At 40.8% G+C, this 141,017-nt stretch overlaps 4 protein-coding genes across 5 annotated transcripts; 3 read left to right on the top strand and 1 right to left on the bottom strand.

The window, feature by feature from the left end:
• Nucleotides 1-566: 566 nt before the first annotated feature.
• Nucleotides 567-20,937, top strand: LOC131448747 (arf-GAP with dual PH domain-containing protein 1-like). Its single transcript, XM_058621477.1, has 11 exons — nucleotides 567-830; nucleotides 9,987-10,114; nucleotides 11,638-11,729; nucleotides 13,441-13,523; nucleotides 16,717-16,829; nucleotides 16,918-17,064; nucleotides 17,364-17,447; nucleotides 18,228-18,290; nucleotides 18,455-18,526; nucleotides 18,600-18,828; nucleotides 19,929-20,937. The coding sequence occupies exons 1-11, from the start codon at nucleotides 740-742 to the stop codon at nucleotides 19,955-19,957; spliced, it is 1,131 nt and encodes a 376-aa protein (XP_058477460.1). The 5' UTR covers nucleotides 567-739; the 3' UTR covers nucleotides 19,958-20,937.
• A 967-nt stretch (nucleotides 20,938-21,904) lies between these two features.
• On the bottom strand, nucleotides 21,905-27,170 carry LOC131448746 (transcription factor Sox-8-like). 2 transcript variants are annotated; one of them, XM_058621476.1, is made up of 4 exons: nucleotides 26,779-27,170; nucleotides 26,273-26,691; nucleotides 24,816-25,060; nucleotides 21,905-24,741 (listed from the first exon to the last, which is right to left on the bottom strand). In XM_058621476.1, exons 2-4 carry the CDS (start codon nucleotides 26,668-26,670, stop codon nucleotides 23,927-23,929), a joined length of 1,458 nt encoding a protein of 485 aa, XP_058477459.1. In that variant the 5' UTR covers nucleotides 26,671-26,691; nucleotides 26,779-27,170; the 3' UTR covers nucleotides 21,905-23,926. The 2 variants fall into 2 exon arrangements, with proteins under 2 accessions (XP_058477459.1, XP_058477458.1); XM_058621475.1 differs by having other exon boundaries at nucleotides 26,273-27,170.
• A 599-nt stretch (nucleotides 27,171-27,769) lies between these two features.
• On the top strand, nucleotides 27,770-43,668 carry lmf1 (lipase maturation factor 1). Its single transcript, XM_058621823.1, has 11 exons — nucleotides 27,770-27,974; nucleotides 28,625-28,934; nucleotides 29,556-29,566; nucleotides 30,338-30,486; nucleotides 35,380-35,445; nucleotides 36,832-36,999; nucleotides 38,291-38,471; nucleotides 40,745-40,898; nucleotides 40,989-41,172; nucleotides 41,782-41,894; nucleotides 42,514-43,668. Exons 1-11 carry the CDS (start codon nucleotides 27,770-27,772, stop codon nucleotides 42,698-42,700), a joined length of 1,728 nt encoding a protein of 575 aa, XP_058477806.1. The 3' UTR covers nucleotides 42,701-43,668.
• A 3,994-nt stretch (nucleotides 43,669-47,662) lies between these two features.
• On the top strand, nucleotides 47,663-116,168 carry LOC131448683 (ras-related protein Rab-26). The gene is made up of 9 exons (XM_058621340.1): nucleotides 47,663-48,138; nucleotides 49,689-49,799; nucleotides 78,670-78,711; nucleotides 83,482-83,548; nucleotides 91,852-91,904; nucleotides 110,153-110,218; nucleotides 111,491-111,547; nucleotides 111,964-112,040; nucleotides 113,510-116,168. The coding sequence occupies exons 1-9, from the start codon at nucleotides 47,938-47,940 to the stop codon at nucleotides 113,610-113,612; spliced, it is 777 nt and encodes a 258-aa protein (XP_058477323.1). The 5' UTR covers nucleotides 47,663-47,937; the 3' UTR covers nucleotides 113,613-116,168.
• Nucleotides 116,169-141,017: the final 24,849 nt, after the last annotated feature.

Raw genomic sequence — 141,017 nt, forward strand, 5'->3', positions numbered from 1 at the left:
CCATGTCATGTGACCCACTGAGTTACTTTATTTGGACTCTTTTAATGAGACAAAATCATATCAGATACTATTGGTCATTTTGTTTTCTTTTTTGTAGGGGGGCGTGAAAGATGAAGATGAAGATACAGATGAAGGTTGAGTACATTAGAACAATATAAACAAGGAGAATTTAGATGGATTCATGTAAGGTAAATAAATAATAATAATTAATTATACATAAAAACAACAACAACTGTAAATTAGGCATTTTATAAATGAGCATACCGGAGCATATATGAGAGAGAGAAAAGGAATTATATAACTTAAAATAACAAATAAACAAACATTAACAAGGCTTATTTTCCCTTGCAGTTCTGGGCGTGGAGGTGTTGTTTAGTGAATCCACCACTAGATGTCACACTTTCTTTTAAAAAAATAGTAGAGAGAGAAAGAGTAAGAGAGATAGGGAGGAGAGGTGGAAACATCTTGATTATTATGCAGTCAGTGTAAAAGTGCTCTCTCTCTCTCTCCCTCTCTCTCTCTCTCTCTCTCCCTCTCTCTCTCTCTCTCTCTCTCTCACACACACTCACACACACACACACACACAGCCTCAGTTCAGTGTGGAAGAGGCAGGTAGTCTCTCCTCCTCTGTGTCTGGTCTGGTCTGGTCTTGTGGATGTTCAGCGGATGTTCCTGCACAGTCTTCTTCTTCTTCTTCTCCTTGTTCACACCGCGGTGAGGCTGGACGGATAAACCCACCATGGCGCAGGAACCGGAGGGAGACAACCGGCTCCTGCAGGACGTGCTGGTGAGACCCGGGAACGAGTCGTGCGCTGACTGCGGCAATCCAGGTAAGCAGCGGGATGTTCCAGCTCTCAGCTCTGGTGGTTCTGGTGGTGGACACAGTGCACGTTTCCTGCTGCTGCTGCTGCTGCTGTTACTGTAGTATTATTCATGCATTCTCATGGGCACAAGGTGGGAATTCGAGTCTGCCAAACCCCAACAGGTCTGAGGTGAATCTGGTCCAGATGTGATGACACGACACCCACCTGGAAACAGGCTGTCCCTGTAGGTGAACTGAGGCCTAATGGAAACAGACTGGACTCTGGACTGGAGTCTGAGCCATAAACACATAAAACAATGTCTGTGTGAGGAGGAAACACAAAGACATCCACAGTGACTGTCTGTCTGTGATATGTGGTTTTTCCATGGCCGATGCAGATTTCATAGAAATTCGGGTCAGCCAGTCGATGCTGATTTTTATATCGGCTGATTATAACAGTTAAATATAAAATGGTACACAAAGTAGATAGATAGATCAATAAAACATTTAACAACATCTATAAACACCAGACATTTGCATATTTGCTTAACTTTAACATACAGTTGTTGAAGGATTCAGTCTGTCTCTGTAATCTGCATTTTCTGTCTTCACTGCACTTCTATAATTTAAATAAATGTGTAAATTAAGAGCACATTAGTGCTAGTACCTGTTACCTGGTGCTTTTTTTAGTACCTGCTCTGGCAAGGTTCCAAGCGAGCTGAGCCGATACTAAAATGTGACGTCGACAGGCTGCCGGTGACTGATTGGTCAGAGTCGTCACTGGAAGAGTCTTGTGACGTCCGACACAAGAATTAAACAATGCCGAATTGTAGATCAGTTATAAAGACTTAAAAAAACCTGGAAACATGTGTAGAAAAATGTATAAAATCTCAATATTTAACAGAGAAGTCTGGCGTATTTAGCGACAGCACTGCCGATAACCGGCGATCGTGAGCTGAATCACAACCCGTTCAGCCGTATTTCAGTTCAGTGACTGTCATGATGACTCCGGTCGTGCAGGAAGTACTGAACTCATCTCTTTTAATAGGCTGATTCTAATGATTCAGTTACTCTGAAAACAACTGCTTTGCTCGTCACTAGTTTGTGGTCGCGTATAAAACGGCGTCACAGCAGTTTTATGCAGCCGTGTTATGACGACCCCGTCCAAGCTGAGGAGGTTCTACAGTCTACAGGAAAATGACGTGCCCGATACCAAACTGTGTGGAGTCGAGCCGAGCCGAGTCATGCTAAATATTGAAGTTCTGGTGCAGAATCTCTATTCTCTCCAAGAACTTCCCACAACACTGAGGTCGTTGATTTGACCTCGTTAAATCAGTGTTACGTTGTGTTTTGATTAAGGTCGTTTTCTCACCTGTAGTAATAGTAGTAGTAGTCCGCTAGACTCGGTACGATTGGGGTTGCGACAGTCAGCTGGTCTGTTTGCTTTCACACTACACTTTAGTGAAACAGACCGACGCGTTGTAGTCCGCCTCCTGCATTTGGTTCGATGTTTTTATCCCTTGTATTCCTTCTTTCTCTCTTTCGCTACCCTTTCTCCCCCTCACTGAAAGAGCAGTAAACCAGTGAGTGGCCATGCAGGCTCCAGTACAGGCTGCTCGCCCAGTGCTTGGACCTGAGCCTGGCCAGGAGGCCTGTTCCTTGGCCCTGGTTACTGCTCCTCTGAGGACTGGCTGTGGAGGAGCAGTGTTTGGAGCCAGCAGAGTGTTTCGTGAAAACAGATAGCTTTGTCTGAGATGTGAACACTTTACAGAGGTTGTGTTATCTTGTTGAGAAGTGTCTCCCTTTAGTGTTTCAGCTTCACCACAGACTCACATTCTGTCCACATTCCCTTAAATAACGCCTTACCATCGACTACATTTACATGACATGAGGAAAAACTTGTGTTCTTGTGTTGGTCTGACTTAAAATTGGACTTTTAATTATATATAAGCATGTTAGCCTGACTGAAAAGGGACTAGGAAAATTGGACACTCTAAATTGAGCTTTTGTGAGTGTGAGAGTGGATGGTTGTTTGTCTCTATGTGGCCCTGTGATGGACTGGTGACCTGTCCAGGGTGTACCCTGCCTTTCACCCTCAGGTAGAGGATAAAGCGGTAGACGATGGATGGAGGGATTGATGAATCCCTCCAAGTCGGACTAACATACCCAAATACAGCTTGGAGTCCAATTACTACTGCATGCATACATTCAGTCCAAGGTGCGCTTTTTATGTTACCGAGGTCCGGACCCCCAGGCTTTGACCAGCAAATAACAGAAGAAGCCGGTACACGGAAGAAGGAGAAGACTGCAGAGAAAGCCATTGCAAAGTCCAGGCTGGTACACGATTGCCGCGTTTCCATCAAGGTTTGATTCAGTACAGTGCATTTCCATCAGAAGTCGTACCAACATTACCAGCTCGTGCCATTCCATTTTTTGGCACTCTTCCCTAGGGAGTAAAATGTATGGTAAGGCCAACGTGGAGCTAGATTGGCTTCTACCACGACAGTCAGCTGATTGGGCGATCTGGATGTCCTCCATTGTTGTTTGTTGTGTCGTGGTCAATGTCGTCATACGTTGTCTCGCTGACACAGCCATGTGGCACAGCCCACAGACACACTGTTCTCAGAGCTTAACCATACCAAAACGAACCATACCATGATGGAAACTCAGCATTTATTTGGACTGCTGAGGAGACTCCGTTTATGATTATTTTAAAGTACATGGATGATCGGAAGACATGGAATGGAACTCATGCCAGCGAAAGTTGTCTTAGATTGTGAAGACATACTGCAGGTCAACCAGAGAAGTCCAAATACTAATAAGCCCAAAGTGAGTGTATTGCCCCCAAGTGTAGCAGAGGCAGACAACAACAGTCGCCCAGTTAAAGAGCTACAATTGTATCTTGACTTATCTGTAAGTGGAAATGGACTGTGGGCGGAAAGGTCAGTTTTGTCGGTTGGTACCAAAATGAAACTTCTCAACATTTATTGGAACTGTTGGGATGGATTGGCGTGAAAATTGGTAAAGCTTCTGACAGACAACCAGAGAGCCCATGACTTTAGTTTTAAAATACAAGCATCTGAATGTATCCTCATCCATCTCAGCTGTTCATTTAGAGCAAATTAGCAAATAGATTGTTAACATGCCAATCCATGCAAATGCCATTGCTGTGCTATCTTTAGCATTAGCTACTTTATAAACTAAGGCAATATGGTCAGACTGGAGGCAAATCAGATTTTTTTTCCGGCAGGCAGACTGTCTGCAGTGTTGTGTAGGATTTGTGTGAGACATAACGACTGTTATGACTCACAAGACCATTTGAAATCCAATTTGTGCAGCCGCGACATTCAGACTGAGACGCAGCTATAGAAATCTGATTTGAGATTTTTGGAAAAATATCTAATTTCAAGTTTATTTTTTATCATCCAGACTTTGAAAACTAATCTGGATAAACCTGGACAACCCCATATTTGTATTATGTCTCTAAACTGATCTACATCGATCCACTGTGCTTCAAGAAAACAATGCCTCAGAAAATGACCGTGCCCACATTGCTCATCTCTCCAGCCAGGTCAATCGGTGTTGGCGTTGTAAATGGTGCAGAAAGTACACCGGCATCAATTTGTCCTATTTAATTTGGCCACATGTCTCACAGGCTGTTCTTCTCCTCCTCCTCCTCCTCCTCCTCCTCCTTTTGCTTTCTGCATTTTAAAAACAGGAAGCATTTGATTGCTGTCCACGGTGGTGGATCAGTGCTCACACAGTCGACGTTTCACATTGTGTTTGTGGCGTTTTATTTACAGGGAATTAACCATTATAATTACAAAGCTCCACCACTGTTGTGGAAGTGTTCCATCCCAACACGTTCCCCATTTAAACTATTTAAACTGTGTGCTGGGCTGAATGCCACCCGGGATGATAATGATTGAGTTAAAGACATAGAAACAAGCCGGAGTGGGGTTATTTCTTTCCCTATGTGACGGTACACTGAGCCCTCACAGATCTGTGCCCAGTGTGCTGCAAATAAGCACCAGATTTGTCATCATCATTAGCCCGCGTGTACGGATCGTCTCAGGAACCCTGCTGCTTTGTTTGGAGCACAGACTGTATTTAAAGATGGAGGACGTCTCCACTTCCTGCTGTACAACAGTGAAGCCCGCTGCCATCTTGCACTTAATTGACATAATTTGGACCCAGTGTCTGCACAGTAGTATTTGTAACTTGATCTTTCTGATTTTCTTGATCTGCAAACTGGATAGGGTACGACTGACATAAAGTTTCAGAAGTGAGTTCTCCTGCTCGAAAGACTTTGACCTTCAGCAGTTTGACCCGGATAAATGTTTCTGGCCCCGCCTGTGCCTGTGCTGCTGCTGTAAACACACAAACGCTCCCTCAGTCGGGGCTGATAGTATTGGTTGTTGAAGAAGGATGCAGCATATAATTAATGTCACATCGTTTCTGTACCCAGAGACAAACATCGGCAGAAGTTACACACTGCAGCTTTATTGTTATACCGTGGTATCAATGTTAGCTCTGTTGTTTACACATGTGCAGTGATTGGATGGACAGATGTTCAGGGTTATGCAGCTGTGAAAAGCACATCTGGGATATCATGTGATACTCCTGCCTGCAGGGTGTCAAGAGGCAGGTTTTTGCCCGGTGACTGATTCAGATCCCAAATGCTTCACTGTCTCCTGTTTTTTTTTTATTACTCAACAAGTGGCTTCCCCCTTGAGCAAGGCACTACAAACAGCATGGTGGCAGCTGTACCATTGTAACTCCATTTGGATTCCATGTTTGTTTTCACGCTCATTTCACGCTCACCATCTCCCTACCCACCTGCTCCCGAATCAGGAATTCCCAGACTCATAATTCATATCTCATAATGGTCGTGGTATGAATTATGGATGCTGGCACGGCGGCTCCAGCCGAGACACGGCAGGCTCTTATCTCACTGGCTTTTTTCTTCCCGGGAAAAGGAATAGGTTTCATTACCGCACAAAGTAGCCACAAATCACCTCAACGCAGCAAAAGAAAACAAACAACATGACTGATTGTGAGACAAGGTTACTCAGGAGGATGAGAGAAGAAGACTGAGTAGACTGATGAGGGATATTTGTCTTTCGCTTCACATCAAGAAGGTTCCTGTTTCAGCTCCAGGCCCTCTCTTTGCAGGGTTTTCTTCAGGTGCTCTACCATTGATGTCAGACTGAAATTATTGTTAATTATTGTTTTCTTAATGTCATGTAAACACATTATTCCGACTAACATTAGTCGGACTGACCTACCTGGATAATAAAATTCATAGTGCGATTACTCCTTCATGTATACGCATAGTTGGACTGGAGTTGGATTGAAATTGGACTGGAGTCAGACTTGCTGCTCTGTAAATGCACCAACATTTCCTTGTACAGTGACCTTGGGTTTCGTTAAAGGCATTTTAGAAATCAAAGTTATGATTATTATCATGATTAAAATGTCTTGATATAGCTTCAGTTATAATCATCGCCTTTCTCAGTTTAAAATATTACCATTAGCATTCTGTTAAAAGTGTAAAAGTGTATCTAAACACGTTGTACTACTTTTCACATGCACAGAAATTCTACAGTAGCCTTAATTTTTGGATTTTGCGTTGTGTTTAATGACCCTTTAGAGACTGCAGGTGAACAGGGACTGGCTTTCAACACAGAGCAAGAGCTGGGGATTTTATGCCACAAACATCACTTTGTTTTTTACATTTTTACCCCTGAAAATTGGACACACTGGACGCACGTATACTCAGACTCCTCCTGGTACATTACATCATGTGAAACCCTTTCTCTGTCCATGAACCTGTCGGTAACCACAGTTTATCACATCATCAGCGGTGACCTGGTCGTCCTCCCTCACCCTGTTTATCTTCCCATCACAGATACCACATCCATTAACTGGACAGAAACCCTCGCGAGCACACAGAGTGACTTCACAGCGTGTGCACTCTTTTCCTGCTTCATCATTCTTACTCTGGCCTTCTATACCTTTGCTCTTTTCTCACTCTATCTCCTCTCTGCTGGTGCACTCAGATGAGACCACAGAGCTTATATAGTGGGGTTTCTCTGTAGCTCAGCAGCGTTGTGGCTCTGCCCTTCGCTGAGGACACACCAACGAGTAATTCCCTCCAGAGCGAAGCCTCAGCACTCTGAAGGTGTTTGTCAAACAGCAGAAGACAGCTGGAACTCTGATGAGACACAAGGTTTTTGGAGCTCACTCGTGGCTTTCATGACTATTTTTTAATGAATGCGTTTCCTGCTGCAACTGCAGTTGTTTCCTTTCACTCTGGCTGTTTTCGCACCTGATAGTCCGCTAGACTCAAGGTTCAATGGGGGGTTAATGACCATAATTAACAAAATGGACTGCTGTACATGCTGGATTGAAGAAGACCTGAAACTGGTGATAAGGACTGTAAACTCTGCAGGAAATTGTGTACTAACGTTATACAGTAACAAACGAGGCTAATTTTCTTATAGTTTTACATAAAGATCATTGTAGTCGCCCCCTGATGGCCATTCAGTAGAATACAGGTTTTGCAGATCAGGAGACAAAGACTTTTTATGTCCAGTCTATGGAAAATATTGTAAAAGCTGGATCATGTGACCACACCACTACAGACAAGTGGATGGGACAGAAGTAACAAAAATGTGTGAGCTTCGCATCAACTGAAATGATGCTTTAGTCAAAAATCCATATGAAAAGCAGCTTTTCTTGTATAAATGAAGAAAAACTTGATAGTTTTCTTCACAATATTTTAGAGAAATGGGGCCAAGCTTTCGAGACAAGTGTGACTGCTGCTCTAGAAATAAAACTGTGCTGCTCCCTGACGGCTTTGCCTGAGACATGAGAGCGTCCACAACCTCACTGTTTAGTCATTACCCTCCACCGTGACACGGCCACTGACAGATTGATGCTGATGTGTGTCTATGTCCAGACATACAAATGAACTCTGCAGGCAGGCATAGGGGCTGCTTTTGTACGAAAGCCCCCCTGTCCCTCATTTGTCCTGCATCTGGCTCGCAGCAGAGCCACAGGCAGTGCTTTCTTCGACCATGTGTGTTTGAATCAACAGCGCTGTTGTTGTGTCGTCGCCCAACAACAAGCCCCATAACCGCACTTTTCCCCTAAACAATTCCCCGGAGACGAACAAACAGCAGTCACAGCACGTTGGGAGTTTTCCATCTCCTGTTCTCCATGACTGTGCAACTGTTATTCACCGTAAATTCCGTCTATGAACATCGTCAGTGTGCAGTGCATTTTGAAGTGGGGTGGGTCCAAATATCGATGTGGTGATGTATCGTCGTCCTTCCTCATGCAATACAATAATCCTTACACTATCGATATTTTAGACAATGAATTAAAGTAAACAGTCCCTGCCAGTTTTTCTCCAAGGCGCTGCTACTTCAGGTCTCCTGACGGTGGCGCTGCTCAAACGAATAAGGGAAACTTGGGCGGAGTTACCTGGCCGAAGAAGAGGGGGTTCACAGCGGGTGGAGAAAGCTACGTTAAGAGATGCTCCATCCATGTTCAACACTTAGATTTTATGCACTTTGCTCTCTATGTTGTGAATAAATCCTGCATGTTTCACGTTAACGTTTCGCTTTCTTCAGTAAGACTGATATCGCGATGTATCGCTATATGATTGTCTTATGACAAATGAATTGTTGTATCGGGATATTATTGGTATTGTGGACCATGTATCGCGTATCGTAAAATACCGTGAGGTACTCTTTAGGACTTTTTCTGGCATAAACACTGAACGAGTAGTTCAATTAGGACCAAAACCTGGTTATGGCTATGATTTAGGTGAGAGATAACGTTTTGTTGAGGCTGTCCAAATGAATGGAAGCCAATGGCGCGTGTCCTCAGAAGAATAGCTGTGCAAACCTGTGTGTGTGTGTGTGTGTGGCTAGTCAGTCATGAGACCACTGTAATCTCCAGTACCGTCTCTCAGTAAGGCCTGACTCATACAGCGATGACCTCACCGCTAAGTGGCTGGTTGTAGGTTTTGGTGTCACAATGGTCGTTTGTATGTGAGAAAGAAAAAAAAAAAAGAGAGAATCCGTTTGATCTGTTCGTGATAAAGTGCCATATCCAGGAGGGCTTAACAATTAATTGTCTCACTCCGTTCCATTTGTCACACAAGCGGCAGACCCACAGGGAGCTGCAGTACAGCCATGAGTGTGTGGAAGACCCGAGAGACTCATATAAGGGCTGCAGTGGAGAGAAGAGGGCAAAAAACATACTATTCTTATGTGTCTTTGTTCTCTTGAGGTTGGAGAAAGAATAGATGGAGGTGCCACAGAGCCTGACATACTGTAGGATCAGTAGGGGGTAGAAGCGTGAGGAGGTGGTGGAGGTTGAGTAGAGGTAGGACAGATGGATGTCCCTGAAAACTAAAAAAAATGTTGATTTTTTTTTCCCTGTGGTTTTGTGGACCAGTGAAAAAGCACACAGTTCCTAGTAAAGTCACCAGTCCATGATATAGTTCCAGAGGTAGAAAGGTGCCTTTGATCGTTTCTCTGAGAACAGTTTCACATTTGGCACAAATGTCCACTTAACAGAGCACCTGCTTAGATTTGGGTGGCCAGTGGTCAAAGATAAACGTGGCTTGTCCTCTTTAACATTTCTTCTGAGTCAACATGAGTCTGGGAAAGACTGTTGGTCAGCAGAGGCATGAAACCGCCGCATTAGTCATTCTAACTTCCGTTCAAAGCATAAATTAATACATTTGCATACAAACGTGAGGGATCATGCAGTTTGTGTGCTTGTGTGATGATGTTATCACAGTGCACTTAGGAGTCTGGTGATAGAACTAGCCTAATAACTATCTAATGTTTCCTGTCACTAAGCTGAACGGGACTTCCTTAAAATGTTATTTAGCTGCTCTGCTCTCCGTCTTCATCAGTGTGGACACACTCAAACAGAAACCCTTGTAATATTTGCCTGATTTACTTGGCCCTTATTACCCTGTGGCAGCAGCGGCATCAGCACTTTCAGAATTTATAGCCTGAACCTGGAGCTGCTCTTCTGTCTTTTATGTCAACACCTTTCTCTCTTCCCATCTTTTAACTCTCCTCCGTCTCTTTACTGCTTTGCCCACTTTTATGTCCTCTCATCTTCTGTCCTCCCCCCGCTTCTCTTCCTCCTGCAGAGCCAGACTGGGCATCGCTGACTTTGGGCGTGTTTGTTTGCCAGGCCTGCTCGCTCCTTCACCGGAGCATCCCCCACATCACCCGAGTAAAGTCTGTCCAGGACACGTGGGATGCTGGCGAGGTGGAGGTAAGGCAGTAATGGCAAACATACAGCATTATTGCAGACACCCAAGTGAATATGAATATGTGTACGCCATATTTAGAATATGTTAGCCACTTTATCTCCCCAGTTAGACACCGTTTGACTGGAAATTAGAAGGTTTTGTTGCTCTACTAAAATCAGTGATTTTAAAATGTGTTATTAAGTGATTCTGGTGTTTGACATCCTTCTTCCAGGTTGACCTAAGTAGCACAAACTAACCGTGTGCCTGCAAACTAAAAATGCTGTTTGTCAGGTGGCTTAAATCTGATGTTTCTGCAGTCCATAAAAATGCCCTCACTCACTAAAAGCTATCTTTCTGGAAGAGGAAGTAACAACTGTGGCCCTGTCAAGAAGATAAACTAGGAGACGAAACAATTTAGAAAGCCGTACTTTGACAAAGGGACAAAAGGATATGACTTTTAGAGATGAACGAGGTGAAGTTACACGGGGCAATCAGGGCATTGGAGGAAGTTCACTTCAGCAGAATAAAGGAAGCTGTTCTACAGTTATTGTTTACAGAAACTGATATAAATCAGTTATTGTGAACAATAGATGATCAATATTTCAACCTCAAACTGGTTGAAAAACTCAGGAGCACTGACCTTCACCTGACCCTGACCTCCAACCTCCCTTTGGAAGGAGAGCATTTCCTCCCTAGAAATCAATAACGTATAATTCCATTAGCAAGACTGTTTTTACTTTTCTCTTGGGTGTAAAAACATAAGAACCCGAGCCGTAGCAACTTTCAGAAATATGTCAGCAGGAAAATCTGTAAAACACAGAAGTGCATATTTTTTCATTAGGTAGAGTTGGTTAAAGTCTATGAGGTGTGAAGTTGTCCTTTGAAAAGTATCATGTCAGCCCCTGAAACACCACCTCTGGAGGACAAAGAGGACTTTGCGGCAGGAGGTGCCGATGTAAATCATGAGGAAATCGGAATCCCCAATTTTTATTTAGCCATTTTCTAGGTCACTCTCCACGGCTCAGAAACAGTCCCCGGTCTTTTGCTGTGATGATAATGATATAATGTTCACGTCCGAGGTGTCGGGTGCATCGTACTGTATTTTGGTGACAGAGGTGTCACATTTTCAGTTTTTGTGTTTTGGTTTGCTGCAATTTGACCTTCACAGCGTAAAACCCCACAAAGCAGCATATCCATTCCAGGGACTGAGAACTGAGCAGTTCAACCTGCTCAGTTGGGCATCAGATGAAACACAGTGTTATTCCCTAAGTAAATATATCATTCATCAGTTTATAACTTTGGATTTTTCCTTGAAATGTCATTGCTGTGATTATTTTGACTGTTTTAATTTAATGTGTATATATTTTAACTATATTTCTTTAGTAAAAATACTGCAACTGTATTATTATTTTTTGTAAAAAGTTATCTGGCTTCCCATTCACTGCTGAGCATCTGGATTTCAGCAAGAAAGAGACAACGACAGATTGTACATTTGAGAATGAACAGTGTATAGATTACCACGTTGTTGTCTTGTCTCCTCTTTCAGTTAATGGCTGCTATGGGAAACAATGCAGCCAAGGCCAAATATGAGCAGAAGGTTCCTGCTTTCTACTACAGACCAACACACAGTGATTGCAAGTAAGTACAACCCTGCGTTCTTCAACAACACAATCCTTACATGGCTTTATGAAGCAGAAAATCCTTACTTAGTAGTAGTCACTTGTATTGTGATACCAGCATGACTGAAATGTCACGGTGTGTGTCATTGTGTACTATAACCTTTAATTAACAAAATACCAAACGTGTTTTTCTACGTTCACTTTATATTTTGACTTTTGTTCTGTAAATAACAAGGACAAGGAGTGGTTTGTTCTGTGTGTGTCCCAGTTGGTTGCTATTTTGCTAACGAGCGCTAGCTAGCTAGCTAACTGGCTGCTTACACATTTGTACATTATGTGGAAGTGTGTCTGTGTATAAGTATAATTTAGCAAAATGTCAAGCATGTTTTATGGATTTACTTTTTTCTTTTAAAAAAACAACAACACTTTTTCTGTTTCTAAAAAGCAGGACTGGTTATGGATGTATCTTTTCTGGTTGCTACATTGCTAACAGGAGCTAGCTGACTAAGCAGTTTTAACATTTAACTGGTAGACAGGATATTCACTACCTATATCTGCAAAGTCATTATAGATATGTCTAATTCTTGTTGTAGATATCTACAGCATCGTTATGACTAGTCACAATTAAATTACCCTCACTTTATATTGTGCTTTTTAAGAAAATTTGAATGGAGTTTCAGAAAGCTGTTGTTTGACGTTGTAGATATCTCGACGTTGAATTGTGACGAGTCATAACGGAATTACACATATCTGAAACTGTCGTTTTGACTAGTAAGAATGGATATCTGTAATGGTAATTCCAGATAGTCCGCTGTCAGCAGTGAAATAACAATCAATCAATTATTAATCGACTACAAAATGAGTTAGTGATTAATTTAGTAGTCGGTTAATAATTGATTAATTGTTGTTTTACTGCTGAATTTGTTTTTTGTTTTGGAATTGGAATATTTTCAAATTTCTTTGCAGAAAGAAGAAACCATTTAGACTGACGGACAAAACAAGACATTTGAAAACATCACCATTTTCTGATATTTTAAGGACCAAACGACAATTAATCGAGTAATATTAAGTAACATTAATTGATTATGAAAAGAACAGTTGCAGACCTAATAAACAGTTACGTTAAAACTCCCTGTGTCTGTGGCTACGCCATGATGCCAGAATGTTGTCCCCCTCTCTCCGTCCCCCGAGACCCAGAGCTCAGTGTTTAAGATCCAGAGTTCCTCAAAAGTGTCTTTGGAAAGAACTGATCTGCTCAAATTTAAACATTTTGCTGTCTTTTTATGTGGAAAGAACATCTGAAGCCAATAAACGAGAAGAGTAGTGAGCGAAAAGGATGAAAGAGGTGTGGAGCCTGCGGGGAGAATGGAAAGGTTGGAAGGGATCGAGGAGGAAACAGTGAGACAGGCTGTTGGCATGGTGATGTGCTGAGTGTGGCCATTTGTTTCCTCACACTGAGATTTGTGTTTATATGCAGAAAAGTGCGTGGAGCGAAGGCAGAGATCTGCAAGTGCTGTTTCATTGTGTTTAAGGTTGGGTCACAATCATCAGCGTGGACGTGCTATATCTGCTTTATGACCTGTTATTTACATTTTATTGCTTTTCTGTGTCATAAAAAGAGTGTTTTATTAAACTTACCGAGGTTTGTGTGCATGCGTGTGGACAGGTGCAGTTGTCTGGTGTGTATCTGACATGTAAGTTTGTGTGTGTGTTTTCCATCTTGTCTCCAGGCTGTTGAGAGAGCAGTGGATCAGAGCCAAGTATGAAAGGAACGAGTTTGAGTTCATCGAGAAACAGGAGCCTTATTCTGCAGGTTTGTGCAAACTTGTTTTATTCTACTTGTGAGGACAGTTGTATTCCATCCCCACAGGTGACTCCAGCCCTGAACACGCTGATATTATATTACTGTCATTCAGAACGGGTATGCTTTTATCTATATTTGTTTCCTTGTTCCTTGAGTCAGTCTCAAAAAGTTGGACTTTTTTTTACCCCGTCACTGGCCCCTTGTGACCAGACAAGACACTGAGTGGCCCCCAGGTCATTTGAGTTTGAGACCCCTGCATTCGATAGATGAAAAGACAGCATCCATATTTATTCATCTAAAACACAAAAATCAAAACACTTTGTGCCTTGTCTCGTTTTATCACTAAAAACTAAAGCATTTAAACTAAAACCATCGTGAAAGCACTGTTCTGTTTTCATTTCAGTCTGTTCATTCATTCATATTCATGTTGTGAATATTGTGATGGTGTTACCTTGTCGTGACCCCGGTGTCCTCTTACCGAAAAAAGTAACTTCCTCGTCCTGCACACGTTTTTGTTTATAGCACGTATGATGGACGGCCTGTTAGCAGTTTACAGATGGACCACAGATGTGCGTGGATTCATGGCCCACTGGAGTTTTTCTGTCCAGCGTAGAGCAAAAAGTGTTTTATTGTCGCGGCAGACATGTGCGGTTTCCACCCTTCCATTAGTGGAACCTTGAAAACTCATTGCACCAGCCAGCGTGTCACTGGCTGATGCCAGTAACAGGAATTCAATTACCCTGAAACATTAATTTTCATCTGTCATCTCATAAGTGGTTATGCATTTGCATTTAAGGGCATAAAAGCAGGTTTTAAGCCTCGACACTGACAGAAAGTGCCATTTAAGTGTGTGTGTGTGTGTGTGTGTGTGTGTGTGTGTGTCTTCAGTATACATTTCACATCTTGTTGAAGATGAGGATATTCTGACTGGATCACAGTGACCTCACCCGTTTATTGTTACAGTGGACACACACACACACAAACTTGTTTTTAGATATTAGTGAGGACACATGATTGACATAATGCATTCTCTAGCCCCCTTTCCCTTACCTTAACTATCACAAATAACCTTAACCTAATTCTAACCCTGAAAAATCCCCACCAAGATAGGCTTTTACATGTTTTAGACCTCACAAAGATGCAGTATAAATGAAGTACACACACACACACACACACATGTGTGTGTATGTACAGTAACCTCAAAAAGCAGCCAGTGTCGACATTGATCACTTGTGCAAACGATAAAGCGGAAAGAGGAAGGAAAAAGAGATCGAGGGGAAGGAGGCGAGGTTGGGGGAAACAATCGATGGATGAGGTAATGCTAGTGTAGGTAAATGTTTCACGTCAGAATGTCACAGCCACAGCATTTGTAGTGAGGACTCTAAGACATAACGCATTTTCCTGCATAGCCCCTTATCCTAAACTTCACCAACACCCAAATCCAACCCTAAAACCAAGCCTTAACCCTTAAAAAAGGCCCCTTTCAGAACGGACAGAACGTGAGGACCTAGTCAAAATGTCCTCACTCTGCCAAAACTGTCCTCACTCCCTACAGTTTTTTTGGTCCTCACAAAAGATCCCCATACAAGAAACTCACTCAAGAGACTCTTGAGTGTTTCAGCATGTGTAGAATGACTCATTGTTTTGTTGTCACTGTTGCATCAACCTGGAAATGCAGGTGAAGGGACAGTGAACGTGTCATGATGACCGTGCACATTTCAAATGAATCTTGGCGCGTCTCTCACGTCCACACAGATGGCTAATCTCTGCTGGACGTGAGGGCCGATGTGATATTTTGGAAAGTTACAGAAATGTTTGGGCCGAGAGTGTAAATCCACCCTGAAATCACCCATTGGTTTGTGAACTCCTGTTTTTAAGCTCGGTGTGTCGTGTTGTTGTTGTTTTTTAAACCCGAACCAGCTGTCTCACTGTGTTCTCACTCAAACACATGCTGTATTTGACTCTAAATGGAGCCATTATTTACTAAATGGACACCGTGTTGTATTGATGAAGACAGTATGGATGAAATTAGGTCATTCAGAACTCCCAACAACAACAGACGAACAAAATCCAAAATTTAACTTATATGGGTATTTATTTTAAATCAAAAAATGTCATAACTAGGGTTGCAAAATTATATAAATAGTATATTGTAGCATAATCTTGGCTAAAACATTCAGATTTGATGAAAATAGAGTTGAATATCATCGCTATTCCTACATCACATGCACAGATCATTTATATATATTATATTTTGATCTGTCTAATTATCTGTGTATTGCATTGCATATTCCAAAGAATTCCAGTTAATTCTCATAAATTCCCTTGGAAAGTTTCCAATTTGGAATATTTCCAAAATTCCTGAAATAAAGTTCCCATGGAAAGTTTCTGGAAATGTGCCGTCTCTCGCATAATCGATTATCAAAATAGTTGACGATTAATTTAGTGATCGATTAATAATCGAATCATCAAGAAAAACATGGATTAATATTGTTGTTTTTTTTCTTAAGCGTTTTATTCAACATTTTCTGTCAATTCTCATAGATTCCCGTGGAAATTTCGGAATATTTAAATGTATTTTTCCACCCCTTTGCAACCCAAGCCACACCTTGTAAACCTCAAGGTTTCGGAAACTTTCCACTTAAAATATTGTGAATACAGAATAAACTTCCTCTTCTACATAAACTATATAAACATCCTCACATTATCTCTTATTACACCCACCTTCGTTCATTTTCATTTCAGGGATTGTAGTTAATTTGACCGTTACCAATCATGACATAACACTCAGCAGAATGTTAAATAGCTAGAATGTAAAATAATCACTTTTCGAAGTGTCAGTTGATTTCCAAAGAGCATCAGGTCCAGATTTGAGAGGAAAACATGCATTAGTGCCACTCTAAATGGAGCAGCATATCATTAAGAGGGGGGGAAAGGATGTTCATTGGTACAGAGACAGCAGAATCTCTCTCTTTGTGCTGTCTCATGCTGCGTTCTCTGCCTCACCCCCTCTTGTCCTCCCTTGTGCTGTGTTTTCTCACTCACACACTGTTCTCCATTTTCTTCTCCCTTCTTCTATGTGAGATTTCAAAAAATGATCAGTGAACCAGCTCAGGGACAACGCCTCGTCATTCCTGTGTTTGCGATTCGATCTTCTCATCCATCCATGCACATTTTTCTCCCCCCTTGTCTCTCTACCCAGGGTACCGAGAGGGGTTTCTATGGAAACGAGGGCGAGACAACGGTCAGTTCCTCAGCCGAAAGTTCATCCTGTCGGAAAGGGAGGGAGCGCTGAAGTACTTCAACAAGCAGGACGTAAGCAACGAGCTGCTGTTAACACAACACTGTGTTTACTGTGGCGCGATATTAACGTCCATTAATGTCCACGTCTGCCTCCATCAAGGCCAGAGATCCCAAGGCGCTGATGAAAATCGAGACCCTGAATGCAACCTTCCAGCCGGCCAAGATCGGAAACCCGTGCGGCCTGCAGATCACCTACCTGAAAGACAACAGCACAAGGAACATCTTCGTCTACCACAGTGACGCTAAGGTGCACTCATCGACCTATCTTATAAGACTCTGGACATGTTTCCTGCTTTATTAAACACACACACACACAAAAAAATTTCTCCTTTGAGACTTAAAGAGCTGCGCCCTCTGCTGGCTGAGCTGCGTCACTGTCGTGAGTTCACTGGGTTCGCTGTCACTCTCTTGTCTGTGCTGGAGTTTATCGACAGGGGCTGCAGCACAGAGGCTCCTCGCGACACCTTCACTGGATGATTCACCTGGACTGACACCGTGGTTGGTCGATGATTGATTGATTTTTTCACTTGTTCATTTACTTTACAGGAGATGGTCGACTGGTTCAACGCGATCAGAGCAGCCAGGTTCCACTACCTGCAGGTGGCTTTTCCGGGAGCAAGTGACGAGGAGGTGAGTCACAGAATACACACACACACACACACACACACTGACACTGATCCTACTCTATAGTTAGAGCTGCAACTAACGATTACTTTCATAGTTGATTTGTTTGTTCGTGTGTCGTCCATAAAATGTCAGAAAATGTTGAACAACTTTTTTTTTGTATTTTTAGTGACTTCCTTATCTGATGCTTTTAAGTCAGTGACTTAGACTTTTATGGTTTTATTGCTATATACTTTTATGGTTTGATGTATTTATATGTTGTTAATCCAGTGTGAGTTATGGAATATTTGAATTTCCCCCTGATGGATGAATAAAAATGAAAGGAAGGACGAGGATTGGTGTTTCCAAAAACCTGGAAATGATGAAGTTTTGTTTTGCCCACAAACCAAAAGTCTTCAGTTTTAATGATTTCTTTGTCAAATGGAGCAATAAAACCGGAAAATATTCACATTTAAGAAGCTGGGAAATCAGAAATCTGGTTTTATAAATTAAATTAAATTAAATTAAATTAAATTAAATTAAATTAAATTAAATTAAATTAAATTAAATTAAATTAAAAAGCTGCATGATCGATAGTATTTTATTTCATTATTGCTTAATAATTGAATAATCGTTGCAGCCCTGCATGGATGACATACAGAAGTATAACAACAAGTAGTATTATTGCATTTAAAAGCATAAAAGCACATTTAAGCCTCGACACTGATAGAAAGTGCCATTTAAGTGTACAGTATTATTTGATACTTCATGTGTATTCTTATTCATTGGGATTTTCTTGTGTCTCAGCTGGTGCCCAAACTGACCAGAAACTTTATGAAGGAAGGATTTATGGAGAAAACAGGCCCCAAGGTTTGTGCTGTGGATTGAAGTCACTGGATCTGTTGCTTTACACTGACATCACCTCAGTTAATAAAACCCCGCGGATCGAAATGACAAAACTCTATCTTATATCACAATGAAGTGGAAAAGAAACACTTAAATTGTAATTGACTGTTTTCTCCACTCTGCCACAGCACACAGAAGGTTTTAAAAAGAGGTGGTTCACCATGGACGACAGGAGACTCATGTATTTTAAAGACCCACTGGTAAGAGGAAGCTGCTTTTGCACATCTTAAGTGTCCGCAGGTCCGTCCTCTCATCCCTGTGTCCCTCGTCCAGGACGCTTACGCCCGCGGTGAGGTCTTCATCGGCAGTAAGGAGAACAGCTACACCGTCCTGTCCGGCTTGCCCCCGTCCACCCAGGGCTACCACTGGAACCACGGCATCACCATCGTCACACCGGACAGGAAGTTTCTGTTCGCCTGCGAGACGGAGGCCGAGCAACGGGAATGGATATCGGCTTTTCAGCGCGTCATCAATCGACCAATGAGACCACAGGAATATGCTGGTACGAGAAAATGTGTTTTCCTTATAAAAGATATTATATATTATATATTATTATATTGATGTTTGCTGCTTTACTTTACCCTAAGACGAGCCTTTTCCAACAGGAAACTTTAAGTTTGTGTTAAAACGCTCACTCGCTGCATCAAAGTCAAAAGTTGTCCATTTTGCATCACAGCACACAGGAAGTTATTGATGATCAGGTTCATTGCCAGGTGAAGTTTACACAACACTAGGTCAGTGGTGCACATAAAGTTCAATTTAATTGTCTTTTATTATTAGATTTTATTCTATTTTTAGGTTTGCATTTGTATGTAAGGTGACCTTGAGTGGCAGAAAGGCACCGACAAATAAAATATAAGGAGAATACAATGGGAAAGAGTTAGAGAAGAGTGATTTATGACAGAGTGGATCAAGAGAATGTTATTTAACCCTTATGTGTCTTCCTATATTAATTTTATATCGCATATATTTCACGAAATAGACTGTTTTTATATTATTTTTGTTCATAAAACGAGCCAAGCGCAATTCACAAATTCAATCAAATTTTTTTTTTAAATGCAGTACTTTTTACTCAGGTGTGATTAAAAAAAATCTAATAATTTTAATCAGATTGCCAACAGGTTGTGCTGAAAAAATCGATATAATAAGATAATAAGACATGTAGTGTAAAAAAAAGTGTCCTAAATGCTCAGTTTTCTAAGGTTTAAAACAGATGTCAGTTCAACATGGGACCTGGTGCAAGTAGTGTAATATAAAAAGTACAATCTGTCACACAGAGAGTAACAGATGTAACAGATTAAGAAGGCATAATCTGCAGTTTATGGGGTCAGTGGTGACAGAGGAGAGTTCTCTCAGACTGTGCTGTTTGAAATCCTCTTGTTTCGATTTTCCCTAGTCAACAGAAAATAATCAAACGAGGCAGCAGTAGACGAACAGCTCCCAAAAACACAGATATTTCTCTTTGGAGTTTGGTGCGGGAGAGTGACGGGGTTTACAAAACTTCCCTTTCTTGCCAGAAAAGGCTGTCGAACGATGAGATAAAGTGGCAAACGTTGTTGCCTCCGTTATCCTCGTGTCCTCATTGACCTCCTCTCTTCGCAGTGGAGGCTCATTTCAAACACAAGCCCTGAACGCCCGCAGGAACTCGCAGGGAAATCCCACACAGTCCAGTCTCCAGTCCGATCAGAGCCGCAGACCACGGCGGGACGAGGTGGGGGTGGGGGGGGGGGGTCGATGGACGCATGGACACTTTGAGAAGATGAGGACAAACAAGAAGACGAGACAGAGAGACTCCAGTCGTATCTATATGCTGGAAACACTGAAGGGACTCTGTGACTGAAACACGCGTGTTCTGAGGCTAAAGAATAGGTGATGTCATCCCTATTGCACCTACCGGCCTTGTGCTATACATTATCTCGCCGACCCCCCCCCCCCCTCTCTCCTGGCCCCTGTGTGGCCCCTCCCCCCCTCCCTGGATTCCCGTTTTGTGAATGGTGCATTCTCCCTGTAATCTAATGTAATTATGTAATCTAGAGTCATTTCACTGGTTGTTCCACAGAGACGACGCATTGTTAATTTATTGAATGTACAGTTTTGATGACAGTGGCTTTTCATGTGGGATTGTGAACTGTGTGTGTGTGTGTGTGTGTGTGTCCTGAGGACGCTGTGAGGTCGCTGACGCCCTGTTCAAAACCTGAATCTACAAAGTGCAGTTAACAACAAATATGCATAAAAAAAAACAAACAACACACACACCACGCAAACTCTCAGTGATCGCCGTCGCTGTGCTGTCCATGTAGCCAGACGACAGGGTTCCTTTGACAAAACCTCGGCGTGATAGCTCTCCTCTCTTTTATTTATTGGTACTGTTGAAACATGCCGAGTCACGTGGACGTCGTCGCCACCGCTGCTTTAAAGGATTGTAACGTGAGTTAGGATTGTGTTATTTATATACGACACGTGTCGACCGACCTGTTGGGTGATTTGATTTTCTTTTTTTTGCATCTTGTTTTGAGGACACGTCGTTGTCGTGTCGATCCAGTGAGTCACAGTGATAGTTGGATTCATTTAAAAAAAAAAAAAAAATCAATACAGACGAGTCTGAAATCGAGCACCAGTGTCTTGAGTCGTGTAACGTTTCATTAGTGTCGTGTTCTGTGTCTTCAGCAATCAATATTGGTCACTGAGACCACCATGTCAAACTGGTTATAAGATGACTTAATGGATGTGTTTAAAGCTTTTCTTTATAGGGACAACATGAACGCCGTGGAGCGCAGACACCCTACGCCTCACTTCCTGACCATGGATTTGTACAAATGCACACAAACAACAAACAATAGAACGTACAAAACTAGTACATGTCTGAGTTTAATGTCAGCCTTGTGTGTTTTTGGCTAAGATTAAGGGAATTGGGTAACCGTACGGTTGCTGGTTCAAATCCCTGTAAGGGTCAAGGGCTGGGTTGCCCATGAGCAAGGCACCTGATCCCTGTTGCTACCCATTGCTATTCACTACTGGTGTGGGTTAAATGCAGAGGTTGAATTCACTGTCACTAATTTTGGTGTGTGTAAAAATGACTCACTCTAATTTTCAGCACCAGCGCCGGCTGTAGAAGATGAATGGATGGACTTTGATGAGCAACGTTACCAAAAAATAAATAAAAAAAAACAAACCTGAATCTTGCTCTAACACACACTAAATATTACTGTAAACGCAGCAATTTAATATTAGAAATTTTCTTTTCAGAGAGTCCACAATACAGGCAGCTCTAGGTTAAAAGTGCAGCTATGTCCTTTTCCCCCCAACAGATGGCGCTCGTCTCTTACTTACAAGTCGGACCACATCGACCCTGGGAATCCTTGTAAAGAGAAAGGAGACATGAAAATCACTTTAAACCACAGTTTTTAGATTTTTATGCACTATAGATATAAATTGAAGAGATTTGGACAGAATCTAATATAATCTATTCTTCCTCCACCTTGTGAAGACCAGCTGCCTACATTACCCACAATGCAAGTCGACCACCAACAGTTTGGCTTTTTTCACTGAATCCCTTTGTAAGACATCGTTTAACTCAAGTAACATTCACTTCTTTGAGTTTCCCCTCTAGAGACAAATGTTTTTTTAATGCATGTTTCCAGATAAACAAACTATAATTATGTTTGTGAACTACAACTTGAATATGCTCTATATACAATTGCATGGTTTTAAATGGTGTATGAAAAACAAGATCTTTGAGAAGCTGATCTGGAGGAGGAGGAAGAAGAGTTGAAACATTTTCACTTTGGATGAACACTTTTTATAAATGAATATGTGAAGGAAGTCCGTCTCATTGCCGAGGAGACACCTCTCCAGTATGTTCCATAAGGGCCCAGGACGTTCATTTATTCCATGCTACAGATGGTGGTGCTCATCAGTCATGGTGCACGGAGACCAAACCACTGCAGAGAGCCACGCAGTCACACTGAGTGTTGACTGAAGGTCTGTCACCTGATGATCTCGCCACTCTTACACAAACTTCCACGCATGGCTCCAGGGTTCTTATTTTTATGTGTCGATCAATGTTCCCTCTGTCTGGATGTTGTGTTGACGTTGGTGACCGGGTTGCCACGGTAAACTTGCGAGACAGTGAAGCCACTGAGCTGCAGCAGCCAGGCCCCGAACCTGCACAGGAAGTCTTTAAAAGTGGCTGGAACTCCATCTCAGCCACCACCATGTTTGTCCTAAAGATAATATTGCCAGTGAAATTCTGGCACAATCATTACGGAGTAAAAAAAAACAACCTGCTGCTTCAGCACAGAATTTTTACCAGTGTAACTATTTGTCGAGAATATTAGTTTAGTCGAACAAACTTAAACACCTCGTCCAGCTGTCCCGTCCATCAGGCCTTGGACGGCAACAATCCACACAGAGTTGGGACTGTGAAATTATCTTATGTACTCCCAGGAAACGCAGCAGGAGCAGCTGTTGGACTGGACGCAAAACAAACTGGGAATGAGGCAGCACTTAGGAGCAGGTCGGCAGTAAAATCAGACACGAAGTCCAGCCAGGGGAGAATATGCCTCAGAGATATTGGATTTGATTTATTGTGTCTGCCTGTTGCTGTGACTGTGTCCCTGTAACACTCATATCGCACATAGTGTCACCTCGAGGAAAACTAAAGAAAACATGTATAATGAAATCAGCAGGATAATCACACAGCAAATATTATTACGTTAAATAATTTTTTTTTAAATTTATTTCTCCCTGGACACACATAAATCACTTAAATGGGAAACAAGTGCTTAATTAAGGGTTGTGGTTCATTTTCATTTTACACTCACAAAATAGGCCAAATTCATAGTTTGCTGCTATAAAATTTGAATATTATGGGAGGATAACCTGCCAAGAACTACATTAATATAACACACTGATGTTCATCAACTACCATAAAGCATAGAACCTGCTTTTCTGGTCTAGAAAGTAAGCATTGTACCACCTTGCACTGCCAATGCTGTCTCTCATTAGTTTACAAAAGCATAAAAAAAGCAATAGGTTGTGGCTTTTAAAAGGGGTTATCGTAACACTCAAAAATTAGCACTCTTTATGCTAAGCTAGGCTAACTAACTATGCTATATTTAGCCCACAAGTATAGGGACTGTGGTATCAAACTTCTCATATAACTCTCAGCAAGAACGCTACGTACTTTGTTTTCAAAAAAATAATAACTATTGCTTAAATAAACTTTAAAAAAACCATTTCTAATCAGGCTGATTATTTGTACATATTTGTAAAAAATTTATTATTATGTTGGTAATTCTACTAATATGAGTGTGTGGAAAAACCTGCTATTAAATCTCCAACAGCCTGCCTAGTTAAGACAATTTCATTAGTGTGCAGTTTTTAATGGAACATTTGAGTGTATCATAAGGCTTTAATCAGCCTTTCACTGACTGTTTCCCTCAGTAAAGAGTCAAAACAACACCTCTTTGTCAGCTAACAAATTTGATCCATTCAGCTAACAGTTGTAAGTGCCGTCCTACGAAATCCGGACCCTTCAAAACCTCCGGAAATACTTCAAGTGAATCTGTTTTTTTATGACAGTTTTTGTATCCTTTCATTCAAGGCCTGGAGAGCGTTGTGTAGATCGGTTGCTCCCAGCCAGAGGGAGGACTGCGCGGAGACGGTGCCAAGGCCAAACTGTTGATAAGCTGCGTGGCGTATGGACTCCTGGAGGAGTGGAAGTAGGGGTATTGATACAGACCGGCGGGGTAGCCGGAGAAGGCGCTGTAGAAACTGGGGCACTGAAGGTCATTGTACTGGCTGGCGGAAGATGTAGCGGTAGAGGAGGAGGGAGGGCAGGTTCCTGAGCTGAGGGAGGTGTACTCTGGAGGAGGTGGTGGAGTAGAAGAGGACGAGCTGTTGTAGTGACCTGGGCTCATCTGCTCCATTTTAATCTGAGGTTTGTGGCCACTGTCCTCACTGGTGTCACTACTAGAAGATGTTGGTGGCATTCCAGGCGATGGACCACTAGAAGATTTGGGAGTCCAGATTGGACTGCTGTGGGAGTGAGAGTAGACGTTCGGTAGGACGAATGATCCTGTGGTGGTGGTGGTGGTGGTGTTGTGTCCATGGCTGGAGTCTGGCGGAGTTAGAACAGCGGAGCTGTGGCTGTTTGGAGGCAGATACTGGTCAAACTCGTGCACATCGAATCCATCGATGGTGCTTATGACATCAGTGCTGAGCTCTGAGATGTCCACTTTGCTGAAGTCGATGTTCTGGCGGCCAGGAGGTGGAGCAGAGCTGCCACTGCCACTGTTGTTGATGGTGGCGCCGCTGCCACCACCATCCACAACCTGGTGGCCATCATGTTTGCCGCCCGAGTGGAGGTCAGTTTTCGGAGTGGTGGGAGGTGTTGGAGGTCCATGAGACTGGCCTGAAAACCAAAACCAAAACATTATATCCTGAAAGAAAAGTTTATCAAATACATCTATAGTCTCACAGTCTTACCTGTCCTGTCTGGATAGTAATGATGATGCGTGTCCCCCGTACCAGCCACCCTGGTTGTCCCTGGTTCTGTCTTAAACAAATCCTGCTGTTGCTGGACCAGTCCAGCCTTACAATCCCCTAAACCCGGTTTTGAGCTCTTCCGTCTTCGAGGCTGGTACTTGTAGTCGGGGTAGTCTTTCTTGTGCTGCAGCCTCAGCCTCTCGGCCTCCTCGACAAAGGGACGCTTCTCTGTTTCAGAGAGAATTCTGGACACAAGAGAAGTGGATTACATGCATTCTTCTAGATGCTAGGACCTTGGATCACATTATTTCGAAAAGCCACCATGTCAGGAAAGTACAAATCATTTTAAATGAGATTATACTGCATATTATGGCGGAATGTCACTCACAAGTTAAATATTAGGATTTTCCATTAACAATGTGATACACCATTTAACCATATATGAAATAATTCATATTAGATCATCTGCCACTACAGTAAATTCAATAGCTTGATAATAATACTTCAGTATTACAATTTCTAACAGTATTATTATTGTTTTTTTCCAAGTATCTTAGATACTTTCGCGGTATGTGATACATATTTTACCTACATTTACATATTTTACTTAAGTTACATAATATTTTTTAAACGTGTGCTTGTTATTTTTTACAGTGCAGTGGTAGTACTATTATTAGTTATGTGGTGAGAAATCACCACATAAATAAGCCTACTTACTCCATCACTGACTATCTTAAACGGAAACAGCTATTCCTGTCCCAATTGGTTCATGCTCTTTGATTGATGAATGCCTTATTTTTCTATATATTGAATTTAATATATTATATATATATATATGTAAAACATCAATGTTAGTCAATGTCTTTTATGCTTAGTTTTGAAATAGGATTCTCATTCTGGGATTGGATTCATTTAAAATGTTTGATCTTTGGCCTGGTAAACATACAAGAATTGACATCAATAACCATAGCATGACTTGAACATGGCATCACAAGAAAACAAAACATCAACATCAAAACATCGTAAACAGGTCATAAACAAGTAAATGACAGCTTGTAGTGCATAATTCACATTCAGGTCAGAATGTGCCACAGTTTTACAGCAGGGATGGGCAACACTGAAGCAAGCAAAGGGCCACAACTAAAAAAATTTAAAGAAATAATAATCAGTAAATCCATATTTATATGCAATATGTGTAACATTTACATTTTAAAATTAAAATATACTTGTGTGTTAAAAGTTAAATGCTATTAATATGAAGGAGCAAAACTGATGTTTGGTCTGTATTTGCAGTAACTTTGTATTGCATTGTCTCTTCATATGTCTAACCATATCAGATCTATAGGTAACCTGTGAGGACGCTGTGGGCCGGATGAAACTGGTTTGCGGGCCACATGTGGCCCCAGGACCTTATGTTGCCCATGTGTGGTTTACAGTCGAACCTCTGCAATACTCACCGCCACAGTTTCCCCAGCGTCTTGCTGAGCTCGGCGTTGTGCAGGTGAGGATACTGATCCGCCAGCTTCCTGCGCGCCGCCTGTGCCCAAACCATGAACGCGTTCATCGGCCGCTTCACGTGAGGTTTACTCTTCAGTCCTCGCTCACCGTGACTGGGCATCGGCAGCAGCGACCAGTCGTAGCCCTTCAACACCTGCGACACCGCGTCGCGGATGCAGGTGGGGAAGCGCTCGGTCTCCGCGCCACGCTGCGGCGTGTTTCCGGACGCAGTGTCCCGTGCGTCAGACTCCGCTGCAGAAGCTGGAGACTCTGAGTCCGAACCATGCGGGGTCATGGAGCGGTCGCTGCCCGCTGGACTGCACGGATGCTCCGTTAACGGTTTGGTCTCCTCTGTCATATTTTTGCCCCCGGTAGAAATCTGTAAACACTTTTTGTTTTTTTACTGTGGTCCAGTTCCCAAAGACGTCACCGTGCGTAAAAGCGCACAGAAGGAGAAATGTCTTACCCTATAGTCAGGTTAAATCTCACGTTTCTCTTCTTGAAATTCCCATTTGTGCAGCAAGAGCTGAATTTAACCATGCAGGAGTCACTGTTTTACTTGACTTAACTTAGTCTGTGAGTCTCCTTAATACTCGTGTCTCTCCTCCCCTTCACTCCGATTGGCTTTTTAACACTTTTTTACAGCGGTTCCTCCCAGTTTGGCAAGAAGAAGCAAGAGGAGGCATCAACAGTAGCATTAGAGAAAACACATTATAAATGTAAAGTTCCTTACTAACTCCAATAAAAGTCTTATTCTTACAAGTGTTTTTGTTCTTATTGTTGGCTCATACTTCATTTCTTTCACATTTTTGAGGCCCTAAACAGTGAAAATGAAAGTAAGTGGTGAAAATGTTTTTGAAAACATGGGGAATGAGTAAAAGTGGTGCAAAATGGCTCAGTCGCATCATACATACATTTATATTATTAACTAATTATCTGTCCATATCAAAATGAACATTTTATTTTGAAATTCTGTGAAACATTTTCGTATTTTGATGTCTTATTTCCTCAAAAAGTCACTTGACCGGCCCTCTGCTGACCAAACTAGCCCCCCCCCCTCCGCAATACATTGGGCCCCTTCAAATGGTAGAAAACGGCCCTGATAATATTATAAGAAATACATATATAATTCAAAAAGAAACTTGATGTAAAATAATGAAGCGATAAAGTTCCATGTTATATTTAAAAATAACAGAAGAAAAGCAAATAAGCAAGAAATAATAATGTGTAAAGAATATCAAATATTTGTATTTATTTTTTTATTGATTCTATAATGTAACTAATGTAATGTAATTAATTTTGCGTATTTATTTGTATAGTATTTTTAATATTTATTTTTATATATTTATATATACTTTATATAATAATTATTAATTAACAAATAAGTTTGTTTTGAAATAAAAAAAAGAATCACTTCCGCGTTTGTTTGGTCACGTGACTGAGCTCCGTGAATGAACATGGCGGACTCCAGTGAGGGAGCAGGCAGCTCTGTGAGGAGAAGACGCGTGGACAATAAGAGACAGACAGAGACAGAGACAGTGGACAGCAGCAGTGGAAAACATGGAGGAGGCGCGGACACTGAGCAGAGGCTGGAGTCGCTGCACACCGGAAGTTACTGGCTCACCCGCATCGTGCTGCTGCGCTCCGTCGCCTTTATTTACTGTGAGTTTGTTGAACTTTAGTGACACGTGAAACACAAAGCTGTGGTGTTATTGTCTTTATGACGACATTAATGATCAGTGATGATGATCCTGAGAAGTATCGATTAGTGTGTGTGATCCTAATCTCAGTCTCAAGCATCAACTGTGTCAACATAAGCTTGTTTTTATAATAACATTGTGAATAACAGATATAATGTGTCTATTTTAAGAGCTGCAACTAATGATTATTTTTTTTTATACTTGTTTGGTCCATAAAATGCCAGTAAATGTTGAAAAATGTTGACAGGATGATGTTCTCAAATTCTCAGAAACTAAATGATGATTTCTTTGTCATATGGAGCAAAGAAACCAGAAAATATTCACATTTAAGAAGCTGAAAAAACAAAAAACTTGTTTTAATTATTCCACTCAAACCGATTATAATCGATTATCAAAATAGTTGTTGCAGCCCTAAAACCATAATCCATAAAAAACTTATTTTGCTCTTTATTGTACCTCATGTTTGTCCCTGTCAGGCTCCCGTATGATAATGATTTCGACCAGTATCATACCGATACTGACCGATACCGGTTCTCATCCCCTAATGCACAGCACTTTGGTCAACTCTGTTTTTAAATGTGCTTTAGTAACAAATGTTGGATTGGATTTCAGTGGTGGCGTTCACCGTCGCTTACAACCAGAACAAGCAGCTGATCGGTGAAAACGGTCTGATGCCCTGCAAGAGCTACCTGAACAGCGTGAAGCGCTACGTGGGCGGGAAGATAGGCGTGGCCGCTCTGGCGTACACGCCCTCTGTCCTCTGGTTCCTGTCCTGGGACGACATGGACGGCAACCTGGACGGCATCGCCCTGGTGGGAATGGCTCTGTCCGGGTTGGTGCTGGTGACGGGGATGGCCAACATGGTTGTCATGGCGACACTGTGGGTGCTTTACCGCTCGCTGGTCAGCGTGGGGCAGCTGTGGTGAGTCGCACACGGCAAACACGCCCACAAGTTACATACTTGGGCTGTATGTAACTCAAACTTTAGGTTTTAGACGTTTGAAGATAACCTTTAATTGATTACTTTGATTCTACTCTACTATGTTTGATATCGATATTAATGATAATGATAATGATACTACTAATAATATAATAATACTAATAATACTTTTGTTAAGCTTTCTAACTCTTACTTCATGATATTTATGGTTTCTAGATCATCTCAGACACAGAACAATTTTTGCTGCTTCCCAATCAAATGCAGAAGAAAACACCGTTAACCACTTTTGGTGTATTTTAGCCACTTTTTTGAGGGCGGCAACTAATGATTATATTCATAATCGATTCATCTAGTAATCGTTTTTGTGTAGAAAATATCAGAAAATGTGCAGAAAATGTTGATCGGTGTTTACCAAACCTGGAAACGATTCCGTTTTAATGATTTCTTTTGCCAAATGGAGCAACATTCACATTAAAGAAGCACACTTATTAAACTAGTTGACGATTCATCCAGTAAAAGTTTTAGCCCCACCGTCTTTATAATAAAAGCTACAGAATATGTCTTCATTTAATTTTAATAATGCTATTGTCCCTTTTTTCCCAGGTACTCCTTTGGTAAGTGAACTCATCGTGAAACAGAAGAAGTGGAATCTTTTGTGGTAAAATCACTCAAACTGCAGTTTGTATTTACACTAAACTCCACAAATGAACTCCTGTATGTCAGAGCGATCGGATTACATGAATAAATATTGGTAATTAATGACCTTGAAATGTCTCCGTCTTACCACCGGCTTTCTCATGTGTGTTGTTTAACGCCAGTTATTGGATAAAAACCCCACTGTCACCGGCTGAATTGAGGGTTATTGATACACAATATGTTGCCTCTTAGAAATAAGAGGCGGTTAGGGCTCTGGCTCAGATAAGTGGCGAGGTCTCTGATTGCTTAATGAGACTTTCTATCCAGAGATGCCAGGACGATGTCTGTGGTTTGCTGCCGTGGCTCCAATTTCAGCATTGTTCTTCTCGCTTAATCCCACTTTACATTTGGACAAATTATTCTCATTTTATGGCTGACGGTGCAGATGTAAAGTCTGCAAACTAAGCTCCTGCAATCCAGATTCAGACGCAAGTACAGGAGTGTTTGTGCTGAGGACACTGTTCACTTACTCGAGTTCTAATAAACCAAACGTGTTCATGAGGTCATATAAGGATGAGAGAGGAGGACGATCAGCGTCCGCAGCTTTAACTGCTGCTTTAACAGTGTCTGTCTGCTTTGGCTGTGCAAACACACACAGCAGTGAGTCCAGGTTCCTGCAGGCTTTCATCACCGCTTGTTCTTTCAGTAGCAGAAGCACGTAACGGTGGACCTCCTGATGATGTGTGCAGGTTGGGAGACTCAGCTGCTGGAGACGGGCTTCCTGGCCATTTTCTTGTGTCCGCTTTGGACTCTGTCCCAGGTCCCGCGCCGCTGTCCCCCGTCCCTCGTCTGCATCTGGACATTCCGGTGGCTCATTGTCCGCATCATGTTAGGAGCTGTGAGTACAACGTGACAATATTGGCCATATTTTTCTTTATGTTTTTGCAAAAAAAAAAAATCTCTGCTTCACTTGTATTTAACTTGTCAAACAGAATTAAAATGAATAAAATGGGAGTACACTCAGGGGCTCCAGCACTCTCTAAACCCCTGCCCTGTCAGCAGCACCTTGACTAACAGATTCCCTGTGGGGAGAGACCAGAGAGACATGGATATTTCTGTCCGGGAGGAAACAGATACTATAAATTCATGCAGACAGACGAGTTCAGCTCCACACACACACACACACACACACAGGCCTGAGTACTTTATCCAGGACGGGGATGTAAAAAAAGTTCCCAAAGATATTCCAGTGTTTGTCCTCCTGATTTTAGACCGTTACTCTTGGAGCTGCAGCTCCGCTATAAAACGCCGCCAGTGTTTGGAAAATCCGACCCGAAATATACGGCTGGCGAAACAACATGTCTGCTTGTTTGACAGTTTCCATGGCGAGTGTCAGACCACCGAGCGGGTTTTATCTGCCAATCAGTGCGGCCGCCGCAAACCCAGCGGGGGTTTTATGTTCTATGGAGACCGCGAGGGAAGCTGCAGCACAGCTTTATTCTCTTACACTGTTTAAAAAAAAAAAAATGCTAATATTTTACAGAATTATTAGCTGCACAGTCTCTGAATGCAGTGAATGTGTAAATCTGGTTTTGATTGATTTTGGCTCAGCACTTCATCATTTACAACTGGAAATATTGGTGGAGCCACGCGGTGGATGTATGGGTTAGCACCTGGGTTCGTGACCCGGTCAGAACAAGGGCCTTTCTGCATGACGGTTTCATGTTCCTCATATGTGCCCGTGGGTTTTCTCCCGGTTCTCCGGTTTTACAATTTGGGGATTAGGCAAATTAGCCATTCTAAATTGACCGTAGGTGTGAGAGTGGACGGTTGTTCCTCATGTGGAGGATAAAGTGGCGGAAGAAGTGGAAATTGAACCTATGATAGAACATGGTAGAGTAGTGCCTCACAGCTGAAAGGTCGGGGTTCACAACCTTGGTCCAACCAACAGGCTTGTGTGCACATGGGTTTCCTTCCACGATCCACTGGTGACCTGTCCATGGTGTGACCCCACCTTTCGCCCTATGTCAGCTGGGATTGGCTCCAGCTCTCCGCGGCCCTCATGTGGAGGATAAAGCGGTAGAAGATGGATGGTTGGATGGACATACATCCATTTTAGTTGTAAGTTCCTTGAATGTTTGTGTTGGTTCTTCTCCACAGACCTTAGTAGAAGATGTTGTTGTTGTTATTAAAAACTCTTCTGACTAGAACCTGGTGGACGGATCCCTCTCAGTCCGACAGGATCAGCTGATCACGATCACAATGAGGTTGTCATTTTTATGGTCATTTTATCACAACGCTGCATTCAGGTGCTGGAAGGAATGTCCGACATGCAGGGTTTTTTAAATTTCCAAATAACATTCACATGGCGTTAAAGTTGATAAGGCGAGGACAGAAAATGTCACGTCTAATTTGGGTGGAGATGACATGGTAATGATGGCAGGCTCTCGTTATGTTAAATCAGCAGTTCTGGACCAAGTGGAAACACTCTGCTGTCGTTGCCGTTGTGGACATGAAGCACAGTTTAAAGTGCACACTCTGTGTTCGATCAGTTCTGGTCATGAGCGGTTGTCAGTCTGAGGGTCTGTGGTTCACCGCGGCTCTGTGGCTCTGCTGCAGAGTTCCTGCATGTGGAGGCGACGCGGCGGCTCAACGGTTGCCTCACAGGAAATGTTGGGAAGAAGAAGAAGAAGAAGAAGAAGAAGAAGTTGTCGCACAAATTACTCTTGTTATTGTTTTAATCCCTGACGTAAAGCGATGCCTCTTAGCTTAAAATTACAAGTAAAGATATTCGTGGTGATATTTCACAGAGTTTCAAAGTAAAAGTGCTCGTTTTGATACGGAATGGTGTATACTGGTTTTATACTGGTGTTTAAAAACATACATTTATGATGGAAAATAAATCAATTAATATCAAAAGCAGAGAAATAAATCTAAAATTTTGTAAATAATAATGTGGACAACTGTGTCCAGTTTGACGTCAGTTTGACACCAGTTTTGACACCAGTTTGACGCCAGTTTTGACACCAGTTTGACGCCAGTTTTGACACCAGTTTGACACCAGTTTGACGCCAGTTTAGATGCCTGTTTGAGGCCAATTTGAGACCAGTTTGACGCCAGTTTGACACCAGTTTTGACACCAGTTTGACGCCAATTATGACGCCAGTTTGACACCAGTTTGACGCCAGTTTAGATGCCTGTTTGAGGCCAATTTGAGACCAGTTTTGACACCAGTTTGACGCCAATTATGACGCCAATTATGACGCCAGTTTGACACCAGTTTTGACACCAGTTTGACGCCAATTATGACGCCAATTATGACGCCAGTTTGACACCAGGCATCATAACCTAACCACAGTTTAAATGTTAGCCCTAAATTTGACCAGTTCCTCAGAAATGAGGTTCATCCTCAGGTTTTGATCTTCTTGAGGACTACTGGTCCTGACAAGGTCAGTATTTATGTTAGAAAGGGTCCTAATGAGGTAACAAATACAAGTAGACACACACACACACACATACAGTCCCGACATATCATCACATGACTCGCATACAGTATGCTCTGCTAATCAGGAGTGTCACCTTATAAATGTCTGATAAATTATTCACTAATTAGTGTTACCGTGGCACCATTAGCAGAGCGGGTTCTATTAAATCACACTTGCACACTGTGGTGGGACGTGAAGCTGCTCAAATGTCTTTTTTAATTTGTGCTGCAGCTGCTTGTGAGGGTAATCGGGCGACGCTCGACAAACAGCGCGGCTAATTTAATCTCAGTGCTTCATGAACGCTGTGGAATACAATTAGCAGTGTTCACATAAAGGCTCGGCAGAAAAGCAAAACCATAATAAGCAATACTTTTATCGTATTAAATAGAATTTTTAATAGATAAATGGTGTCAAGGTTGGTGTCGACTAATTTAAGTCACATCACTGTGAGCAGTGAGGACATATGGTCTGGTGTCCCTGTTTGATGACTTTGTTAGAGCGGTTTCAGATTATTACTTCACATTTATCGCAGTCTTTCACCATCTGTCCACGTCACCCTGGTTCTTCATCATGTTTAAGGCTCTTGGCTTTGCTCCAAGCTCGCATCGGCCCTGTTGTCCTCAGACTGTTGTCCTCAGACTGTTGTCTTCAGACCGTTGTCTTCACACTGTTGTCTTCAGACTGTTGTCCTCAGACTGTTGTCTTCAGACCGTTGTCTTCACACTGTTGTCTTCAGACTGTTGTCCTCAGACTGTTGTCTTTAGATTGTTGTCCTCAGACTGTTGTCCTCAGACTGTTGTCTTTAGATTGTTGTCCTCAGACTGTTGTCTTCAGACTGTTGTCCTCAGACTGTTGTCTTCAGACTGTTGTCTTCAGACTGTTGTCCTCAGACTGTTGTCCTCAGACCGTTGTTGTCCTCAGACTGTTGTCTTCAGACCGTTGTCCTCAGACTGTTGTCCTCAATCAGGACAAACTCAGCTCTTTTTTCAGTGAGGATAGAAATCGATACAGGGAAATATCGTAATATTTTGCTCAGCGATATTATATCGCCAAGTAACGATAGAATATCATTTTTTAACTGATGTTACAATTAAACATTAAAGTGTTTGTGGATTAGCATAAAAAAAAATTGTCGTTTCAGTCCACTAGATGGCTGCAAGTGCTCACTCTCACGAGAGCTGCTGTGTGAGAATATCACAACATCGTGATAATATCATATTGTTACTTAAATATAGTGATAATATCATATAATTACTTAAATACTGTGATGATATCGTATCATTACTTAGATATCATGATAATATGGTGACTTAAATATTGTGATAATATGTTACTTAAATATCGTGATAATATCGTGATAATATTGTATCGTTACTTAAATATCGTGATAATATCGTTACTTAAATATCGTGATAATATCGTGACTTAAATATTGTGATCATTTTCGTATCTGGCGATTCCATCCCTAATAACTTACAACAATGTGGCCTTGTGATTTCCGCAGCTCTCTCTCTCTCTGTTGAAATTTATCGAATTCACAGACGTCACCTGCAGACACCAGCTGTCAATCACACTGTATGTGCTGTGATTTATCATCTGTTTTAGTCTAAATGAGAACATCATTTTCAAAGTCTGACATCGTATGCGAATGAAGAAGAGCTGAAACAAATTATCTCTTTTTTACTAAAGTCAGAAGTAGGCTCATTGTCGCCCCCTGCTGGCTGTGTCAAATATTCCTCGTTTAATGATGAAATTGATGGAGAAACCACCAGTTTCTTAAATGTGTCCATACGTTTACGACTATAGGCTCATGATTGTGTAGAAGCTTGTTCAGTTTTAGGGTTTACTCGGTTTAACTCGGCTGCCCTGGGCTTTGCGTCGCTATCGTGTTTGTGTCTGAATTCGCCACATTTCAGGATCTTGTGATTGAATTGAATTATCAGCTGCATTTTTAACTACAGCGTCTCAACAGCCGGCAGCAGCTGAGCGTCCTGGTTTGTTTTTTTCTTCTAAATCTGATTTGAGGTGTTAGCGGTGGATTTGTTCCACATTCCATGCCAATCACATGACGAGCCGAAGTGTCGGCGTTGACAGTCTCTCGTCCTGGATGTTTGGTGGTGGACGTGCTGTGAGAATTATTCCGTTTCTCTTCTCATGCATCGACAGCAGCCACTTGTATCACAAGCTTACAGCTCTGTGCTGGATGATGAGCGCTCCTGTTCACATATAACATTTCATTTGCAGTAAAGATTGAGGCGTTTAAAAGCATTAAAATGACATGTTTGTCTTCTGTTTTTTTTCCACAGGGTCTTATTAAAATCCGAGGGGACAAATGCTGGAGGGACCTGACCTGCATGGACTATCACTATGAGGTGTGCCTGTGTTTCTCTCCAATGCCGTCCTCTTTAGTCATCCTGTTACACAAAGTGACAGATGTTCTGTGCTTTAATGAAATAGAGCTTCACCTGACAAACCGTACGCAGTCCAAAGGCCTAAAGTGGGGCTATTCAATTACAAACTCAGCTGGGCCACATTTTCAAACCGAATTTAAAATTAAAGACCATGACGATCTGAGGGAACGTCAGTAATTCTTTCCTTTGTACACCTCAAAGAGCCTTAAAAACAAAAACTGTGCAATGTAGTAGCTGTCATTGCTGTTTCTCTTTGACATTTAAAATAAATAAGTTGGTCATATTTTTAGTGTATAAAATCAAAAAGGTGCACAGTATTGGCAACATTTCTCTGAATTAACGATAGATTATTTGTCACATGTGACCCACGCGGGGTCAGTGCGACTGTAGGAAAGTGTTTGTCTGGTGGGACCACTGGCCGGGCCACTAAGTGGTTGCTTTTGGGCCACATGTGGCCCACGGGCCACCATTTGAAATTTGATTATGCGGGGCCTAAAGGATGACGTTGATAGCTGAATCCCTAATCCCTCAATCTTAGCCCTAAAGTATGGGTCTGCCTCATTAAGACCAGGTTTTGGTTTCCATGAGGACTACTGGTCCTGACAAGGTCAACGTTTATACCAGAAACACACACACACACACATGTAAAGCCACTGGCGCCAGGTGAAGCCTTATTAACCCACTCTGACACACTGCTGCCTTTCAGACGTGCGGAGAGAGACCGAGAGAGACGGAATCTCTCCGTCTCTCTGCGTGCTGTGTGTGTGTGTGTGTGTGTGTGAGTGTTTCAGGCACTTTCAGTTGTGTTTGCTTTTTGTTTGTTTGTTTGCTGTAACGCAGCTAATTGCCCCGGGGGCCGGGCGGGGGTTGTTTGGTCGTCTGAGGTCTCGGGCTCGCTGCCCGCTGGATTTCCACGTGTGTTTTTGGTTCACTACAGGTTAAACAACCCGACCCCACCCCCTCTTTTTTCCCCCCACTTCACAAAAACAGTGAGCGTACAGAGCGACCTGCCAACGATCTCCACCTATTTCTGCGCCGTGTTTATTTTTCAGCCCCCTCTCCTGACGCCGCTCTGCATGTTCTGCCGCGACGCACACGCGCGTAATCATCCGCACACAGTGGTGTTTTCATTTTGCGCACATGTGTAGGTGGAGGCGCTTCATTTAAATAAAGCTCCGTCTTTATTTAGAACCTGGGAGGTGCAGCGTCGGGGGAATTAAGAGACGAGTGCCAAAACGAGACAGAGAAAGAGTTATGTTTGGAAATGCTGACACTGGATACAATCGCAACGTCTTGATTATCTGCACAAACAACAAATCTCCTCTTCGTCCTCGTTCTTGTTTCCAGACTCAGCCAGTTCCCAACCCCATGTCCTACTACATGCACCGCTCGCCGCGGTGGTTCCACGTCTTCGAGACGTCGTCCAACCACTTCATCGAGCTCGTCGTCCCGTTCTTCACCTTCCTCGGCAGACGGATGTGCGTCATCAGCGGAGCCATCCAGATCCTGTTCCAGGTGATGATGAAAACATCCATATTTAGTTCTAAAATAAGTCCTTTTCAGGTTTTTAAACCTATTTTTTTTGACATTTTCTAGCGGGGACAGAGTTCAAGTTCAACCACGGGTCTGTATATTTAATATGTTTATTTAACTTTTATAGTAAATTTGAAATAACATGATTTATGAGGCGCGTTGGCTCGCGTACACGCTGATAAATAGTTTCCACTGGAGACACAGCAGCTGTACTGTATGTTAATCCCGATTTGGCGCCGGGGTGGACACTTGAATGCGTGATGTATGTTCCACGTCGCGGTGCGAGGGATGTAATCGATTAGACGTGAACGAATGGTCAATTTATGACTGAAGCAAATGCATATAAACAAATGTGTTCTGCAGAAAAAGGGGGGGGACACGTCTATGTGACTCATCTGTTATTAGAGGTCATTGCAGTAATATGTTTTTCTGTATTTACTAATTATAATAATCATCGTGTAAAAGCTATTTTTTGTTCCTTTATCGCTGCCAACAGTTTTTATTACTTTTTATTATTAGAAAATTAGAGTAAAACCAAAAGGTTTTTGGTTCTGGTTCTAAAATGGACGGATCTAAAAACAGTACAGTGTTGGATTTTAGTCCATTTAAAAAATGATGTACCTCACATTTACCTGCACAGGAATGTATCACAGGGCTATGACAGGTTTTCATCATCATTTTGCTCCAAGAAATCATTCAAACTGAGTCATTTTGGTTTGTGGACATCATCGATCAACATTTCCTTATAATTTATGGACCAAACAAATAGTTAATTGAGAAAATTACACAAATATGAATCAGTTGCAGCCTAATGCACAATAGTTCAGGTGTCATTGTGTTGTGCTTGTAGAAAAATGATTTTTTAAAACAAGTCTTCTTTTTAATCTTTGACAAGATGTGGATAAAACAACAACGTGTGGAGCCTCCAAACAAATAATATCATGAAAATGAGTTAAAATATAACATGAAAGCCTAAAAATATAAGAACAGAGAAGGTCACAAGGTCACCAACAGAAATGGAGATGCAACCCTGTTGTAGTGAGGAGCACACACAAATATCTTAAATCAAAGCTCCTCGTACTTACTACTTATTACAAAAAACACTGAAACTTGGTGCTTTTATCTCTGTCTCTGCTTTTAAAAGCCGTCTAAAGACTTCATTTTCATGTGTGTTACTGTTTTAATGTGTTATTCCCTTAATCTTCCCTTAATCCTACAAGTGTTTTTCATTGTAAATAATAACGTGTTCTTAATGTTTTCCTTTCCGCTGCAGGTCGTTCTCATCGTGAGCGGGAACCTCAGTTTCCTCAACTGGCTCACCATCGTTCCCAGTCTGGCGTGTTTTGACGACGCGTCGCTCGGCTTCTTGTTCCGCGCCGGCGGTGGAGCCAAGAAGGCGGTGCTTGACATCCAGAACGAGGACGCTGCCGGACGGACCCCGAAACCCAGCAAAGGTTTTCAGATTCACAACAACATGCATAACTTTTTTACTCGTTAAAATACTTTGAAATTAGTCATTTTAACCCCTACAGTGTTATTGGAGGATACAATTTTGTTACATTTTCCAAAAAAGGTTTTTTTAATATAGAAAATCAAGACGGTTCCTTGTCTTATATAAGAAAATATATTTATATTTTGTATTCTGGATCTGCACTGAAGCTTCGAGCGTCATAGACCACTTTCTGTGACGCACGGTAACGCACGGTAACTCGGTTTTGGATGTCTGCGGAAGTCACCAAATACAGTCTGTTGCCCAGTAAAGGGATAAACTCGAATTAAATATGTATCTCTTGGAGATTCCTGGTTTACCTATTACACAAATGGCCATAAAAATACTACTACTACTACTAAAAAATCTTATTATATCATAAATATCAAAAATGTACTGTTGTGAGACACTGGTGTATAATATAGGTTTCACTTACAGTTGAAGGTAATGGTCTAAGTAGGTGGAAGAAGTTGAAGAGGGGAATCATGGGTAAAAAAAAAAGGGATAGTTGAGGAGCTGGGAAAAGTATGACATACACAGTTCTTTATTGGAATTTAATGCGATGCCGCTTTTATTTTTTAACAGAACAGGCTCGTAAAAGAGCGAGAGCGGCCTCACCGTAATTGGTCTCGCTGGACCCGTAATGGCCTCTTTAATTTATTAGAGGATGCGAGAGTACAAAATATGCTTTTACCCAAAGTGTGAGCGTGTTTAAATCATTTCAACAGACCCGGCAAGTCTGTAACGGTGTAGAAAAGTGTTATTTTCCTTTTTTTTTTTTTTTTTTCTTGTGGATTACGTTGATGTCTTTACCAGAGAGGGACAAGCAGGCAGCGTCAGGTAGGAAGCAGAGTCCGCCAGCATTTGTCAATACCAGCAAGTCAAACCATGATCTAACAGGCCAAACCTTTTTTCCACTGTTAAAGTGGTCGCACACGTATAAACACACACATGCCAGGCTCTATTTTAACAATCTAAGTGCAGCACACGGTGAGTCCAAGACCTGTCGTCAAAACAAAAAACGGTGTCTAATCCAAAAAGGTTTATAATTACTCTCTTAAATAACATGGGTGTAACAAGCAACAGACCAATTAGATTCCCTTTATTTTTACTAAGTTGTAGCATTTATTAACTATTAACTGACTCAAGTCCCGTCAACGCCCACAAGTCACTTCAAAGCCAGACGGTAACAAACAATTTCTTCTGGATTTGGACTCTCGTCAACTCTGCGCCGCTCAGACTTTTATTTTGAAGATGAACAATGATGTGCCTCCAAATCAAATCAATTTGATTTTCATTGCTCATATTCACAAATCACAGTTTGGCTCAATGCGCTTCGCAATCTGAAAATGTCCCAATATCTGTCCTTTGGAAAAAAAAGGAAAATAAACCTCAGGACGAGCCACAGAGGAGGGAATCAGACACAGTCCCTGCAATTATATACATTTTTGCTCAGATTGTTGTAGATAGGGTGTGACATCTGTGCTGAAAATACTGAAAACACCGACCTACCTATTCACCATCCTATCTACCTACCTACCTACCTACCTACCTACCTACCTACTAACTTACCTATCTACCTACCTATTCACCATCCTACCTACCTACCTACCTACTAACTTACCTATCTACCTACATATTCACCTTCCTACCTACCTACCTACCTACCCACCTACTAACTTACCTACCTACCTACCTACTAACATTTCTACCTACCCACCTACTAACTTACCTATCTATCTATCTATCTATCTATCTATCTATCTATCTATCTATCTATCTATCTATCTATCTATCTATCTATCTATCTATCTACCTACCTACCTACCTACCTACCTACTAACTTACCTATCTACCTACCTACCTATTCACCTACCTACCTACTAACTTACCTATCTATCTACCTACCTACCTACCTACCTACCTACCTACCTACCTACTAACGTTTCTACCTACCCACCTACTAACTTACTTATCTACCTACTAACTTACCTACCTACCGACCTACCTACCTACCAACTTACCTACCTACCTACCTACCTACTAACTTACCTATCTACCTACCTATTCACCATCCTACCTACCTACCTTCCTTCCTTCATGGAAACCAAACTGAGGCGGAATAATCAACAGCAAACATTGCCTGAAGTTACAGACTGCAGCTTTAAACTGTATCACGTTTAAAGCTTTCTTCTCTTTCTTCTGTTTCTTCTGTTTCTTCTGTTTTTGTATGTTCAGGTATGCTGATTCGTCGGGTGGTGAACGTCTCTCTGGGCGTTGCGATCGGCTTCCTGAGCGTTCCAGTGGTGATGAACCTGTTGAGCTCCAAGCAGGTGATGAACACCTCCTTCGACCCCCTGGGCATCGTCAACACCTACGGGGCCTTTGGCAGGTACAGTACAGTCAGCCATCGCCGGAGGTCAAAGGGTCATGCAACCTCTGTACCCACTGCTCTTTAACTACTCACCCATCTCTCCCACAGCATCACCAAGGAGCGCACCGAGGTGATCTTCCAGGGAACTTTGAGTCCAGATCCAAAGGATCCTGATGCGGTTTGGGAGGAATACCAGTTCCTGTGTAAGCCGGGAGATGTTTACCGAAGACCGTGCCTCATATCGCCGTATCATTACCGGCTGGACTGGCTCATGTGGTTCGCTGCCTTTCAGGTATGAAACTCATCATTGACCACTTTATCCTCCACATGAGGGTCGCTGGTGCCAATCCCAGCTGACATGGGGCGAAAGGCGGAGTCACACCCTGGACAGGTCGCCAGTCCATCACAGGGACACAGAGACAAACCACTCACTCTCACACTCACACCTAAGGTCAATTTATAGTGTCCAAATCTGCGTGTTTTTGGACTGTGGGAGGAAACCTGGGTCTTTTCTTATCTATATGCATTATAGTATTATAGTTTTACTTCTCATTCACATCAGACGATATTTGTGTCATATCTCATGTGATTATACTAATAATTATTTTTTGAATCTGTAAAACAGTGACAATTGATCTCAAGTTTGATCAAACATAATATTATTGCAAATTCTAATTGCAATATTTGGCTGAAAAATCTCAAATTCATTAATGTCTTCAAATCTGTCACTTACCTTATGAACACTAGGGGGCAGAAGTTCTGCGCTTACACCAACGTGTCTTCGCTTTTCTTGTTCCTTGTGCCTCGTTCTTCTTCATCTCTCTTTCCAAACCTCTCTCCCTCTTTCTGTTTTTTTTGTAAACGAAATATTGATAAATATTTTTTTTTCGTATTCTAAAAGACCTATGAGCAGAGTGAGTGGGTGATACACATCGCAGGACGCCTGCTCTCCAACGACAGCAACGTCCTCTCCCTGCTCGACCACAACCCCTTCCAGGGCAGAGACCCACCGAGGTAACACACACACATACGCACACACACAATCTGTTTGAATAAGTTCCATGTTTTTTCAGAATAAAAGCCGTTTTTTTTTTTTTTTTGAAGATAATCAAATAATTTAAGACCAGATTTGTTAAATCATCTGCCGGTCCATGATACTGATGCTGGCTGGCCAATTTTGGCCCACGGGCCACCAATTTCACCAACAGAAACATTTGTTTATATGCATTTTTTTTTTTTTACATTTCATAAAATTTTTCATAAAAGTTTTTGTCCCGATGCGTCAAAAAAAGTGAGTGAATGAATTTCAATGAGGACATTTTGTGCGTAGGGGTGTTAGTGTGAGTATTTTAGTTAACGTTGTTTACAATAGAAAAAATATGCATGAAAAAAAGATAAAATGTTCTAGAAAATTAAAAGTCACAAACACAAAAGTGTGTCTTAGTGTGTTTAAGGGTTAACAAACCAACATTTTCACCATTTTGGCTCCAGATGAATCGTCTAAATTTAGTTTCCAAGGACTTCTAATATGTTTTTTCATGCTGTTACATTAAAAATGACATGAATACAAAGAGGATTATGGAAGATTTCTGTTTAAATCAGTGTCACTCTCCTGTGTGCTTGTTCCTGTCAGGTGGGTACGAGGAGAACATTTCAGATACAAGTTCAGCGTGCCGGGCAGCGCCAGCGCAGTGCAGGGGAAGTGGTGGCTGAGGAAACGCATCGGACCTTACTTCCCCGCAGTCGACCTGGAAGCACTGAGAGGATACTTCCAGTCCAGGAACTGGCCCCACCCACATTTACCACGGAACAGGATGTAAAGACAAAACAAATGATGTGGACAACGGCACCCGGAGAGAATCGCCTCAGGGAGGTCAGTTTCAGAGAGAGGAGGATTCATGTTACAACGAAGATGACGTCAGGTTTTTCTGTTGTCGTGAAGAATCTTCAGTTGTCAAAAACAAGGTCTCTTAACTGTGATTAAATCGTTTCTTTTGTTTTTTTTCAGCCTGTAAAAGTGTAAACATGTTATTGACACATGTTGTTCTGGATAAAATGTGGACTTTTTTTGGAAGTTTGACTCTCGTACATATCAGAACGACCTCAGGCTGTGAAGTGATTCACATAAAAAGGGGGAAAATAAACTTAACTTAGGACTAATTAACTGTCCAATGTGGACACTTTGTCTGATTTACTAAAGGAACAATTAGAGAAAAGGTGAAACCACTGAAGATTGATCCTGTTTTAAAGGTGCAGAATGTAGAAGAGAGGGTTAAGGGTTTAGATTACACTGTTTTTAATCCTTAAATTGAAGCTAACACACGGCACACATCATCGAAACAATAACCTTCAACAAAAATACAATATACACCTGAAAAACAACACAAAAACAGACAAACGGGCTCAACCACGCTTCATTTATTTAAAGTTACAGCTAAAAAAAACAAGCAAATGAACTTGATACCAGATTTAAAAGTCTGTTTTATGTCGTCAAATCTATTTAATTTGTTCTTCTCAGTTGCTGCTGTTCTTCTTATCTCTAATTAATAATGGATTTATTTTTCCCCCAGTGTGACAGTGTTGGTATATGCACAGATTTCTAGTTTTTTAAATATTAAATTATTGAGTACAAGTGATGGAGAAAGAAAAGATTCTACAGCTCCTTGGATATTTCAATGTGCCCTATAAAATATCTTGAAAAGCCTGAAGCGTTGAAGCGTTTCCTGGTTTCCATATTATTTACTTTGATTTCATAGCTTATATTTTCATTAATTTCCCCTGAAAATGGCTTCAAAAAGGGATTTTTTTCCAGTTAAAAGTAAAAGAAATTGACCCGAACGCATCAGTGTTGATTATATTTAAATAAACTAGAGGTATTTATTGCTAAAACATTCATAATGAATACTAATAAATTCCCAATTATTTTATGAAACTGCACATCACAGTAGTTTCAGAGTGACACAAAGATGCCACTAGATGGAGCTGTTCTCCATGTATTTAAAGGCTTTTTACTTCTCTACTGAACCTTGAAACTCATCCATTATGTCTTTATTTTTCTTGTCAACTTGGAATTTATCACAACTTGTCAACAAAGTGTTTTTTTGTTGCACAGAATGAAAATGAATTTTCACATTTTTGACGAGTCATGAATCAAAACCTTCTCTGGCTTCTAATCGTCTTTGTGAGTTTTGAGTGATTGACTTTGTGTCGGTTCAACCATGTGCCGCCGAGACAGTGACAGACACTAATTAACCGCTTCCCTGTGAGGGAGTGTGATGTAGCGATGCAGAGATTCAGGTCCAGCTCTGCGAGTGTGCGACACGGCGAACCATCTGTTTCCACTGATAAGAACCAAACAGCCGGGGACTTGTGAGCGTTTCTGTCGCTCGGTGGATCCTTGTTTTTCAAGAAAGAGCAGTCGCAGGCACAGAGTCGGAGGAGCTGGTTTCCAACACGTTTCATTATCAGATAAATACTCTTAACTGACCAAGTTTGAAACTTGTGTGACGGCACATCATCCATCCTGCGTCCTACATCAACAACGTCCATTAAATCAAATAAAACGAAATACAATGAGAGAATAGAGTGCTGCTCTGGTCTGTGCCTTTTATAAATATGCTTAAAAATACAAAAAAACAAACAAAATACAACATGAGTAATGAATAAAAAGCATCTTCCAGGTCAAATACAGGTTCAAAATGATAACTCTAGGCTGTTAATTGTTTGCTCCTGGCAAAGATACTTTTATCTAAAATGCTGTTACGTATTCAAACTATTGTTTAATCTGGTAACAGTCAGAATATTATACAACACAGAGAAGCAACAGGAGCCATCTGTGTGTTCACATTCAGCCAAAACGCTTCAGACGGAACACGATGAGACACATTTTCAAACTCAACTTTCTTTTCCTGTGCTTTTTTTTTTATTTTTTGCCAAAAGAGAGATTAGAGTGTCCAGTTAATCTAATCTGCATGTTTTGAACCAGAGAGAAGCGACGTGTACACGGGGAGAACATGCAGGAAAGGCCCTTGGTCGCACATGGGATTTGGACTGGTGTTCTTCTTGCTGTGAGGCAACAATGCTCACCACTGCGCCTCTGTGTTGCCATTCTAATTATCTAATTTCTTTGCATGGTTTAAATCATGCAGGTTCAGAGAAGTCTGCATGCCAAATTAGTAACAGAAGGGTTAAGTACATTAAATGTCATATACTTTAAGACTTTCTGATTTTTCCTCCATTAGAGGAAGCTCGTGAACAGTACCACAGTTTGAGAACCATGGCTCTAGTTCTTACAGTGTATCGAAGCAGCCAAAGATCTTCTCTGGAAGACACAGTTTGGACGGTGTAAATAGTTGCGTTACAGGATGAAGGAGAGCGAGCAGTGTCCGTGCGAGGACGTGTTGTTTCCCCCTGTTGTTGGCAGCTCGTTGCTTTTTGTTTGACAGTGTCACACTTTCACAGCAGGGCTGTTTTTAATCGTCTCCCCATCAAACTGTAACTGCATCTGCGTCCTGTTTGCTGTGTTTTGATGCCACTGGACTCTTTCTCTTTGTTTAGCAGTTTTTATGGGACTTTGTTCTGGGATCGCATAATAACAGGCAGCAGATCGACAGGGGTGTGGGTTGTTGGTACAATTCCATGCTGACAATGTCTGAACAAGGCAAAAAAAAAAAAAAGATCTCAGAGATGCATCACTGAAAAGGATGAGCGTGAATTGAGATGTGGGTGTCAAGGTTAGGACAGAAAAAGACGGACGTCCGGACAAAAGGACAACTCATGCTGTGTTCATGGTTACGTCAAAGAGTGTGTGTGTCATCGCCGTGTACTGTTGAATGTAAGGAGTGAGTCATGCAGTGAGTTCAGGGACCGGTTTCTGCAGCTGATGAACACTCACTGGTCATTTTATTAGGCACACGGTGAAGCTTTTACATGTTAAGTGGGATTGTTGTGCGTTCGAAAGTCTTCTGCAATCCTTGGTTGCACCGAGTGTTATTAGAGTTACTGTGGGACTTTATATCACGACCGTGAATTCCCCAAATATAAACTTGTGCTTTATTTGACTTGAAATGGGACCAACATGAAGAAGACCTGAAACCTGTGATTGAGATATAAATATAAATCAAGTTAGCAGTAGACTTATCTTCTCCAAATTAGTGGAGGCGCCCCCTGATGGCCATTTTAGAGAATACTGGTTGCAGACACATCGACATTTAATTTGGGCTTTTATTTTGACGGGCAGTGTGATCAAGAATGAAGTGTTTCCATCCTTTTCTCTGCTACAGTGCACTCAGTGTCCGTCTGTCGCCGGTGAGATTATTTCTGCTTCCGAGCTGCTGTGCATAATAAAAAAGAAGAAGAAGAGGAATAAAGCTTTATGTAAATCTCATGCCTGCAGGTGACACTCGGGGAACAATAAGTCCATGATGCCTCAAGTCCCACATTTTAACAGCAGGTCTGCTGCACTCGTGTCCCACAGGCGACCAGAGGGAGGAGTGTGATGGTGGTGTTCACAATTTGGCATCGTGAAGCGTCCTTAAATGTGAAAGAGTCTGTGGAGGAAAATGTTAAAATATGTGCACGAGCTGCACCTTTAATAGAAAAATACAGGTGAATTTCTACCAAAGGAGACATTTATTATTTAACGACACTCATGGTCTGTTTCTCCATGTGAGATTATTTCTGCATTTTGTGTCCAGTTACATATTTAAAAAATTAAAAATATATATATAAATACATGAAAAAATTGTGACTTGTGTCTCGTAGCAGCTGTCCGATGATCAAAAACACATTTAAACTGTAAAATCAGTAAAAAACAGTATCTTCTTTGGGGGAAGTGACCCGTTAAAGCTCCAGTATGTAACTTCTGTAAACACTGCTAGTTTCACTGATATCAGACTTTATTTTCTTAAAAAGAACGACCCTACGTCCATATTCCAACCATATTCTCTTTCAACACAGACACGAAAACCAAGTAATTATATTGAGGAACAGAGGGGGAGAGGCTTTGAATTGAATTTTTAAAAAAGTTACATACTACAGCTTTAAGTAATTCTTCCTAAAAGATTGTATTTTGAGGAACTCAACATTTGAGAAAATGGACAGAAATTGGTACGTAAATCAGTACTGGTAAGAGTTTTTATAAAATAAGTGTATGTGTAAAGATGGTGCAAAATGGCTCAGTAGCGCCCCCAAAAGGTGAAACCTGGTAGGACAAAGCCGAAACTAAGTTGCACCAAATTTCATGAAACTTGGTGGGAACGTGTCACAGCCCAAGACAAACAAGAAAGTCTATTGAGACCATGGCCTCAACTCAACAGGAAGTCAACCATTTTCAATCTGATGGCGTCCATCTTGGTGATTTGCAGGTTCTCGTCTGAGCACGTTAATCTTAAATTTATTTTGAGATAAAGATGATAATTTCAATTGTAGGTTAATTGAAAACATTGAAAATTTGTAACAAGCAGGATGTTTTTGTTTCATAAGAGCGACTAAACTCGCTGTTTTCCTGAGATGAATATTTGAAAATATGAGATTTGTACCATTTTAATGATCAGAGATGTTTCACATAAACGTGTCAGTGCCACATGAGTTGATTTACTTCGAAGCATAATTCAGTCTCAGCTTTTGCCGACGCTGACAAGAATATTGCTCATATATTTCTGGTTTATAGTTCATTTTTCCCCTCACACGCGCACCTTCACGAGCGTGCCACCCGTGCGCTCCCAACACCACAACACCGGAGGGGGAGGGGGAGAGAGGGAGAGAAAGAGAGAGAGGTGTTTACATTGTGAACCAGACCTCATATTTCTCCAGCTGCACCACCGGGACAACAGCTGCTCCGCTTCTTTGTCACTTTGAATCCGCGAAACCGTGAAACCGCACGCTTTTACGCACAGTCATGGTTTTTACGCACAGGTGAACTTATCTTCTCTCGTCGCTGCTCCAACTCATCAAGTAAAGTAAGAAGGAATCACACCTCGGTCCCTATCTCCTCCTCCTCCTCCTCCTCCTTCATCCTCTTTCCTGGTTGCTCGGAGGTGAACAGGTTATCGGAGCCATGTCCAGGAAGAAGGCAGTCAAAGCCAAAGGAAGCTCCAAGAGCCCCAAGGCGTCGCCGAGCAGCAGCGCTGGCAGCGGCAGGGACAGCGGGAGGACGGGGAAGGGTCTGTCCGCCGCTGCCGCTCCGTCCTCCGGACTGGTTTATCCCAGCAGACCGTCCATCAGCAACAGCGGAGAGTTTTACGACATCGCCTTCAAGGTGAGCTCAGTCTGTGTGTGAGTCTGTTTCCAATGAAGCAATCAGTCAATTACCTCGAGTGAAAACATTGAAACACACAAGAAACATTTTATCCGATGTGTTTTGGATTAATATCGAGATTATTCTCGTTTTTTAGTGCTTTAAAGATTGATATTTGTGTGGTTAGAGACTCAAGCATGATGGATTTTGGAATCATGACCACAGTCCTCCACTCTTTATGAAGTTCAGTTTTATTTTATAGCTGATTACTCTTGCACACACACACACACAGGTTTGTTTAACCATAACCAGTTAATGCCTTAAACCTTAACTCTGACCACAATTTAAATCAACTCTAAACTTCACCAGCTCCTCAGGCATGAGGGACTGTCTCATTACTGGTCCTGACAGGGTCAGTGTTGAGGCCAGAAAATGTCCTAAAGACCTAACAAATACACACAAACACAAACAAACAGTGTATGGAAAAATGCATGAATTAAGTGTGACGTGCTGCTGTAGTGCGTCTTCTTCTAGGTCTTCTATGTGCTGTGTATGTGCAGAGATGATCTTCTACACTTTGTCATTTCAAACCATCCTCTGACTCGGGGGGGGGGGGAACTGCTGCTCTCTGGATATTTGTTCTTTTTCTTGGCAGTGTCTTCACTTGTAAACCCCAAGAAATGGCTGTGGTTTAAAAAAACACACGCACACACACACCACGTTTAAAGTCCCTCCCTTGACATTTTTGGACTAACAAGCAGTGGAAGATGTGATGTGTACTCAATAATGTGGCGGGTAAACATCCACCCGTAAATGTGAGTCTGTGAATTTCCCGACTGTAAAAACCCTTGGCAGGTGACTTGCTAAGAGCACCGGTGTTTTTGCGGTGTTGACTTTGGTGGTGTTTGGATAAGAGATGCGACAGGTGTGTGCCGTCGTCAGCACGCCCCACACACACACACACACACATGCACTAAAAACACAACAAAACAGGCACATGTTGACCTGATACTGCACGAGCAGAGTTGTTTGTGTCTGTGTTGTTACTGAGAAGAAGCTCATTTCAACACTCTCTCATTATACTGTATGTGGATAGAACGCAGCAATCGGCTGTTTCTGCGTACTGCACCTTTAATTTGAAGAAATACGTTGCCTTTTGCATTAATGTTGAAATGTCAGAAAGTTAAAATTTGACTTGGCGTCTCACTCACAGTGAGGGTGTCATGTGACGTTCATGTTTCCATAACTGAGCGTGAGCAGCAGCTGTAAAGTGTCATATATATAATATCGACCATGTGATATAATGTGATTTACAGTAAGTGTCGGACACGCCGCTCTTCAGGGAAGAGTTTTAATTCCACTTTTATTTCCCCTTTAATGCGGCACAGTCCATACATTCAATCAGGATATTGTTTGGAATTTCATTATGTTGGATTCTCCTCTTGGGTTTTTAAAAATGTTGTGTCTTCACTCGAGCACAGGACTGAGGGAAATGTAGAGTGATGTGTGTACGCCACGTTTCTTCACACTCATTCTGTGTGTGTGTGTGTGTGTGTGTGTGTGTGTGGCAGGTGATGCTGGTGGGGGATTCAGGTGTGGGGAAAACCTGTCTGCTGGTTCGCTTCAAAGACGGAGCCTTTCTCGCCGGGAGCTTCATCTCAACTGTGGGCATCGACTTCAGGGTGAGTGCACACTCACTCACAGGCTCACGGGAGCTGCTGGATTATGGAGAGAGATAATAATCATTTAATGAGTTATTTAGGTCAAAATTGAAATCACGGTTATTTCAAACATTTACTGATTGACATAAATGGTATTTATTGCACATAAAGTGGCTTTGGATATATGGAATTACAGTATATATCCAATATATGGAAAATATGCAATTTTGAATGAACCTTTTGAATTTTCCTTCAATTATCAGTAATTATCAATTGTTTTGTTTCGATTATTTAGTTTTTGTAGTTTTTTTGGGGCCATAATCGTAATTTAAGTTTCGATTAAATGCACAGCTCTCGTAGACACACACACACACACACACACACACACACACACACACACACACACACACACACACACACACACACACACCAGGCCTTAACCCTGGACAAAATGTCTCTTCAAAGATAGGTTTGTGTATTTCTGGACCTCGCAAAGATATAAATATGTTCATACACACACACACAAACAAACCTGTTTTTATATCTTAATGAGGACACATCACAGACATAATGCACTGCTTAGTGCCTTCACCTCACCTTAACCATCACAACTAAGTGCCTAACCCTAACCCTAAAACCAGGTCTTAACACTGAAAAAGCCCTCTAAATGTCCCCACAAGGTCACAATATCCTCACAAAATAGGTTTTTGGACCTCACAAAGAAGTTTTAAGTTTATACACACACACACAGCACCAGCTATTCATCAAAAGTCATCACAAAATGACTTTAAAAAAACCTAATTTCCAGTGCTACCATCTGGCTGATTGGCTCATATTTCTTTGGCATGTATCACACAACATTAAAAGAGTCTTTGGGCAAAGTTTAGGGACTCTAGCTCACTCTCGCTTTCTGCAATTTAAAAAGACAAAAACTCATCTCTAACTACTTGCTGTTCTTGTACGTGATTCGTCACCAGCATTGTCGCCAAGCGGGAGCTGGTTCTGAACTTCCTTTTGAGATTTGATCATCAGCACCTGCAACCAGGAGTTCACGAATGACATTATGAGCTCTGAAATCCACTCATGATTTAAAATCAATATCATGTGCTATGGATGAAGACGTGAAACTAGTGATTTAGACCATTAAGTGTTTACTGAAGTTATAAATCAAGTGGAAAAAAAGATACGTTTTCCCATAGACTTCCATTCAAACAGACAGCAGAGTTGCCCCCTAGTGGCCATTCAACATATTTCTGCTTCCTATTTGGCTTCAGGAGGAACCTGGAGACCTACAGTACATCCACAAGGACAAGGTCACCAGGAGAAGTTAAAGTACAGTAGCTGTGAAAACAACTGTTCTGTGGCATAACGACCAAATGACGGACAAATGACCGTCAAATACAGGAATACAACAAGGACAAAACAAACAAAACAGAGCAGTATTTCATGCCACGGAGGTGAAACAGACGACAGTCTTTTATCAGTGTCTCTGCTGCTGCAGGAATGGCTGGTTATCACAGAGAATAGGAATAATGTCAACGTCCCCAAAACTTGGAGCAGCCACTGGATCAAAAGAAACTTAACCAAACCCCTGAGTGACATTTAAATATTGCCTCATTAAACTTACTGCACTCGGCAGTTTTTTTGTTTGCGCCCTCATTAACGCGTCTGTTCTGTGGAAATGACAGAGTGAGCAGATAATCACCACAAGATGATTTATTACTCATTTCAAAACTGCTATTTGTCAGCCTTTTTTTTGTCCTTTTCTGTGATTATTACCACTCACATTAGTAACACAAACACATTTGTATGTCTTTACTTGTGAGAACTTGATGACTGTCTGTCCTGAACTCGGTGACCCAAGCTCCGCCCATATAGACACTTATTGTCCACATCTCTCCTTAGCCCCTTTTTCCACTACAGGAACTCGGGAATCTCATTTACCCGGGATTTCGAGAAACCTCGGCATGTTTCCACCCAAATGAATAACTTTTGCTTGACCCCCAAACTTTCACTCCACTGCTAAAGGCTTGTGAAGATATATTTTTCAGCCTCCTACTTTAGATAAAGGCACCAGGTTGTGTTCAAATGTCAGGGCTGTTATCTACAAGGACACATGACATAAACTGGGTTCTCTTAAAAAATCATGGCTTTATGACCAGGAGGCAACATTGGCCTGGAGCTTAGTGACTGTTTTAAATTTCTTCGACACTGTTCATGCATATTTGAGTGGAAGCCATTAATAATCGACATGGTGCTGCAAAAAAGTCCCATCATTGCTTTTGTTGTCTGCTTAATTTTCACGGTGGGAAAAGGTTGGTAGGAAAATAGGTAGGTAGATGAAATAAATCAGTAGATGCATAAATTGGTAGGTAGGTAGGTAGGTAGGCAGGTAGGTAGGTAGGTCAAAAAAACGGTAGGTAGGTCAATAAATCGGGAGTTAGGTAAGCAGGTTGGTAGGTCAATAAATTGGTAGGTAGGTAAGCAGGTAGGTAGGTCAAAAAATTGGTAGGTAGGTAGGTAGGTAGGTAGGTCAATAAATCGGTAGGTAGGAAAGCACGTAGGTAGGTCAATACGTAGGTAGGTCAATAAGTAGGTAGGTTGGTAGGTAGGTAAGCAGGCAAGTAGGTCAATTAGTAGGTAGGTAAGCAGGTAGGTAAATCAATATGTAGGTAGGTAGATGGGTAAGTAGGTAGTGGGATAGGTAGGTAGGTGGGTTAGTAAGTTGGTAGGTGGGTAGGTAAATCGGTGGGTAGGTCTGTAGATAGGTAAGACGGTGGACTGGTAGGAAGATAGGTAGGTTGGTGGGTAGGTAGAGGTGCTGTTTGTATTAGAAGCTAAATCACATCATTATGAAAAAAAAACATTGAATCTGTTCCCACATTAGACAAACTATCAGCCATACATCTCTGAAAATCTCATCTCTGTGCTGGATCTGATGTTTGTCAGACTGTGGAAAAAAAACACTTGGATGTGCTGCAGCTCTGAGAGTCTAAAAAAGTTAAAATGTGGTGTTTTTCAATGCATTTCTTTTAGAACAGACAGCGCCGTTTTCAGCCCTGTCACAAACGCTAAGCAGAGTGACCTTCTCCGTGTGAGATAAGGACAAATATTGGAGAGTCAGTGCCCACAGAAAAAAAAAGGATGCAACCTTCATTACTTCTGTGTTTTTTTTTCTTTCTGCTGTTTTATATTTTTCTTGACACGAAGGAACAGTGAGTCAAATCAAACTTCAAACGCTGCTCTTGTCTCTTTTCAACTCAGTCTTTTCCCTGAAACAAAATAGTGAGATTTGTAGATGAGAACTGTCTGTTTCTGCAGTGGAGGCTTGGCAGAATGTGTTTACTGTCAGTGAGGTGTGTGTGTTTCTGCACGCCAGATTATGTGTGTAATCTATCATATCCACAGTCTCACAGTGGATATGATCACCGTCCCTTTCACCATCTCCTCACTCAGTTTAAAGTGATGCAGCACACAGCGCTGTAGCCGTTAATCATTGAACTAGCAGCTGCATGCGCTAACACAGGTGTGTGTGTGTGTGTGTCTGTGTGTGTATTGTGAAAGTGGCAACAGCCTGCCAGAGCATGACAGAGTCACACTGACCACACTCATGCCCTTTACAGCTAATTGCCATGTGACGGTGGTTTGCAGTCGACCACCAGCAACTAACTCTGAGGGGGAACATCTGTAGGAAACAGCTGGTTAGAGACACATATCTATAATTACTTTAGCTTCATGTTATTCTTTCACTTAACATTCAGTTCCATGTATTTGATACAATTGTTATTCATTTTATTAAACATATCTCTTAGAAATGTCTGGTTTTTTTTTTTACAATTTTCTGATATTGTGTTCAAATGAAAAACAACGAGCATTTCCCCTTTCGTTCAGTTTTTATTTTTCCATCTAACGCAAGTTCCGTGACCCGAAAGTTGCGAAATAAGTAAAGTTAAGTAAAGATATTCACAGATTTGAAGTTCCGCGATCAATAACATTTAAATGAAACGTTGTTGCGAGACATATTTTGAATCATAGAAACATGGACAACAGGCTATAACATCACATGCTGGAGAAACTACGTTGAGACCGGAGCGCAGGGACCGTCTACAAAGTGCAACACCTGAAAAGAAAAAAGATGTTTAAAAAACATTCAATAACGTCACCATTATACAGTGTTTCTGTAAACTTTACTGCTAATTTTCACAAAAAAATCAAAAAAAAAACGTAAAAATGTAAATTTTTGTTAATTTGCAGACCATTTTAACATTGTCCCATGTGAAGCTCCTCCCCTGTCACAGGTCACTTTTGGGTTACACGATCGTCGGGTCCCGGAACTTGAGTTAGATGAAAAAAATCAAAACTGGACGAAACGCTTCTTTTTCATTTGACCATAATATTGGAAATTGGAAGAAAACAAGTCATTATCTGTTTTTTAATTTTTAATTTTATTTTGAAAAACAAATGAACGAACGATACACAGGTTCATTTCAACAGTTTATCGTGGACACTGGAACAGGATGGATAACGGAAAAAGATTTTTCCTACACATATAAATGGATATTGTGAATCTGTACTTGACTAATTAAACAACATCGTAATATTAAGTCAAAGGGTTTCGACTTACGTCAGTAATGCATACACAATCTACTGTATATGGCATAAGTCAGGCATTAAACACAGGAATCTCAGCGTTTTAGAGACACTTTAAAACGCTTTTCTAACATCTCAGCTGGATTATTGTAATTCTCTGTCTGGAAATGCTCAGTAAAAATGCCCCTCTCCTGCAAACGCAGTGCTCAATTTAACATCTCGTATTATTTCAGTGTATTAGTTTATCGAGTGATTAATAAGGTTTTCAGAGGCAGCGCAGTTTACCCGTCGTCTCCGTCCAAGCGTCCCACACACACCTCCTGGTAAATCGTCAGTGAACATCGAGTTTGTGAGAGTCACACTCGCTTCATAAGAGTGGGAAGCAACAGTGTTAATTATAGATTTTGGCTACTGTTGGTGTGAGAGCGAACGCTACTGTTCCTGCCCACGGCCTCACTAATTAAATCAGTTCATTTCACTTTTTTTTGTTGCGCTCGTTCACTCTTTGCTCTGACTTAGTCTCCCGATCGACAGACTATAATCGTTGATGATGACCGTTGTCCCTCAGCAGCTCTCCAGGCTCCCAGACGCCGTCCTTCGATCCTGGAGTCGCCAGTTATGTTTTTTTTGTCCCCCCAGTGAATCTTAATTAGACTTCAGCGATCTTCAGACTGCTGGAAAAACCTAATGATTTAAAATCTGATCCCTCTGCTCCACTGTTGGCTTTGGACGTGCTGGACAGCACTAGTTGTCATAGTAACGATGTACAGGTACACCAGAGGCAGTTTTCTGTCCAAAGTCTACAATACACACACAGTGACACACACTTAATCATTAGGACCAGGTTTTGGCATCCATCGCCCCTTTTCCACCTCAGGAACTTTTGTCATTTACATGAGATTTTGGGGGAACCCTAGAGGGACGGGTCTGTGTGCTGAAGACCCTTTAAAAAGAAGAGGAAGAAAGACGTACTTCTTTCACTATCGGGCGTTTAAAAAAATATGGCACAAAAGAAAAGGACGTACGACCCACGAGGTCCAGGCTCTTTGGAGCGTATGTTTGTGGGACTTTGAATCGGTGACACAAAATGACAAAGGGTCGTTTTCCAGGACTTTGAGCTGCTGTGGAAACACATAGAAGTTCCTGGAGATGCTGGAAAAAGGAGGCTCATGAGAACTACTGGTTTGTGACGGGTAACAAAAACACGGACATACAGAACACACACGTGGGGGGGAATGTGCTGTTGTGTTTCTGGTTTGAAGATACAATATGTTACGATTATGCTTTAAAACACCTAAATACGACAAGACTAATGTTATATATTGTGTCGCGGGAGGAAACCGGAGAAAATGCAGGCTTTTGAATTAAAACTACATGTTATTTAAGTAAATAACGTAAGTAAGTAAATAAATAAAGTAAATCACTGCTGGAACTGTTCTTTACTTGTGTTTTATACGTCTATGAGGGCTGGGCACCTTTTTGTTCACCTGAATAAAAAAAAAATCAATCGATCGATTACGAGAAAGACGTGAGGACGCCATTACTCCTGCGTACGTTTACACACATATTTCTTAAAATCTCAGGTGTAGAGAGTCTCTCGCCTACGGCAGGAATCATGCCAGTCTACACACAGTTACGTAAAGCGACAGTCATTATGTCGAGAGTGCAGAGAGAGAGAGAGAGAGAGACGCCCCACAGTCACGAGTGACTCATCCTGCAAATAAACCTGATACACAATGAGTTGATGAGACGTGTGCGTATGTGCGTGTGTGTGTGTTAGATGATTGACTTTTGTGGCTGACGTCAACAAAATATATGGTTTGAAAACAATTTTCAAGAAATCTCTTTGCCAATCACGACAGCGAGAGAAGTCAAAGTGAAGATGTCACGGAAAAATAAGCAAATAGCAAAACTTAAATGGTGTATGTAGTGTGTTATCATGATGACATTATTATCAATCTGCACCATTACAGATTTGAACGTTTAATTAGAATTTTTAAAAACTGTTGTCGTGTTTTAAGATGTAACCTGTGTACAAGGAAGGAAGCTTGAGAGTTGTTCAGTCTTTCAGTTTGTGCCGTTTTTCTCCCCCTTTTTTTTATTTATCTTTTCAATTTAAGCTCTGTATAATATGCAATAAAAACTTTTCACTTTGCACAAACAAAATTAAACCAGATCCCTGCGTCGCACGTGATCTGCTCCTCACGTGCGGCGGATGCACTTCGGTTTTCATGAATAAATAAAGTAAATGATGATGCTAATACGCCGCCACAGGATGAAAACAATGGCAGGAACACAACATACGTTCTCTGCTCTCTTACACAATCTATCATTTCTAACCCCCCACCTCATTTAAATGTACTTTGCCTCTGTTGTTTTATAACATGACTCCAAAGTGAAGTGGAGTCTGATGAACCTGTGAATAAGACTCAGGCATTTCTGCTCGGCTTGGATTTTTTACCCTTTTCCCTTTTGCGTCACGTGACTCCTCAAGTGCCTGTTGTGTTCCCAGGAGACTGTTGTTATGGACCTGTAGCCATGGCGATGAAGCAAAAGCAACAAATGTGTGTAAAATTGGGTGGATGATTTATTTATTTTTTTTGCGAGCTTTGTGGTTGATGGAGGTCATTTAGACGTGGACGAGACTGAGCCGCACGTTAACGGATGGCTTTTATGGACGGGTTGGCGTCGAGGGGGGAAAGCGCTCTCCCTTCACACGGCTCAGTGCGCTTAAAATCTGGAAGCATTCCAGTTCAATCACACGCTTCCATTGAAGGCTGCTGAACGCTGCTCCACTGGAGCAAGTCAGGTGTCAATCTGGACACAACACAACACAACACAACACAACCTGTCACAATTAGGACTGGTTTCTTTCCCTGAGGTGGTGGGAAAAAAATGACACATTGTTGGTTAAGTATTGTTGGTTAAAATAAAAAGGAGATTTATATCTCATTTTTCTTAGAAATTGATGATCGAGTGACCGATGAATGGATGAGACAGCTAGCAGTGCTGCACACTCAGACTCAGCTGGAGCTGTTGGCAGCTCAGTTCCTTGATAAAAGTAGAAATACACAAATCTTTTGACATTAAAATCTGAATTTTAGTGATTTCTTTTTCACATGTGTTGCTTGAAATGTCACCTACATGCTCGTATATAACCCTAGAATATCAAAAGAGCCATTTTCCAAAATCACTGTGATCGCTATTGAGGTTTAGAGGTCATTATATGCCCTTGTATCCAACAAGGTGACAACCAGTGTTATTAAAGGTGACATCGAATGCTGGTATAGCACATATAGCACATATATGTTAGTTATGGAGGTCTACTTACATATATTAACTTGTTTTCATGGTTAAAAACCTCCTAGTCGCTGCAAACGAGCCGATCAAAATATCTCCTCACTGACGCTCTCGTCAGCCGTGCCGTTTCAGACCAAAACCACACCCCCAGAACGTGGACTGTGTTGTGATTGGCCAGCCAACGAGAGCTTTCCCACTGTCCTGTGATTGGCCAGGTACATGGAAGTGACGTTATTGGTAGGCCAGCTCTCAGATACACAGCTCCCCCTCTGGCACGGTGGATGCTCTGCATCTCAGCAGCTACAACGTGAGTAGTTCTTCTTCTTCTGCGGTTGAATGTATGCAACCGGATGTGTACGGACTAGTGCCCGCACCGGGAGGCGCTACGGTGGTGAGAGGAGTGGTGAGGTTTTCTGATGACATCATCAGCATAGGGAAGTGCCGATCCGCTTCGCAGAGCCCAGGAAAACAATACAACACTATTTTCTCAGCAGTGGCTGAACTGTTTGTTCTGAAACATTAGGACTTCATAAACGAGGTAATGACGCAGATACACACACAAACGCAGCGCTAATTGGAGCTTCCGGTCTATGTCGCCTTTAACTTCAACTGCTACCGACCTAGCTAGTAGCCTATTTCCAGTTCAAACGAGCTGCGAAGAAGGTTTTGATGCTAGTGACAGCAGCCTTCTTTAGCATTATGATCAAGGAGCTAGCTCATAAGGACAGCTAGCTCGTTTGTTGTAAAGTCCTCATGACATGGCTCCTGAAGAGCTAGTAGCTGACTTTTAACTTGTGTCTTTGTGACGTCAAAACTTTATTTATAAACTGTATTTTAGTTCAACGAAAACAACTGCTTTGCTCGTCGCTAGTTTGTGTTGCGTGTAAGAGGACGTCTCGGCGGTTTCGTGCAGCCGTGCTATTATGACCCCACCCGCATTGAGGAGGTTCTATAGTAACAGAAAATGACTGAAAATGACTGGAACGGTGCCATAAGGCTCCTCAAATTCTCTGTGTGAATGTATTTCTGTGCCAATTTATCTTAAAGTGTCTGCTGCTTAAGTCTGAGGTTATTGTTGTTCCTGGTGAAGAGAAGTAAGTTTGTACAAAAGAAGGAGAAGAAGTAGAAGTAGCCTGACGGAAATTATTAGACAAAGTCTTCAAAAGAATTGTTTCTGTGCCCTAACAGTGTCGGTGTGTGGCATTGTCTGCTCAAAACTGACGGATGATGTTACTGTGGCAGGAAATGGACATGGAAAGGTTAACAAATTTCCTTTTCAAACCGTGCGAGGATGAATGAAAGCGGTCTTCATCTGTCACAACACTGAGGTCTTCACCTCCGCCCCCTCTCTCCATCACAGCTTCACACTCTGGTTCTTTCAACAACAAATTACATACACTGAACATTTTTATCCTTCTTACAAATGGAATAACATCGACACGTTTACCTATTTCACAAACCAAGACGAGAGGCGACGAGAGCTCTGCGATGTGGTTCTGTGTGATTGGCCTCTTCCTCTCATTTAATCCACATTTAGTTTAACTTACATACACATTTTTGAAACGTGGTAAGGCAAGGTGTAAAATGTTATAGGGTGATCATTTCGATATATGATTAATCTATGAAGTTAAATTTCATTGCGTTCTGTATTTAGTGATCCGTGAAAACTGCACCTTAAGCAACCAGTACGTTGCATTCCGACACTTAGCAGCGTGTGCACACGACTGATAATGTCCATGGATGGACTTTATGTGGCTGCATTAAAGCACATACTCTATGTCAGCCAATGTTGTTGTTGTTGTCTCCTCGAGAAGTTACCAGCAGACTGAACTGTATCATGATATTTCATCGTGATGTAGCAGTTACATTTGTGACGATATTTTACATAATTTCAAAATAAAAGGGTTTTGTTTTGATGTGTAACAAACATGCAAAATGAATCTGTAAATATCAAAAGCGAACACTGAGTTTGAGACTTTAAAGCGTAACCAGTATAATTGATTGGCTACTGACATGAATGAGCGCTGCAGTTTGCGAATTGGCAGGTGTGTTTGATTTGGGACACTTGACGTGGTGAGCTGGGTGGTGCAGCCAATCAACGGCTCCACTGATTTTGTTTCTTTCTCACAGTGTTAGTGGTGAGACTGCAGATTATAACAAACAGAAGACTCTTTCCCTTCCTTGTGGCTTTTGCATACCAAAAAGGATGTCAGTCGTCTTCATTTGTAAGCTTCTGCTTCAATATTTGTCCATTCAGGCCACTGTAGAAACATGGTGGCACAAGATGGCGGCCTCTGTAAAGCAAGGCCCTTCTCAATTAATCTCTCGGTTCATTTCTTGATCAATTGAGTATGTCTTGTTTTGTCTGCAAACCACTATTATTCATTTTTATTGATTTCTTACTGAGGATATTCTCATTTTATCGATTAATGTAGTAATAATTGTTTGAATAAATGATTGTTGCAGCCCTATTTTACACTCTTTTCTTTCTTTAGTGATTTCCACTTTAGATACAGCAAAGTAAAACACTTCAGTGGGAAATCACTGAGTTCAAAGAAACTACTATCCACTACCTGCTATTTTATCATCTTGACTGAATAGACTGTGTTGAATAGAGTACGATGTCACGGATGCTTTTTCTCTTTGTGAAAGTCGGATCAAGGTCGAGCCGTAGTCAGGGACACAGTCGAGGAGCATTTTGCAGCTTTTGGCGGGGTTGTTTGTTATGTTACAGTGTTGTTGCTGCTTCGGGCAGGTTTTTTCATGAAACCCTGTTGTCGGTCTCGGTTATAAATTAAGAGAGGAAACAAAATATTACAACCCTCTGTAAGGAAAAACAAAGTATTCATCCATTTTTTACTGAAATTGGAAAGGAAACCTCTACCGGCAATGAAGAAGGGGAAAAACAAGGGATTTCATCACAGTCCAGAAGCGATTACGAGAGTCGCAGAACAACAACTCATCGATGTGGCTGTTTGCTTGACGGCCTAATGGGGCACAAAGAGCTTAGGGGAGTCCTCACTGTTGTTTTTTCTAATTACAAATTCAAATGAACCAGTAGGCACTTCATCGGCGAACACTTCTCCAAAACACAAATGATTATTCTGAGTAGCCTCACAACGTGCATGCAGCAATTTAAGAGCTACACAGAAAACACACAGCAGATTTAAGAAGTATACCTAACATCTGCATGTTCTAATCATTTATGTTCATACAGAATAGATTACGCAGATATTTCAGGTTTCAAGTTTGTACAGACGAAGCTATTTCTCTCCTTCTACACGACAGACACTTGGGTGTGATGCATCCGCTAACACCACTAGCTGTTGTCTTCACTTGAGCTAACATCTATGCTAACAGCTAAGTTGGCAGATTTGACTCTAACCCTAAGTGATTTTTTTTGTCCTCCATTGCCAACACCTCATTGAGAAGAAATACGATACGCGCTTTCACGTCCGAGTCTCCAAAAGTCTGCGATAACACCAGAAAGAGTCGCTAGAAGGATCCGAACTCTCACTAAATGTAGCGACAAAGTCGCTAAGTTGGCATCACTGAGCGTTAGCCGTAAATTTCGTAATTCATCTAAACCAAATTCTGACTTGATTTATGTCTCAATCCCTAGATTCAGGTCTTCTTAAACAGAACTTGACATTGATTTTATAAATTATGTTTCCATTCAGAGGAAAATAGATGGTAAAGCAAAGCACTTATGAGTGGTCAGTGTACACGGACATGGTGCTGGTCAAATCTTTAAAACAGGAGTTTCTGAGCGATCTACTGGTTTTAGTCATGCAAATGTTTTATTATATTGCACTGTGAGTTGTTTTTTTTTACCTGGAGATAATAAATAATAACACCATCATGTATTGACACTTAGTTATACTCCCGTTTTTCCCTGTTGTGGATCTTGTAAGTGTTGTAAGGGCAAGCTGGCACCTGATCAATGAACAGACTGTGAGGTGTTTTTCTGTGGAATAATGTATTCTCCTCTACGGCGTCTTGTCCCATTAATCAACACAAATCCCATAATAATACTCACGATTGTGTACAGGTTCCGTTGAAGATGACATCGGGGGTTGTTTTTCCTTTTCAGCGTGAGGCTGATTGTGTGTGCGTGGCACGCTATTATTCATTCTTCGCATTTTTTATCCTCTGAAGTTTATACGTTGAGTCACTTTTGAATTTCTTTGCGGTTATACAAACTTTTGTTGCACTTAACTTGCTCATAATTTATCACATGTATTCATGCAGCTACATCGTCATTATTTAGAGCATTCACTTGAACCGAGCTGATTAACTTAAATGTGGAATTCAAATCTGCTTTTGTCAGCAAGTTTACTGTGTTTATGTCCCAATGTTTCAAGTCGAAACTTTAGCAAAGATAAATTAAACAATTCCCAACTAGGTCTGAATAATTAATAATTTTCATCACAGCTCAATTAGCAAATTGCAAAGGCTGCAACTTAATAATTCTACATTTATTGTTCTATTTTTCTGTCAGTGTCAAAAAAGCAATGAATATAAATGTTCGAAACAATTCTTTATGTTTTCACCATGGATTTTATACTCTTGAGCACTTGATGTAACACCATTATCACCAATGGTAAAATACAGTGGTGTAAAATAGTCCGAGCAAAGTCAGCTACAGACTTTTCACAGGAAGCAGATTTGTTCCCAATAAGATAAATTGTTCTCTCACCATCCTCCTCTTCCTCTCATATACTTCACACATTGGTATAGAGAGATTAGATTAAGATGGAGCGAGAGATGAGGCGACTCTAATTATTATTGTTTAAATTATTCTATCTTTTTTTGTTATTTGTTTCATTTTCTACGCACTCCGGTCACAATACCCTGGTATATACAGTAGAATTTGAAGTATTTCTGATTTTCCTCCAAGTACCACCAGAGGAAACTCGCGTTCCACTGGTGGTACATGTACCACAATTTGAGAACCATGTCATTAGCCTATAGTAGATTATATTATATATTAAATCATTGTAAATATTGTAACTGTAAAGCTGACTTAAAAAAGTAAAAAAAGCACAAATCAAATTGTACATGTATAGGACTTTTGGATTGTATCAGATTTTACATTTTTATTTGTGGTTTTGACCGAATCCCGTCCCTAATATTGATTATATTGAATACATTTGTGACATTCACAAAATATTATGAATTAAATATTTCAAAAATACATGGAATTCACAAATAATATTGATATATATATGTATGTGTGTATATATATGTGTATATATGTGTGTGTATATATATATATACACACACACGTGTATACATATATGTGTGTGTATATATATGTTTATGTATATGATATATGTAGATATAATTTATAAGCCATACCATACAGAAATATTCATTTAATTTATATTGTGATATTGATATAGAATGATGTAAAAAATTATTTCGTACAACATGCAGTAGTTGAATTTTTATTAAAATACATGTTCTGCTGTGACGTTGGTGACTCTGTTGCTAGGTGACAGCAGCAAGGTGGTATAGCGAACACAAGATGGGTGACGCGTTGTGAAAAATCCTTAAGGATGCAGCCCCCGATACTTTTGTCTCTTTTTCAAAAACCTGTGCAAACAGCAGCTTGAGTCACTGTTGTTCCATCGTCCCGATGTTTTGTTTGACTTTATTACGGCTTGATTGAATTTTTAAGATGTCTTCATTCATTATTGCGTTGAGGACCTCCACAGCAGAGTGTAATGTCCTTCAAGACCGTGATCCTCGGCAGGAAATGGTCTCTCGCAGACTGTTTGAAGAGCATTTATTACAGAGGAGAACATTGTGGTTGAAGGACAAGGCAATTACATAGTTCATCATTATTGCCTCTTCCTCTCTCACATAATAAGGCATCACAGGCTTGGTTTATGTGTCCACTGTGTTATGATGGAAACGGAGAGAAGAAGGAACACGAAAAAACAAGACGTGGCAACGTTGTAACCCTGTTTTTCCTTCCACTATGGCAAATAATAACCATCATAAACAGACGTTGAATGACAGCAAATGAATTGCTTGAGTGGAAGTCTTGGGCAGAGAAATAATGAAATTAAATAATGGTATTTGATTTGAGGGCGGAGGACTGGAGCTGAAAGCTCTGACGTCAACATCAGGCTCAAAATAGATTTCTCTTTGTTGTGGCCGCAGTGTTTCAAGTCCAACGCGACAGAAAAAGTCTGCCGGTGCTTTGCAAATCATAACATCTACGCTCTAATGACATGGGATGTACACTCGCAGTGTGTTTCAAAGGTTTAGGATCACTATTTGTTATATTTAATGAAGACCTGGCATCATGGTTGTGTTCCTGAGGAGTAAACGGCATAAATATTTATGAACCTATGTGTACTGTATCTGCATTGTACAGGACAGTACTGCAACTGATACTGGTATTGTTCCTGAAACAATTATTTGGTTAATTGATTATCATGAAATGACAAACATGACAAAACAAGTACAAGTAAATATGTACAAAAGCATTTAAAATGGTTACTGCAATCCTAATTTTTTTAAACGATGAACCTCCTTTGTAAATTTTAGCATGGCATATAACCCTTTGGACTCCTTATCTCCAGTGAAGGACAATCTTAACGCCTCAGCGTACCGAGACGTTTTGGTTATGCTTCCAACAGTTTGCGGAAGGTACTTTTATGTTCCAACATGACTGTGTCCCAGTGCACAAAGCAAGCACTATAAAGACATGGTTTGAGTTTGGTTTTGGAGGAACTTGCCTCAACCACGTCGAGCACCTTTGGGATGAACTGGAACAGAGATTGTGAGCCAGGTCTTCTCGTCCAACATCATTCATTCTGACCTTATCAATGCTCAACAGAATGAATGAAGCACAAATTCCCAAAGAAACACTTCAAAATCTTGAGTAGTATCATCAGTTGTGTAATGGTCAGGCGTCTGGATACTTTTGTCCATATAGTGTATAATTAATCTCCACTGCAGACCCTCGTGTTTCGTCTCCTCTGGTCATGATGGTTTGAGAGGAGTCCTGAGGGTTTTGACGTTTGGTAATTTTCTTTAATGAGATAGTAGCAAGCTGCTCTCTGCTCGCTCTGCTGGCGTCCCATGTGTTGAAGTGCTACGAGCTGTGTTATTGGCGTGCGCGGCGGTCGGTAGAGCAACAGACCAAAAACAACCAAATCAAAACATAAACGGAGTTCGAGGCCCACAATTGAACATTTATTCTTGTGAATGTATACTGGCTGCACCGTTGTAATCAGTGATGCCAGTATTTTAATTGACTATATCTCTTTAATCGCTGGTTGTAGTCATTTAATCAACACTCATATTATGTCTTAATATAATAAATGTGTTTCATCGAGTGACTTTTAGTGGAATGGTATGCAAATAGTTCATTTGACAAATGAGAGTCTCCAGTGTTGAGGTCTGACATCTCTGTTTTGAAATCTGAATGTTTCACTTATTCTCTGGCTGGAAAACAAGTATAATTAAAACACTTTACTGAGACTGGAAGGTCATCCAGGACTAAACAGACTCTTCCTGTAGGATATTCTCTTTCAAACTCCTTTTATAAAGACTTTAAAAAACCCCGATGGCTTGTGGTGCTATTTAAAGAGCCCCATTTCTGTTGGCTCCTGTATATTTTTGAATTCATTACACGACACTGATTTCATGAGACGTTCACAAAAGACGAGATGTGTGAAGCAGAGTGTCCGTCCTCTTGCGGGTCGACCTCACAACCATCACATCGTAGCACTGTCTCTTACCCGCTGACCTTTTTTGCTTATTTTAACCAGAAAATGTCCTGTAACAAAGTGCTATTTACAATGCACTGCATGTTATTGTATTAACAATTTAAAATGAAGAAAAACAAAAAGTCTTATTTAGAAGAAACACTGTAGTTGTACATGAACACCAGTTTTTGTGTGTTCAGTTTGAAATTCGAACAGTACAAAACATATTTAATGTAACATTTGTTTGAGTTTTTGTCTCAATGTGCACGTATATATACGTACTGCGTGAAACACACGTATTCCACAAAGACACATGATCTATACGCACATAAGTATCAAGACAGCCATGACTGCACACACACAACAAAGATGTTCTGATGCCCAGGACTCAAGTTTCCTTATCCCATCTTTCTTCCTTTATTCCCCTCCTTGCAAAAAGTGTAATAGCAAATGTCACGGCCACTCAGTAATCACAATAATCAAACTCTAGTTTCCAAGAGGATGACGTACGGCCTCAAACTGCACAACCACTTTGACGTCTGCACGGCATCCTTTACTAAACACTCTCATTTTCCCTCAAACCATAGAGACACACATTCATCACGGTTTCTACGCTGACTTTTTTATTTGAGAAAATCAAGGCTACGGTAAAATGCTGCAGCACCACACAGTGCTCCTAGAATACTTAAACTAAGAGCAATTGCTCATGGTGTCTCTAACCCCCCCCCCCCCCCCAAAGTTTTAAAGCTCAGTACGACTTATTGGGAGAAAGTGACAAGCCCTAATAGGATTTCCAGCCTATTGTTTGGATAGTCACGTCTTGTCTGGGTAAGGATCCAATGGTTTATCCGAGCATTACATGCTTCACGCTCAAATGGAGCGGCTCTGTTGAGTCTGTTCTGAAGCCCAGACAGAGGCAGGAAGAATTCTATGTAAAAATATGTCAAGTCAAGATCAGTTCCCCAAAGGATGAGTTCAACAAACGCTTTTTGCCCGGTTACACTCCTCCACTATATGTGCACTAATCAGGTTTTATACCATTCTCCAACATTTTATCATCTTCAAACTAAACCTTTACTTCCATCCAAACAGCCTAAAAGTTACAGGACCCAGTACTGATCTTTGTGGGACGCCACAAGACATGTTTTACCTCCCAGAGGAAAGTGCATTTTCTAATAGAAAACACACTGATCCGTATCATGTGGACAAATTAGTTTTTTTTAAATTGGTTTAGGGTAAAATAAATGTTGTGTGCTTGAGTGAAGAGGTCTACTGATCTGGGAAAGATGTAGTTGCGTATTAACGAATGACTTGAGATTTGCAGCCCAAGAAAGAAGATGCTGTAATCTGTGAGACTCGACCCACTGTGACTTCACCCACCGCTTAGTCAACTGCCCATTATTTTAGTCTTTAGGTTTTTGCTGTTTGTGCAACGTCATATTGATTTTGGACACCAGAAAAGGTGGATCGTACTAAAAATGAGAAGATCAGCATGTCACTGTTTTTGTGTCCATAGCCATGTCCTAAACCGTACGAAATGTACTGATGAAGACCTAAAACTAGCGGTTAGAGCCAAAAACGTCTCATAAAAAAAACACTTACAGACAATTGGAAAAATGTAGATGGTTTAGAATTATTAACAGAATTTTCAAAAAATGTGCATTTCTGTACGTTTCCATCCAAATGTTAGCAAATGTTAGGCTGTAGTTCACTGAGATAAGAAGTAGGTGTTGCCAAATGCTGCCTAAGGTGTGACTTTATGATTTAAATAAAGAGCACCAAGAAAGATCAAAACATGTGCGTTAAAAACGTCTTCTGTTGTAGCTATTATTGCTATTATTGTAATATTTGCTTTTTGCACTCAATTGTCCACATATAAAGTGCTGCCTTTTAGTTAACAGTTTCTGCTACATCATTGTTTATTGGCTTCATCTGTTGCTACAGCTGCGCGGTATTTAGTATATTTAAATTGTTGTCCATTGTTTTTTTTTTGCACAAATTGATAATGTGCCCAAAAAAAAGTTTGATGGAAAAATCACATATTGACTCGCATACAAACTGACTTGCTTTGAGTCGCCCCCTGATGGCCAATCAAGATTTTTGGCCGTGTGGCAAAAACAAGCCTTGCTTGTCATAAAGAACATGTCGTGGTTAATAATTGAAGCACTTGTCGTGTGAAGAAGAGTGTACTGTTAATGTTTATGTGTGAATATGTATTTTTAATCATAGAAGAAGAAAAACCCTCCTGTGATTATCTGCTCAGTTGCTGTCGCATGTGTGAGGACGTTTTCAGGGAGACTCTGAAACAAGGGGAAAAAACATAACCCTGACTTTGTGATTTCCATAATATCTGAGGTGGAGGATCATTAAACCCGACTGCGTTTCATTTAAATTAGCGTGGATGGAATATTGTAATATAAATCTCCTTTCAGATTCTTCTCACCGCCGCCTGTGAGTGATTTCCCCCGGGAACTTGTACAGAAGTACGTGATAGGGTGAATGTTAAAGTCTTTCTCTTGAGATGGAAAGGGAAGACGAGTGGACCAGACAAAAATGTTAAAGTAGACAAGTTAAACTCAGTGTGGCTGTCTGCCCCCAGGGCTAAATCCTCAACAAAGACATTTGTGACAGGACAAAGAAGCCGAAAGAGCCCCCGTGTGTCCCGGCCTAGAGTCTTGACAAGGGTCCTGTAAGACGTGGATTGCAGGATTGGAAGAGAAGGATGAAGAAAATGTGTGAGCTTTAACGTGAGACCAACAGAGGGAGCTGGGAGGTTCAACACCAGTGAAAACAGAGGGACAGAAAGTCACAGAGGGTGACAAAGCCAGGATTAACTTATCGTATTGGCGGCCACTTGGGTGGAGAGGATGAGGTGGACGACGAGGGGTTTGAGAAAATGAGGTTTTCGGGGAAACGCCTGGAGAAGCCGGGGGAGAAATAAACGTGGTGTGCACACAATTAAATATCAACAACGGAGGGAAGAAATGTATTGAAGCAGATGGCTTTATTTCTTACTATGTATTTATGTGTTTGTGGGGGGGGGGTAAAGCAACCTTTACTTGACCTGAGCCATCTGTGACTACATTTATCCAGAGAAACCTTTCACGAGTCACATGAAAAGGGCGTCCAGCAGAGGGAGGTGACCAGAATTGCACGTAACTGGATGATCGCTGTAATGGCGGCATATTATTCTGTACAGAGAGTATCAGTGTTTAATCTCAGCCCAAAACATAGACCTGATGCCAAATGACGTATGAGAAAAAATTTAAAAAAAGAAACAGGATTTGCAAACAGCTTGATTACATTTTGAATCTGGTATTTAAAAATAGACATTTAGTCACATAACCCAAAAATATGCAGAGACTACTCCCCCTTTATGAGATTTTATTTTGATGTGTGCAATCAGCACTAAACACAAATACAGTGTGAGGTGTATAAAAAAAACATGAAGTCAAAAGTAGAGGACAAAGTTTAATTTAGCTGGAGTCAAACCTGAGGAAGCACCAAAGTTATTACAAGTCATTCCTCATGGGGTGTTTGAATATTTATACCAACGTCAATGCCAGACTCCAATCTGGGCCATTTTAGTGAATGAAATTTGAATATTTCACTTGGATTAAGAGTCACCAGTTTCAATATGACTCATCCCTTGGGGACAGTGAACGCCGACATCATGACGAATGAAACATGAGGCAATATTTTTACGCTTTTCCATTATACAGTTCTAGCACGACCACACCCGGCTTGATTATTATTTTTTTTTGCTTTTCCATTAGTGATAGTACCTGGTACCTTTTTTTTCATGAGCGCAATGTCCGACACAAGAATCAACTGTAGATCGGTTAAAACATGCGTTAGTCTTCAACATTTAGCAAAGGGAATGTCTAAAATCTCAATATTTAACAGAAGAGTCTGGGGTATTTAGCAACAGCACTGCCGAAAACCGGCGATCGTGACCGAATCACAACCCGTTCACCTGGATTTCCCCATGTTGAGGAGGTTCTATAGTCATGGAAAACAACGTGTGTGATACCAAACCAAGTCGACATACACGAGTCCGGACAGAACAACGCAGCAAACATCCATTACCGTCATGACAACCTTGTCTCTTGCACAGATACAACTCCTTGCTTAGCATGACTAGTGACAGCTATTTTGGTTTAGGTGGTTGCTTGTGTTATTCCAGACTATCACAGCAGCAGAACAGCAGACTGCTGAAAAACTGCTTCAATCTCTTGCCCTGCTGTGTAAAACTACACACACACACACACACACACACACACAATCTGGAAGTTAATGATAAACCAGAGAGCAAATACTCATTTGTCTGTGCTTGAATGTCTCCATCGCTCTGTCTTTCACACGGTGCCTTTGGTCTGAATGTGTTTTCATATTTAATCTAAATAACCAGATATGGACGATTCTTGTCCTATTTTCAGTAAAATGAATATAAATGCATGTGTGTGTGTGTGTGTGTGTGTGAGGAAATGTAGCTCAAGTTAAAGGACCAGTGTGTAGAATTTAGGAGGGTTAGATATTGGGTGAACTAACGATTAAATGAGTTTGTACAAGTGTATGAACACAGTTAAAATATCACTTGTTTTTGTAGCCTCAGAAAAGGCCTTTGAAACGTATTCTAGGCAAGGGCCTTGCTTTATGGAGGCGGCCATTTTGTGCCGCCACGGTTCTATAACAGACCAAACAAACAAAACAAAACACAACAGTCAGAGCACGAGTTTTGTGTTTTAAAGTGAAACGTACTGCACAATTGAGGAAGAATGACTCCCTTTCTATTAGGTAAACGCCACCTTATCTCAGAAATGGGAGGGGTTAGCGGAGGTGTCCTCCATTCTGCAGTCTGACCAATAAATGTCGCTAATTCTTACACACTGTACCTCTTGAGAGCTATGTGTGTTTTTTGGACGTCGGCTGTAAATGAAAAGAACACATCCAAAGAGTTTGAGAGGTTAATCGGTCACAAGAGCAGAATCATGGACCAGTTTTAAAGGTGTAAAAATATTGACTTTACTGGTTTGGGATGAGGAACCTGAGCCTGAGCCTGAGCGTCATTTATAGCGTCAGTAAACCTTTTCCTGAGGACTTTATGGTCTCAATCACAAGTTTCAGGTCTTTGTCAATACAGCACGGTGTACATTTTGTACATTTTGGTCCAAGTCCGAGTCAAACGGACCATAAAGCGGGGCGTATAGTGGGGCGTGGACTGTATGAGTGACGTTAAGAGTTAGAAGAAGCTGGTACAGTTCATTAGATGCATCAAAATGGTAGTTCACACTTGATCATTTCCTCAAATTGTTTATTCAAAACGGAATTTGGTGTCCAGACATTAATATGTTGATCCTTCTCAGCTGAACTAGCAGTTAGTCAACACTCTATACATCAAAAAGTCCAATATTGTGCATCACAAATGCAGGTAATGTGTTTCAGTGGTAAACAGGTATTCACTGATTTCACCGTGTTGCCACATTTCCGCGCCATCTTTGTCTGGCCCACCAAGAAGCAGAATGGTTGTTTGTGTTTGATTGCTTTATTTAAACCCAAGGCCATTGAGAGGAAATGACTTTCTTTTTATGTCCCTTTTTGCTTCAGCATTGTAGATTCCAGGAACCTGAAGACCACGCGTGTCTTTGTCAAACAAGTAGTCATCTGTATTCATCTCATGTGTCTCTGAGAAACAAATAGTTCCCCCCGAAAAACTTAAAGAGGCAGCAAATTGAAATAATTAACACTCGTTAAGGCAGCGGTGATTAGACATTAAACGTTATTAAACGAGATGTGTTTGGGTTTGTTATTAAAGTGTTTTGATTGAGTTTTAACTTTGTTGTTTATCTCTGGATTGGTTAAGTAAAAATCGAGGTGGAAGCCAAAAGGAGACGGTTTTGTTTGTTTATGAAAAGTTTGTCTCATAAAACTGCTGGAAAAGGTATTCAAGGTATTCGCAACCATTTAGTCTCTTTACATACTAACTTTTTGGTTATTTGAGTCTTATGTCTTGTTTTGGAATGGTTCTGTACAGTGTGTTTTTGTGTATGTGTGTTTTTGTGTTAGAAATAGTACCAATACAAAAATGACTGTCCCCAGCCGTTCAATTATTCAGTACCTTTTCCCTTGGGCGACCAGAGTAATGGTAATGGCACGGTACTGATGGAAATTGGGCGACAGAAAAGTGTCACTAGCCTGCAACCGTTGTTTATTCATTACCATACTCATAGCAGCTGACTTGGAACTGGTGCTGACTGGGCCAATCCGACTGTTTCATTACATTTTTATTTAAATTTTGTTGAGGCAAACGGGCGTAAACCAAGCCAGGAAAAAAGCTTCTGGATGTCCTCCATTGTTGTCTGTTGTGTTCAATGTCTCTGTGCGTTATCGGTGCACGGCCTGTACCATGACATGTTATCTTCAGTCTGTAGAATAACTTATAGCGTATAGATCAATACATTCATCTGAAATTGTAATTTCCCACACATTTTGGCTGTTCGGCTGTGATTGGTCAAAGTCTCTCGTTAGGGCAGGAGACAGAAACTGCTGAAATGTTACCATGAAATTATGAAGCCGTAAACACCAAATATATGTTGCCTACTCGTTGCTTTAAAAGCCTATTTTTCCCAACTTCTTAAAATGAGCAATAGGATCCTGCGTGAGTGATGTTTGTGAGTTATGTGGCTATTCCTCCAAAAAGAATCAAATATATATGTATACTCCTCGCTGTCTTACGTTATCTCGTTCAACAGATGGACGTTTGCTTCATGACACTGTTGAGAGGAAAAGCACACAGTAAATTCTCATTTCACCTTTTTTTTTCTTTTTTCTAAATGATTCAGTCTCCTTTATTTTTCACTCTACCCAGATTCCTTTTCTCCTCTGGTCTCTGCCACTTTGGTTAGTGAGTAATTCTGGTGAAGCTCATCACAGTGTAAGAGGATCGAAACTGGGGCGGGGGGGGGGGGGGGGGTAAAGGAAGAGAGAGAGTAAGTGAAGAGGTTGGGGAGGACAATGAGAAGACGAGTGCAGAGAGCAGATGAGTGTCGATGAGATGGAATCGGAGCCTTGGCTTTATTGGAAAATCATTACCAGGGCGCCCATGCAGATTATTGCTTATGTGTAAAGAGAGGTGTGTGTGTGTGTGTGTGTGTGTGTGTGCGAGTGTGTGTGCGAGTGCCACGCTCACGTCTGGGTATTTTCATGCCTCCACACCAGTGACCACCATGGCTGGAGTCGTGTTGTTTCCTGATGTTGTTCATCCATCTGTATCACCAGTTATAAAAAGTAAAAAGGTCTGGAAGGAATTTCTTCAAATTTGGCACAAATGTTTATTTGTGCTCACAGACGAACCATTTCAATTTTGGTGATCACACTTCAAACTCAGATTAAAAATAATCTTAAAAACTATCTCTTTAAAGCTACACATGACTGTTTTAACTCTCTTAAAAGATGTATGTTTATGAGATAGTTGAATCTTGAATGGGGCTACAACTAAGGATTATTTCCATTATTGACTCATCTGCTCAGATTTTTTCATCTATAAAATTTGGAAAATGGAGTAAAAAGCCAAATAGTGTTTTCCCAAACCTCAGATGTCCTGTTCTTTCAACAAATTAAGCCTCTGGTTACCATCACGTCGCCACTGACAGGATTTGACATGCGTACTTCTCATTACCGTAACTCCAAGACCATTTGTGATATCTAGAAAATTCAAAAAACTATGTGCTGGCGACCTGTCCAGGGTGTGACACCACCTTTCACCCTATGTCAGCTGAGATTGGCGCAGTATCCTCCCCCCCCGCAACCCTCATGTGGAGGATAAAGTGGATGGATGGATACTGGAGAGCAGAGGAATAGAGCTTTGCGCCCATATACTTGTCATTACGGTAGAACCTCAGGACCAATCACAGACGAGATTCACCAGTGCGCCGCACGTTTATGACGTCAACTTCTCAGTAGTGTAAATCCTAAACGGTTGAATAACTGCCAGATAGGGAAAGTGAAAGTTATCGTGGAAAAAAGGAAGCAGAAGCTCTCACTTACTGAGCATTTTTTGACAATTTTACAGCCATAAAATCCAAATAAATCCTGAATATCATGACGGTCATAAGAGGGTTAAGACTATTCTTGAATGATTGGACTTCAGATTTGGTTAAGGTGTAATAGCTGAGGGGAAAAACAAAAGAGTCAAAGAGATAATTCCACCTTAAATAGAGAAGCAACACCTGCCTCGTCTGTCACATACTCTGTTACAGAGATGTGTGCGTCTCCATGTGGACAGGTGTGTGATTCACATGTGTGTCCCTCAGCCCGTTTCTGTTTGTTTTTCCTCTTGGTCTCAGTCTGTCAGACTTCAGATGCTGATCATTATTATTAACAATATTATTTTAGCCTCCAGAAACTGCAATATTGGATTTTGAATCGTTTCACCACTGGGACATCTCCACAAACACTTGATGGATGAATGTAGAAGTCTGTACAGGTACCACTGACCCGAGAGGATGCTGCCGACTGACTGTGTTGATCCTCTTGACTTTCAGGCTGAATATGTTTGGTTTCTAATGCAAACTACATGATGGATTGGCATGCAACTTGGCACCGTGTTTTGAGCACCCTCAGGTTGAATTGTAATTACTTTCCAGTTTCCATTTCATATCGGGTTTTTAAAGTTGTTTCTTGGGCATTTGCCTAAATTCATAGTAGTAGAAATTCTTACCAACACTTGGAAACACTACATGCACGGCTTATGTCCAGTGCTTCTTGGACACAAATTGCTTGGTTGGGAGTACATACCAGATTGGCTAAAGAGTCATTTTTCTTTAATGTTTATTTTTTTTCCCTAATTTCTCCATGGAAACTGCTTCACATATTTCCATCTGCTCAGCCCTGGAAGGTGATAGATCTCGCATGGAAGCCGAAACACTCCTCAGGTTGGTGTTGAGGCTCTGCAGTTATGTAAACAGGCAGCCTACACACAGTGCTGCGAACATCTTTACTCCGGGACAAAGTCAAAACACTTTGTGTCACTGTTTGCGCGGCGGCATTAACAAAGTCACTCCACTGTGTGTGTGTGTGTGTGTGTGTGTGTGTGTTTTTTTTTTTTTTTTGCATAAAGGAAACAAACAAAGCGCAATAAAGCTCCAATGAGTCCAAACTAAGCTTTCGCTGGTTACTTTTAATAGTAATTAGCGGATCGGGCACCGCTGAATGCAGTGCTTCCCATTTGGTGCGGTAGCAAATGGATTTTAAATGGCTGCACCTTTTTGTCGGTGCACAAACAACTTAAATGAAACAAATTATCGCATTGTGTTACTGTAGGATCATTTGTGTGTAGCAAATACTCAGCAGCGGGGGCCAAACAATGAGGGTAGAATATCTACTTGCAATTTTTTTCCTGACAAGTATTGAGATTTGAGTGTGTAACTCGCCAAAATCCCTGCTAGCGTTGCTACCCACTCCACCCCCATCCCTTTCTCCACTAGAAGAGCAGAGAGCGAGCAGAGCGGCCAATCAAAGAGCCTTTTGAAACGGGAAAGGACAAATAAAGGTACATACAACACTGTTCTGAATTCTTCCACATTATGTGCACGTTTGCACGTCAAGGCCAGTTCCCCCGAACTCCCTTTGTTCCAACCAACCAAAGACCCAGGAACAATCGAACATTACAAACTGTAAATGGGCCACAGTCCACACACTGACTTATAGGAGACCCACGTGTAACTGCAAGGAAGGTGAAGCTTACTTATCACCTGTTCTACCTCTTTACACAGAGGAAAATTAAGAAGAAAATATTAAGAAAACTCAATATTTACATCAGGAGATTGTACCAAATGAACGAAAGTGTCTTTGAAATGATGTATAATTTAAAAGCAGGAAGCTGAACATTAATAAAAGACACATTATGTTGCATTCACTAATAAAACAGTTATTTTTTATTATTATCTATTGACCTTTCAATTCTTTTAATTAATCTGTTCATCAGTCCGTTAGTTTGCTTCAAAAAAATCTTGCATTTCCTCAACCTGAAAAAGACATTGTCCTCAAATGTCTTGGTGTTGTCCATAAACCAAAGATATTCAGTTTACTGTCGTAGAAACCAGATCATATTCACACTTATCAAGTTAAAACAAGAGAACTTCTACTTTTTATTTGGGAAAAAGAAACATTTTAAGCCGATCCATGAGACATCAAAGTAGTTAATATTAGAAACAATGAACTTAATGTAGGAAAAATAACTTTCAGTGCAATAAAATGACATGGAATCAGGTCAGGAAAAGCACACGCTGTAGAACAAGAAACAATTCTATATTAGCCGTCATCAAAGCAAATGGTGGCTACTTTGAAGAATCGAAAATGTAAAACTTATTCTTGGTTGAACAATTCTGGGGTTTGTATCATTTTACGGAGCCGAATACAAGAGGGATTCGTGGCTCCTCCACTGTCGGACAAAGTGAGTGCATTTCCTGCCCCTAAGGAAATACACTTCAGTAGAAGAGAGTTCTCTCGTACTTCTGTTGGTATAAACTTTTCAACAGTGCAAAACCCTCCAGTTTCCCGTGGCGGCCCATCAGCAGTTACTCTTTCGTGGCATTAATGTGCTATTCTGCTGTCAGAACGAGGCTTAGGAGCTGTGAATTGCTCCCCATGTGCAAGGTAAACTAAATAAAACTGACAAAAAAAACCCATGTAATATGGATGAAATGCATTACGAATGAGGGGGAAAGTATGTTGAGGGCCAGACACCAGAGCACAGAACCGTATGTGAAGGCAAAGGAACATTTGGTGCAGGCGATGCAGCGATAAGTAGAGGAAATAGAACCAATTTGTTTGTGCGATGAGTTAAATTGAGGATTGTCGTGCATTTCTCTGACCAACCGTCACGTAAAATAATGCCAAACATTCTCACGTACAGTACACCACAATGACCAGCACACTTTCCCACCATCTTGTTCTTGAACCAGTTCTTGGTTAGGGTTTTTGGAACCTTGGTGCTATGAGGTGAAAACAGCTTCAATTTCCACAACTGTCATAAATGTTAAAAGTCTAAGACTAAGACAATAATTTGGTTTTCTTAATGTTATGTCAACACATGAGTCAGACAAAAATCATGTTAGTCTTAGTCGGACAAACTTACGTGGATTCATAGTCCGATTACTCTTAGTCGGACTGGAGTCGGACTGGGCGTTTTGCTCATACGCCAACATTTCCTCCCTGGTCTTTGACCCGGAAGTAGAACGAGATGACGTATAAACTGCAGTGCTGTTGCCAGAAATCATACGGCGTCTTTCACAGCTATTACAAGAGCGATACAGCCCCACCTATGGAGGTGGAGTCAGATGTACACGGCCAATAAATCGGTTGCCTGTCTTAGTCTGACTACGGCCTTAGCTTGACTAAACGAGTATCTCCACTTCCTGTATCCAACGTTTCAATTTCAAACTGCAGTTTAATTTAATTTGCAGCTTCACTGTGCTGCTGCTCACATTGTGTCTCAGGATACGCACATTTTGCAGCTCAAGGGCAAGATCTGCAAAAAACTGTTCGCATTAAAAAAATTAATGGGTCTATCGTGAGGAACTCAACATGCAAAAATTCTCATCATGCACCTCCTAAAAAAAAAAAACTATGTTTAGTTTGATAATGTGGGCTCATTAGGATGTGGATAACATGTGCTGTATGAGCAGGTTTGAAAATTTCCCTCATTGTACATATTACAGCTACAGGAGGAATAAAAAGGCCATGATTGCCGTTTCATGTTATTAATTTTTACTTCTTGGGTGCAATTTCCCGTCCACTAAAAACTCTGCCTCCTCAGTTTTGTTGCTTCATCAAAGTTTTGGGTTTTCTCTGTGCAAACACACAGTAACTTGCAGGTGTAAGGATTTCAACATGGAAGTAGCTGATCCTCGGTCTCATCCGTCAAACTTTGGACAAACAAAGTCTGGCTGATTTAATAACCAAACCATGCTCTGTTTGGACAATCGCTATTAGGGAAGGAGTTTAGAAACCAGTCAGCTTCACCTTTATATTGTGAGATTTCTGAGTTTCCTCTCACCACAAGTTCTCAAAGCCATAAATCACCTTTTTACCTGCTTATGCAGTCACCGAGCTTCCCCAAGGGTTTCATCTTCTGCCCCGTGAGGACCTCGGAGCACATGACTGAAATCCCAATTCAATGTCCAATAGACAGAGACATTGGGGCCGTGTGCACTCATGTCATCATATTTGCATGCAGAAAGAAGTTCTACGACCATGTTCCTCTCTATCATAGGAGGCAGCGGGGAATGAATAATGAGCCCAGAGGATCACCGTAGACAGCGAGACCTTGTGTGTTTGGAGAAAACTGTAAAGTTAAATTGAATTGAAAAGCACACATTAGCAGGTTTTTGTTTTTTTTTACATGTTTCCCAGTTGGACACCTGCCCGTGAAGCACGTGACGTAGCTTCGCTGACAGTCCCACTGGGTCCTGAACGGGCCGGCGCGCTCATCCGTCTTGTTTGCCAGTATCTCCGGTAATGATAGATGACGGGCTTTGAATCTGCTCTCTGTCGAGTCGAATGAAGTTGAAAATCATTTCGTAGCCGCGGCAACTTGTGACCGTCAATGTGGGTGTTCATTTATAAAGATGCCAACGCTGATAAAAGCCAGCTTCCTAGTGCAGTGTGTGTGTTTGTGTGTGTGTGTGTGTAGCACTATGCTAAATTGCCTGGCAACCGGTAAATGATGCAACTGCGTGAAACAAAGCTATTCATCGAACAAAATGTGTGTGTGTGTGTGTGTTCTTGTGTTTGTTGCCTCTCTAAGACCTTTTCTGGTATAAAACCTGACCATGGAGACGAGAACCTGGTCCTAATGAAGCAGAACCTATTTAGTTTAGGGCTAATACTTGAATTGTGCTTAAGTCTGTGTGAATCAATGGCAGTCAATGCGGTGTCCTGACAAGAATGGCTGTGTGTGTGTGTGTGTGTGTGTGTGTACTGACATCATCAGTGTGATAAAAGCGAGCCTCGCAGCAAAGGCCAAGCCCTTATTACAGCAACTGTGGTCACAAAAGAGCGAGCATCGTACATCAGTGTCACCACACACGACTCCTGATTACTTTCCCCTTTAGCACTTTCTTAAATGCCTCATTTTGTTGCTTCTTTGTTGTTGTTCTTTTTTTACACTTTTGTGCAATCTTATCACACACAAGAGTTAATGATTTCCTCTCTGCTCTGATTATATTTTTATTACAACTGTTGTGTTTTTTTTCTCCCCCATTATCTTTCAGAATAAAGTTATGACGATTGATGCAGTGAAGGTCAAACTGCAGGTAAGCGCAATATTTATTTTCCGTGTATGTGTGTGAGTGTGTTTTCTTTCTGAATAACAAATCAGCAGCAACTTAGCTTCCCATGGTGTAAATTCCTCCCATTCATCTTCATTGCTTCCTGTGGTGAGAGTGCACAGGAGCTCAAACAATGACTTAATGAGGCCTCGGTTAGTTTCTATCAGTCAATTAGCCCAGTGCTCTGCCTGACTTAAGACACGAGAGGGAATAGCAGACTCCACGTCAGATTATCGAGCCTTGGGAGTTTTCGGTGAGAGACACAAACAGGCAAAGAGGCCAGCGAACAGACTCGTGTGTGTTTTTCCACCTCAGTTACACAACACTCACGCTCTCTATTTCTAACAGAGCTGGCTCCATCCATCATTGTTATCTGAGATATATGACATTTCTGGTAATATCCCAGGAATACACTGAAAGCTATAGGCGCTAAATTGTTTCTGAAAACCTCTTCATGTCCAGGTAGCCATCAATAAAGGAAGTTGGTGTCAGTGGTCTTTGCCGTGTGCAATAAAAATGATTATTGATTTAGTTTGGATGGAACGGTGAACCTGTCACTCATTAACGATGACTGTGACGAGACAGCAAACAGGAGAGTGGTGTAGTGGCGCTTTTCCACTATACAGTTCCAGCATGACTCTGCTCGGCTCGGCACGGCTCGACTCTGCTCTGTTTGGGTCGTTTTCCATTACTATGGTACCTTCTCAACGTGGGCGGAGTTTGTTATAGCACGGCTGCATGAAACTGCCCTCAACGTCGCGTTATTACGCGTCACAAACACACAAACTAGTGACGACTAAAGCAGCTGTTTTACGTTGTTACTGAATCATTAGAATCAGTTCATTAAAAAGATTAGTAGCACAAACTAAAATACGACTGAACGGGTTGGGATTCGGCTCACGATCGTCGGCTCTCGTCAGTGCTGTCGCTAAATACACCAGACTCCACTGTTAAATATTGAGATTTTAGACATTTCCTTTGCTAAATGTTGGAGATTAACACGTTTTAAGACTTTTTAACTGATCTACAGTTCGGTATTGTTTTGGTTTGATTCTTGTGTTGGACTTTGGGCTCTTGACTCTTCAGTGACGACGCTCTCTGACCAATCAGTGGCCGGCAGTCTGTTGACGTCACATTTTAGTATCGGCTCAGCTCGCTTAGAACCTCGCCAGAGCAGGTACTAAATAAACACCAGGTTCCAGGTACTATCATTAATGGAAAAGCAAAATAAACCGAGTAGAGTTGAGCCGAGTCATGCTACAACTGGAAAAGCGCTACAGGATTGAATGAACATCAGTTGCAGTGTTTCCTGCTATTACTTTCCTCGATGCCTGTTACACCAGATTTATTTCCCTTTTTTCCAGACTTAATTTATTAATTTAATGTTATCTGGACGCGTAAAAGGATTTCAACAGATAACAACAGATTGAAACATCTATCGGAGGTTAGCAGAGAAATGTCAGTCAATGGCTTTTCAAAACACATTGAGTTGGTAGCAACTCGGGTTGCCAACATTTAAGTCTCACAAAAGGGGGACACTCACACAAAACTATGCATGTCAATGTCATTTTGGACCAATCAGTTTTCTCTACTAGAAAATTTCATCTACTATGAAAATGTTCACTCTACGTTGTTTGAAAGTTAATTAATAAACAAGTAGTGCCAAATTCCCATATCACTGTGTGTCTCTGTGAGGCTGTTCTCCTAATCCTAATCCAAGTGGACAGCTGTGAGTGCTTCCTTCCACACCTGGTATGAATAAGATCTTTTATAGCCAACCTGCCCTGCACTCCCAGAGACACACACTTACATGCAGGAAGGCTTCAGTGTATGAAAATATGCTCATTACTTCTTCCTGACCGATTTTGTTTTTGATTTCATGATTTCATATAAAAATAAACACACCAAACGAATAAAGCAGCACATAAACATATGAAATACAGACAGAAACTGATTTTTCAGCTTCAGAATTTGATGTGGGATTGGCAAAACCTCAGCTTGTACCACGTCGTTTGCGCCACCGTAGCTGATCAAAAAAATCCCACCAACATGTTCAGAAGGCTCTGCTTGAATCACCACTAACATGTTTAGCCCAATCAGACCTTTCTTCCAAAGCCAAACACATCTACAAGGAGACCTTTGACCTCCTGTGCTCTGCAGCACTCGTACACATGGCACTCATCTGAGCCAGTAATTGCCCCCGCGAACAGCACATGGGCAAAAGGGAATGCATATTTTGAATTTGAAAATGGGACAAATGCCGTCGTGAACAGGGCATTTCTTTTGTCTTGTAATACGGGACAGTTGGCAACCCTAGTGGCAACTAGACTTTAAGGTTTTTCTTTAAGACACTTCATCTCTAATCCAAGAGAAGTTCTGAGTTTGGAGTGAAACCCAGAAACAATCGGTTGAAACTAGTAAAAAGCGGTCTAAAGTACGTTAAAGGGATACTTAGAAGATGAAGTCACTTTTTTACAACTAAAAGTCTTAAAGTAAATGACGTTTACTGTACTGTAATATCAAAAGTCATTTTCTGATATAAAATGTTAAACTGTAGTTTTAAACCACTCATCAAGACTAGAAAAGCTCTCTATATAACTACAGACTATTACCAACTCTTCTTCTTCTGATTTTCAACAAACAAAGATAGTTAGAGGAAATGTAGTGAACTAAAAGTACACAATTTAATTAGGAACTGTAGTAGAGTAAAAGTTGCGAGAAATATAAAAAAAAACAAATTAAAGTACACATACGTGAATATTATACTTAAGTTCAGTAATGAAGTATTTGTACTTTGTTTTATTACACCACTGTTAAAAAGGCAACAGGGACTGCATTTTAAGAGATAAAGAGAAAGAAATAGAAAAGCATGTGTATAATTATGTTTTCTTTAACATATAATCACCTGAAGGTGTGATTCCAACTAAAAATCTCCCTGTTTTATTTGCTAACAAGTCCACTGGGTCTTTCTTACTTACACTGCCATGTTTCCACAGAAGCTAATAACAGACTAAATAACCAAAAAATATTTCTAGAAAGAGCTGCAGTACACAACCTGCTCCCCAGAGGCCCACTAAATCCAACACACTGCGTCTTTAAAGCAGCTCCTGGAACACATTAGCTTAATTAGCTGGCGAACAGCAGAGGTGAGAAATCCGACGCTGTTTATATAAAACATTATTCACGCTGAAGCGGGCTCTGTTGTGAGAGGATGAATGAGTGAAGAGCAAAAAACAAAAGCGCTTTCAGGTCACTGATAAGCCGCATTCTTTTCATAACTGGACTCCGTAACATCTGTCTTTTGTATTGCAGGATATTACGGAGGCAGAGTTATTAGAAAGATAATGACGCTGACAATGGCGGCTGTGGGTGTTAGAAAGGACATTTACATCTCTATCTGACCTCCTGTTATTCCAGCCGCTGCTAAACACGGGCTATAATTCCTCCGCTTTTGCTCTTTGTTGAGACCTCGGAATACGGTTCAGTGATTGTGCTTCAATATCTTCCTCAAAACGTCTTTTTTTTCACCGGTTAAGTTCAGCAAATCCAAATGGAGACACGTGTATATTACTCGTTTTTTATTTGACCTTTACCAGGAAGTCATAATAAGATCAAACATCTCTTTTACAAGAGACACATTTAAGATCAAAGATCAACACAACTTACAACAATGCAATAATGTCAAATCAAATAATAAGAAAATGCTTCCAAATATAAAAGATAAAGATGGATATTATGTCAGAAAATGTTGAGGTAAATGAGACAAACGTTACAGGGAAATTAAACCAAACAAAATGTAAAACAACATTGTTGCTATTAATAAAAGATAATGCTCAATTAAGGAGTTGTCAGGCGAGTAATAATGCTCCCCTACTGTAGAAGGAGGCAACATCTTTCTTAAGATTTAATTAAAAATGAGCAAACACAAAAGAGGGTTTATGTATCACATTTGCATGTGTGTATCTAGAGGCGCATATTAATGTAATACTTTTAATTAAATGATTTCAAAAGGTCTCAAAGCTGTTGCAACTCAACTTTTAAACCCACAGTGGAAAAAAAAATGAGCTCCATCATCCTCCTTCTCTACAAAGTCTCTTTCAACTCAGACACAAACATGTTTATTTATGATTTCATCCTTTTCTTGTACATTAGAACTGGAAGTGTGTGTCTGGGACTTTACGTTACGTACAATAATCTCTTGTGATGTCCCGAATATCTTTGAACTACACGTTCATTAACGTTTCATCAGAGCTTGAGTCCAGAATTAGATTGATTTCTTCATATTGAGGCAGATTCAACTCAAAGGCCTCAAGCCTTAAATCACGTGATGCACATATTCCAACACATGGTGTCACATTTAGACGTTTGGCTAAAACAATACGCAGTCAGTAATGGTAATCTATAAGTTATCTGGTTATTGTGAAAAAGACAGCCTTGTTATCCGCAGGTAACGCAATCCTTTATCCTGTGATAACAAATCCATTATTTTGTGATCCTAAAAAAATTGGCCATAGTATTGTAAAGTTAGTTGTAACTGAAAAAAAAAAGTTCAAGTATAATAACCTATTTATTAATATGACATGTAATAATATGCATACTTTTGGCCTCCCTGCCAGCTTTGTTTTGATAAAGTAGGTCAGATATGAATAATGTCGCTCAGTGGGGGGGGCTTAGCAGATCAAAACAAAGTACATTTTCATATATGGTCCATTTTTTGGGGAATTCTGACGCTAAATATGCCATCTTTTCTTTCAGATTTGGGACACCGCTGGACAGGAGCGCTTCCGGAGCGTCACACACGCTTACTACCGCGACGCTCACGGTAGGACGCCTCGGGTTTGTGTTGTTGTCGTCGTCGGTCTGTCGGCACAAACAGTTTCATTACCTTTCTGTTCTTGTTTTCACTTTGTCTTTAAATGGAACGATTGCCACTGGCGGTGTCCCTGCTGCTTTCACTTACCTGTGGGCGCAGGTGGAAGAAAACCCAAACCCCAAACCCGACCACCACCACCACAGGCTGATTTCATAGACGGTGGCTCTGTGATGGGCAGGCTCCCTTTAGTGCGAGGATAACCACTGGGTGGGAAAATGGGCCTGACTTTCACACCGCAGGAGCTCCAAACGTCTATTGTGTGCCGAGCAACAAAGTGTGTGTTTGTGTGTGTGTGTGTGTAGCGGTTCCGTCTTGAACAACCCCATCGAGTATAAATAGCAGTTTGCCCCAGGCCAACCTGAATGAGCAGGTGTTGTGGAACGCACACAGGCTTTATTGTGATGCCAGATCTGTTCAGTGGCATATAAAATAACACTGCAGTGAATACACGTGTGTTTACTTCATATTCATGAGCGTTTGAGAGCATGTATGTAATATATTCATTGCTATCTTTTACTACATGTGTGTGTGTGTTCTTGTATGTGTTACTTCTTGAGGACCTTTATTGGAATTCATACTGACCAGTAGGCCAAAATCTGAATTGTGGTTTGGTATTATGGTTAGGGATAGGTATAAGGCTTTGTTGAGGCTGTCCAAATGAATGGAAGTCAATGCTGTGTCCTAACGAAGAAGAATAGCTGCACAAACCTGTGTGTGTGTGTGTGTGTGTGTGTGTGTGTGTAGGGTTGGCCGGCTGCCCGGTGATACTCTGTTCTATCAGTGCAACAGTTAACCTTCGCTGATCTTTAACAAAGCACCCGGGGAGCCTGGAAACAGCTCCTCCTCCTCCTCCTCGGAGTTGTCCGTGTGCTGCTGACTTTTAAATAAAGCTCATTCAGTATGACATGCAGGAGCAGGGGAGAGGGCGCAGGCCGAACACGCAGCTGTCACGAAAGCTGGCGATTCCCCGTGAATTAATGGACCGATTTTTTTTTTTTTTTTTTTTTACAGTATGCCTCATGAATTGCATTTAAACCACTTGATTATATACAGTACATTGTCATTTCTTATCCACATATCTACACACATTGTAAGATAGACGGCGACTTAATAGATACTGTGATTAAGGACAGTGACAGAGACAAGGGAACATGTGTCGCACAATCAAGTTAAGTCTGTTCCACACTAAAGGATAATTGGCCAGATTTTGGTTTTCCGATTTGAAGTTAATTTAATTAGCTTGAATAAGTAATTATCTTGTAGTGTGAAGGATTAACAGACACGATTTTAACGTCATTGGACACATCAGTCTTCCCAATTTCAAACGTAAAAGTATTAATGTTTGATATTTACTGAACGGTGATCCCAAATCCTTGGAATCTCCTCCCTGAAATCATTTGATTAAACGCCAAGTGAGTCGTCCTGCGTCTCGACTGGACCGTCTAGTCTGTGCTTTCTCAGGATTAAAACGTTCCGTACAAGATTCCATTGTAAAGTGTGTTGTAAAAACATGGTGGTTTAAAAAGCTGGTCTCTGTAGAGCTGAAAAGGCTCCTGATTTCATGCAATCGGGTAACTGTAAATGGATGAATTTGATTGTTAATTATTATAATTTGACCGAAATTTTACACAGATGGTTAAACTTTGACCTAATGTACTTTGATAGCTTTCCACATTCAGAGGTTTGGCTGACATCTGTAAGATATCATGATATATGATACCATAATTAGCTCTGACGGCAAAGCAAAGTCGAGGCTGAGTCTGTAAATTGAGCAGGTTCTTGGTCATTAATCAAAGTAGTGGACAAATTGAAAATGTGACCTTATGATTGTGCTGTAAACAAACTGTGAGACGTACAGCTCTCATTCCAAAAGGACAAGTCAGTCAGGGCCATGCTGACGTGGTGTCCCTATACTTTTACTTGTTCCACCAAGTAAATCATCTTTTTTAAGTGTTTGAACTCGTACATTTGTTTGTTTCTGTCATTGCATCCTCATGCTGAACTCGCTGCTTACAGCACAGTCCAAAGAAAGTTCTCACCAGAGTCATTAAGATTCATCATCATTTGTGTCAATTAGAGATTGAGATATTGATACTTTACGACCTACAGACAGCACTAAAAAAAAAAAGTCATTCAGAGTCGTCTTTGTGTGCAGAGCAGGGATTTATTAAACCACATTTTTACTGCCATCCATCTCAACGCTGGTCAGATAATTCAGTGAACAATAAGTCACTGCTATTGAAAAAGCACAGATTTTAGAGTTTTAATGCGTCAAACGCTCTGCTCTTGTAGCCCAGTATCCTCACACACAGAGTCGAGCATCTCCTCAAAGTGTTTCTTGGCCCCTGAACAGCTATTGATGTTTGTTTCATTCAGCTTACGGCCCTGAACTCGCCTGTCGTTAAGCCATTAATGGGAGAGCGAGATGATCCAGACAATCAGTGCAAATGAGCCAGTGGTTGCAGCAAGCTCTGTGCAGTCTGGCAGGTCCATCTGGTGCAGAGGGCGCCGCGAAGTCCAGCTGGGTCCAGAAACCAGCTGCAGACCCTTTCCTCCCTGTTTTCCCTCCCTTACTCCCAAATGAGCTGACAGTTTGTCATTTCCACAACGGGGAGTGAAACCGCGGGGCGTTAAAAAGAGGACAAGCGGCGTGGAGAGGAGTAACGGGAGAGTGAGAGAGATGGAGGTATAAAAGGAGACGGGTGATACTGTGGGGACCAAAAGTAGATCAGCTCAGATGAATTAAGCCGTCAAACCAAGAAAGGACAACGCAAGGTCCAGAGGGACAGATCCGTCAGACCGTTTCACAAACAACTGCTGCACGAGGCTGACGGACGCCCGAAATCACTGTGGAGACAAAAGGCGACTGGCATAAATCAGCTAATGTAGAGGGAGAGAGAGAGAGAGTGGAGAGAGGTGGAGGTTGAAGAGAAGGTGAGAGAGAAAATCACTGCAGAGATTTCAATAGAAACTCAGCTCTATAATTAAGTGGCAGCACAGGAAGACAAGCTGAGTGGAGTGAAAGCAGAGTCGAAGGGTTGTCAGGTTCATGTAATGGATGGACACGCCCACAATGACCTTAAATGACAAAATCATTTTGGAGCTGAATGTAGAGGAGGAATTACATCGGAATCAACTTGATGAATTTTACGATTCAAAACAGACACTGTAATTATAAATGAGTTAATGGCCTAAATTGCTAGTTTCAGGTCTTAATCTATAGAACATGATGCCACTGTTGTAAATGATGTTTCCATTTAAAGGGAAAATGGATGATATGAGTGGTCACCACTGTGATGAACAGCTGGTACCTTCCAATAAGTGCCTGCTCTCAGGTGACGTTTCTGAAACTTCCAGTTGCCGAAACTGCAGCTTTAGAGTCTAGGATTTAAAGCTGCTCTCTCTGATGTGTATTTTGGCTCCATCCTGTCACTTGTTGCTGTTTTCATTCACCTCCCTACTTTTCTACGTCACGGCAACAACACATTCTGTGTTGGGGGGAGGGGGGGGTGTCATTCATCTATTCAGTCACTGTCACAGTCTTGTGGGACGTCTCTTCCTGTGACGGCACTCTGACCAATCAGTGGCCGACAGTCTGATGACATCACGCATATTACCTACTCAGTGCGCTTGGAACCTTGCCAGTGGAAGCACGCCGATAGAGACCAAAGGCAATAATTGGTTATGGTTAAGGTTGAGGAAACGGTTTAGGTTGGACTCAACCTTGAAATTAAATCAGGAGGAAGTCAATGCAGAGGACTAAAAAGGATAGTGTGCGTGAGTGAATATATAAACATTCTTATTCTCTCCACTGAAGCGATTTTCAAAAGTATCTACGCTTATTCCATCGGCCTCCTTTTCCAACATGCTCCAGTTGTTCATTCTCATGAAACCTCTCAAATGCTGCCTCCAAATATAAACGGATTCCGCTGCAACGACACCGGGGGAATTTAGTAATCGCATGTCATGGTGTTGGATTCAGCCCGCTCCAAAACGGATGCCACACGAGGAACCCTCTGGGATGTGCTTAGACGGGAGAAGAGGTAGCAATGACAACGGCTGCTCGAGCTGTCAGAGGAATAATGAAGGTGATGGACGGAGGAGACGCTGGTAGCAATTTCATGGTCTCCTATCATTTGTTCCTATACAGTAACATCGCTGCTGTGACAGCAACTTTCCTAAAGAGACTCAGTGAAGTTCCTCAGTCAAATAACTCACACACACACACACACTTTTTTTTTATTCTCAGGTATCCTTAATGTGCAGGAATCCTCTGTGTTGTTAATGGAGCAGACAAGTGACTGTTGGCAGCGGGATGCTGCGGTGTGCGAGCTGATGCAGACATTCTGGCAGTGTTCTTGGATGTGCACGTAAATACAAGTACAGTCGCTTCTGGGATGAAATTTCAAACCATAACTCAAATTCTCATTTGGACCCAATGGCAGAAGAGGCTTTTGGATGCCTTACTTGAGTAGAAATACAACCATATAGGCATTATATAAGCAATGACTGCACAAGGAGGCTCGTGGTTGTAGCCTCATAGCTCATCTACATGGACATGGAATTGTAATCAGTCTTACTATATCAGTGTTTTTTCCCCCAAAATGTAAAACTATTTCATTCCTCCACTAAATTACAAACTTATCAAAAGTTAAAATATTTCTTAACCCTTTAGAGGGCACTCATTGAAATACTTGGAAATTAAAAATCTCAATTGTAGGATATAACAAGACTTTCTTTTATTTTCAAGGTCCATGAAGGTACCGTACATGGTTCCAGAAAGAGTATATGTATATACATAGAGAATATCTATATATAATATATATACAAGAAAAACACAAATGAAGTGAAAGCAACATTATTTTAGAACATCATAGACCGTTTCCCAATCCTGGTCCTTGGTAACGCACGCTTACGTGGTTTCGGATGTCTTTGGAAGTTACCAAGTATACTGTAGTTCCTTGCCCGGTTAATGGTTAAAGTGTAAGTGTGATGTTATTTGCTGCTCCAGATGCAACTCTCTACAGTTAAGTATAAACTATTGAAATTGTATATGTTGTACATGTAAAAATGGGCATATCCCCTAACCCTCCGCCTACTCTCCCTCACTCGGCTCTCAGCCCACTTCTTGGCATGTTTCAAAATTAGACGTTGGGTGCAGTTAGCAGTTAGCGTCAAAAGAGGGGGGTTGGTAATCCTTTAAGAGAAACCATAAATAATCAATTCTGTGTAGAAAACTAAAATTGTTTGCCTTAAAAAAAACAACCCTACTAAGGTTCTTAAAGAAAGTGCTGGTAAACAATTCTTTGAAGACCCAAGTCCACTATTAGTTCTGACTCGTACCTTGGTGTCATTTTAAATATAATATTATATAATGTCATTATCGTTATTATCACATTTAAGCAACATCAGCCTTTTACTTTTGTTACTATGTGTGTTTTATCGTTGTGCTTTTTTGACTGCGTCCTCATGCATCTTCCGTTATAACGACACCTGTCAGATGAATGGAGCAGAGTGAAGGTCTCATAAAATGGAAATAACTATATAACTGGCCAATTACATTTAACAAGCCACACTTTGGGATTTATTGTTGTAATATCACATTTAGTTTGCTTGCAGTTCTCCGTAAGTTAGAACTGTAATTTATCCAAGGAGCTATATTGTCTGCAATCAGTGCTGTTACTTTTGAAGCCAAAAAAAAACCCCACACTCAAATAATGCTATACTTACCTAATTATATACGATTGTTTTCAGTATGATTTTATTGCTCATTTATGTGCCAAAAAAAAACAGCAAACAAAAATCAACATTCATGAATGCACCCTTTGATTGGCATGAATATCTATATTTGCATCGATTTGAATGCACATGTATGTGTGCAGCACTCGTATGTGTCACTTGTTTTTAAGGGAAATAGAGCGGCCAAGGTCACGCAGTGATTATTGACACAGATTATCATGCAAGAGGTGAAGGATGGCTGGGAAATTTATGGATCACTTGACTTTATAAAACTCTGACTTCCTCCTGCTTAGGATTCCCTGCAGGAGGCTGCAGCAGTCAAAGTGGCTGGGGCTTTCAATTGCGTTACAATGGCATATGTCAATCCAATAATCCAACGGGAAGTATATTATCAACCTCTAATGGGGATTTTCCATTATACAGTTCGAACACTACTCAGCTTGACATGACTCGATTTTTTCAGTACCTTCTCTGGCGAGGTTCCAAGTAAACGTGAACAGACGCTCTGATTGGTCAGAGAGTGTCGTCACTGAAAGAGTCTCGAGTGAACCAAACCCAGAGGAGCATTAAACGAGCATACATGGCCGTGGCCCGTTGACGAGGTGCACGCGTTCCTGTGTTCGGCTGGCTGATGAGAAGATCCAGAAAGAGCTGGACGGAGCCTGTTTGTGTCCCGTCTAAAACAATGTTGCGGTACTTTTCGCGTGGTCATGCTATGACGAACCCACCCACGTTGAGCAGGTACTATGAAGCAATGGAAAACGATGCACCCCATACCCAAAATGAGTCGAGGAAAGTCAGGTAGTGCCAAGATGTTGATGATGATTTCTGGCCACCATTTGCTCAAATATTTTGCTCCGTGTTTGGTCTCCTCCACACAGCTTCCTGCTATGGTTGTACCTCATCATACTCCATAATTCCCTGTTACTGAAAATGAAGTGGTCTAAAGGGGGATGAGATTTAGAGGAGTCTCGGTGTACACAGACTGTAAATACAGATATAATGACAATATCAGGCTCCATTTTGTCACTCCTCTTTATGAACTAGTGACATCATTTGTAGCCAATAGTAGTAGTGGTTCTACCCTGTATTTATCACACCCAATAACTAATCGTAAATATATGAAAGGATCGATACTTTCCGCATGCTCAGATCCACTGAGGTCCGCTATGGATTACGTGGTGCCATATCTGTGACCCGTAAAGCCTGTGTGGTTGTTTGTGTGCAGCACAAAAAGTTGTATTTGTATTCTCCAGGTAGGATGTTTGTGGAATTGAAAGTGGGACCTGCAAGGACACATTTGCAGCGCTTCACAAATTCAGAACGTGGAAAGTTTTGCGAGGTCTCAACGTGGAGTAGTTGGGGATTTATGACCTGTACTGCAGGCAGTCATTAGGGGGTTTAATGTTTTGGGGAGTTGCCATGTCGTTCATCTTTATACACAGTCTATAGTTTAGACGGGCAACAGCACTGTACTTCATGGTCTCACTTCCTTCTCATTCTCTGAGATCGTAGCTTTTAATTCTGTCCCACTTTTCGGTGCCTTCTGTTCATCTTGTCCCACCCCCTCATTCATCCTTCATAGTTGTTATTCCACTGTTTTGCAGCCTCAGTGTTTACACCTGTGGGGAAAAGCCCTCTGCTGCTCCGTAGTGAGAAAGTTCTTCAGCTTAGTTTGTCTTCTACCCGACGAATTGGGAAAGGAGTGTAATTGGATTAAAGGAGGGTGGAGGAAATCAGCCCCAGTGCGGTGGTGAAGGGGCACGTTGCCTTTTTCTACTTCTTCTTCTTTTCTCTTCCCTTCTCCTGTGGCAGCAGATCCACTCTCACAGTGATTACTTGTCATTAACACCCTTCATGGACTTGTCCGGCTTTAACAAACAAGCAGAGCAGCTAACCTGAAATAGATTGGTGAAAATGCGGCTGTCGATGGCCGAGAGGTGGAGCAGAGTACGAATCAGAATGGAGGGGAGATGTGTTGTGGTAATTAGCTCAGGCTAATCCCTGCAAGTGAAGGTGAATCCAACTGAGATAATTAGTAATGAAGACCTTCAAAGGTCTGTTTGACTGAGGTTTATAATGCACGTCCTCTAGTTAAAATACTTGAGGTGATGTTCTTCAGCATGGTGCAGTTGGAGGTAATTAGGATTCACACGTGTGGTTGCTTTGTCAGGTGTGATGTTAAACGCTTTGCAGAATTGGTGAGCTCAGCATTTTTGCTCCACAACCAGTGGAAATCTTTTTTTTTTCTGCCTAATTGCTCCTGTGTAAAACCCTAAAGCCCTCGCCGAAACCTCATACTATAAATATTTAATCAACCTTTACAGTATATTCCTTTGCCAACCTACACTTTTGGGGTTTGTTTTCCTTATTCAGAACTTTTAATTGCTGTCACATGCTGCTGAGTCCTACGCTGACAGAGAGGTAGACAAGGAGCAAGTCACAAATACAACACAACTTTGTGTGAAATCCTGTCAAGTTTCCAATGTCGTTTTCCTCTTTTTTTCCCACAGCTCTTCTCCTTCTGTATGACGTCACAAACAAATCCTCCTTTGACAACATCAGGGTAAGAACAGTCACACTTCATCTCTTCTCATAATACAACTCACTACTAGTTTGTTGTTTTTAACATGTGCGAAAATTGACTTACTTGATCAATTCTGAATTCTGAAAGTTACAAGATGATGTTATTGCTTGCGCTTTAGCATGAATGTAGTTAGCTAGCATAGGCCCAAGACTGTTTACATGCAATAATTAACACAAATGACGTGACGCAAAAATTTGCTTTGGTGTAACTTCACTAGCTTTAGTTGTAGCGTTGCTCTTGGACTGCAGGGTTGGTTGTAAAACACATTAGATGTTTATTTCATTAAAAAAAAAGCTCGCTAATTAGCTTTACCATCACTCGTAGCTCCTAACCTGAACGTAATTCCCTAACCTGAGCCGTTAAATCATAGCAGGGTGTTGTTTTGATTCTCCGCCATTTCTATTATTCCAAGAGTAAACTAGCAATACCAAATTTGCACAAGTGACGCGAGGCGATTGGTGTGATATCCATGTTCCAGAGCCACAAGACGTGGACAGGCTGGATAAGAGAAAATGACCGTTTGAGCACACAGTAGATGTGACAGTTGGTGCATGTGTAAACACGGCTGAAAAGCTAGTTAGCATAAGCCCTAACCCCAACATTAACCCTGTCTTTGACGAGTGGAATTTTCAACATTTCCGTACGTCTGCCATGAGTTTTGACGACTAACTTCACCCGATATCCACCTCGAATTAAAGTGAAACCGAGTGTCAGGCACTCTCCAGTCTCTGCTTTCTGGCTTCCTACCAGAAAGATCTGGCAGACAGTTTTAAATGCCTCCTCTTTGTCGTTTTCCTGACTGATGTACAGTTGATTCTATGAACGCAAAGTACGGACAAAAGTCGTAAATGGACCTTTACTGTGGTTTAAGGTTGGGCTCCTGCATTGAATGCACCTTCAATATAATATCACTATCCTGCCTTTGCTAGACTTTCATGTGACTTTGCTGCTTTATCCTGTTTCGTCAAAGTGCAGCTGAATGTAAAAAGTAACATGACGAGGTGTCCGTGCTGACGGCAGGAGGCGGATAATGAATGACGAGGACGGCGGAGGAAGACGATCACAGTGGCAGCAAATGAAAGGAGGTGACCAAGCTGAAAATCATCATTAGAGCTCACTTTCCCTGGAAATAGATTTGTCTCTTTGTAGTCGCGGCCCGTCATCTCTCCTCTGAACTCTGCTCCCACTGTGATTTCCCAGCTATTTCCTGCCACTGCCCTCGCCCGTGCATCACTCTCTTTTGATGAACACAGAGTGGAAGTGAAGAGCCCAAAATGTTTCATGCGTCTTATGCACCAAGGAGCCGTAATGGCGCCACGACCATCTGTCGGGCCCGAGGCATTTGCATCTGTGTGAGCGTGCACGGGTGGGGTCGTGCTCGCCCTTGCACATGTATGACCTGACTGTGTGTGTGTGTGTGTGTGTGTGTGTGTGCGTGCTCCTGCAGGTGTGTGTGCACACACTGGTGCACAAATGGATTCATTAAGGACGGAGTGCCGTCTCTGGAGAGACACAGACTTAGCTTCACTACAAACCGCTGATTGGCATCGTTGTGCTTTTAATAGCTTCTATTAAATGCCTTTATCTTCTGTCTGAAGAGGTTGGACTTTATCTGCTAATGTGTGATGGATAGTGCATATTAATAATGACTGTTTTTGGCTTGTCCAGGATGTATTAGTCAAATTTTTATTAGAGCATTAACTCAATAACGTCTTGAGGGAATGTTCTCAAATTTGGCGCAAACGTTCAAACGTGAGGATGAACTGATGCGATTTTACAGATCAATCCTGTCACTTTACTACAGCCACACAAAACCCAGTGTTAAGAAGTATGAGTCATGGTTTCTACCCGGCGTGTTAGTGTTCCTAAGAGCCGCAGGAGCACCTTCGATCGGAAGCACGGGTTTGATTAGACGAGGAGTCTGAACAGGAAGAGAGAGGCAGCGCAGTCAGAATAATCAGCCTTTGTTGTGTCGAAAGTGGGGGGATCGTAACGTGAGACGTGACCGCACAAAGGCGCGCGTCATCGTGTGCGACGTGGCGCGCGTCGTCAGCGCAGGAACAGAGCAGATGCAAACGCAGTGGGAGGCTGGTGGACACTCGTGTCACTGTGTGTGTGTGTGTGGGGGCTGAAATCCCTGTGAAGAGGTGAGAGAGCACACCTGTTTAGCTCCCTGCAAACGTACACAGGCACAGACACCAGGGCTTGTTAATGTGAATCAAATCTAATTAGAACAATTAAAGGTCACATTGTGCAGCCCTAATTTTGCAAACGCACACATTAGGAATGGCTCAATATCCAATTTTTTTTGTGCCTGATACTGAGAACACAACCTCATTTATTTCTCAATGCTGTCTTTTGTCATGCTGCACATTGTTGTGGTGCACGTCTGTCTTTACAGATGTTGAGTGGGCTCAGTGAAGCATTGACCGGATGGTATTACTGGTATAGGATCCTATTGATATTATAAAAGTTATTATTCTGTATTGTTATTATTATTATTATTATTATTATTTTTTTTATTATTGTTCAGTCAAATGAATCTCATTTTGAGCGCCTTATCATGCCCCGAAACTTGTGAATTTTTGTGACCGCATCAATCCTGGTGTATATTTACACGTGAAAGTCGTTTGGTAAAAAAATTTGGTAGTAGGGGCTTACGAATATGAAAATCAGCTTTCATCAGGTGACTTTTTGTCGTGTTTCACGTACATGAAGGAAAGTTGATGTCGCCCTGTCAGGGCGGTCCAAAAAGTCAATGAGTCCAACAGGAAGGCAGCTATCTTGGACTAAACCATTTTACTTTTTCTTTTCCCCATAGTCACTCTAGTGATTTTGTCCAGTATTGGTGTTACACTGATACTGGGAGTTGGATTGGCTCAGACACACACAAGCTGTGGCTGTCCTGATTCCGTTTTAGAAACATTCTGTACAGTAACAGTTTGAAGCGCAATGTTGCCGACGCTTTATAATCGCGACTTCATTTGGTTTCCTCAAGTGTTTCAAAGCCCAGGCAGTTTGTTTCTGGACAAAATGCTTAATGAAAGCATTAGCCAGTTTTAGGAAGCAGTGGTAGTTCTTTCCTCCTGTGTCCACACACATAAATATACACAAAATACACACTTGCAGAGAGAGCGAGAGCTTTATTGGTATTGACGAGCACACATGGGCACAGAGACCACAGGGGGAGGGAAAAAAAAGAATCATTAAATCACTGAAAAGCTCCTTGCAGCAGAAAAGGCTTTGTTGTTCAAAAGATTTGCACAACAATAAACAAAAAAAAAAAAAATCAATGTGACGTTCACCCGATGTCAGCTGGCACGCGGTCAGCGACATGTTTGGGGAGAAAAACAGATTTAATAACCAGCACTATATTACATTTTATTTAACTAATCGCATTTACCGCGCACTGTTTTGTTCTATATCTATAAATGCCAACCCTCCTACAGCCTTTGTCCTAATGGAGCGCCACCTCCATGTTTCCCCTGCACAGTCAGTTGGTGCTTTTTCCGATTTGGCTGGACTCTACGCGGTGTGATATCAGGCGCGTTGTTTTTCATTAGTACCTCTTCATCGTGGGCGAAGGTCGTCATACACGACCTGCCATATCCACAAGCTTGCCCATATACTGAATCATTATCATCAGGTAATTAAAAACATTACTTCAGCACTTCCTTCCTGCATGACCGTAGCGCACAGACTCCGTCTGACACAGTCACTGAACAACTGAAATACCGTGAAAGTGGTAATGATTCACCAAATGTCGTTAAATGTTGGAGATTTTTAAGTCTTACTAAAAAACTGCACTGTAAAAGAACTGAAAGTGGAAAAACGTGTGTGTACAATATTCATGCATATGTGTGTATCGAAGAACACACAGAAGAAGATAAAGGAACCATTAATGAAGGTTAAAGAAAACTCAATTTACCTGCAATCACACAATTTAACGCTAGGGTCAATACATCTAGAAAAAGCTATAAATAGCAGCAACACTCTGACAAAATGCAACCAATACTGTGCATGACCTTGCTTCCTGTTGGCCCTCTGGTCAAAGCTCCACCCCCGCTAAAATACAGGAAGTCCTTATCTATAGTGGAATTGTGAATTTCGGCGGCACTTTCTCTGCCATTTTCCCGTGACTCACTCGCTAACTTCTGGCTGTCGTGGTGGTTAGCGACAGATCGGTCATTCCATGTGGCCTGAATTACATGTCATATATATCGCAGTATTTTTGGAAAATGTTATGTATGACTATCAGGACTTGAAGAAATAAGGTAGAGGATGTTTCAGGAATAAAAATGGAACAGACCCTCGCTTTAAATTCCACCGTGATTCATGTGATTCACCACTTTTCCCTCCCTTACTTTGGATTCAGCTGCTTCATGTTTATGTGCATTGTGTGATACAGTGTGTGTGTGTGTGTATGTGTGTGTGTGTGTACGTGTTCATGTGTATGTATGATGATCTGCAGACTCACCGCTCACCGGCCTGCAGCAGCGTCGCTTCCAGCCTTTCCTGCAGATTTTTTCCTGCTGTTCTCGACCCCCCAGAATTTCATCTCTAACTAAACTTATTTTTCATCCTTTTTCACTCTGGCAGAGACCAGAGATTCTACAGAAATATGAACCATCTAATAGCACAGCAACATTATCTTTTATGGGGTTTGCATAGATAGTGGCTAAGGTCTTGCAATAAAAGTGTAAAGAGGAAAGAAAATTACTCTCAAACTTGGAATTAACCAAAGTGATGGATGTAGGCGTTCTGAGCCATTTTAGATTTATACGTTCATGGCTTGTTTCAAGTTCTTCAATGGGCCAAAAAAATGAATTATTTTCTCTGAAAGAAGAACAAATCAATCTTGACTGAAAGGTACACTTCTTTTAAAGCTTTTATCCTCCTCTCTGCCACAATTGAAACCCCGTCTTTGGTATAAGAATAGATGAAAGCTTTGAGAAAGTGACTCGTAAATTGAGATTATTTTGTCATCCATCCTTATCCTGCTGCCGTGATACTAAAGGTAGTGTCTCTAAGCAGTAATTGGTTTTCAAATGAATAAATTGGAGCTTACTTAAGAGTGTGAGGGCAGGCTGATCATGTGCTGTCGCACAGATAAAAACCTACTTTTTATTGTCGGTTTGGCTCTAACGTAATACCATAGTTTAAAAAATGGATGACATGCCGTGTGAAAAAGACTTCTTTTTGCAACCAACTGACCCCTGGTGGCTATTTAGTACATTTTTACTACTTTACTTCATCCGTGCAAACCCTGAAGACTATGTCGATTTTTTTATGAAATTAGACCATATACTTGGCATGCAAGATATTGGGCTTTTTGCTAATATACCAATATATTGGGAATGCTTGAGCCGATAACATCATATTTTTCCATTCTCATGTCGCAACAGATGTGGATATAAAATATCTTTATTGTGCAAAATAAATAAGCATCACAAAATAAGCAGCTTCAGCTGTAGTGGTTGTTTTTTCAGCTGACTATTTTAGTCCAAAAAATGTTCGATGAGTGAGTGCTTCTGCCCCCTTTTTCCAAGATAACTTCCACTTTTGATTATCTGGCAGTTCTTCAACTGTTTAGTAATCACGGTGCTGAGAAGCTGACGTCACAAACATGTGACACACTGGCGAATCTCATCCGTGATTGGACAGCCGTTCCGCGGAAGGGGCTACCGTAATGACAAGTATATGCGCTTTCCGGTATCCGTCCATCAATCCGTCTTCTACTTTATCATCCACATAAGGGTCATGGATGGTACTGTGCCATCTGACATAGGGCGAAAGGCGGGGTCACACCCTGGACAGATCGCCAGTCCGTAGTTTTTGAATTTTCTAGATATAGCTAGCGGTCTAGGAGAGGTCGATTCCTGTTGGCATCGACAGGCTAGTAAAAGAAGGGTTAATACATTTTGATGCCAATATCTACCGGTGCCAATAATAAAGTGCATCCCTACCATAGGAGTACTACTACTACTACTATTCTTGGAAGTCTTATGTAGAAACCAATGGATCCACTTCCCAGAGTCTTTTGTTTGAATCTAGCAGAGACAGGCGCCGTCTTTGCTTCTGGGTGTAAATGTACTCTACGCCAAGTGTGAGCACAAACATGAGCATGAGGTCACAGATGCTTCAGTTTGCTTTACTTCCCACTCTTTGGAGTCTGGAGAATGTTGTTCAGTTGTTGTGGTGTTTTTTTTTCTTCTTTTCGGATAATCTCGCTGACCTCCGTTCCATAAATGTCCGCGCTGCAGTTGCAGAACATCTAAAAATAAGAAGTGTGACGAGCGTCATTGTAGAACTTTCTAGCAGGCAAAGCTATTTATCTTTCATTCTATTTATCTGTTCATTGTCGTAATTGGTATCAAAGCACCGTTGCCTCTAAAGTGCCTTTAAGGTGCATCGTCAAAGCCATGTTTTGTTATATATCGCCTTCGTATGCGCCTTTGTAAATCTATCTATCATCAGAACCTGTGCGACTTGGCGGTTTTACAACAATGAGGGCTGTAAGAACTATGAATTGGAAGATACCACTTTTTTGTGACCAATACCAAAAACTCAAGTATCTACCGATACCAATATTAGTCCAATACTGTCATTTTAGACCATTTATGAACTCTTAAACTGTTAACACATTTGTGCTGAGTCATTTCAAAGACATCATTCCCCAACTGTGTAGTCAAACATGACTCAGTTAAAATGCAAAGTCTGAAACATGCGATATATAGGCTTTTTATCAGCCAGCCACAAGGGGGCGATCCTGATGGTTGGCCCCATCCTGCCGTTGATATTAAGACGCGTTAAATTTGTCCTTATTTGCAAGTTTATGTTAAATAAAGGGTTTTTTATTTGAATTAAGGATGACTGTTTTTAAACATTTGGATTCACACGATTTAATTACTTTTGTTAAGTTTAGCCTAAACTTAAAAGTCGGGGCTAAACTACTTTCCGGCCGTATATTGATTGGATTTAACAATATACTATATTGTTATATGCGTTACCATATCATTTTTTTCGTACTTTCAAGATATGTATTGTTTCTAATTGCATTTTTTTTCATTTTACAGCGCATACTGAAACACGCGATATATCAAATTTTTGTATTGTATCATTTATAACATTTTTATCTGTCCGATACTGATCCTAAATTATTAAATCTAAATTATTTTTTATTATGGATTAATCTCAGTGATACTCTCAATCTATGTGATTTCAACTCATTAAATTAGAATGTTTTTTTTGTTTCTGTGCTCCTGTATGGCAGTAAAATGAATATCTTTTGTTTGTAACATTTGTGAATGTCGTCATTTTAGACATTTTCTTGACCAAACGTCTTAGAAATCAGTCAAAAAAAGAACCAACGGACACATCGACAGCCCTACAAACGACCAAAAGTCCATAAAATATGAAGAATTGAACACGTTATGATCCGACTCTATTGTTATGTAATGCGATGATGATGGACGTTTATTCATATCTCATTTCCCGTTGATAAACAAACGCATTTATCAATCGTATCTCATGCATCCCAGAACAAAGAATATCACATCTCCTCATAACAAAGACACATGAGGCAAACTTACATACACACTGTACGGGCAAAAAAAATACAGGAAAAAACAAAGCGAATTATCGTGATGTATTAACTCCATCAGCGGGAACTGCACCATCGGCACAGTTTGCTCCTTCCTACACATGCCCACACCGCTTTCAGAGCTGTGCTCAAAAGAGCTGAGTCACATTTACACAATAGAGACGAGTCAGCAGACGTTTAGAGCACAAGCAGCGAAACAACACCGTGGAAAAAAAAAAGAACAAAATAACTCTCATTATCTTTGGTACAGGAGCAGGAAGTCGTCCTCGGGGATGCTCATGTTCTTGTTCAGTCGTCCTCGCTTAGTTTCTCGGTACAGTAAGACCCGGTGACACGCAGCTCTGCTGGAACACAGAAAACGTTGTTGTTATTGATCGATTGACATGGTGATCGATAACTGTGTCGCTCCTCCTCCTCCTCTTCTCATCTAATCACACAGGAGATCAATCAGAAACGAATCATGAGTCCAAGGTTTTAAGGCGTCTGAGGTCGTTTTAAGAATCAGAATCAGATTAATAATTTAAGTTTATTTGGTTGTTGGTGGTCAAAGAAAATCAAATGAATTCATCCACCCGTCATAGCACTTTTGAGAATTATGGGAATTAGTAGAATTAATCTACAAAAATAAGATGTAATGCTAATATGTACATTTAAGTACATTTACAGAATACTAAAGATAAGGGGAAATAAATAACACTGACACCACATCTTTTCTTACAGATGTTCTGTTAACACTGTTTAAATAATGTAAAAATATCAAATAGAAACAAATCATGCTCACATCAGTGTGATTTGTCGTGTGACTATTTAGTTTAGTCTCAAACTCGTGGTGAGCACGTAACAAAGAAAAGAAAAAAAAGATGTCCCTCAACTCAGGGGAAACTGAGGTTGGGAAGCACCATTTTTCAAAAATACTCCCCCTATTCTAATAATACAAAGATAAATGCAAATCGGTGAGGTTTTCCTTTAAGTCTTTGTGTTTGAACCTGATCTGAGCTGAACTGTAGCCAGGCCAACGTGACCTGAATTGACTTCCTGAAACATAACAAATAGCACATGGTTCACCCTCAGCCATGTCTGTGTTTCAGCACCTCTTCCATGACGGATGGTTTTAGGGAAGCGGTTGTGAGCGCTCACCTGATCGTCGCTGCGACCCTCGGCGTGATGTGACTCTGTCGGCTGGGGCTTCATCACTCTGCCGTCAATGTTTTCCTCCCTCGTTTTAGGGACAGTGTTTGTGTGGCGTTGCAGTGAATGAGCGATCAGTTGTGCAATCTGTCTGGCCATGGCAGTTTTCTCTGGAACAGCAGGCGGTGTTTTGCGTCGCCGATTGGTCGCCTCTTCGTTCACGTCACCGAAGACGTCGACAAACTCGTCCGGGTGGCTGACCGGGCGGAGACGGACGGTGTGAAGCTCCTCGAGTTGGTGCAGAGACCTGGGGAAGGCTGAGGGGTCTGAGTGGCGGCGACAGGGGGGTTTGACTCTGACAGGGGGCTTGGTTTTACCTGCTGGATTAGGAGCATTGTCTGACTGAGAAGTGGTCTTGAGCCGCAACTTCCAGCCTAGAGGGTCTGGGCCTGTGATGGTGGACGTCTGTATGGGAGGAGGAGAGGAGCATGAAGAAGTGGTGGAGGTGGAGGTGGAGGAGGATGAGGAGGAGTGGTCCAGGATAAATGTCACGGGAGGACGGGAGTAACATTTGAATGAAGAGTGAGACACTGAGTGAGGGTCACACAGGGATGATCTTCGCTCAGGAGGCTGTGGCTCCTTCCTGTTCTTCTTCACAATAATGACGGGCGACGTCCCGCACTGACTGAAGTCAGCTGACCACCGCAGCTGATGACATCGCGGCGTCACACCAGAGCTGGACACGGTCAACAGAGAGCGCTCTCGCTGATCCTGGCTGCGTGTTTGTCCACCATTACTGCCGCTAACAAGGCCATGGCTCATGATGATGTTAGTGGAGCCTTTGCTCATCTTCAGTTGGGAGATGATTGTAGAAAAAACCCCTTTGAAGAGAAACAGAGAGAGTGAGAGGAAGTGTGCGCATGTCTTTGTGAGCTGTGAGGACAAACAAACCCATCGTTGTGAGGACATTTGGATGTCGTGAGGACATTTGGATGTCGTGAGGACATTTTAGCTGGTTCTCCCAACTTTGAAAGACTTTTTCAGGGTTTTTTTGCTTCGTGTTGAAATTAGGTTAGGGTTGCGGCCCATTTTAGAGTACATTTTAAAATCCTGGTCCTTACTTTTAAAGCTTTACAGTTAGAGCTCCCTGAGGTCTTCAGGGACGAAAAGAAAAGCTCTGTCCATCTCCGTCCGTCTTTAGCGTCGAGTATAAATGGACCGTTAGGCGTGTATTTGATATGGTTACGTTTCGGATAATGATTTAAATATAGAAAGACAAGTGTGGGTGCGTCTGTTTAATTTGTGAAAAGAGGAAGACAAACACGCCCATCACGATTTCTCAGAAACAGTTTCACATGTTTAGCAACCGGGGCCTTTTCACAATAAAGGTCAAAGGGCCACAACTGCAGTTTTATTCTGTTTAGTAGGTTAATTTTGACAGTTATATGGGTACCAATCAAATAAGTAGTTAACTTCTGTTAGGCTATTAGCTACAAAGATAAGCTATTATAAGAGTATTGTAACTGCATCATTAGTTACACGCTCAGTTTTCACCCTTTAATGCACTGCAATATAACAGAAATGGTAAGTAAGAGTGTGTTGTTGTTGTTGTTGTTGTTGTTGAGTTCACATTTAACACGTATACTGTACAGAAAAACAGTGGAACACACGTAGGAGGGAGAAGAGAAACAATTAAATGAAAACAACTGCAATCACAACGCCTTTTATCTGAGATTGAAGCATTTTCAGGGTAATTATACGTTCAAACTTTTAAAGTGCTCCACACAGTTGTTCCATGAACACTTGAAAACCTGGTAAGCGGCTGTTTTATGATTCATGTTGATAGTTTAAATAAACATAAATGCTTACATTTGTACAATTCTGTGTCCACGAGGTGTGAATGTTAAATGTAAAAAAAGAGTGGTTTTACCTGCGGTTTTGTGTTTCTCATGTGAATTCTCCACCAGTCTGGACTATTTTCTCTCTCACATATGACTTTCTTAATATCACACCCACCCGCCCAGACCTGACCACAGCTTCCTCAAATGAATGCACCATATTACACACACACACACACGCACACACGCACACACACACGCACACACACACACACGTCACGGTTGATGAACAGCTATTTTTATAATAACATGAAGAAGAAAAGAAGGACCCCCCATGAGAAAGTTGTGGTTGTGACATTATCTTTCTAAGATTTTCTCTTTTTAATCATACAGGTGCAGATATGAATCGTTATATATCTGCTTCATTAGAGTCTCCGTTTACTTAAATGACTCAAAAAAACAGTTCTCTCATTTACTACTGACAACAACCCACCACTGAAGAATTGGTGCATTAATGACTTTTTTAATATTGCAATTATATTGTCGTAAAATTCAGATTTTATTCTCGTAAAATTCCGACTCTATTCTCGTAAAATTATGACTTTATTCTCGGAATATTGCAACTTTATTCTCACAATATTGGGACGTTATTCTCATAATATTGTGACTTTATTCTCATAATATTGCGACTTTATTCTCATAATATTGTGACTTTATTCTCATAATAGTATGACTTTATTCTCATAATATTGCAACTTTATTCTCATAATATTGCAACTTTATTCTAATAATATTGTGACTTTATTCTCATAATATTGCGACTTTATTCTCATAATATTGCGACTTTATTCTCATAATAGTATGACTTTATTCTCATAATATTGCGACTTTATTCTCATCATACTATGACTTTATTCTCATAATAGTATGACTTTATTCTCATAATAGTATGACTTTATTCTCATAATATTTTGACTTTATTCTCATAATAGTATGACTTTATTCTCGTAAAATTATGACTTTATTCTCATAATATTGCGGCTTTATTCTCATAATAGTATGACTTTATTCTCGTAACATTATGACTTTATTCTCATAATACTATGACTTTATTCTCGTAACATTATGACTTTATTCTCGTAACATTATGACTTTATTCTCGTAACATTATGACTTTATTCTCATAATACTATGACTTTATTCTCATAATATTGTGACTTTATTCTCATAATAGTATGACTTTATTCTCGTAACATTATGACTTTATTCTCATAATACTATGACTTTATTCTCATAATATTGTGACTTTATTCTCATAATAGTATGACTTTATTCTCGTAACATTATGACTTTATTCTCATAATACTATGACTTTATTCTCATAATATTGTGACTTTATTCTCATAATAGTATGACTTTATTCTCGTAGCATTATGACTTTATTCTCATAATATTGTGACTTTATTCTCATAATAGTATGACTTTTTTCTCGTAGCATTATGACTTTATTCTCATAATACTGTGACTTTATTCTTGAAAGATTAAATCATCTTTTCCTCTTCAGTTTGACCCTAATACTCCGTCATAGTGAATAAATCTGACAGCTATAGTTCTAAATTGTTTTTAGTCTTAGGCACATTTTTCAGTGAGAAGCACAGAGGTCAAGTCGCTGCATCAGTATGCAAATGTGGATGTGACATTATCTGCAGACGTCTGCTGACCTCTGCAAACACGGACATAAACAGACCTTCAAGTCTTTGCAGTTCTTCACTTTTTCAGTTTGTTTTTTTAAATACTCGCTGTATAATTCTGTACGAGCCAATCCATAAAATTCTCAGCTAAGAGAGGTGAACATTTTTCACTTTTGTGTATGTGTGTGTGTGCGTGTGTAGACAAAAGTCAAAGTGTCAAACCTGAGAGGATATAAAGCTGCAAATCCAGCAGCAGATCACATGTAGGCCGACACATACACGTGTTCTCCTCTCACTGTTTGAACTGGAACCTTTTGAAGTTTGATCGGCTCAGAAAGCTGCGTTCCCTTCTCTCACTCGCACCTAATCCACCCACACACACACACACACACACACACACACACACAAGAGCCATCAGCAGCTTCCAAGGCCATGTGAGTAATTGGCAGGTTTTTCGTATAGGTGAGGGCTCGGTACATTAATCTGAGCGTAATGAAGTGATGTAAACCCTCAGAGAGGCGGCACAGATACTGCAGGAGGAGAAATAATATGTGTGCTGCTGCTGCTGCTGCTGCTGCTGCTGCTGCTGCTGTTTATGAGTGTGTGTGTGAAACCGAGATTTCAATAAAACACATTTGCCTCCGCGCCTGTCAGGCGCCGTCAATACGAGCTCGCAGAGCGTTAAAGTGACTAAACCTGCTTTTAAAATGACTCCACGGTTAAATTACCCGACATTTGTTTACTTCATTGATCTTTCAGAAACGCGTTAAAAAAGTCTCCAGGTCAGCAAAGAGAAGCCAATGGCAACCAGGTGGTGACCATCACTGGATTCTATGTAAATCACAAGCCAACTTTAGTTGTTGGCTTTTAATTTCTAGAATATTGTTAAAAATGTATGCCAAGTTGTGCATTTTTGAGTTTTCCTAATTTTTTTCATGCATTTTTTTATTTTTAGTCTATTGGAAACAATGTTAATTGTTATACACTCACACTAACACACCTACAGTATGCACAAAAATGCTTGAAACCCTGACTATTGTTGCTGCATCATGACAAAAACTAAAAGGATAAACGTGCTTTAGGTGTTTTATAAATTATGCCATTGCAAAAAAAATTATTCAATTATCATGGCAAAAAATGTGGCAATTTAAGGGTTAAAAGTTTTAAAAATGTATTAATATTTGATATCATGGAAAGAATTCAGTTTAAAAGAAAAGAAATTTAAAAGAATTAATTTTTTTATGAACACATTTTGGTGCTCTAGGTGTGTTAATGTAACTTTTTTTAAGGTGCAGCTAAGGGTTATATATTAATTCAATTTGTTTGGAATTCGGGTTTGTTATTTGCCTAATAAATTATAACATTTTTAGTTTTAAAGAAGTGTTTTGAAAGATTTCTAAAAGTATGGGTGGTCTTATACATTTGTGAAGCACTGTATGTGACTAAAATGACAACATTCTGAATTTACTACAACTAGGGACTTGTAGTAATACTAAAATGTACAGTTGAGAAGGGAGTACTGTTTTGCTTTCTTCAAAATACAAAACAAACTCCAAAATAGAACAGAAATAGAAAGAAATACAAAAACAAAGCTTTTTTGGTTACAAGAGTTGCTTATTGACATGATATGGTGTTTGATCTTGTTATTAAAGGCAACAAAGCATGGCTCCTTGCCTGTAAATGTACACTTGTGGACACGGAATTATTAATTAATAATGTGTACATCCCTCCACAAAAAGGTTAAAGCGGATATCAATGTTTTCAGAAATGAAGTCCAACAGATTCAGAGCATTTACAGCAGAATGTACAGATTACGTCAATGTTTATGCTTCAATTTTCCTTTCAATAATGTTCTTTCTTGAAAAGTATTTATGAATTATTAATTCAAATGAAATGTCTTTATACTTCTGCGTGATTAAATATCGATTAGGTAGGAACCAGGTCTTCTTCCGCAGTAAATCATCCACAGACTGATTCACAGAATGAGTCCACCCATGAAGAGAACAAAGAGGTCTTATAATTATTTTTTTTTCGGGAGCTGGAAAGGCAGATTTTGCCAATAGCAGTGTTGGGCAGGTGTTGGAACGATTTCTAAATCATACAGACTCCAGATGGTCCAGCAACAAACAAAAAAAACAAACCTGAGAGTTTATGGATGGGACTGATCCAAGGTATCCGTGAGCTCTCCTGATCAGAGACATCACTGTTGCACCTGGAGATTGTGGGAAGTGTATTTCCAAAATCTTGCTGTTTGAAAAATGTTGAGATATCGTTTGGCGAGGACGAAGTTTGACGCCCCAGGGAATGGAAATAGTTTAAGTTTGTGATATGAAAGGAAACGTTTCGGAATTCAGGTGAGACTGTTGTCTCTAAAGAGCAGGGAGGACTGTTTTAGGATGTTTCTGCATTGTTCTCTCTCAGTGTGTGAGCACTTAGAGATGTTTTCTGCAGTTCAGTGAGAAATGGAGCGATTTGAAGTCTGATCCCCTCAGGTGTTCAGATGATGCACTGCACTTTTACAAAAATCAGACATTTTCAGGTGATCTCCTCCCTCCAGGTGCTCGGAGTAAATCACTCTTGGCATTTAACGCTGGTGTTTTTTAAAGTCCTCGACATCGACAACACCGGTGGGCGTCGTCAAGGTGACCTCGCTGTGGACGTAATACCTCGGCAAAGGCCTCAGGGAATTCCTTCTAATTTGTTCCTCTCACTCCAAAATGAGTTGATTATGTTGAAAAGGAAGTCAAGGTTTTTCAAACTTTTCATGGTCAGAGGACAACTTTACCGTGACATCGTAAAATTCCACAAACTCGTTTATGACCTTTTTTTTTCAACACCATAACCGTAAAAAGTAACAGAAGATTGTGACCTTATTGTCTGACACAGTGACGCAGATAATCTAGTTTTTCCCCAAAGCATATTAAACAGAATAATGTAAATAATACTTGGTTACATAAAGATAATAGAAATTATAGTTTTTGTGCTAGTCCTCGCATCTGCCGCTCTGTCAGCAGGTGTTCATGTTTTCCGGCCGTGTCTCTTGTATGAAGTTTTGAGCAGATCGGTCAATGTTTGGCAAGTTACAGGGCGCTTCCTGTTTCGTGGCGAATGGTCGAAATTCACCCAAATTCGGATGGTTTGCAGTGGCCACGCCCCTTTTTGAATCTGCAGGACCTTTGGGTAATTTTTAATCTTTGACATGTTTAGTACTAATTTAGGCTATTTTCAAATTGTTAAGATGGACACCAACTACAAAATGGTGGACTTCCTGTTAAGTTGAGTTGAGGCCATGGTCCCGATAGACTTTTTTGTTCGTCTTGGGCTGTGACACGTTTCCACCAAGTTTTGTGGCCTTTGGTGCAACTTAGTTTCAGGTTTTGTCATACAGGGTTTCACCTTAGGGGGTGCTACTGAGCAATTTTTTTTCAATTTGTGTCCATTTTCTACAGCATTCAGTACTTCAAAAAAGTCAACAATAATCATAAATGAGGTAAATCTGTGGTGATGAGGTAAATATTGTAGCCCCAGCTCCTCATAACTGCACTTTTATGTGGTGTTTGTTATTATTTTAATCTGTAGCTGGTTCTTATTCATTGATTAAATGAACTGACACATTTATGAACTAATGTAGTAAAGCCACACAGTGATTGTACACAATTCAAATTTTATATGATATTGACCACTTGACTGAAGGACGTACAGTGCGCTCCTCTATATTCACGTCAACGTGTGTCCTTGTGTAATGGAGGCTGTGACGTGTCCGGCATATTAAGGTGAAAACAGTGCAATGTCATCGCATGTGCACTTTTAAATTGGAGAAATTTAAATGAAGGGTAACTTCATCCTCCTCTAATGTCAGAATCTTTCCTTTTTCTTCTCCTCAAACTCTCTGGTGCATAAACTTCATGGTCTTCTCCTCGTTCTTATCCACAATTAATAGCAGATTAAAAAAAAACCATCCATCATGATATCCCGCGAACACAAAATAAAGTTATCCTGCAATCCTCCGCGGTTCATTAATTCACGTCTTAAATTTCACTTTAAGACCCTGAAAATTTCGACTTCCCATGATTTTCAAGGTGCACAGCGGTCAGATGTGAGATTGGATTCAGATTTAATCACACACTCACACAAAGCGTGCGGTATCTGCTCTGGGAATGTTAAAGGGCTGTAATTACCATAACTGAAATTATTTCCATAATTAGGAACAGGAAAGTAGGGCAGCTGCCTGGCTGTAATGTAAATGATGTAGTCTGTGTATCATGGCAGGCAGGCATCATCGCAGGATAGCACAAAATACTGCAAGAAATAACATGTTTTAAAGCAACACATCCTATTTATAATGTTTCTTTTCCAGTTTGTTTGCCAAATAATAGCAGATGGTTTGAGGGCCCACATTTGAAATATGTGTTTTATTATGTAATGCATGTTATGTTATGTAAATGCTCAGGCGTCCCAATACTTTTGTCTCTTGCAGGAAAAAGTACAAACCGATGCCAAACTTTGTACCTTAGAGCAACAGGACAGACATTTGTATTACAATTGTGTTGCTTTTGTATTTTTTGACACTAGAACATTTTGTAAACAGACTGCAAGTTCTGTCACTTAAGTGATTTGAGCGTTAAGAATATAAGATTTCATTTCGACAGATTAATGAACTTGACACTTTAAGTTTTACATAACTTGATCAGGTCAAAGTCGCAGAACCCTTTCAATAAGGTAACGAGGAAGCGGAGAGAGTTCCCTCCTTCCTTATTGCTTCCCTATCAATGAGTAGTTGTGCCTTCCATTTGTAGTCCGAACTCGGAATTTCCAACTCGGAGCAACCTCACCGCACAAACACTGCGATTTTTACCGCTTCTGTTGCATTTGTTTCTCATCAAATCAGTTGCACACTGAGTAATGTTTAATTTTAATACACATGCTGTTTATGACTGATATTGCGAACAATGTCTTGCCCGAGATACGTTTACGTAAATGAATGCCAGTTCCGATGTAAACGGAACACAGCATAGGAAGGAACATTATGGACGCCAACTACCAACTTGACTAAGTACTTTAATTCATTGTAGTTTGTACTAAAAAAAGTTTTTCAAAGTGAGTGTTTGCAATCCTTAATTGTGTCATTTTCACCATGCAAAATTGCGACTTTTATAATTTTTTAGGATTTTACCGAGCTTCCTTTTCCGATGAATTCACTGCGAACCAATCGGAGTAGATTCATTCAGAGTGACATAAAGATATCTGGATCGGCAGCGGATCGATTGATTGTGTTTGTTTCCTCAAACCCCGTTCTTTTTATTAAACAAGAAAAAAACTATATAACAATCACACAACGTGTGGAAGGAGTTACAATGGAGCTCCAGTGGGATAAATCAGGCTTTACTAACAAGCCCAGACCTTTTCTGCCTGCTGTTGTTCTGTGAGTAGACGAGTGCAGGGACAGTGTTGCCTTCACATTTCAAAACTCTGTCTAAAAGTTGTGTGAAACTACGACAGAAACTCGTTATCTCAGCTTCTGTGTGAGTGAGCTCAGTCTGATGATAGTAAACTATCAATGAGATCTCCGCAGGAATTGTAATAGGGAAAACGAGAGTGAGGAAAGTGTGTGTGTGTGGGTTTGTGTGCAGTCCTCAAGAGACACTTAAGTGCTTTTTAACCAAGTCAGGAAACAAAGAGCCAAGCGACCTGTGGCCTGTAATTGGAAGAAGATAGAAGAGGAGAGAGAGGTGGAGGAGTGAATAGGAGATCTGGCGGAGGAGGAGGAGGGGAGGGCAAGATGAAATACAGCGAATGAGCAATAAATCTTTTTTGTCTTTATCTTTCTCTCTCTCTCCTTCTGTGTGAATCCATTCATCTCTTCTGTTGCCTCCCCCCGTCCTCTCCTCTCCTCTCCTCCTGCACTCTCACCTTGTCCTTCTTTTGCATCCTTGGATTCCTCCGTCTGTGCTCCACTACCATCTGCAGGCCTGGCTGACGGAGATCCACGAGTACGCTCAGCAGGATGTGGTCGTCATGCTGCTAGGCAACAAGGTGAGACAACATGACAACACTGGGGGGGACTAATGGACAGATGGACTCAGAGAAGGAGGGATCATGGAGTGAGGTGGATGGTGGTACCAGGGAAGGAGAAGATTAGGACATAATATTACTGATATCATCATAACGGCATCAAAGACGTGTTTTTAAATGAATCCATATGTTGTTCCTTGTCTTAACTGTTTATTAGCATGTTAGCCGTAGCAACTTTAGCTTCTTATGAAGAATAACATCTCAAGAACATCTTAAGAGATGTTTTTCAACTTTGGTACAAATGTTCAGTTTAACTCAAGGATGAATTGTCTTGACTTTGGTAGTTGAAGGTCAAAGACCAGGGTTGCGGTGACCTCATCAACACGTGTTTTGCCTTGTGAACACAGTTTCCTAGAAACACCTCCAGAGAGATGTAAACATTAAAGATCACGGTCACTGCGGTCTCACGAAACATGTTTGATCTCGTAAACTTCCCAGGAACATCCACAGGAAACGTCTTCTCATCGGGCAGATACGTCCTCATGGACTCAAAGATGAATTGATTTGGCCCAAGATGACAGTAACCTCATGTTTGTTTGGTATTTCTTTGTACTGAATGTGATTACACCAACATTTTCCTAGAATCAAGAGATTCTGATGATTCATTCGATGCTCCGAGATCATTGTGACCAAATTTTATTAGAATCGCTTTCCGACTGTAGATGTATTGAGTATTCTACCAAATATTCCATCGAGTCATTGGATAAATATCCTTTTTTTTCTTTCTTTTTTTTAAGCACAAACCACAAACGAACAAACCACCAAATATTTTAATTCTTTGATTGCACATTTGCAAAAACTAAAATAATACACTACATTTAAATGAAATTTAAAAACACTAACAGAGATATGAATACTAACTATATTAAGGAAAATAAATCAAAATAATTAAGAAATAACCGTTGCCTTTAGGTTGTGCATCTTAAATTCCAGAACCAGTTCCTTGAGTTTGGGTTTTTCTAAACCAATAAACAAACACCAAACCTTGTTGTGTATTGTGTTTCCTCTTCTTCCTCTTCTTCTTCCTCCTCCTATGTGTGCCACGGTATAGGCGTTCAACATGCGACATTCCTGCCGCCCCGTCCTCTGAGCAAAACACAGTGCTCTGTTGGATGCAAAGCATTTTTTAACCCTCAAATGACTCATGAAGAACCCTACAGTCGTCATATAAGAAGATATCAGAACAGGGATTGAATCTCTGCCTCGCATTCAGTCGTTCTCATTGTGTTGCAGGCCGACTCCACACACGACCGGGCGGTGAAGCGAGAGGAGGGGGAGAAACTGGCCAAGGTGAGGGACGCGACGTCTCACACACACACACACACACACACACACGCGTGCCATTCCACACATGTAGAGGAGGATAATGAACCTGCTGTGCTCAATCTGTCCACACCACCGCACATTCCGAAAGTCTTGATTAGCGTGTTTAATTATGCATTCATGAAGACATATTGTTGTTGTTGTTTGAAAGGGGGGAGGTGTCATTTTACCAGCTTGTCTCGGTCAGATAAGCTCTGAGTGGCATGTTAGAATAAATAACTAAATAACACAGCGGGACACAAAATGAGATGAGTGTACTTGACAAATTAAAACAAAGTGGGCAGAAATGTTGTGGATTATCTGTTTGGATGATGCCGGTGAAGCTATAGCCGTGAACCAAGAACTCCTGGTAACGTAACAAGCGTTTGTGTGTCTCCATGCAGGAGTTTGGAGTGCCCTTCATGGAGACGAGCGCTAAATCTGGACTGAATGTGGAGCTGGCCTTCACTGCTGTGGCCAAGTGAGTCACACTCTCACATACACACAACAGCACACAGCAAAGATCACTGTGTCCTCGCACTGAAATAAGGATGTTTTACGTCCAAGGAATGTTGACTTTAGAGTTAAGAACTGCTCTGAAATCACTTTACCATACATTTTGGGACGAATTGGCGATCTTGTACTGCAGATGTTATCTAGAGAGCAGTCATACCTGTCGATCAACACATTTTTACAGCATTAAATGCTTTATTGAAGTTACTTATTGATACCGGGTTTTGTTCCAGCTCATCCTTGTTGACAGTTGCCTTATTTACATGGAAACATTACTTCCCCGACATGATATTTCTCCATAAACATGAAGAAATGTCTCCATCCATGCTGGTGTAGGACAGCAGTCACATGATGATGGTGGATAGATGGATTATTTCTATATTTTTTTGACATGTAGACTTGTATTTACTAACAATAACAGTAAATTACCAGACCCCCCCCCCGCCCCAAAGCTTTATTTATAAAAAGGTGTCAAAAATGAGGATATGATTTTACTCAAATGTGCAAATGAGTGTTACTGAACAGTTTGTGTGGGAGCTGCTTCACATTTATAGTTGGCCTATTATACTTATGGGTTACAAGCTGCTTTGGGTGTTGCCAAAAATAGCACAGTCGCCCGGCACAAAACACTCTGCAGATACAGGATAGAAAAAAAAACAAATCCAACTTTTCGTCTTCTTTTTTTTTCCATTCTGCATTAACATCTCTTGTCACTGTGTTTGTCATCTCTCTTTCATCACTTAATCACCTGTCGCTCTCCCTCTCTCTTCTCCACTCCACATCGTTGTTTATCTGCTTCATTTGCACAAAACACAGAAGAGCCAAAAGTAAAAGCGACAACGAAAACACCATTGTCATGGAAACCATGATAATGTCACTAATGCATACTTCAGGGACTATTGAACCAGTGACAATCTCCAGCATTATGTATCTATTTATGTGGCTTTTATGTAAATGTTGTTTTCCTTTTTCACTTCACTTTGTGCAGTTTGAATATCTGTTAGCAGAGAATAGACATTTGAATATAGTACATATATATGTATATATATGTATATATATACATACATATATACATATATATATACATATATGTATATATATACATATATACACATATATGTATATATGTGTATATATACATATATGTATATATACACATATATACATATATGTGTATATATGTATATATACATATATGTATATATACATATATGTATATATATATTTATATATATTTGTTAGCAGAGCTAGCATAGGCTGTTATTGTTTGAGTAATTGTTAGCAGAGCTAATATAGATCCCGATGTTCGCATAGACTCTCTTGTTATTTGTGAGCAGTTTGAATTGTGAGCAGTTTGAATTAGCATAGTCTCTTGCCGTTTGACTGTTTGTTAGCAGAGTTAGCGTAGCCTCATGTTGCTTGCTGTCTCTGTCACAGAGAACTGAAGCACAGGACCATGAAGGAGCCTGATCAGCCAAAGTTTCAGCTGCAGGAGTATGTCGACAAAGAGATGAGGACTGTGGGCTGCTGCCGCTTGTAGACAACATCCTGTTTGTGTGTGTGTGTGTGCGTGTGTGTGTGTGTGTGTGTGTTTGTGTGAGAGAGAGAGAGAGAGAGGTATATAACAGGTATATTCTGTAATAAATCTGAGGTAATGTTTCGTGATGATATGGCAAACATGCTCCCTCTACCAACCCACCGTTCCTCTACAACTGTGAATGTAATATAACTCTGTGTACATGCATGCACGTATGCATGTTTACACACACACAAACACACTTTCTGTAGTTGTGAGGACACTCAGACTTCTTATTCCCCTAACAGAACCTTACAGCCGCAGCCGGAAGAATTGTTGATTGTTGACCAAATGTTATTAAAGCACTCACATGTCTGGGTCCCATCTCTCAGATGAGCATGGATGGACAGATTGCACTATTTTCATATGCGACAGATGACCAGAGACAATCTCTTTATCTCTGCAACTCTGTGCCGATGCTGACGTGTGTTTTATGTGTTTTGCCTTCTTTTTATTTGGTTCAGACTCTTTCAGTGTGGCACGTTTTTGTTCTGAGAAGGGACCTGTATTCAGAGTAGGTGTAATACGAGTGTCCACTCTCTCTGTGAACTTCCCCAGTGATTGGTCAGAGACTGGGAGTGACGTCACCCCCCGAGTTCTCTGCGTTCCAGTCTGAAAAACTATAGACGCAAACATATCTCAGGCTTGCCTTTGTTAGCAATACCACTCAAAAACAATCCTCTACATGGTATTTCACTCATATAAGCAGTGTAACAGCATGTCTAGGGTTAAAAATAAAACAGTATATGTGTACGACGGATTTACTGTGATACAAATATGATATATATATATATATATAATAATTGCAATTAATGGTAAAAGTTATGGAAAGCAAATAGGGTCACTATTCGTCTACTTGATTATTTTACGTGAGGCGCCGTCCACAACAGCGTCAAGTAAACGGTAGGCGCACTTAATTGTGACCTTGTTGGCTTTCCATAGCAGAGTTTGTAAGGCGGCAGCCATCACAGAATCCCATGTCAGGGTTGGTGAGGTTGCTCTAAGTTTCTGAATTGGACACCTGAGTTCTGGATCAACCCATGACCTCGGAAATTCCGAGTTCAGACCACAAAGAAAATGGTGCAGAAGTCGAAGTGTCAGTCTCTCTCAGTATTGATCCCCATTATTGCTCAAAAATTTCCAAAACAAAATCACTTTGTCCTCACAGTGGCGATGATTTTGTGCCAAAAACGTGTCCCCACAACCACAGAAAGACACACAACAACACCAACACCAGTTGAACACATCCGTTTGCAGCTTTGCATACATGTGATGTACATATTTTAAATACCATTTTAACTGTGCGTTCTGAAATCTTTGTAGTTTGTAAAACATCTGTCTCGTTTGAAACTGAAGTAAGTCGACAAATCTCATGAATGCATTTGTACGGACGCAGTTCCGCAGCAGATGTGACGCCATCGGACGACACTGTGCGCTGTTGTTAAAACTCATAGGCGTACTGCTAGTACTACTGACCTTGACTATCTTCATGCTAATGTGATGTGAAATATCGATGGATATTTTCTACACAGACCGTTGACTTTGAAGCCATTATTGGGGCATTTTACACAAATAAATCACTTAGTAATTATTACACTGTATTAAATCAGTAAATGCATGTACTGTATGTGTCAAATGACCACTATTGTACTTTGCATTGTACTCATTTTGGACAGTTACTGTCTTAAAACTACATGATTCTTGTCCAAAACTTTCCATCCCATCTTCTCATCAACACGTTTAATTTATGTAATATTAAATGAACCTCATATGCAAATTCTCATGCAGCAGTCTGTGGTTTAAAGAGTACATTTTCCTAGTGAATTTAGCTGTTGTTGTTTTTTGAATCACAAATGCAGTGTATCATGTAAATAAATAATGAATAAATAACAAAAAGTGCCACCAAACATTTCTGACGTCACTCTCATAGGTTTTTGTTTTCCTGTAAATATGAATGTTATTGTAAAAGTTGACACTTCTTGTACTTTCGAAACCCAAACTCACAACATAACGAAAACTCTTCTTTTTTTTCTTTCTTTTTAGAGGTTTTGGTTTGGAAATATTCACTTGTTTTTTTTCCTCCTGGGGTTTTGTAGTTCCTGTCACTCCATAGTTATGCTGTCATTGGGATAATGTTGCACTGTGGTCCCGAGAGGAGAAAGAGGGGAAACATGAGTGGAAACTCGGTAGTGGCTTTAAAGATGCAAGAAATGCAAATAAAAAATAATATATGGTTTCCTTTAAGTCAATAACAGGTATTTTTCCACAGACCAGAGAAAGAATCACTATTTTTTGTCAGATGTTCTATCAAAGCTTGTTCTGCCAATGTTAAAATAAATGATAATAATAATAATAATAATAATAAAAAAATCTGGAAAAACTGTGAATACAGATTCAAAATGCTTATATTCAAGATGTCATTTGTTTATTGTTAACTTGTAATCGTTAAACACTGTATCTTAATTGAAACGATTTGTATTGTATCAAACTCAAGTATTCTCAATAAAGATTCAACAATGACTGCGTTAGTCTTCATGATTCTTACAGATGGGTCTGCAGCACCATCACGTGGCCATCACTTGTTATTACAACGTTAATCCATGACACTTTTCTAAGCTCCAGCACAAGGACAAAATCACCCATGTGGCTTAAATATACGTACAATTATTAATCGGTTTATCCAAAGTCTTAATTCAGTTTTACTCATACCAAACATAATATTTTTTACAGATGTGAAATATGAAAGCATTACAGTTACACAAAGAAATTTTTTTTTTTTCTAAAAAAAATAACACATTCTTCCTTAAACTGGTTAAAATTAAACTACTGTTGTGGTACTGACCTGTGGTGTTCCCCATGGCTCCACCCTTGGTCCCCTGTTGTTCTTTTTTTAACCATTATTTAACCAGATAGAAAAAAAACAAAAAAACATTGAGTTTGAAATCTCTTTTCCAACGGTGACCTGGCCCAGAGGTCAGCAGCATACGTCTTAGTTAATAGCACAGTTTTAGGAGACGGGTTCCAAACAATAGGTTTTTACAAAAACAATAATTTAACGCTGTGTAAAGTTGGCTTTACATTTAAAGTGCAGTTGAGGTCACAGTGATAAATTAAATAGACACTGTTTAATGGTTTTCCATTGTCTGTCTAATAGGAAAGTTCTATGAGCAGTTTCCTCCCACTGTAACATTATCTTTAATACAAGATAGAACAGACTTCCATTATGGTTTAAGTCAAGGCTTTTCAAGCAAAGGTGTTACCTGTGTCTGTTTAAGTGGTTATGCTTAGTGCATTTCACTCGCATGCTCTATAAGAGCGTGCGAGTCGATTACTCATGTTACTCAACCTACGAGAAGGTGGGAGAGAAAGTCTGGACTGTGCATTAAATTACAGGGCCAGATAAACCTGGATGTGTACCAGTGTGGGCGAGGAGCTCCATGCAGGGACACTTTAACCTGAGTGCCTCTTTTAATCAGACAGTATGGGGCTTTGATTCAACCGACTAGACACTGTTTGACGCCATGACATTCTGTAGCAGGGGAGAACAAAGTGGGAGCAAATGGAAGAATCAGTAGGAGGGAGGAGACATTGTGACCGGAAGACAGGAACAGGTCAACATTACCCAACACTGTGTCATCGTGATATTTAAGGGATATGACATCACATCACATTTTGAACAGTCAAGGTACAGAACTGCTTTTTCACTCTTTTCAACACGGAAATAATCACATTCCCTTTTGTGCTGCAACCTCGTTATCAAGCTGCTGACAACAGATGCAATTTTCAACTCTATTCAGTGTCAGAGGATGGAGCTAAATTGTGTGAATCTCCATAGATATGGTTGTGTCAGTTTGTAGAGATGGTCCGTAGCTTTTCTGTGCCCAGATGTTGGACAGATGTTGTTTTAATGTTATTTTTGTGTTTTTTAATGATGCACGGCCTAGTGTAGGTTGGATACGGCAACTGTTTCTTTCCCATGTGAAACCAGAAGACACCATTGTTTGCTTGTGGATAGTGTAGCCATGACAACAAAGCCCATCTTTACCTCAATAAAGTCCTCATTTAATCCAATCCTTTATGCCGATATATCGATAGTGCTAGGGTCGATAATCGATACCGATATATAAGTCTTTCTCGTTCAATTTAGTCTCTCCTATAGTGAAAGTTATGTAATATTTTTCATACTCATGTCGCAGCAGATGTAGATCTAAAGTGTCTTCATTGTGCAAAATAAAACTAGCACAGAAGTAGCTCGCATAGAAGTCAAGGAGTTAGCGGCTAATTCAGTCTTTAGTCATTAGTCGTACTGGGGGATCCTTATCTTTTACCCAAACAAAGGTTCCACAGTTGTATCTGCAGAGTTTGACACTAAAATAATTGATTTTAAATTGTTTCTCTGTGTGTTTCCTTTAAATGTCCAGTGTATATATCAATATCTGCCACTAAAGGCTTTGAAATCTTACCTTAACACTTTTACTGATATGATTCAGTAACATCACAGAAACTATGGTGAGCCAATTGTCGTTTAAATCGAACACAAAATCTCTTGAACCCAAAAAACAACGGTATTAATAGATTATGGATTTTTCAGTGAAGGGGGAATGAGTACGTGTAATTCTAATAATATTCTTTGAAGTAATTGGACCTGCAGTGTGAACGCCACACATCATTGAAATCTCTTTGTGTGTGTGTGTGTGTCTTATTGACTCCTTCACTGAGAGTGGAAAATGCTGTATGTTTCCATGCATACGTGGCCGGACACTGCATGAGGCTGTGACTCAGACGCTGACTAACAGTCAAGTTTCCTTTAAGCAGCCCGATGTAGAACAAAAACATGACACTCAAACAAATTGCTGCCCTTTTCTGTGGCACTTACAGTATTTAAGGTGGTGACATTTTCACTGAGTAGTTCTCAATCGTTCTCTTAAATCGCCCACTTCAATCGAGAGCGTTTAATGTCTCAGAAAGTCCACACGACACCAGTACATTACAGACATTTACAGTATGTTTTTTCTTTAATACGTCCCTAAAACAAAGTTTAAATTGAAGTTTGTGTTCTTTAATCAAACACAAACACGCACACATACTGTAGTGGCCATTTTTCGAAAAATCTAATAATAAAAGTCAAACTAAACTTAATAAAAATATGATGCGTAGAATAGAATAGACTTTATTGTTGAAATTTGGTTCTGGCTCTCTTTAAGATGCTCAACAATAGTAATATATATATAAATATAGTAAAATAATATCAAAAATAGTCAAATGTGTAATAAAATAAGAATATAACAATATAAAAACACACTGAAGGCTGTGCAATGTCAGTGGAAAAGTGTAAATATAAATATATGTACTGTACACTGCAATTTGGTTGAAAAAATACATTGACTTAAGCTTATTTACTGAACTTGCTTAACTTACTAAATATACCCAGTTGCATTCTAGTCACTTACCAGTCACCTGATATATATGTAAACATTTCTAATAACAAAAAACTTAGGAATACAACAAAACTAGCCATTTAACTGATAATCAAAAAGTATATACCTAAATCACTTATAACACCATTCATATCTAAATATCTAAATAAATAGCTCCTATTTCTAGTTCATGTACTGTTGTACCATTGAGGTACAAGGTGTAATTTCTCATATGGTCAACAGGGGTCACAATTGTACCACAGATTGACACAAGCCGCAGTCGTTGCCATAACACATTTGGATTAAATTGAACTAAAGCAAAAGATTTAATGAGGCAGAACCAGACGAGAGGTCAGCTCACTTGGACAATTTCCCTGTAATTCTACTTTGTCTGGTTTTAATTATTCTTTTTGTTAATCAGTGGTGGTGTTATGTGGCCATGTGGTCAACAATGAAAAACAGCATGTGTGCCGTCCCACACTATTGGCTGGAAGTTATTGTGGGGAAAAAAACCCCCAAGACCTTATTACCACACGGGAAAAGCAGGCACACTGGGGCCCATGACGCTCCGTCCATTGTATAGCACTTTTATAAAAGACCAGAGTTATAGAAAAATGGATCCAGACGTTTTTCAAACTTTGTTGTTATGAAGCGAGATCTTATCTTATAGGTAAAACGTGTTCACAACAGTAGGAAGAATTATTGAACAATCAATCAATGGGTGGAACGGGAGTTAAATCCAATTTTATTTTATAAAGCACTTTAAAAACAACACAGTTGGATGGATGGATAGATAGTGATGCCTGAGAAAGACATTTTTGGACCGCTGTATTCTCATGTCAGACATTTATTGGAAACTTGATTGGCGGCTGGCAGGAAAATGTCTGGAAATTCACATTCTTACTTTGATCCTCCAAAAAAGTGTTTGTTAAATCCTGAACTCTTACAAGAATCTTCTCTTTTTCTTTGTAAAAAGTAATTTCTTTCAATAGTGTCAAGGTAAAATCATTTTGGGAGCTACCACCATTAGCTCTGGCTAACAATAGCTTAGCTTAGCACAGAGAAAAGCAACAAATAGTTGTCTTTGTCCAAATATAAACTGCCTGGTCATTTCTTAATGCTAAAATAGTTTAGCTGGCTTCTCTCTGTAGCCTTGTATTTAACAGACTGACACTAAAGCAGCTGCTTTTCTAGTCTTTTTGTCAAAATGTCTGTTTATTTTAGTGTAATATTAGTTTTATTCCAGCATTTAGCAACTGGTTGGTTTCTTGCTTCCCATCAAGTAGTCACACGGTGCCGTGTTGCCTTCTCTGTGCTCTGTACTTACTGGAAACCAGGAGATGACAAGTATGCGTGTACATAATAGTGTAGAATGGCTGGCAGGGTGTGATTTAAGAGGCCTAAAGGAACCGAGCGGCGAAAATCTGCCACCGAGGTGGCCTGAGGTGACGCTTGAGGTGAAGCCTGAGGCCACCTGACCTCATATTTCACACAAAAAAGATAAATGTCTCTGAGTTCACTCACCAATGATTTATCCATAATCTAATCCCTCCCGTGTTAAATATTCACTCCGCAGTTTTCATTTCCATCCGGACGAGCAGCAGATCGCACAGGGCATGGGGGGGGGGCCCACGAGTGGCCGTGGAGCATGAATGTGTGTAAATGTGTTCAATGGCGTGAATAAGTAAATAGTACACAGTCATCGTCGTTCCACTTGCCAGCAAAAGCCCTCATATGACTTAGCGAGGGCCATCTGTTGCACCAGTTGCTCTCTGTGTCATTAGCTCGGCCTGAGGGCACCATAACCTCAGTGGCTCCTCTGTAGTGGTCAATGTGTGTGTGTGTGTGTGTCTCTGATTGTGCGAGTGCTCATCAATCGCTTGTTGCCAAGCAGTCCACTCTACTGGGCTAAAGTGACCAGCAACCCCAAACAAAGCCATGTGGTCTCTCTCTCTGTGTGTGTGTGTGTGTGTGATAACGCAGTGGAAGCATTATGACTTATGTTTCTGGAAAAGGCATTGAAATACTTGGAAATTCAAAGTTTTAAACCAAGACTTATTTTTTATATTTACATTATTTCAATTTTAGAACATTTGCTCCCAAAACCGCAGTGTTTTTATTTTTCAAACCAAACATTTTTGGTTTAGGTAAACTGTCAGTTCTAGCAACAGTATTTGAATAAGTTCATACTGTTTCAGAATAAAAGCTCTGAACTCCAGACACTGATGCTCTCCCCCTAACCTAAACCTTTTTCTAATCCTGACCCTAAAAAGCAGGTCTTAATCCAAACAGAAATGTCCTCACAAAGATAGGACTAAAGACACGTAAACACACACACTCGGCCTACCTGTGTTATTTAAAGTAATCCTTGATGACAGTGAGTGTAGTCGCCTGCAGTCGTGTCACTGACATCACCAAGTTTTCAGGTTTGGGGTTATTTTTAAAGTGTGTGTCAGAGGATGAGTGTGAAACATGGGTATGCTCCCTTTGTTGTTGTTGTGTTTGTTGTCTGGGTTTTGACGTTGTCTTCCGTCTGACTTCTCTTGAGTCACTAGACCTTTTTGCTGCTAAATAACCATCTTTTCATCAGATGTTACACGACTAAAAGGAATCACATCGTCTGTTGAGAATGAAATCCCAGATTTATTTTGACTGTCTTTCCATGATGAGTTTTTCAATGATACTTGGCTAGCCCATGGGAATGGGGGAAGGAGGCCTGGACGCCTCCCTGGTGAAGTGTTTGTGAGCATGTCCCACCAGGAGGAGGCCCTAGCAGAGAACCAGGACTCGCTGGAGAGACAATGTTTCTCCAGTGAATCCTAGTAACGCCTTGGGATTTCCCCGGAAGAGCTGGACAAAGTGGCTGGGAGGAGAGGGAAGTCTGGACTCCTCAGCTCGATCAGACTGGGATGTGACCAGACGACAGTATGTCAAACTCTCCAGAGCAAAGAAAGGACACAACAGCTTTTGCTTATGTGATCCTGAGATGCTTCTCGTGTAGTTCCACTAATGATTAAGTGTATTGTGTAACATTTCAGTCCCTCTGTTGTTACACATCATGACCCCCTGACCCCTGATGTGGGCGGAACACATGTGTTTCGTGTGTTGTGTTGGGTGTTTTGCACGTGCGCATGCGAGCGTGCACGCTAGGTTTCTGTTATGTCGATAGTCAGCTCTTCCAGCTATGCAGTCCCATTAAGATAAGCTTTTCTCTCCACTCAACCGAAGAACGTCAATAAACACTGGGAATAAAAACTTCCTGCTGCACGCACACACACACACAGATGGGGACATGTTGTGGTCAGCATGTTTGCTCTCACTGAGTCGAGACGAGCCACGTGCATCTACAGTCGTGTATGTTTACTTCCACGGTTCCACCCTCGCGGAAACGTATCTGATAGGATGAGACGAGAAATGAAGGGGAGGAAGGAACACAGTGAATCCTCTGTGAGAATTATACGGAGGAGGCAAAAAAGACACAGTTCTCTGATTTTCATGATCTGTCTCATGCTTCAAGATTTCTGTTATTTCCGAGGCAACGGGTGACTTTGTGTGTAGCCGTAGCAACGCGTTGGTCAGAAGGACACACATACTTTTCCTCACAGTGATTCCTGTGTGCGAGTATGTGCCAATGTTCACGACACGATGAAAGTAGAAAAGCTGAGCATTTCAATTCGTATAAATTAACGCTATATTTGAATCCCCCAGGTGTACAAGAAGGACAGGTGAATGAATGATGATGAGGACAGGTGAACAAGGAGGACAGGACAGGTGGATGATGAGGACAGGTGAACAAGGAGGACAGGACAGGTGGATGATGAGGACAGGTGAACAAGGAGGACAGGTGTACTAGAAGCACAGGTGAATGAATGATGATGAGGACAGGTGAACAAGGAAGACAGGTGAATGAATGATGATGAGGACAGGTGAACAAGGAGGACAGGTGAATGATGAGGACAGGACAGGTGAACAAGGAGGACAGGTGTACAAGAAGGACAGGTGAATAAATGATGATGAGGACAGGTGAACAATGAGGACAGGTGAATGATGAGGACAGGTGAACAATGAGGAGGACAGGTGGATGATGAAGACAGGTGAATGATGAGGACAGGTGAACAAGGAGGACAGGACAGGTGAATGATGAGGACAGGTGAACGATGAGGACGACAGGTGAACGATGAGGAGGACAGGTGAATGATGAGGACGGGTGAATTGGCATCAAGGTCCCTGAGTGAGTGAGACAGTTAAGGTTTTTTTTACTCTGCGTACATTTTAAACAAGCTACTTTTTTACTAGTATTTTACTAGTAAAAATGTTATAAAAATAGTGGTACTTTTACTTTTACTGCGTAGAATATTTCAGTACTCTTTCCACCTCTGGATATATTTGTTAGCGTGTCTTCATCCTCATTATAATGATTTATTGTTTGGTTTTTAGCTGCTCTTGTCGTCTGTTGCCTGGATGTGGGAGGGACTGAATTTGATAACATTTTCAGGGGGATGTAGATAATTACACACAGGGAAAAAAAAAAAAAATGAAAGAAGAAAAAATGAATCTGGAAAGTGAACTTGATTAAGATGTGTTCTGTCTTTATTTTGGGACTCTCGGGAGTGCAGGTGGAGCTGAGTGGTTGATGGACAACGTGAGCGGCTCCACACGTGGAGCTTCCATTTCTTTCTTTAGCTGAAACGTGGAGTGGCTCAGTGATTGTACTGAATTGCATTGTAAGTCGCTTTGGATAAAAGCGTCTGCTAAATGACATGTGATGATGTGATGAAACGTCTTTCCCTCCTCCTGAAGTCTGGGGCTCTTCGGTCTCTTGCAGTGTGACGTTACTGTCATTGGTCATTGTGTCAAGTACGTAAGGGCATCGGGCCTAAACCTTAATAAAAACCCTTTTCTGACGCCTCATGACTAATGCTGGGATGCGTCCCAGGGCACTATTTGCATCTGAACTGTCTGGGAATTATCGAAAATGTCCTGAAATGGAAAAGTGCATTGATTCATTCTGTGTCCTTGTCTCAGTTTATCTGTGGTTTAAAAAAGATATTGCCGTAATTAAACGTTACGTACTTTTGCAAATGGGTTTGGCTGCTGGATGAGTCATCCTGCTCTCAGGTGCGCTGACCTCTTTTGAGTTAAACCTGTGTCCATCACACCACTAAGTGAACTGCCAGTTGGAACCCCATTGAAGCTTCTTGGTGGCAACGCACCAAAAGTACCAGATTGCTGTTATTATATTGTACCACCACTAGGGGGCACCTCATTTAAAAACATACCTATGGGCAGAGGTGGAAAAGTACCACTATTTTGATAACATTTTACTTAACTACCAGTAAAAGTACCCAGACCGGGCACCAAACCCAACACCTTCTTGCTGTGAGGCGACAGAGCTAACCACTGTGTCACCGTGCTGCTAGTGTCTAGTTTGTCTGGCCCTGGCTTTTTTTGCATTTTATTAATGGATTACTTCCGCATTCGAAATATGTTTATATTGTGAAAACAAACACTTTTATTTCGAAATTCGGTGAAATATCATCAACTATATTATCATTTCGGGATATTTTTCTCAAAAAGGTGGTCACTCTTGTTTTCACTCTGTCTGCCGCACCTGTGCAGTGACTCGGTGCTTGTGTCTCGGTGATCGTGTCTCGGTGCCCGTGTCTCGGTGCTCGTGTCCAGGCCAGTGCCGTTTAAGCTGTTCCACTCTAAAAAGTGTCTGACAGCTGGAGAGTAGGTTTTTACCGTGATTGTGCCGCACCAGAGCCTCCATCAGTGCAGCGGGGACTCGACTCTACGAGAGTGCAGTCTCTTTGTGTCTTCACAGAGGCTGGTGATTTCAAGGGTGATATTTTTAGCCCTTTGATAGGACTTTTTTTTTATAAAAACAAAATATATATATATATATATATATATATATATATATACACCATATGCATTTGTGAATGGATGTGAGGCCTTGAAGTCCTCAATGACCACAATGCATCTTTGTCCATGTCTGATGAGAGAACTGAGACAACGATATACAGTATATAACTGTTGTTTTTTTTTGTATTTACACGAACAAAAGCCTGATTTCTCTTTGTTCTCAGTTGTGTTCACATCTGTGAGCTCCTCACCTTCATTGATGCTGATTATGAAGCATGATTTTTTGCACACGTGTGCCTTGTTGGACTAAATTATTCTTGTAGAAAGATATTTTTTTGTGGCACAGAAACGCTTTACAGATTTTTACTTTAGTACTCGATTAATTGCATTAATGTCATAGTCAACTCGCAATGAATCGCACGTTTTTATCTCTTCTAAATGTCCCTTGATTTCTTTTTGGCCCATTATTTTTTCTCATTTTAATGCATTTTAATATGTAAAAATCATTCACTTCAACAAACCTTTCAGTGTAATCTGCCAGTTGACGTTAGACTAGGAGCAAAAAGCTTAGGTCCTGCTGTCATGCACAGACAAGTCGGTCGCATTCATCGCTAACAAACGCCGCTGGGGTACAGATTTAGACACAGCCTTGGGACTGAGTTTGGAATGTGAGTCACAGACTGGAATAATTGACTGTTTTTTGGACATGTACTGCACGCACACATTGAATTCCAGTAGTCTGGTTTGGATGGAGTTCCCCAGTGAGCCTTTAATTGTCCCACATCAATAAAAACAACACACACACATTGAAGAGCAATAACAAGCCAGTGTCTTTTATTTTCTGGAGAAGTCTGTTGCTGATGTATGTCCGCCATCATGTTTTTATGAGTAATAATAGACCAGGATTAATATTATTGTTATTATTACGCACATCAGTCTTTGCAACTTTGTGTTCTAAAGACGCTTCCCAAGCAATCATGATGTTCATACGCGACAGTGCGACCACTGAAATCCAACATAGAGTGGTTTCTGTTGTAAAATGATGCATTATAATCCTCAAAATACGAGTATTAGGGGAAAAAAGTATTTCATCTTTTGAGAAAAAAGTCGTAATATTATGAGAATAAAGTCATGATATTATGAGAATACAGTCATAATATTATGAGAATAAAGTTGCAATTTTATGTGAATAAAGACGTAATTTTACAGGAGTGAATTTGTAATTTTATGAAATTAAAGTTGTAATTTTATGAAATTAAAGTCGTAATTTTACAGGAATAAAGTCTTAATTGTACATGAATAAAGTCGTCATTTTACAAGAATGAAATTGTAATATTACAAGAATGAAGTTGTAATATTATGACTTTATTCACTTAAATTACGACTCATGAAGAGTTTTGTGCGTTTAAACGCAGAATACACTTCTTCTTTATACTGTACGTGTAAAATACTGACTACAGTAGATAATAACGCCCAACAATAGCTCGGTACATTTTTGTTGAGCCTGAATAATGACGTGGATGAATGGTATGTTCCATTATCTCTGTGTGAGTCAACAGGAGTGGAAATGGAGAATCCACCTCTGAAGCCCCTCAGGTTTGGGATGCGGGTCTAAACTCGCGTTCGCTCTGACTTATGCCGTGAATCACACAGATGTCTGCCACTGATACAGTAGTTGGTTTTCATCTTCAAAACCCCCCCCCAAACACAGGTGTAAATATAGACAGTTGTCATGGTGACATGCGCCGCACAGGTTGCCGCCAATGTCAATCTAAGTGGAAGGTAGTGATTACGTGAGTCTGTGAGTGAGTTTGAGTTGAGAACCAGCTCCAATCTTCATCTTGTTGTTCTTCCTCTGCTGTTTCATGTCCTATTACAGGCTATCAACAGAAGTGTTGAGCAACAGAGTAGAAGTCAAGTTTTAAAGGAAGGATTTAATTGTCAGCACATTAAACCTCACTCTCCAACCCTTTGTTCATGCAAATCATCCAATCGTAGCAGTGAGGTAATGGATTTAGGCATGTGGACAAGGTCAGGACAACCTGCTGAAGGTCAAACTACTACTACTATCAGACTGAGGGAGGAAATGTGATTTAACCATTTGAACACAGAGCACTTCGGCTGCTTCTGTTCCATTACTATGATAAAATATCCAGTATATACAGAGGCTATAAGAAATTTACAATTATCTGTTTTTCAGCACAACCTATAGACAATCTGATGACATTTCTTTTTCCATTTTCACCAACTATATAAACACACCTGGGCAAAAAGTACTGGAAATGTTTAAAATCTGATGGAATTGAATGGAAGCAGAAATTTGGAGAAACGTCACAATTATTGCTACGAAAAAAGTCTTAATATTATGAGAAAAAAGTCATAATATGAGGAAAAAGTCAATATTATAAAAAATCCAAATATTATGAGAAAAAAGTAGTAATATTACGAGAAAAAAAGTTGTAATTTCAGAGAAAAAAGTCATAAGCAAGTTCAAGATTTTCAAACTGCAACTATTATCTCAACTGAGTGGGGTGTCCTTTTTTTTTTTGCCCTTGACCCATGAAATGTTCATGCACGGCACTGACGATGCAGAGATACCAGGATTGTGTCTGAAAAACAAGCTCTTTACTTGTGTGGGAACATGAGTTTTTCCCCCTGAAACTAACATTAAAGGGACTTAAACAGAGACACACATTATACATCTGTGAGTTCGACAGACTCTGCCCCCAAAACAAAACCCACAACTAACCCTTTATATGAGGAGAACACAAACAAGAAGTCATTTATGTATCTCTGGGGAGTAACATTGACAGAGTGTAGTAGAGTGTGTAGTGTGGTTTGGACGTCACTGAGCTTCCCTGTAACCGGACTCAGACGGGGATTACTCTGTGAGAACACAGTAAACCCGTTCACCTGTATTCACAGCGCCGCTGAATAGAAAGCGTATGTTTGATGGAGCAGTTTCCAGCAGTTTGCCATTGCATCATGGCACAGTCCCATTCTGAAAGATCAGTGAGTACAAAACACTCCAACAGCCAGTGACAGGTCCTTTTCCCTCCAACCGCTCCTGCCCCGCCGTGCTTTTGAATGGAATCACACTCAGACTTCTCCAGACCTCAGTGACCCAACGTCTACATGTATGTACAGCATGTTTCATGCTGTAGCTGACAGTGTAGAGCTGGTTCCAGCTTCCAGTAACAAGTAAAAAAAAAAGTGAGATTTATGAAAGTTAATTAAACTTGCTTCATGTAAACAGTCTTGTATAAAGTACCTAAAAGGGATACTTGAGTGAAAAGTACAAGTATCTTACCAGAAAATGACTTTGGTAGAAGTAGAAGTCACTCTTTTTTATAATATTACGTAAATAAAATATGAAGAAAAAAAGTACATTTTCTGACGTAGACGTTCTCAGTTTTTTAGACGTAAAGATAGGATTGAGCCATGGTGGCTCAGTGGTGGGGCGAGTTGTCTTTCAACTGGAATGTTGTTGGTTCAAATCCTGGCTCTGCTAGTGTATATGTGTCCTTGTGCAAGACACTTAACCCCATGTTGAAGCATGTGAAAGACCGGTGTAAAGCAGCTCATCAAGACTAGAAAAGCTCTATATAAATACAGACCATTACCAACTCTCCTTCTTCTTCTTCTTCTTTTGACTTTATCGGTAGTAACAAAGTAAGTAACAAAGACAGATAGAGGAAAATGTGACACTACAATATCATTTATAGCAGCAACAGCAGCAGCAGCAGATATGAGATCAATGGATCTGGATCCTGCAGCCTGCCAAACGAGAACAGAGTGAGAGAGTCATATTCATACCCTGAGCATGACTTCATTATGTCATTAACCTTGTACTTGTATCCTAGCGCATCCTAGAAATGTGTCATGAAACCATTTTTATGTCTTTTACTCAAAAAACTTTATTTTTTTTCACTTCCTGACCAAACTACACATGTGCGTTTGAGACCCCTGCTGTACTGGATGGACCTGCTGCAGTCTATGACCAAATAAAATGATTTTCATTGCTGTGGCCACCACCTCCATGGCAACAGATGATAATTAAATATATATATGTGTATTAAAGTAGCACAGTTCGGGCCTCATTAAAGATGAAGTGTAAATGCTCACCTCACTCTTTCCATTGCATACTGATGGCTGCGGATAAGAGAGGAGGGATGGATGGAGGGGTGGGAGGTCGTTCAGATGATGAGAAATATTTTTATAGGACATACAGATTGAAAAAAAACACAGGGGGCGAGGAGAAATAGGTTAAAGTTAATGACATTCAGCGGTGCTGAGTCTATACCGTGACAGATGTGACCTTTCTTTAGAGTTGTGTGTGTTTGTGCCCTGTAAGGTTTCACGTATCATAGCTGAGTCACTTCGGATTGCCTCTGTCGAGGGCCATGGACGTGTAGTGACTGCAGGTACAAGACCAAGCGAAATGTGTTTGCTCAGATAATGTTTCTTCGCTCGCTTTGGTTTCTTCGTCCTCCTGCAGCTGCTTGTTTTTGCTTGTGCCGGCAGGTCCCTTCTGTTTGGTGCATAGATATGCCTTTCTAATGTTGGTGGAAACTCTATAATAATATTTAGATATTCTTTAAGGAAAAGGGTGATGCACTTGTTATTGTTTTATTGAAAATGAGGGAGTAAATGATTGAGAATTGAGGTATTGTTTTTCTTTAGCTGCAAAGAATAGTGAAATTATTAATAGTTCATGTATTAGGGCCCAAGTGAAGAGAAAAAACGTTATCTTTCAAGAATACAGTCGTAATATTATAAGAATACATTTGTAATGAGAATCATGAGAATAAAGTCAGAATATTGTGACAAAAAAGTCGACCACTACCTGACCTTTCTTCCTTCACAAAAGAGAAGATTTCCTTCAAGTCTCAGTTTCTTTTACAAGTCCTGATAATTAATGATAAACGTGGTGCTGATGTGACAAAGAGATGAAGTATTTCTTTATTTTGTGAAGCCCAAACCAAAATATAACTTCACTCAATGCTCCACGTTCCTCATCTTGATGCAGGTAGCAGCTAAGATTTTGCTTGAATAATACTAACAACTTTATTCTCAAAATATTAAAAAGAAAAGTCTTAAGTTTGGCCTTAACACTCATATTATTATTTGAAGATGTTTCGCCTTTCAGTTTTGCCGTGATCCATGTTATCAGAAGAAATCGTGCTTGACCCCCAAAAAAATACATTTTTCCAGCACTGAGAAAAGGTGAGAAATGTGAGGAAATGAAAAGGTGAGGCGGCTCAGGCAGACGTGCAGTGACTGTGGAACTTCAAATGTCCAAAGTATGACGTCAAACTGAGGAGCGCACGTGTCGAAAAATCACGAGTATCACTGCTTCACACTTCACACTCTTTCTCTCCCCCCCTGCATCTTTGAGTCTGGTTCAGTCAGAGATTTCTTCCTATTAAAAGGGAGTTTTTTCTCTCCACTGATGCCAAGTGCTTGGTCGTTGTGTGAACTGTTGGGTTCATCTGCTCTCCATGCATGTCTACTGTGGTCTACAGTAGTATACAGTGGTTTCTACATTGGTAGATTTCCCCCCGGGGATCAATAAAGTATTCTGATTCTGATATTGTGGTCTACTGTGGTCTACAGTAGTCTACAGTGGTCTCTACAGTGGTTTACTGTGGTCTACAGTGGTTTACTGTGATGATTATACTGCACCGCACTCAATGCATGTCTACTGTGGTCTACAGTGGTCTCTACACTGGTAGATTTCCCCCGGGGATCAATAAAGTATTCCAATTCTGATATTGTGGTCTACTGTGGTCTACAGTAGTCTACAGTGGTCTCTACAGTGGTTTACTGTGGTCTACAGTAGTCTACAGTGGCCTGTACTGTGGTCTACTGTAATGATTATACTGCCAGAAAAGTGAAACTTTCAAAAATGTAATCAGGCATCAGAGTGCATCTTCAGCACAGCAGTGTTTTATATCTTTCTGCTGACTCATTGTCCGCTAAAGTGGCTGTGGATCCATGGAGCATATGTCCAGGGTCTAGTCCACTCTGTCCCCGTCACATAAAAACCATCAGAGCGTCAGAGAACATGTTTATTTACAACCTATTAAATCCTATTTTTCATCGTCTTGAGCATTAAATTTAACTCAATATGGACATGTTTCATTTTGGTGAGCATATGTACCGGTGTGTCCTCTGCAAAGACACTTAAACCCACGTTGCTCCTGACGACTGTGTCGGCAGCGTTTGGATGGGTATGACTGATGAGTGATATGAAAAGATGCGCTGAATGAAAGTCTGAGTGAATGGGTGTGAATGGCAAAGCTGTAGGGTAAAGCAGCTTTGAGAGGTCATCAAGGCTAGAAAAGTGCTGTATACACTGAATCCAGACCAATTACATGTTTCATTTTTATTTTTGTAACCTTGATAAAAAGGAATACACATTAAAATGAAACATGTCGATGTTGAGGTAAATTTAACGTAACTCGACATGGACATTTGTCCGTAAAATGTCAGAAAATGAACCTGGAAAAAGAAAGAAAATAGCATAGCCTGAAACTGTTTATGTACTTTTAATAATACACTGTTCGTTTCTCCATGATTCACTGCTGTTTTCTCATCTTGTGGATGTTTGTATGTATAAGTAATACATTTAAGCATGTGTCTTTGTGGGCAAAACAAGACGTTCAAGTACATTTTTTTTACCCTTGGTGAATAATACACATAATTATTGCATTTTTTGTCTTTTTATGTGATGTGGGGTCATATTATATTATATATTTAGTCAGTTATATCGCATATTTAAAAAAAAAACTTTGAACTGTGACGTATTTCCAAATTTCACAAATTCAATACGATTTTTAAAAAAAATGTTGGTACTTTTAAGCTCAGGTGTGTTTATAAATTTGGTGAAAATTAAAAAAAATATATATCTTTTTCATCAGATGCTTAGTTGTGCTGAAAAAGGACATAAGACACTATAATACTATACACTCTATATTCATATAGCCTCTGTATTTACGTTTTAATATAGTAATGGAAAAAAGCAACCTACATGCTCTTTGTACTAATACAATTTGTACTAAAATAATCTACATATAAATTGATTATGAAAATATAGCCCTAGAATATAAAAATTTGTCATTGTTGTCAAATTTGGAAGTGGTAAAATAAACTTTAACTGTGTTCAATGCTTATTTGTGGGACCTGACATCCAGTCGTCCAATCAAAATCTTACAAACTGCTTATAATCTTTTCCATCTGATGGGAAAACGCACTTGTTGTTTCTCTGCATCCTCTGATCTCGCAGCATGACATGATAATGAAGAGCCTCTGCTGCAGTGCATTATGGGAACAGACAGTAATTGAAGCCTCTTATCCAAAGCATGGCTTTAGGATGGACAGCATGCACAGAAGCTCATACATGTAAACACATCACACACACACACACACACACACACACAAACACACAAACACACAAAAACAAACTAGTAATTGTTCTCCTGTGGTGTTTGAGTTGTAAGTAAATTTCTGAGACTCCAGGCTGTCGTGGGAAAATGAGCTCACAGCTGCGAAGGAAATGAGGAATGAGTTCACCGAGTCTGGTTATTGCAAATGTTTCGCCCCAGCGGTGAAAATAATGAAAATGGAGAAAGCTAAATAAATTTAGTTGCTGACAGAGCATCCCTAATATTTCACACACGGGCAACAGTGTATACATTTATATTACACTTGTCACAACACAAATTTGACTGCCGTGTCTCAGTCGACAGGAAATGACTCGTCCCTCCCGTAGCATTGAAATGATATGGAGTAATGTAGAACGGTACGTGTGTCGTGATGCGAGTCATGTAATGGACCAGTCATCGTGACATCGTAGTATTTGGAAAGTGACAAACACAAAAAGCATCAAAAAGTTAATTAATCTAACATAAAATGTCAGTATATGCAGATGACTGATTGATTTTTCTCACCAAAATCCTCATTCTTCCTAGTAACTGTGACAAAGTTCAAGTTGCACGGCAAGTTTATCCCCTGCCTGTGAGCTTACCTTCACGTCAGGAGTGCAATACAAACACTTATCCTTATCGCCTGTGTTTTAGATAACATGTTCCCAGTTTATCTAGTCACACGTCGCCCATTCCCCCGAGAGATTCCGCAGTTCCCACGGGAGCAGAAATGTGATCTTCCTCTCCCAAGAACAGAAGCGGAGCAGCGCAGCGGGGACGACGTGGCCTCGGGTGGACGCTGTGTGAAATGTGTCTGCTAATTTCTGGTTCCATCTGAAGTGAGTGTGTTACATCAGTCTTTAAAGGTCCATTGTGTACAAATTGTGGTGCTTTTCCACTACACAGTTCTAGCATGGCTCGGCTTGGCTTACTTGGCTTTTCCATTAGGGACTGTACCTGGTACCTGGTGCTTTTTCCAAGCGAGTCGATACTAGAATGTGACGTCAACAGACTGCCGGCCTCTGAGCCAATCCAATCTAACTTTATTTACATTATAAAGCACATTAAAAACTCTTCCGCTCACCCCTTGCTTTCCTTTCCCCAAGAAGGTCATGGATCTATGCTGACCTCTGTGTACCAGGAAGGATGTTGTTCTTCATGTGAATGAAAGCATCTACGTCTTAGCTGTGACTGTGCTCTCTTCTGCAGTGACCTGAATTTGAATCCTGGACCGTGTGGACGTGCAGCAGTGGACCACACAGGTCTAAATCTCATCAGAAGAAGCATCAGAAATATGTGTGGCATGCTCTTTGGCACAGGGTTATCATCTGTTTTCGCTTTGGTAATTTCGGACTTAAATAACAACATGTGACAGTAAAAACACAGTGTTCTCACAAAACAAGCTTTTATACATTTATATAGTCACTGCATTTTAAATCTTATATGGACATGACATGAATAGATGTCTACAGTGAATAATGTTAAGGACTTGAAGAACACCTAGAATAAAGCACCCTTTTGTTCATGGGATGTCCTTACAGCCATTGTTTTTATGCATAATATAATAATAATATAATACTTTTTCTATCAAGTACCACCTGAGATATTATTGTGCTCTTAAAGTAACAGTGAAATTATATTAAGACTCTACATAGGGCCCGAGCATGAACGCCGGGGGCAGAAACGTCTCCTGGTACGTATTCGTGCAAGGAACCTTTTTTTTCCCCTTCAGATTATTATTATTCCGTGCTTTGCGGTCATTTTTGAGGGGGTTAACGTGCATATAAACTCTGGAAACTTGGCATGGAGGTCAGGTGTGGCGAAAATGCGATATTGTCAGTGTGCTTAGACCCGTGTGTCGCACCAGGGTTCTTTAGCGCCACCTAAGGTGAAAAGTGGATGGAGCAAACCAAAATGAAGTTGCACCGAATTTCACAAAACTTGGTGGGAACTTGTTATAGCCCAAGACGAAGAAAAAAGTCCACTGGGGCCATGGCTTTAACTCAACAGGAAGTCGGCCATTGCGGCCTCCATCTTTGGCGATTTGCACACTTCTTAATGAACAAACTTGTCTCGGCGTGTTTATCGTACCAATATAAAAGAAACAGTGCCAGCGTGTGCTAATCATATCAAAGGCAAAACATCATCGATAGGTTTTGTGGATTCAAAAGGGCGTGGCCACGGCAACCATCAGAGGTTTGCAGAATTTGGACAATTTGCCATGAAACAGGAAGTGCCCCATAACTTTGCCATACATTGATCGATCGCCACAAAACTGAATGCGTGACACAAGTGACCGACCCTGAACATGAATACGCACACAAACTTGACCCAACAGCAGGTCGGCCTTTTTGAATTTAGCCGCCATTTGACCACGAAACAGGAAGTGCCCTCTTACTTGGCCAAGGTCAGACATTCGCTTCACTCGAAGGCCCTCGAGTGAATGCGGAGTACCACGAGCAGTTCCACTCCAATCACATACCCTGGTGTATACAGCTGAACAGTGTGTCTGAGGAAGTTTGATTACCATTGGTGGCCACTGCTTGAGAAACATGGCTGTAACTGATTTACATCTTTATGAACAATATATTATAAATGGATTATGCACATACTCTATATACTCATCATGCATCATGTCCACATATGTAATTATTCTATGGATTATAAAGGAACTCGTTTTACAATGAGACAGAAACCTGCTGCGTTCGCTAACAATTACAGTAGCACAGCGTGTGATCTGGACGTGTCTGGAGGACGGCTCCATGTGGCTCCTATTGTCCCTCAGTCAGTGGGCATATCTGCTGTTTTCCTGCCAAACCACACGTGTCTTCACTAAGCCAGAGACACAAATACAGACAGAAAAGTATCTTACACTTGTTTTTTGAGCATTTATATGTTTAATTTCAGTCCACCCGGTGACGTAGTGCTGAACACCGACCTTATCAGGACCAGTTGTACACTCATGGAGACCAAAACCTGGGTCTAATGAGGCAGAATCTTATATCTGAGGAACTGATTATGGTTAGGGTTAGTCATTATCAGGAATAAGTCTTTGGCTATGGCGTCCACATGAATGGAAACTAATGCAGTGTCCATATAAGAACAGCCAAGCAAATCTGTGTGTGTGTGTGTGTGTGTGTGTGAGAGAGAGAGAAATATTAAATAGAATTTATGCAAAAATAAGGGAAAGTAGGAGTGACTGCATTCAAAAACGAGTGCATACCTCCTCAAGGCCGCTCAGTTTCAGTGTCAACACACTCAGTTATTAAAAAAAACAAAAAAAAAAAACAAATATGAATCAGCAACTGCAATCACTACCAAAATCTGAAATATAAACCTACATCCCCAGAAATTCCATCCAAACCCGCCCTCTACTTTTCAGACCAAAAACATAATCTCCTTGGTGAAGAGAAGTAGTGGGTGTTAAAAAAAAAAAAAAATGGAAGGAAATGCTTTGACTGACGACATGGAAGAGCAGGAAAGTGATTGAGAAATTAAAATGATGTTTTTCGAAGTCGAAGAGGGTGAGGGTTGGGGGGGGGGGGGGGGTTGGCAGGAACAGTACAGTCTCACTGTGTGCTCGCTGTGACTCATTCTCTCTCTCTGACTGGCATCCAAAATGAAAGCCCACTTTGTGACCAGCCCCCGTCACTGCGACAGAGGCCCCTGCTTGACGGACTCATGAAATTACTATGATCAAATTAGAGAACAGTGTTAATCTGCTCTCCTGGGCGGGCTGCAGAGAGTCCCCCACAGGGCGCTGACGCATGTCTCTGAATAACAGTGGAGCACAAGATAAGGAAGTGGAAAGCTCCTCTCCTCCACTGTCTTAATGGAAGAATGAGTTTCAATAGAGTGCAGCATGGTGTCACCATTAATACACATACTGGAGCACCGTCTCCTTTAAAAGTTAGTTTGCAGGTTCATTTTTAGAATTGTGTTTTATTTAATAATGCATGCACTTTGGATCTGGGTTCATACTTGATGGAATTTTTAAAGTGACGTACGCAGGCATGTGAGTGATAATAATAATGAGGCTGGTCGTGCTCCGACGTCCTGCCTTTGTCACTCCCCATCAATCATGCGGCTCCAGTCATGAGCTGTGTTGCTCTGCGGCGACAGGAGACTCTATGTTTACACACAAAGTTCAATCTCGCCTCGCCTCATTTACGCTCTAATGACAGGAGGAGTGCGGCTGGAGGGAAAGTAAAAGTGGAAGTACAGTAATTTGAGTTCATGTATTACCATTAAAGCTGCTATCAGTGGAATAGTGTTGTTAAAATAGGTTTAGTAGCTCTGTATACTGACAGTTTTCACTGAGCTAGTGTTTGGTCAGTGTGTTTACATGCATGTTAAAAGTACAATTTTAGTCGGACTAAGACAATAATTTAGTAAACACTTTAGTAATTCATAGTCCGATTACTCCTGCATGTATATATGCTTAGTTGAACTGAAGTTAGAATTGGCGCTCTGCATATGCACCAAAATTTCCTCCACCTTTGACCTGGAAGTAGAAGGCGACGACGTATAAACTGCAGTACTGTTTTCTCCTCCACATGTATACTCGAACTTGGCAAGTTGTCCAATTGCCGGTGTTAGTCAGACTATGGTCTTAGCTCCATTAAACTGTCCATGTAAACGTACTTAGTGACATGGATGCGTTCCAAATGTACTCATAGGTCGTAATTTCCAAAATACGAGAAGTACGTTTCAAAACCTGAACTTCATTCATTATTTTTGCCCTGATATCACAATTTAAGATTGCTACTCCGAGCAAAAACTATACGTTCTAGGTTTCTTCTTGTCCAGGTTGCTGTCAAAGAGATTTTTATCTCAATGAGGCCTGGTTACCTGGTTTAATAACATATAGGACATAATGTTTATTTGCGATATAATATTGCGATATTTCACTATATACAATTTCCCCCCACCCTTAATATGTATATATAATTAAATTAACTAGATTAGCTTGCTAATTAGCGAACCTAGCTAATTAGCAACCCTAAATATGTAATAACTACATTAGCATGCTAATTAGCGAACCTAGCTTTAACATTTTCTTAACTTGTCGACACCAACTGCTCTGCTCGTTCGAGTATTTGTTGTAAATAAATGCTCCCAGCAAACATGCAGTGACATATGGAGGAGAAAGGGTGCTAACAGCAACGACGACGTTAGCCAAACATTAGCTCACAGACAATGCCGCTAGCAGCTAGAAACTAGTTTCAGTGAATTACAGCTAGAAGTCATCAAATATATTGTATTTGCTACAAGATGAACTCGTATGTGTATGATGTGTGTTCCTGTTCTTCTGGTTATTTTAAGGCCACCGTCCCTCATTATGTTTCAAAACAACTCCTCCTGGAAATATCTTGCTCACTTGTTCCACCATCAGCATGCTGCTGACTGTATATGCTGCTGCTGACTGTATGCTGCTGCTGACTGTATGCTGCTGCTGCTGCTGCACAGGCAGAGTTTACAATGAGCTTATCAGAAGCTTCCTGGCTGTAAACACATGCTGGAAATGGAAATGATATGAGCATCATAAACAGTAAATACATTTCTCTTGAAAGGACGGGGAAGACGCATCACAGTGACAATAAGAACAGAACTAAATTGACTTTAACTCTGTCTGATTCTGGCATTAATTTACTACTATGAGTCTAATTTATGTGCACTTAAAGGGCAAATACATTAGGTGGTGACATAAACCATGAATCAGAAACATGGATTACTTTATTTAACCTTTATTTACCTGTTTATGAATGAACAATGTCGAATGTCTGTTTACACTCAACGCTTGTGTAAGGGATTTGTTTTATAACCACTTAAATTCAGTATAAACACATAACTTTGTCTTCAGCGCTTCATCCCAGCAGCAGCAGGATGCAACTTACATCTAATGAATGCATCCTGTTTGTTTACATCTCTGCAGGGAAGAGAGAGGACAGCACGTGGCACCGTCCCTGTCTTACCAAAACAAAAAACATCCGCTACTACATCGGTGAACCTGTTATGTTTCAGAAAATGACGCAGTTTCTCTGGACACATATCGGTACATCTCTGTGGTAAACAATGCGTCGGCCAGTGTCGGTATATGTAAGGAGCAGTGTGTCCTCTGCTTAAGCTGATTATCGTTCTGCGTAAGTTACTGTTGTGGTTGTAAGACATGAATGAATGAGATGTACAAAAGCACACGTGATGATGGTGATGATGGTGATGATCCCCCCCCCCCCCCCCCCACAATCATCTTTATTGTCTCCCTTTGATAAACTGACTTTGTTTATCGGCTTCCTGTGCCGCGTTATCTGAGTCTTTACTGTGCAGATCTGCTGTGCAGCTGTGATGGACCTGCAGAAATAATGGTGCTCATATGGCTTCATAATAGATGCATGGTTGATGGGTAAATGGATGGATGGATGGTTACAGAAGCATGGAGAAAAAAAAAACTGATTTGTGTTGCTAAATATGGCACAGTAAATGGATGAAAGGAAGAGCCAACTTCATCTTCAAAGCGCGCTCGACTCCTGCGCTGACTGGAACCACACTTAATCATTTTATGGTCCATGCCAGACCTCTAAATAACACACACACACACATTCTTGCGCAGCAGCCTTACTGAGGACTCATAGAGCTAATGCATTTCCGAGCTCCTTACTCTAACCTTAACCATCATTATATAAACCCTTAACCTAAACCTAATTCTAACCCTAAAGTCTGCCCCACACTAGATGATTTTCTCTGCCTTCCATTTCATGGAGAAGAGTCTAGGGATTTGGGATCTCACAGAGATCGCACGTGATTTAACGTGACTTCAGAATATAAACAGACATGGAGGCGGACTGTCGGCATTGTCAGTTAAAAGCTGTTGTGTGTGCACAATGTTTTGTACTGAGAAACGCAAAAAAAGGAAAAAAAAAAAGACATCCATTTCCTGGTCAACTCGCTCTCATTGGCTATTGTAGGGTTCTGCCCACGCCCCCAATCACTGTACAGTCGTACATACCAAAACATATGCACGATTTGATTTGAAATCGGGAAGACTCTGATGCATCCAATGACATTAAAAGTCTGTCTGTTAATCCCTCACACTATAATTATAATTTTATAATTATGTAATTTGACCAGATTATCTGTTCCAATCAGCCTCAAATCGGAAGACACCCACGACCAAAATCTGACCAATTATCCACGGGCTTGACCCTAAAACAAAATATCCTCACTGCTTATGTTTTATACATTTTTGATGAAACGACGAAAGCTTCAGTCTACAGATGATTAATATCATCACCATCAACATTAATGGGACATATAAATTTGTAGCATTAGCAGCTGTTTACTTCACTGATTGAGCAGAAATGCACCAGGTTCAATATTAAACTTGATCTGTTTCTCTAACTGTATCCAGCTGTGTCTGAGTCAGTTACCATGTTTGTAGCCTAATATGGTATTCAAGGATAAGAAAATAAGAGCATTCGCCCAATGTGACAAATTGACCCTTTGTTAAATTCAACAGTTGTTACTAAAAGTCATTTTAGTGAAATGGAAAAAATAAATCATCACGTTGGGTGTGAAGTGCTCACTTTGTCCACTTTGAGCATGTCTCTCTCTCTCTGGGTCTAAATTTGTCCTGTGTCTCTGTCTGACTTGGTCTTCTCAGGGAGGACAGGGGGATTATGGGAGGTCAAAAGTAAGTTGTTATTGTTGTTGCTGGTTGCGATGCCTCTGGCTGCTCTCGTCCTCTTTCACTAAAGGTTACACTGTAAACAGAGGAGGAAGCTGGAGGAGTTTTGGCGAGTGGCTTTTGTTTACCTGCCACCGGCACCCCATGCATGCTTGCGCATAACAAGGTTTATGGCGACCAGCTGCTCTAATAAGTACATTAAGAGTTGAAACACAGAATAGACCTTTAGTGGAACACATTTAGATATTTGGAGATTATCTCTCAAGTCAATGTCTCTGACAACGGTTTTCTCTGCTTCTTTTTCACCGGCTCTGCCATGATGAGTGTCTAAAATAATACTATCGCTGCCACCTGGCTAGGGAGAGTGTGTTTCGTGTTTTTCGCGAGACCCAAGACTCCCCGAGTCCTCCTGATTCTGAGGACTCCAGGTCTTGAACTTGCAAGTCTGACTCCAGTCCGACTAGGCGTATACATGCAGGAATAATCAGACTATGAATCACATTATCCAGGTACGTTAGTCCGACTAAGACTAGCTCGATTTTAGTCAGACTAACGTGTTTGCATGACAAAACCGAATTTTTGTCTTAGTCTGACTAAAATCTGACTTTTTAGATGCATGTAAACGCACTGACTGACTCCAAATTAGGGCACAAATCTTGCAGCTTAACACACAAACACTTTGTAAGGCAGAAAAACACAAAGACTTCTTAAGGAAAATGACACAGGTAAAAACCTAATTGATTTTTTGATGGACCATTGAGTTTCTAATGCTACTGATGGTCATTCCAACCTTGACAAATGTGTCTATGTTTGTGAGTGAAATTGAAAGAGGGACGCACACAACGTTATGATGAAAGCAATCTTTAGGGGCAGCTCACATGCAGCACCTAAAAACACATGAAGAAACACATGAAAGGAGCCAGAGGTGTTGGCAACCAAGGCGTTTGAGGGACGCACTCCTGTCGTTACTAGG

Source organism: Solea solea, chromosome 21, assembly GCF_958295425.1.
Source record: "Solea solea chromosome 21, fSolSol10.1, whole genome shotgun sequence".
Taxonomy (NCBI): domain Eukaryota; kingdom Metazoa; phylum Chordata; class Actinopteri; order Pleuronectiformes; family Soleidae; genus Solea; species Solea solea.

Excerpts from the sequence above, each read along its gene's own strand:
- LOC131448747 (XM_058621477.1), top strand. The coding sequence starts at position 740 with ATGGCGCAGGAACCGGAGGGAGACAACCGGCTCCTGCAGGACGTGCTG. Across the intron at positions 17,065-17,363 it reads TCTACCACAGTGACGCTAAG|GAGATGGTCGACTGGTTCAA; the intron begins GTGCACTCATCG and ends TTTACTTTACAG. Across the intron at positions 18,291-18,454 it reads TGGAGAAAACAGGCCCCAAG|CACACAGAAGGTTTTAAAAA; the intron begins GTTTGTGCTGTG and ends ACTCTGCCACAG.
- LOC131448746 (XM_058621476.1), bottom strand. The coding sequence starts at position 26,670 with ATGACAGAGGAGACCAAACCGTTAACGGAGCATCCGTGCAGTCCAGCG. Across the intron at positions 25,061-26,272 it reads ACGCTGGGGAAACTGTGGCG|AATTCTCTCTGAAACAGAGA; the intron begins GTGAGTATTGCA and ends TCTTGTGTCCAG. Across the intron at positions 24,742-24,815 it reads TTACTATCCAGACAGGACAG|GCCAGTCTCATGGACCTCCA; the intron begins GTAAGACTGTGA and ends TTTGGTTTTCAG.
- lmf1 (XM_058621823.1), top strand. The coding sequence starts at position 27,770 with ATGGCGGACTCCAGTGAGGGAGCAGGCAGCTCTGTGAGGAGAAGACGC. Across the intron at positions 35,446-36,831 it reads GCATGGACTATCACTATGAG|ACTCAGCCAGTTCCCAACCC; the intron begins GTGTGCCTGTGT and ends TCTTGTTTCCAG. Across the intron at positions 37,000-38,290 it reads CCATCCAGATCCTGTTCCAG|GTCGTTCTCATCGTGAGCGG; the intron begins GTGATGATGAAA and ends TTTCCGCTGCAG.
- LOC131448683 (XM_058621340.1), top strand. The coding sequence starts at position 47,938 with ATGTCCAGGAAGAAGGCAGTCAAAGCCAAAGGAAGCTCCAAGAGCCCC. Across the intron at positions 78,712-83,481 it reads CAGTGAAGGTCAAACTGCAG|ATTTGGGACACCGCTGGACA; the intron begins GTAAGCGCAATA and ends CTTTTCTTTCAG. Across the intron at positions 83,549-91,851 it reads TTACTACCGCGACGCTCACG|CTCTTCTCCTTCTGTATGAC; the intron begins GTAGGACGCCTC and ends TTTTTCCCACAG.